This window comes from Lepidochelys kempii, chromosome 19 (assembly GCF_965140265.1).
Source record: "Lepidochelys kempii isolate rLepKem1 chromosome 19, rLepKem1.hap2, whole genome shotgun sequence".
Classification (NCBI taxonomy): Eukaryota; Metazoa; Chordata; order Testudines; family Cheloniidae; genus Lepidochelys; species Lepidochelys kempii.
In genome coordinates, this window is record NC_133274.1 from 17936738 (window position 1) to 18076052 (window position 139315).

A 139315-nucleotide genomic window follows, 5' to 3' on the forward strand; every position below is an offset into this window, starting at 1 on the left:
GGCTGTGTGGGGGAGATGCGGGGGGTGTCCCGGGGGGAGGGGGCTGTGTGGGGAGATGCGGGGGGGTGTCCCGGGGGGAGGGGGCTGTGTGTGGGAGATGCGGGGGGTGTCCCGGGGGAGGGGGCTGTGTGGGGGAGATGCGGGGGGTGTCCCAGGGGAGGGGGCTGTGTGGGGGAGATTGGGGTCTCCCGGGGGAGGGGGCTGTGTGGGGAGATGCGGGGGGTGTCCCGGGGGGAGGGGGCTGTGTGGGGGAGATGGGGGGGGAGATGGGGGTGTCCCCGGGAGCTGCTCGGGGAGGTGGGGGGCAGCGGGGGGACGATGGGGGTAACCGGGGTGTCCCGGCACGGAGGGGCCGAGGCGGGGGAGGGGGTCTCCCGGCCGCTGCTGTCCCCCGGGCGGCAGGGGGCGGCGTCGGCGGCTCGGCTCGGCTCCCTCCCGCCGGCTCCCGCCCTCCCCGCGCGGCGCGTCGGGAACATGGCGGCGGCGGCGGCGGCGAGGGACTGAGCAGCTCGGCGGCCGCGCAGGTGAGGGGGCGGCGGGGCGCGCGGCCCGGCCCGGCCCGGCTCCGGCTCCGGCTCCTCCCGCGGACCGTCCCTGCCCCGGGCCGGGCGCGCAGCCCCCGGCCCGGCCCCCGCCTGGGCCTCCCCGCTCGGGCCCGCCCCGCCCCCGGGCTCCGCGCCCCGACTCCCGCCCTGCCTGGGGCCGGACCCCCCGGGCCCTGCCTGGGGCCCCCCGCGAGCGGGCGCCGAGGGCGACCCCGGCCTCGGGTCAGCCGCCGCCCGGCGCGGGTCCGGGGGCCGAGCGAGCCGCGCTGGGAGCCCGGAGGGGCCCGCGGGCCGGCGTGTGCCCGGCAGCCGGCGGCCCCGGGGTCCGGCCCCGAGCGCGTCCTGGCGCGGCTGCGGCCCGAGCTCGCAGCTCGGGAAGAGAGGCGAGCCCGGCATGCGAGCCCCCGGGTTCGGGGCGGGGGAGCCCGCCCGTTTGCAGCCGCCCTGAGAGGCAAAGCCGCTCCGGGGCCGGCCGGCCGGGCTCCCCCGTCCCAGGGGCCGGCCGAGCGGAGGGGCGCGGGCTGCGGCTGCCGCCTGGGGCCCAGCCCGGCCGGACGCTGCTCTCGGCAGCCGCCGTGGACGCGGCGCAGGCGGCGGGGCCCTTGCCGGAGCGGGGCCTCTGTCTGCACCCAGGCTCAGCGCGCGTCGGCCGAACACCGGCTTCCCGGTCGTTGCGCCGACGTGCGCTCGGCGCTGCCGGCTGCGTTGGCGCCTTTCTGCGCCCTGCACGGCTCGAGCCGGTCACTTCGCGCTGGCTTTTGCTCCGGGTCGGGCGGCGGGGGAAGCCCGCAGTGCAGCTGCCACCTGTTGCCCGGCTGTCATGCTGTCTTCGCTTCGACGTGTGCGTCTGTGCTCCGGCCCTGACAGGGTTAAACGTCGGAAGGCATTTGCTTTTGCTAAACTCCCAAATATCTGACCAGTCAGAACGGAGTGTTGTTTTTTTTTTTTAAACCTAGGCGAGGCAGGATGGCCTTGTGGATAAAACGTCAGGCTTTCCTTTCCGGGACCAGGTTCGAGTCCCAAGCAAGACTCAGAAAGAAATAAGTTGAACTGTATTAACACAGCCAGGGAAGGGAATTTGCATGGAGCAAGCAGTGCAGTTGATGATTGGTTTGATACAGTTGTCATTTCTGTGTACAGATTTGCTGGCGTTTTGGTATTTATTTGATCAGCTGTGGGCAGTGAAAGCCGACTTAGAATCTAGAGTTTGCTGTGTTTTGCTTAGCAAGACCTGCCTGTAGCTGTCTAATAGAAGCTTGGGCTCTTCGTGAAACACATCGGAGGGGACCAGCTGCCTGTGACTTATTTATTGTTCTTTTTATTAATTTGGGAGGCACTCTGACACTGCGGGGATGAGGGCCGTATAAGTGCTTAGATAGATGGATGTTTCTTTTTGCGAATACAGACTAACACGGCTGTTACTCTGAAACCTGTCATTATGCAAGGCACTGCATTTAGCCGTATGGAGTGGAAATCTATCAACTGCATGAAAAAACTTGTTGTGTATATAAAGTCTGCTGCAGTTTCCACGGTATGCATCCGATGAAGTGAGCTGTAGCTCACGAAAGCTCATGCTCAAATAAATTGGTTAGTCTCTAAGGTGCCACAAGTACTCCTTTTCTTTTTGCAAATACAGACTAACACGGCTGTTACTCTGAAACCTATAAGTTAATTCAGTAATAATACTTAGTGTTTATATGGCAGCTTTTATCCAAGGTGCTCGGAGTGCTTTATGGAAACTAATTATACCTCACAATCCCATGGAAAGTGGGTGAGTAGTATTAACCCTGGTTCACAGGAGGAGAAAATAAGGCAGAGAGAAGTGAAAGGACCTGCCAAAGACATCACACTAACCAATAGACCACGCTTCTGTCTTTTTAAACTGGGAAGATGGCAGGAAATTCCCAGACAGTTTTCTGCTTCCTTCTCTCCATATGGATGTTTTGGGATGTTGCTGAGGTACTCCTCTCAGTGTAGCACAATATAAAAATGAACAAATAGAGGATGGTGCTGGAATATCTACCACTGAAAAATGTGGTCTCTTGCTCCTGAGGCATTTCTGCTGTAAAGTAAAGGGTAATCCCAGTGACTGGGCAGATAAATCCCATAATTACTATCCCTTGGGGCTTTTCTTTGTTTACCCTTTGAAAGGTATCTATAGGAAAACATCTGATCCTTCCACAGCCCTCAGAATGATGCACTCTGATAGAACTGGAAACAGAGCAAGAAAAGGTTTGACTGTTGTATAAATAGCAAGATGTTTAAAAATAAACAGTGTCAAATTTGCTGCTGCATGTCATTGAGGTTTAGTTTACATTTTTTTGAAGCTGCTGTGTAGAATTATGCCAATATTTTCAAGTCTGAATGGTTAAGTCTTATTTTCAGAATTGCTGAGTACCTCAGTTTCCTTTGACCTCACTGGAAGTTGTGGGTGTTCTGCACTTCTGAAAGTCAGGTCAATTATTTAGATGCCTAAAATATGGAGATCAAAGCCTAACTTTAGGTGTTGACACTTGACTATTTTGGTCTTAGCTCTATAGTATTGTTTACTGTTGTTGTTTATATGATAAATCCTGCCTCATATTAGCTAAAAAATCCATGTGATGACGGTTTCTATTTATCTCTTTGGAAATCAGTAACACTGTGGTCAGGAAGAGTGTTTATCAATCAAATTTCATATATAAATAAATACTTGCTAGCTGGTTGCAGAGAGTCACCTCTCAAAAAAGGACAATAGCTTTTTCTGGATCTCCAGCTTCATTTTCCCATTTCAATGTTTGTTTCACACTTTTCCCATGCTGGCCGTGATGAAGATTTCCAGACGTTCTAGCTCAAGACATTTGGAACATAGTATGATGAGCCCACCAAGGATTTCATGATCATCACTAAAGCCATATAGAATTTCACAAAGACAGTAAGGTTAGAACTCATCTCCTGCTCTGAAAGCACAGATTCCTACCACTTGAGCTAAAGGACAGTTACCATTAGCTGTAGCATTATAAGGTCTCTGACACACACCTGAGTAGTTCTGAAGCCATCCAGTAGAGTGTGGTGCACATACTAACAAGTTAGTCCATTACAAGAGGTAAGAGTGTATGTAACATAACAATACATATTTTTATTTGTTTTGGGGGTTTTTTTACATCAGAATTTGTTTTCCCTTGAGGCAGATATTGACCTCAAATTTTTTTTGGTCAGTATTTACATCACAGCTCCATGAATCATAACTTTTCACTTCAAGAGAAGTCCATATCTGTTAATAACTTTGTATATTATTTCAGAACAGCAAGCATGAGACTGAATTCACTTTATTAAAAAAAGAAAAAAAACCTCTCCCCAAAAGCCCCCGAGATATGTCCAGAGGTTAAAGCGAAAGAGTGAGTCAGCCATTGCTGGCTCTATATCTTTGGGCAAGTTGTTTCACTGTCTCCCTTGGATTCCTGAGGTATAAAATGGGTATAATACTTAACTTTGACCTACTGGTCTGGAAACATAATGAAATAATTTTTATAAAATGCCTTGGCATCCTTGGATGCAAGGCGCTGTAGAAGGGCAAAGTGTTGGTATTCGCCAACTAACCAACCTTTAAACTATAGGGAATATTTTTTGGGTTAGGAGGGGCGAGAAATGAGCTGCACCTTTTATCTTTTTACTTTATGTAAGAGTAACACAAGAAAAGATTGAGACAAAGGGGTGGACAGAGCACTGATCAAATTTGAGGGGGAAACAATGAAGGAACAAAACATTAAAAGTACATGTAAACAAACCAGTTGAGCATCTGTGGGGAAGGGGAGGACTGGAGCTCTGGATGGCCTTGTTTTATGTACCTTTTAGAATGTGTGTGACTGTTGTCCTACAAAGCAGACCAAATATATGTTTTGTCAGGCTGTGAAATTCACATACCTGTGTGCTGAGCTGTGTTTTTATGCAGAGGCCTGTGCTTGTTACATGAACCACTCTTGTTTTCGGAATCTGGAGCAATATGCTACCCGTTGCTAGGTCTGTGAACTTGCACTTCAGTGCCATTATAATTGAGAATTTGATATGTCTGAGTTTCTCATAACATTAATTAATATTTTCATCTTCATCCGCTTCCCCTCTTCTTTTTCTTTTCTTGTCTGTTTTTCCCATTGCACTGAGTATTCAGGGAAAACAGCTGAAATTCAGTTACGTTTTGTGATGAGAAGGGCAAATTTTGAATCTGTTAGTCTTTCACTCTCCAATTTTTCAGCTTGGTGGAGAAGTTGGCCTCATTATGGCCTGGGCTTCACCCATTTTGTGGACAGAGAATCTCCGTTCGTAGGGCTGTCGATCTGTGATACATTTGCCCAAAAGAACAGAATGATACTTTTTTCAGAGTAGCAGCTGTGTTAGTCTGTGTCTGCAAAAAGAAAAGGAGTACTTGTGGCACCTTAGAGACTAACAAATTTATTTGAACATAAGCTTTCGTGAGCTACAGCTCACTTCATCGGATGCATGTGAGCAGTAGCTCACAAAAGCTTATGCTCAAGTAAATTTATTAGTCTCTAAGGTGCCACAAGTCCTCCTGTTCTTTTTGTAGAATGATACTTAGCGCTTTTACTGAGTTTTTTCTCATAAAGAGTTTTAAGTAATCCTTGCAACTCCACCGTGCAGTAGGTAGCGGGTCAGTATTGTCTTTCCTTTGATGATAAGGAAACTGAGGCACAGAGATCAATTGATTTGCCGAGGCCAGAGAAGGAGTTTGCCAGAGTTGAGAGTAAAACTCTGGAGTTCCTGTCTTCCAGGTCTGGCTTGTGCCACTAGACTGAACACCTCTCTCTGAAAACTTTCTTCATGCTGCCCATCAAATATCATCAATATGATCTAAATTCACAGACACTTTTTGCAAGTGTCCAACAGCTGACCTGCTCAGTCCCTCCAGCCCTACTTTAATTAGCTCTTGTGTATGCCTGCATAACATAACATGAGGAGTCCAGAAATCTCCTGGGGGGTTGTTTTTTGAGCTTTGCTATGCTACAGGAATGGAGCTGTTAGTGTCACTGCAAGTTTGTAAAACTCAGCTATCCTCCCATTCAGAAATACACAATTCCTCTCTCCTCTCGGTTCTCCTGACAACGTGCCAGAGACTGTGTGGGGCTCCTTCATGTTGGTATATTATCAAGGGAGCTGTTCCAATTCATGCATTGCTGGAGCCACATTTACTGCTGTTTGGTGAGCATGCTGGGGGCAGATACAGTGCATCGCAATCTCAGTGGAATCATTCTGGCTTCCCCTAATGCGTTATTGATGTCTGTGGTGATGGGAAGGACACTAGGAAGAGTAGTTTCTTTGCAGCAAGAATTACTGCCGTGCATACTAGCTGCGTGTTTTGGTGTCTGTACGCTTTCAGTTTTGGTGTCTGTACGCTGCAGTCCACGTTGAGAACTAGGCGCTGCAAGTCCTGACCCAGAACCATGTTTGCTTAGAGCCCATAACATATTAGCCGTGTCTCTTTTGCTTTCATGTAGTTCAACTATGGGGTTAATTAAACCATGAAGAGTATATGGCCAGTGGCTGATTAACCCTTAGAATGAGTGTCCTCATCCATAGAGTGTTGGGAGATGGGAGCTGGGAACTCTGCTTCAGTCTTTGTTTTCATTTACCTCCCCCTGGACAGCAGCACTGCCATATTCCCTTTTTCAGCGCGATCTCTCCTTCCCAGCTCCAAATAAATCATCACATCCTCTGCCCCCAGCCCCTTCCATTCAAAATAGTAGGACACCCAGCGATTCACCTTCCCTGCTGGCAGAGAGCCTTATGCTCCCTATCCACCATCTCCTGACTGCTGTCAAGTGTGCTCGCACATCCTCTCTGGGCCCTGTGCCAGAAACTCTGCCGTGACCTGCCCTCCCAGTATCCCTGCTGTTTCCCAGCCTGAGGGAGAAGCCAAGAGCCAGCAAATAGAGGGAGGTGGAGCTCTGTTTGAGGGCTGGCTGAGAAGAGGTATGTTCTCTGCAGGGGAATGTGAACCGGTAGGACTCACTCTAGGCAAGTGTCCAGCTCTGGCACTCCCTTGCATTGGCCGGAAACATACCCTTCCCAGTCACAGCCCACCTCCTGCCATGCTGCTGTGCAGTAGTTGCCCTTAACTCTGTAGAACTGGCCAGTCCCCAGTGTTAAACACTTGGAGATTAGCTTGTATCTCAAGGTTTACAGCATGTGGATCAGACATTCTGAGTGTGCATTCCCTCTCCCATAATGCCTTTCTGGGAGACGTGGATTTTGTTCTTGGCAACTCACCTTCTGCAGCAGTGCCCACTACTGCAGAGAGTGAGATGTTTGTCTCTCTTTCTCTTCCTGGGGGGGCATCTTTTTGATCAGTCTTGGTTCCATCTTTTTACGTAACATGGATTTTCTTGCTTCAGTCATGACAGAGCTATATGACTCTGCATGAGAAATGTTGCACGTTTCCATATTACATGAGGGGTGTGTATCCAGTCAATGGGATAGCGACCAGAAAGGGAAGATGATGGAGTTGGAATGAGGTGGTTACACAGAATCGCCTTTCTAAAAAATTATGTTTTACAAAATGTAAATGGTCTTAGTGTTCGTGTTCCTGCTACCCATTGGCCGCTCTTATTTTTCGACTGACCCTGGGCACTTTGTCTGTCCTGTTCCAGCAAATTACAAGAACCACGTGAAAAACATCTCCACAGTTACTGTTCAGCTAATGGGAGACTGCAAAGCTTCAGCCTCAAACTTTCACTTAATTTAAATTATGAATAATCTGGTGAAGAAAGTCCTTTGGATCCTATGTATTTATATAGATTTTAAATTCCACCCACTATATTGCCAAGAAACTATAGAGGAGAAAAAACCCTTAAATATCAAAGCTATGTTGGCCTTGACCTACCCCTGCCACTTCTCTTACAAACAGTGTTTCTAGTGCCTACTTCTGGTTCTTGTACAGTATTATTGTATTATTTATTGTTTGCACTGCAGTAGCACTTAGGAGTCTTAGTCATGGACATCATTGTACTAATCACAGTAATTAACGGTCTTAGAATTCTGCTGACATCAGTGATGGTGGGTAAAGGTGAAAAATATTTTATTAAAGCTGTATAGTGTGAATTGCTGAGTTATGTGATATTTTCATAGTTAAAATGCATATGGTTTGTATGAAGTTTTCAGGAAGTAATATCCTTCATTAAATCAACAGGATGTCATTAAAAATTACACTTCAAAACATGATCTAGTGATACTACTGATAAAGCCATTGCTGGTGAGGAAACAACAGTAATAATGTTCTCCCTCTTGAGACAATAATAAACATTTTAAATGAAGATATACTTTCTATGGAACCTTATGATTTACAACTGATTGCCATCTATTGGCCACCTTATGATTTACAACTAATTGCCATCGGGGGTTGGCCTAGATGACCTCCTGAGGTCCCTTCCAACCCTGATGGATATTCTATGATTCTATGATAAAAGACATTTGTAACCTCTCTAAGGGACTACCATAACATCGTTATGTTTTTCAGGTCACTTGTTGATAATTTTTATGCCACACTGAAATGAGAGCTATAAAACTGAAATATCTTGAGATCCATTCTATAGTTGGAGGAAATGGGGGTATGCTCTCAAACTCTGACTACGATAGTGAATTCTTTACTTTCAAAGTCAAAATGAGAGAGACGGTGAAATCCTGGCCCTGTTGATATCAGTGAGAGTTTTGCCATTGACTTCAATGGAGCTAGGATTTCATCTCAGATGTATTATTGTAGTGGAAGTATTGAGGCTGTCAGTAGAACATGTAGGTCTTCATAATATGACCATACCAGTTTTTCATTGTGTGTTTTCTGTGCAGTAGCATCTACTGAATGCCTTCTACCAAAATGAACATATTTCTGATGTATTTTCCTAGATTAGATTTTCAGAGTGTTCGTCCGTCCAACTTCATTAGCATCACTGTGGACTGTCTTGTGAGAAGCTGGAGCCACAATTGTACATGTTCATGGTAGTGAATTCTCTCTTATAGTTAGCTGTGGCAGTGGAAATCATTGCTATAGCAGTTTTCAGTCTTTGTAGGCCCTGAACAATCATTCTTCTTCCATTTTGCATATGCTCAATTTCTTGCAAAAACTTTTCTTTGCTGTCCACATAGAGTATATCCATGTTACAAGGCCGTAACTCTTGGTATCTGTGGTAGCTTTGACAAGTGACTATTCTGCATACACTTCAGACAGATGTCCAAGCATTGGAGGCCCTTATACTCATTGACCTACTTTCTGTGGTGTTAGCTAGACTCTTGCATAACTGTCCAGCATGAATTCAAGCACATGTTCAGTGGTACAGTTTGATATTTGAAAGTGACATAGCCTGTCAGGACATGCTCCACATACAGTCCTGAGCTCTCAGCCACTGAGGCAAATGCTGGAATCTGTGCTGGCAGCAATATGTCAGCTTCCACCAGATGTGACTCTCTTTAATTTTAATCTATCTGAATACCAGTTCAGAAGCAGTGTCTCTCATGATTCCTAAGTTGTGCACCAAATCACTGGAGGTCAGAATGATTTTAAGACCACTGCACTCGGCACAGTGTTCTGCATCTCTGTTGTCCATGAAGTCCTCTCTGAAATGCTTGTGTAGTGGAGGATAGGCATTGATGGTGGCTTTTAGAGATCTCTCATTCGATGTCATCCAGTGGATATCAATGACAGCTTGTCAGTACTGATCAGCTGTGATCCGCTCTATCTCCACACTCACAGCTCTTGTTGAGTCCGTGGTTCTTAGGAGTTGTAAAGGACATCAAACTTGCTGAAGACTCTCTGGAGGTGACTGACCCCAGTGTCTTGTCATGTCATGTCTCTGGTCTGCGACTGCAGCAGTGCCAGATGACCAGGTTGCGACGAAGTAAAAGCTACTCCCCGCATTCCCCCCCGCGTGGCAGTTTCTTCAACAGATGCAAAAGCAATAGTTGCTCTGCTTCAGGAAGGTTTCAGTGACTTGACCTTGCCTCAGGCAGCCCCAGAGACTCTGGTATTGCCCTGGCATTCCGCACCAGCAAGAAAGTAGTTCTAAACCTGAGTAGCCTCATTATTGGTCTCCGTCTTACAGGAGGGCCAAGTGGTTGCTTGATGATCTTGATTTATCTGTCATCACGCTGAGCTTTGCAGTCTTCTGCATTGTTGAGACAGCTTTAATTTTCATTTATGGCGGTAAACTATTCAATGATACCAGCACATGCTGCCTCTGACGAAAACTCCTCTCGCATTGAACTTGGTCAGTTACTGCATGTTGATGTCAGCTGAAATATCAGTAAATGCCCTCTAATATTTTGTGGTTTTATAAACTGTACAGAATGTCTGGCAGGTAGTGTTAAGTCAAGCAGTGTGCTCTGTAACAGTGTATTTTTTCCTTGTTAGTCATACTCTGCATGTTCTTTCGCAGCTACAGGATGGGATTTTGATTGCTTGTAGTCATGATTTTTCTTCATTGACATCTACTACACCTACAGTATTCAAAGTAAGACTACATAGAGCCACACTTCTTAGAGAGTTGAGTGCTGTGTGTGGTTATTTTTTTATTTTGGTCAGTTTCCAAACTCTTGTCCTTTCACGCACATGGAACAACCCAATTCCTTGTTCCTTGCAATTAGCCCTGGGTAATCAGTTTGGGTTTTCTCACAGGGACTGGCTAAGAATTCCCATTCAGTGCTGTTCTGCTAGATGTGGTATGTGCTATTGGGGTAGAGTAATTAGGTGGCACACAGGGACACTTGTTTTCTTTGTTGGAATCTTCACAAGTATTGTTTGCATTTTGCTGGACTTCTCTTCACAGTCAAACTCAACAGATTCCAGAGAACATTTTGCCTGTTTCAATAGACTCAAGATGTTGAATTCTGGGATCACAGCTTTCTAAGTAACAAGACAAACCAAAGTTAATTCTATGCAGTATGAAATGCTAATAGCAATTGATAACACAAATCTTCTCTGAGCTCATTTGGACTCCCCTGGACTGGTGCTGCTGCAGCTCCCTGTTTCTTCTCCCAAGAGGCACAGATGTATTAATACAGCTCTGTGTGACTGAAAAAAATAAAATAAAGGTGTGTGTGTATATCTGTCTATCTATCTGTGTGCGTGTGTGTATATACATACACTCATTGGTTTTGCTCCCCCACTCTCTGGGGTCTGTCTGGGGTCCTCCAAGCCCCCCTCCTTCTCCCAGCTGGCTTGGCTGGGCTCCGCTCTTATTGGCAGGGGCTCTGTTCTGGTGTGATCAGACTGTTGTTCTTGCTGCTCCTGCGTCAAGGTGTAGTGTCTGAAAATTAAGGTGTGGCATGGCTTTTGCTCTAGGCTTGTTGGGTGGGCTGTTCCCCTGTCTCCTTCTCACTTTGTCAGGACTTGGACTTCTGCATCTCTTCTCCCTTTGAAACAGCAGCTGAGGCTCTCCTCTTTGGTTTCAGCAATAGCAGGTCTGTCATCTGTTTGGCTCTGCTACATGCAATCAGGGACAGCCTGGTGTTGGCTACCTTGAATGGCTTCCACTCTCCCCATATGATACCCTGGCAGCTACAATCATCTTCAGCATTTGCACTAACATCTCCCAGGTTCAAAAAAGAGAGCTGGTACCAGGGTATTCTTTGAGTAGTATCCCTGAGGGTGCTCCATTTCAGGTGTGCATGTGAAGATTTTTGGTAACTGCCCATTCAGGCTCCACGTGTGCTCCAGACATTCTCATGCCCTGTTGTCTTATGTGGTATCTTCATTACTGCAGGCTTGCAACCATGGCAGCCCATTCTGTATGATCCTCTCCTAGTCTTTGTGGATGAGTAGTCCTTTTCATCGTCCCAGGATACCACATCGTCCATTCAGCTTCTTTTTTTGCCTCATGTTCTTCTGCCATCTGTTTTCCTTTCCAGTTCCCATAAGCATTCATCACCTGCTGAACCTCTTAAAATGTGCCCTGCAAATTGAAGCTTTGTTTTCATAAGCTCTCTGACTAGTGTTCGCTGGTTCCAATAATTTCCAGTGCTGTGTTGTTGGCTACATGGTCTATCCATGATATTTTCAGAATGCACAGCTACATAAGGACACATCTCGGAGAACTCCAGTTACTCCACAAGGAGAGTAATCTCTCCTTTTCAGAGGTGAATCCTTGCCTCTGAAGCTTATACATCTGTTTGGTGTGGCAGAGCCTGGATTTCTTGACTCTTGGGGTATGCAGTAGGGCTCACTTTCCCTAGGCTTTCTCTGAGACAGTGATTTGAATAAGGAATAAGAAGACTGAGTTGGAGAATTTTATTTGTGGTGAGTTGGAAGAGTTTTTTGTGGATGTTGAGCCAACGAAAGCTTCTGCATATACCTCTAGGATGAATTTGTATATTCCTGGAGTTTTGTTTGGGCTCTTTTGATTAAGTAGAAATAATTAATTTAGTGGTATTCTGAATCATTCCTATAGCACCGTTAGTTTATATGCCACATTACATACTCCTGTATGTTCCCTGCCATGAACTTTACAGTCTAAGACAGGGCCCTGCAAAGTATAGGTGCAGGGTTAATTAAATGAAACAAAATTCCCTGAGCATGTGTGCTGAGTAGAGATTTGGGGCTCAGTCCTACTCTCCTATTTGTAGCATGCTTAACTGCCTCTCAAAGAAGCAGTCACTGCCTTTGAACAAGGGGGTGTTGGGTTACCTCCTGTGTAGGGAGGACAGTCACACCTTGGCATTCCACCTTGATGATATTATGGAGCCCAAATGCTTGTCTCCTGCTTCTGTTTTTTAAAACCTTCCTCTAATACGTAGTGCTGAAACTGCCGTCTAGATACTGTTGCATGGCTGTGCCTTCATAACACCCAAAGGCAGAATCCTATTTAAAGGACTCCGGTGAACCACATAGCAGTTCCCGGGCAAACTGCAGGTTGTTTTGATTTATGTTTAAGGTTTGGCATATGGCTCAGTGCAAATTAAAACAGCTACATGATTGTAAAGTTACTATCATGACTGGCACCACTTTGGCCTCTTTGTTCAGTCTCATCCGAGTGCTTGGGGTATGAGTGAATTCCCCTGCTTCTTATAGACACGATCCCTCCAGGTTAAGTATGGAACTTTTTGGCATGCTGGCATGGGGCACAGTTTCACTGCTACTGCTCAAGCTATTCCTGTTCTGTGGACATAGATCTTCGTTCTTCAAGGCTGTTAGTCCCACAAGCATCAAACTTTAATAAATAAAACTGAATTAAAACCCAGATGGTCCAGAGGTAGGGCCTGGGACTCAGGAGACATGGGTTCAGTTCTCTGCTTTACCCCCTCCTTCCTGGGTGACCTCACACAAGTCACTTTGTGTCTCCAGGCTTAATTCTTAATCTGTAAAATAATATTTCAGTGCCTCCTGGATGTGCTGTGGGAATAAATTGTTAAAGATTGTGAGGTGCTCGGATGCTGCTGTAATGGAGGCCATCTCGGTACTTTAGATATCTCGACTGTAGGAAAGACTGCCCCCTGGGATGGGAAGATGGGTGGACTGGCCTCTGCTGGAGTGCAGCCGTGCTAGCAGGGCCCCACTGCAGTTATAAAACCAGCTAATAATTATTTGGGCCTAAGGTTACTGACAGCAGTGCCTCTGCAAAGCACTGTGAAACAGGAACCTGCTGCTTCTTCAAGAGCAGCTGAATGGATTTGTGGAAAGGCGGAGTCTTTGCGACCTTCCTTTCATGTCTGGATCTGGCACTTGGGCACCTGTAACCCAAGGGAGGAGAAATGATAGGGCAGTGCAAAGTGCTGGAAATCATAAAAGCAGCAGAACCAAAGATGAAGAAATCTCCCCAGAGTAATTCAAAGACAGAGCTGAAGCCTCTGTAACTCTGTTTACAGTAACAGTGGAATTTGCTTTGTATGATTTGATTACTGAATCCCCTCCATGTCAGACAGTCTTCACAGTGGAGTGTTCTCCATCTCCAGGTCAAGTGGAGGCAGATCTTTGCTCTGGACCTGGGCTTAGAACCATCCCTCATGAGGGGCTCTCCAGAATTCTCTACCTCCAAGCAGCAGATCCAGGACTCCCTTTGGAGCGGAGCTTTTACAGGGTTTTTAAAAGATTGTAAAATCTGTATGTCTCAGTCAGTTCATTGGCTTGGAGGTTTTTCTCTTCAAAAGGGCTACAACTTAAAAAAAGTTCTGGCTTTCTGAGGAGGGTTTAAAAAAGAGCCCCTCCCCTTCCCCTCCTCCCTAGTCCTACAGGCTCTCCATCATGATGGAGCAGCTGCAGGGTCAAACCTGAGTGGACAGTGGGACAGGCAGCCAGCGCTGCTCCTTGCTGCTGCCAGTAGTACACATCATGTGTAATGTGCATACAAAGGTGCCCCAGACTTTCAAGTAAGTTTAGCAGTGCTGGCCTGAATGGGGGCCTAACTAAACAAGTGCTTATGTTCTTAGAAAATGAAACAAGCCAACAAAAAATTTGAGTTTTTTAAGAACAGGTTAGAGAAATTCTTGTCAGGGATGCAAAAAGAAAAGGAGTGCTTGTGGTACCTTAGAGACTAACAAATTTATTTGAGCATAAGCTTTCGTGAGCTACAGCTCACTTCATCAGATGCATCTCACGAAAGCTTATGCTCAAATAAATTGGTTAGTCTCTAAGGTGCCACAAGTACTCTGTTTATTTTTGTGGATACAGACTAACACGGCTGCTACTCTGAAACTTGTCAGGGATGGTCCAGGTTTACGTGGCCCTGCTTCAGTGCAGGGGGCTGGACTTGATAACTTCTCCAGGTCCCTCCAAGCCCTACGTTTCCATGAATGGAACCTACAGAGAAATAAAGGTAGCAGAGGCATTTAAAGCCTCAGGTACAATGCCTCCTATTATTATGCACTCTGTGAAAAGAGCAGTGATTTTTATGGGCAGAGTGATTCCATACCTCTTATTGCAGAAGTCTATAGGGCTACTACAGGGACTTCTGCCCACACTTCTCTAACACTGTGGTATTGACATCCTCACCCTTGCTGATGCAGCATTTGTAGAAAGGTGTTTTGTGACAGGGTGCCTAATAACTCTAAAATACCTTTCAATTCTACATTGGTAAATTGAATCCTTCTCCCACCCTAAGGGATGATTTACTGTTTTTTCTGCATCATACTGTGAAGACTATCTGACGTGGAAGGGACTGAGAAAGGGGAAATTCTGTCTTGCCTGTGAATCTTCACTGTAGGACTTTCCGTGTCAGACAGTCTGACCTTTGGAGGATTGAATTATGTCCGTTTTCTGACTATTGCTCATTTGTTAAATAGTTTGAAAGAGAAGAGGGTGTTCCTCCAGGAACTCCCAAACTTTCACATCAAGGCTCTGCTGCAAATGGCTTGCGTTGTATAGCACTTTTAAATTTTCTTGTAGTTAGTTTCCAAAGCTGAAAAATACTGTCCTTCTAGAACGTTCTTCCTGTGGGGTCATCCTAAACCCAGATTCAGAGCAAATATCTGGCCTGCCTCCAGTTGCTATAGTGATGGAGAACACCCCACTGTGAAGATTGACTGACATGGAGAGTCCTACAATGAAAACTCACTAGTAAGACAGAATTTTCCATTTCTGTTTAGAATTCTGGAGACCAGAACTGTCTTGTGGGAATTGACCAGTGACTGGTATAATCTGGTATCCTGCCTCGGACAATGGCCCATGCCAGAAGCTTCAACTGGAAGACATACTCCTGCCCTCCTTCCTTTGCCTCACAAAATGCAGCTACTTATGTAGTACTATACCATAGAGAAGCGTTTTCTTGCTCATCCCAGCTACCATTCAGCTTTTACCTTGGTGCGTGGTATTGATAGTCTATGTAATTTCTGTCTCAGCTGTGTAATTACAGATGATGATCTTTATCTGGATGTCTAATCCTTTTTTGAATGGTACTGCTGCATCGCATTGATAGTGTCCAGCAGCAGCAAAATTTATTTCCTTCTGTCTGTTTTAGATGTCATGTTTTTAATGTTATAGAAGTATCTATTGTACTCTGGGACGGGCAAATGGGAGTCCTTGAGTGACCTTCTCTACACTGTTCATTATTTTATATAGCTCAAATATCTCTCCTCTGATTTTTCTCTTTTTCATATTAAATCATTTTGGTCTTTATTCTTTCCTTGTGTGACATGATTTACATTTACAAAAGGTGTATTGGTTTGTTTCTGTCCTGTTCTCCACATCAAAGGTGTATGTCAGAATACCTGCAGTCTTTGGCGCTTCGGTGTAGCAGATTGAGAATTCTGTGACAGCTTCATTTAAATTAAAATACGGAAGTTTTAATGCATAAAATATGATAATGCATAAAGCAAGCAGTACATTAGCCTCTGTTATTCAGTTTGAGATTAAATTCAGTTTTTTATTTTGTCTCCATAGTTTCAGTTTTTGATATGCCACAGAGCTTTGTGTGTGTACTGACAATGCATACCTGCCTTGTAGAAGTTGTCCTGGGGAGCTGGAAGTTACAGCAGTTCTGTAGAGGCGTATTGGGGCTTTTGGCATCTAGGGGATTGTGGGATAAGTATATTAGATGTATGTTTCTGCTAAAATGATGTTCAGTGAAATAGTTAAACTTCTTAGGTTTCAGAGTTAATGTCGTATTGAGATACATTTGCACCTTTGACCTATTTTTTCAGGAAGACAGCACTACATCAGTATACATTTGGTTTATGCTCTTGAATTTAACTTGATGATAATATAGGCTGGAAACTTAGTCTTTTTTTTAAAAAAATGAAAGCTTTGATTCTGGAGTGCAGTGCTGGATTCTGCAGCCAAAGCATCACAGGATACTGGTTACAAGTGTTTTTTAATTCTTAACTATTTTGTGTGATACTGAAATAAGTTTCGCTGGCCACTGATTCCTAGGATCATTCTCAAGAGCACCTTTGAAAAAACACACATACAACACTGGTCACCCTCTAGTCCTCCTGCATAGTAGCTCTTTTTAATGCTATATTATTTATTTTATTATTAGCTTGGCTAATTTGGTTTTTAGTTCTTTCTAAATTCCAATATAAATCATCTGGCTATGGAGATCTACTGGAATTTAATTTGTCTAACTGTGCCATCACCTCTCTTTTGATACCTCTGTCACTGTCAGTGCCTCCTTATCTGTGCAAAGTAACCCCAAGGAAGCTAATTCCCTCTTTTCCTGTGATGAACACTGGTTGAAAGCTATAATTTAGCTTCTGTATTGTTTCCTTCTCCTCTTTGATTGCCTCCTTTATATGTTGGTGGTCCAGCTGACCCACACTCCCCAGGGCACTCTGCTTCTGAAGTTCTTGAAGAATCCCTCATCTATTTTAGAGCCAAATTCTTCCATCAGTTACTGGCACACCACTTTCGTTGTTTGTTCTTCAAATAGCCTCCTAGCCTTCAGTCCCTTATGCCATGTTGTGCATGTGCTCGCATGTATGTGTACACCACTTTTCTCTTTGCTGTTCTTCCTCGCCTCCTTTGCCCTTCTCCACTACAATTCCTTCGCCAAATCTGGAGGAGGAGGTGAGGAGGCATTTCTAGAACAAATAACAGAAAAAGCCAAAACTCGTGATCTGAGAGTAATGGGGGACTTTAACTACGCAGGCATCTGTTGAAAAAGTAATACAGCAAAAGAGAAAATGTACAGGAAGTTCTTGGAATGTGTTTGGGACACTTCTTGTTTCAGAAAGTAGAGGAAGTAACCAGAGGGCAGCCATTTTTGACTTGATTATGAGGGGAACGGGTTGTGAATCTGAATGTGGAAGGCAACTTGGTTGAAAGTGTTCATGAAATGACAGATTTCATGATTATAAGGAAAAGAAGGAGTCAGAGCAACATAATAAGGACAATGGACTTCAAAAAGGCAGACTTTAAAAAACTCGGAAATGTGCAGTGTAAGGTCCCATGGGGAAAATATCTAAGGGAAAAAATGAATTCAGAAAAGCTGCTAGTTTCTCAAAGAAACAATATTAGAGGCACAACAGAAAATTGTGTGGTCACAAAGGGAAGATAGGAAGCTAATTTGGGCTGCACCAGGAGCTCTTTAATGACCTGAAGATCAGAAAGGAATCCTACAGAAAGTGGAAACATGGATACATTGCTAAGGTTTGAGTTCAAAAGAATAGCACGAGAATGCAGGGACAAAATCAGAAAGGCTAAGGCATGAAATGAGTTACACCTAGCAAGGGACATAAAAGCCAACCAGAAGGTATTCTGTAAATACCTAAGGATCAACATAAAGATGAAGGGAAGTGTAGGTCCTCTGCTTAGTGTGGAAGGAGAGCCAGTAACGGATGGCACCAATAAGGCTGAGGTGTTTAATGTCTGTTTTGCTTCAGTCTTCACTAAAGAGGTTAATTGTGAATAGCTGCTTAAAAAATTTAATATTAACAATAAGGGGGAAGGAACACAAGCCAGAATAGTGAAAGAGCAGGTTAAGGAGTGTTTAGATGAGTTAGCTGTATTTTCAAGTCAGGAAGTTCTGATGAAATTCACCCTAGAGTACTTGAGCTCGCTGAAGCAATCTCAGAACTGTTAGTGATTATCTTCAAGAACTCGTGGAGAATGGGTGAAGCCCTAGCGAAGGGCAAACATAGTATCTATCTTTAGAAAGGGGAACAAAGAAGACCTGGGAAATTATAGACCAGTCAGCCTAACTTTGATATCTGTAAAGATACTGGAACAGATTATTAAACAATCCACTTGTAAGCATTTAGAGGATAACAGGGTGATAAGGAGTAGTCAAGAACAAATCATGCCAAACTAACTGAATTTCCTTCGAAAGGGTTACTGGAGAGGGGGACATTAGATGTGATGTATCGTGCGTATAGTGCGGCTTTTGACAGAGTTCCAAACGAGGGATACATGCTCTAGATCGGGGTGGCCAGCCTGGGGCTCTGGAGCCACATGTGGCTCTCCAGAAGTTAATATGCGGCTCCTTGTTTAGGCACCGACTCCGGGTCTGGAGCTACAGTAGACAACTTTCCAATGTGCCGGGGGTGCTCGCTGCTCAACCCCTGGCTCTGCCACAGGCCCTGCCCCTGCTCCACCTCTTCCCGCCCCCTCCCCTGAGCCTGTCATGATCTCGCTCCCCTCCCCCCCCCCAGACTCCTGCATGCCACTAAACAGCTGATTGGGAGGGAGGGGGAAGCGCTGATCGGTGGGGCTGCCGGTGGGTGGGAGGTGCTGGGAGCAGGGGCGATGGGAGCTGAAGTGGGGCTGCTGACGTATTACTGTGGCTCGTTGCCAATGTACATTGGTAAATTGTGGCTCCTTCTCAGACTCCGTTTGGCCACCCCTGCTCTAGATGAAATTACTATAAGGTAGATACAAAGCTGGTTGCAAGCTCATACTCAAAAAGTAGTTATCCATGGTTTGCTGTCAAAGTGGGAAGATGTATTTAGTGGGGTCCTACAGGGGTCTGTTCTGGGTCTGGTGGTATTCAGTATTTTCATTAGTGACTTGGGTAACAAAGTGGCAAGTGTGCTTTTAAAATGTGTGGATGACACCAAGGTGGGAGAGGTTGCTAGCACTTTGGAGGATAAGATTAGAATTCAAAATTATAGACCAGTTCTCCAATTTACCAAGGTAATCAACCAGATGAAATTCAATAAAGACAAGAGCCTGTCACTGTGGACTTGTGTAGGGCTTAGCCATAAACCAGTCGGAGAACACTTCAATCTCTCTGGTCACGCAATCACAGACATGAAGGTCGCTATCTTAAAACAAAAAAACTTCAAATCCAGACTCCAGCGAGAAACTGCTGAATTGGAATTCATTTGCAAATTGGATACTATTAATTTAGGCTTAAATAGAGACTGGGAGTGGCTAAGTCATTATGCAAGGTAGCCTGTTTCCTCTTGTTTTTTCCTACCCCCCCCCCCCCCCCAGATGTTCTGGTTTAACTTGGATTTAAACTTGAAGAGTGGTCAGTTTGGATGAGCTATTACCAGCAGGAGAGTGAGTTTGTGTGTGTATGGGGGTGGGGGGGATGTGAGAAAACCTGGATTTGTGCAGGAAATAGCCCAACTTGATTGTCATGCACATTGTGTAAAGAGTTGTCACTTTGGATGGGCTATCACCAGCAGGAGAGTGAATTTGTGTGGGGGGGTGGAGGGTGAGAAAACCTGGATTTGTGCTGGAAATGGCCCACCTGATGATCACTTTAGATAAGCTATTACCAGCAGGACAGTGGGGTGGGAGTAGGTATTGTTTCATATTCTCTGTGTATATATAAAGCCTGCTGCAGTTTCCACGATATGCATCTGAGGAAGTGAGCTGTAGCTCACGAAAGCTTATGCTCAAATAAATTGGTTAGTCTCTAAGGTGCCACAAGTACTCCTTTTCTTTTTGCGAATACAGACTAACACGGCTGTTACTCTGAAACCTGCCACTTATTTTAGGAATTTTCAATCGGGGTTTAGGCAGTATGGTACAAGTGAAACTGGCCTTCAGACCTCCTGTGACCTGGTTAAGAAGGGAAGCGTGACCTTTGACCTAAATATCTGGAGTAAATCTCCAGCTGGCTTTGATAATCAATAGTTTTTTTCTTATGACAAAAATACAAATCCTTTGTCTTGCTGGAAATGGACTTACTAGCAAGCCCACCTCAAACTGGGAAGCAAACACAGATCAGCAGCTAGGACTTGCATTGCAGCAGTACCAGGAAAAACATTTCCTGCCGCCATGTCCAGTTCCTCTTACTAATTGCACAGAATTGCCATGTGCAATTCAAACTGCCATTTCCATGCTGGAGATTGTGTTACTCTCATTGCCAGGTTAATATTACATTTCCATGTGTTTCTTTAATAAATGTCAGGTCTCGCTCTCTCTCTTTGTTAGAGAGCAAGAACAACCCCCCACCGTGGACCTGTACAGTGAGCACAGAGATTCGCATATGCTGCTGTTGCTAATTTGTGCTGCTGCGATAAATTTAAAGTTGCTCACTTGTTGGAGAAAGACCCTTCTGATTTCAGAAGGTTTGACGTGTATTGTCCACATTAGCAATAAGAGATTTTCTAAGCAGCCTGGGATGAAAGGATACTTATTTTTCTCCACTGCATATTTATTTAATATTGCAGACACTTGTATGATGCAGAGCTGGGAATTTTATCATGTTTATTTCTTTTGTCCTAGACATCTTCAGGTAGCTAAAGCCAAGCTAGTTCCAGCCTAAGGACGGCAGCAAGCGGTATAATGCGGAAGCCAGGCCCTCAGAAAGGTAAGTGGTAATGCTCGGTCTAGGCGAAAGCCCTTCGATTGTTGGGTATAAACTAATGAATCAATTGTAGATCATTAGAGAGTTGGTATGAAAGTGGAGAGGAAGCTCTGGGGCAGAGCCCGAAGGGAGCGGAGTAGGTCTCCCTTGGACTGTAGTCCAGACGGGTAGAAGTTAAAGAAAAATCTCTGTTGTCATTTAGTCCATCCCTGTGCCAGTGCAATCTGCTCACAAGAGATGCAAAGCTGACCTGCTGTGGAGACCTCTCAGTCCCAGTGATGCTGTGGGGTGCCGCCAGGTCAGGGCAGAGATCACTAGGGGAATAGCACGGGGGATCTCACCCTGCAGCTGTCTGCACTGTACCTGCTTCATAGGTAAGACTTCAGTTCCCATTGCTGCAGAGTCCCTTCACCATCTTATGCACAATAACAACTGTCACAGACCTTATAAGGAAGCACTTAAGCTGGCTTGGATGGCAAGACTATTTGAAGGGAGCTTTTGCTATTGTCATTGCACCCCTGCAGCATCTGGGGCATCATGTCAGGAAGCCCTTCTAATGAGGCATGAAACTGAAGACCAGCCTACCTTGTGGAGATCAGATATATCACAGGAACTTACCACTAGTTGCCTGAATCTTTCATCCCATTACAAGGCTATTGCAACTGCAGACACGGAGCACTGTGCAGTTACAAGCAAGCTGCCTATGTGCTGTTTGCCTAAACAGAAGGATAAACCCAAGCAGTCTGTTTGCATCTTAGCAGTTAAGGGCTTTTGTTCCTTAAAGAAATATTGATTTCCTTTAGTGTTGTTCCCTACATGTGCATTACACTGGAGTGATCTCATCACACTTTCTACAAAGGATGGGGGAGGGGAGAACAGTAAAGAGTGAAGCATCCACTGCAGTTTTGTTCACATATGCCACATGCACACGTTTATTGCGGTAGATTTCCATGCTTGATTTCTTCCCTCTTCCCTTTATTTTTTTTTATGTCTCCTTTGCTTCTCCAGAGGTTTATCCTGCAGGAGCATTATTCTCTTTCTAGCACCACTTGTCCTTTAATGAAGTGAAAGTAAATGAAGGAAAACAGGGAACACATGCTGGGAGGCAGTTGGAGGGCCTGGAAATAAGAGGCAGGTTGATTAGTCATCAGTGTGGCCTCTCACACCGCTTGTCATCTTTTTGCCGCGTGGAGCAGGAGGCTAGCCAGTGTTGCTGTTGTGACCTCTGTGTTGTGAATGCAGTGCCATATGTTCCAGAATCAATCCATGTGCTGGATACAAACAGGTTCCTGTCCTATTTACCTGGTTTTCCATAATTCACTGAACTTTTTTAGCTAAAGTAATTTGCACAGTGGAGCTCCTGTGTTCCTGGAATTTCCTTCCCCTTTTGTTGGTTTTGTGTGCTGCTAATGAAGGATTTTGCATTAAAAAAATTAACTACAGAAATGTGACTTATCCTGCAGCGAACTCAATAAAGTAATCCAGAAAGCCCGAAGTAGTGAGCATTTGAGCAGAAGTATGGTATGGGAGGGCACAATCCTGCACTGCTGGGGGTGGGGGTATTAAGTGCCCCCATAGGTATTCTCCATCTCTGTCTTCTGAGCTTTGTCTTATCCATCCTTGCTTTTCTCAGGAGGGGTTAGAACATCTCCCTCCATGTGAAGTATCATTTGTTAGTCTGCCTGGGAACACAGTCATTCACATGTGGGATGTCCTCACTATTATATTGACTGTATGTGACAGCAAAGGGAGGTGCTTTGGAAGGTGTGGGGAAAATAAGGAGCTGAAGGAGAATATGGCTGTTTTAACCTGGCCTCTCCCCTAGGTGGGCCAACAGCCCTTTCAGCAGTAGTTTGTGGCTCTTTCAGGTTCTTGTTGAGAGCTTTTACATCCATTTCCCTACATCTTTTTCTCGTATCCTTTCACTAAAAACTTCTTTTTATGTTGGAAGAGTATATTTCATAGAGCTCCACAAAATTGCTTCTTAAAACAGCATCAAAATAGCTTAAAATAGCTTTAAAAATGCAATGTAAAATAAATGAGCTAGACTGTAATAGCAGTAAGGCATGCTGGGGTGTGCATTAGTCAGCTACCAGTGCATGGTGCAGCCTCGTTTGATAAGCAGCTCACCCAAACTGGGACTAGTAGCCTATTAATTCATGGTCTGTCGGGCTTCCATGTGTGGAGTTGCCTGTTTCATTGCTTATCACACTTTGGGAAGGGTCTTTAGAATCCCTCCATTTTTATGCCACTTCACGGTCTGTGGCCACCATCTTTGTGGGCAAAGAGGACTTGAAGTGACACCCTGTGGAGCCATTTCTTGAGCAGCCAGTGGGATGCTATCGAGCTGAATATGGCTCTCTGTGCAGGAGTTGAACAATACTCAGTGTTTCAGGCCCTCATGTCCTGGGCAGTGAGCACCCCATATTGGAGCTCAGACTCCTGATATTTTGTGTGTGATCCTTCAGGACTTTGGAGGAAACCCATTGATGCCCAAGCCCCTGGACCACCAGGAGAAGGGCTAGGTAGGTGATGGGGAAGGGAATAGCTGCACTGACCTTTATTTGGAAATGGGGATCTGATCCAGGCTTCCCCCTCCCATAAAACAGCACAGGGGGAGGCAGCTCCCTTTCACTTTCATTTCCCCCGTCTCAGCGTCTGTCCCTGAAGCCCACCAGCCTTTAGCCTCATTTCAAATGTTAAAAACTAGAAGGTGAAAAGGTTTGTTCCTTGCCTGTTGGCTCATCATTAACTATGAATATTAGCAAGTGAGAGCTGGTAGAGATTGAGACCCAGTAGACACCTGAGGGCGAATTTTCCTTCTCTTGAACTCAGTAGGATGAGGCAGATGTAAACTGAAATGGGGGCTTGGTAGATTCTGCCATGGATGTTGATGGGGAGAGAGTGAGTCAAACAGTGGGAGCTTTTCTCTTGTCTGGGGTCATTTCTTCCCTGGGAGATACAAAGTGCCTGTGAGTCAGAGGAAACCAAGGCAGTGTCCAGTGAGTAGCTGCTTGACCACCTCATGCTGATGAGTAGAACTGAATCAGGTGGGCTTCCTCATTCACATGAATGCTTTGTTTCTTGTCTTAGCCATAGACTGGAAAGATGGTAGAAAGCACAAGTATGGCCACCCATCAGAGTCTCCTTTCCAGTACCAAGGTAAGAAGGTGCTTCTCAGCTCCCTTCTGGTTTCTCTCCTTGAGGTCTTTGAATTGCTGAGGACCAAAACTCACTGCACAGGCTGGAAAACTGATGCAAACTGCATTTAAGGGGCCTTGCCCGTAGCAGTAGTATGTAGAAATGACTGTTTGCACGAGGGTACATGTTCTCTGGCACTATAGGGTTTCCTTACTTCTAGGTGAACTGTTTCTTTCACATTCATGTGAAATGGTTAATCGGGGCCCAGTCCTGTGGGTGCGATTGTGACTGTATCCGAACACCGAATACTACACTTTCCCATTTTTCCAGCAGCAGGATGTTGGTGTCCACCCCAGTAGACTGGAGCCCTTTGTGAGTCAGCTCAGCTGGCAGTCTCTTAGGAGCTGAGGGCAAGGTCTGGAGTTCTCAGCATGAGAGTTAATCACTCCTTTCCTCCCTTAGAGACTATGGTCTATCCAGTTCATTGGCAGGGCAGGTTGTGGTAGTGTGCAGAGCATCTGCAGATTAAGTTTATAAAACTGACAGTTCTTGCTGTCTTTCAGAAGAGACTTCTGGGTGAGTTCTGACGGCTTGGAGCAATGTAATTTATGACAAGGCCCCACTTTTTACCTAGCTTTATAATCTGGGTTTGTTAGTAAGGTTTAATTTACAGATTCCCCACTAAACACATCTACTGAGCCATAAGAAATTAACAAAGCATTCCCAGAGTGAATAGTTCCTAACATAGAACACTGCAGGCCTTTGTGTAGGGCGTTCTTATGTTTCTTGGAGCCATTAAGACAGCTCCCTGCTGTGCATGGGGGCTCTGTGTTATAGGGAAGTGATGGGTCTCTGGGTGTCATTGGGCCCTGAGATATATCCTGGGGGGCAACTCTGGGGATTCTCATCTGTGTCTCAGGATTATGCCTGAAGTCATGAGCATTATCCACCATCAGAGGGGCCATCATGGCTTGGAGAATCCTGCCTAGGCCCCTCCTGGTAGTCTGTAGGGGCTCCTTCATGATCTCCGTTTTGCTGGGTGCTGCATTGTTCTAGGGTGTGGGGAGGGTGTATCTTTTTTCAGGGACAAGATTGATTTGAAATGGTGCCTCTCTCTGAAATTTGATAACGTGGTGGGTTTGTTATCCTTTATCATTCTCCATCCCATGCTGAAAGTCTCCAAGCTCCCAGCCAGGGTGAGGAATTGCTAAAGAGATGCACTGTGCTCAGGATCAGTTAATTGTCTATAAACTGAACAAGTACTTGCGTAACAATAGGAATCCCCTCACTGCAGCAAATGCTCACCTGCATATCGCAAAGCTCCACACAAGGCCTCCATATTTGGCTGTGACAGTACAGATACAGCTGCTTTCTGGGTGACAAGGTGTGACAAAATGGGAATTTTTCATAATATTTTGTATGACTACTGTGTGTGCCACAGTTTCTCCTGTGTGCTGCATGGTTAACTAGGTGGGTGGGAAAAGGCTGTTTGCTCATTGCAGAGACCTAAAGATCCAGGTGTGACTGTTGCCTAGCTGTCTGGGCACTGGGCCCAGACAATGGCCCAGTCAATTGGTACCTACCAATTAACGATTGGGGGAGCCCACCCTCTGCAGAAAGCCAGCCAGTTTTGACCAGCTGGAGAACAAAGAGCAGGGTGACCATTTTTGTCTGGGAAACCAGAACAAAGGACAGAGGAGGGCCGTGGGGGTGGGGCGGTCATTACATGTGGGCTGCTGGAAGCAGGTCTCACTCTTCTGGACTGAGACTAAAAGGGCACAAAGAGAGCTCTGGGCTCCAAACTGACCCAGATGAACCAGGCTGTAACTTTCTGTTCTTCATGATAACCAAGGACTTTCTATGCTGTGTTCCAGACATCTAGTAAACCACCTGCTTTTACAGTGCTGGCTCAGAGTCAAGAGTTGGGGTGTGCATTGCTCCTTTTGGGTGGATAAGTCTTCTCACGTGCCCAATTCAGGTGGACTCGCTGAGAGAAGCTTATGGTGTGCAGCAGGGGTGCTGAAGGCTCCAAGGCTTGGTCCCAGGAGATGGTAAAGCCAAGGGACGTATCCCGGTGAGAGTATGACCCCAAGGGGGTTAACCCACTGAAGGTGTTCCTCCCAGGGACTGTTCCACAGCTGTGTGAGAGCACCAGATTCATGGATCTGTGACACAGGGGTCCTAAACGCAATGTGAAAATGGTTCCTGGCGGAGTTAAAACTGGACCAAGGCACCTCCTAGGACAAGGGAGTGGCAGCACATACTGTTCTAAACCCATTAATCCTGAGTGAATTCTTAGTCTGTATGTGGCAAGGCAAGAAAGTGGAGTGCACTAGGAGTTCCACTGGTACTTGTGCTGAATGTGAAACCTAGATGAACAGCTCTGTGTTAGCGAGAGCCCATGGAGAGTGCAGTCAAGCAGGATCTGCAGGAATTCTGCTGTCATCAAAGAATGAGAGCCTGGCTGCTTGGGAGGGTGAATTCTTGCATTTTCGAAAGCCACTAATGTGATTGGAATTGCGAGCAGAGAAGACACTGGCATTGTCATTTTTCTGTACTGAATCTGGACAGACTGTCCTGCTTTCGTATGCTGTCCTGATACTATTTAGCAGGCTCACGTATGGACTGCAGGCTTTAATGGGATGCCTTGATCTGGGTAGGGCAAACTCTCCTTGCACAGATGTGACATGAAATGCACATGCATCATGTTCAATAGGATTGATGACTCCTTGAGGATTGAAATGCTAAAGGAGCTCAAACCAGATTTCATTTAAACACACAAACAAAAACTCCAGCTTCATTCAAATTCCAGGCAAAAGAATTGTATTAAGTACAACATATGGTTGTGAATTTAAACCGATGCAAATCAGAAAGTTAAGACTTACATTGGTCACAAGTCCCGTAGCTTGACCTCTTGTGCACGTGGAGTGTTTTTCTCTAGTAAGTGGTTTTTAAAGTGGGCTAGGGCCCAATTCTGCCACTTTTACTCACGCTGATTAATACCTTCATTGAGGATACTCATGGAGCAAAGCACTGCCTAGAGTGAGGAAGTGTGACAGCATTGGGCTTTTAATCAATATGTTCATGCTAGCCAAGTTACCCGGGGTGGTGTAGCTTTGAACTTCTTGGCTCTTGTTTGTTTAAGGCCCAACTGTAACTTTGTATTATGGCATGTTGCTCACTGAATTTCCTGGTTTTGTTATGTTATAAGCGTATTGGTTTATTTGACCCTGCTGAACAAATCAATATGTGATCATTTAGGTTCATGTAAGAGTAGTGCTCCCTGCATATTGGCCAAAATTTGTGATTTGCAGGAGGAATGAAAGGAGCAGCAGAAGCTGGGGGGGTAAGGTGGGGGGGGGAATGGAGGGGTGTCTGACAAGAAGTGAATTTAGTGCTAGTGAAAGATGCCAGACAGTGCTAGAGACCAAACTCTTTTCCCATAGAGCAGGCATCAGCAAGGCAAGCTTTCCTCCCTCTGGTCTGTCCACATTCTTCACCGCTGTCCGCTTTTAGGGGTGAGAGAGAGAGAGTTCAGTCTTCATGGTCCATTTAGTCCTCGGCGCCTCTGCTGAGTCAGCCAGCAAGGGGGTCAGTTAGCACCAGTTGAGATGCTAGTTTATGTGAAGAGAAGAGCTCACTAAGAACTGGACTCCAGGCACCAACTCATTTTGTATAAGCCGCTGAACAGCCATTCAGCATACAGGGTTCAGTTGCTACCGACTTGGGCCCTAGAGGCAGAATGATCCATATCCCATCCGAAAAGTAACAGAACCCTGAAAACAGAATATTTGGCCTGTGTTATATGGGAGATCGAACTAGATGATTACAGTGGTCCCTTCTGGTATTATAATCTATGAAAGTACCATTCCTAAGGTGGCATCAAAAGTGGTTTGGCATCTGGCTCCTGTGCTCTCTTTAGAGTGTGCACCAGGGGTGCTAAGCTCCAGTGCAGACAGAGTTGGAATTGAATGTGCAAGTTAATAATCATGTTTGGATCAATCTGGGGAGGGACCAGAGAAACCAAGGTTAAGATGACCAAGCCTAATGTATCTATATTAAAGTGTTTGTTCTGTTTCCCAGTGCAGAGCTCCGAATATGTTCTCTATTCCCTGGCCAAAAAAACTTCTGGATATATCCTGCCCTGTTCTGCATCACTGACTGCTTTCCCTTCCTTGACAAAACTCTTGTGTCAGTCCACTTGGAATCTGTAAAATGGGGTAATTTTCCTGCCTTTGTAAAGTGCTTTGAGATCTCTGGATGAAAAGCATTATACAAAGGGCTAAGAATTTTTATCACTTCTGCTACTAATACATTGCATTTGTGCAGAATGCACAAGGGTAAGTCACCCAAAGTTATCTGTGCCAATTGTTGTCTACAAGGGAGTGATTTTTAAAAGAAATGTCCTGTAATAAAATGTGTGCATATGTATATAAAGGAATTACCAATACAAGATTGTGGAGCCCTAAATTTGCCACATTTGTTCTGTTTTTTTTTAAAAAGTCAGTTTTCATTAAACAGAGAAATCCTCTATCCCCCTTTTTTTGCTTCAATTCTTTAAAAATAAATTGTTACCAAAAAAAACCCATGAGAACTGAGAGTTTCTGTTTCACTGCTGTGTGTCTGCTGACATTATAGTGCAAAGGCAGCAAACAGCACTAGAGTTTAAGCTTACATAAGTTTCCATCCTAACACTCTGTTTTCAGTGGCACGCAGCTTTCTTAAAAATTCACTGTTCAGTCTGGAATCTTCTAGGTTTGTTCTCTGCCAAAAGGTGGATTGATTTAGAAAGTTGGAGCAGAAGGGCTTTGCCTGGTGTTGCATAAGAGGAGAGAGGAGGAAAATAAACCCACTTCTCCCATAGTGTAAAAAACAAAAGGTTTTTTGAATAAAAATCTTAAAAGCACCTCAGCCTCTTTTCAAAAGTGATTTAGGCATGTAGTGTCTATGCAGGTTGGTTAAACCTGGCTTATACTTGTTTAGCTTGTAAGACATGTAAGAATGCCCATTCACAAAGTTGCACTGGTTTCACTAAACCAGTTTAAAATCACAGCTTTAGTTAAACTGAGACAACTTTTGTGTGTAAACCAGTCCTCAGTTTGCTTTGCAGTTAAGCCTTTCATCTTCTGGATTGCAACTATGGGACACTGTGCTGTTTGAAGAGACAATGAATGCTGGCTAACTGCTTAAAATACATATCTTAGAGAAAGGAGCACTTACATTAACAATCTGTCTACAGAAATATGCTGGGCCATTACAGCAATGAAACAAGTTTAAATACAGTGTAAAAGAGTGACAAAATGTGTGCTCTACTAGTGTGCATGTAAGATTGTAGACGAATGGTGTTTCTAATGTAGCATGTGAGAGATGGTGTCCTTACAGGTTCTGTCATTGTTCTTCCTGCATATCCACATGGGCAGAGTGAAGGTTGTAAGGTGTATAACCTTAACTTTTGTATTTCCAGATCTTCGAGTGCTTAACCGCACCACCGTATATTTTCTCCTTAATAAAGCTTTTCTGTCAAATAATAAGCAGATTAAAACCCTGATCTGTACACTGGGAACTGTAACCGACTCTGTAATTGTTTTGCAGCCACTGATGCTCTTGTGGTGGTTTGAGAATAGAGGTCTCTTGGGTGCTGTTTGTGGGAGTAGAAGCGAATGTCATGCAGGCTCTTGTAAAAGACCCTCTCTTATCTGCTTAGTCTAAGTGGCAGGAGTCTTGATCTGCTTCGGCCGCTTCAGTAAATTCCTCATTTAATAAGAAGTCTTCCTGGGTAGCTTAACGCTTTCCCTGGCCATGCACATAGATTTGAAAAGCAGCACAGACAGTGATAAAATGTGCTCAGCCCTTCCCCTAGTGGCGGTTTCCAGCTGAAGGAGCCTTTGCATTGAATAGGATCGCCTCTGTAAATCCCTGCCTGGAGGGTATGTCTGGGCTGCGATTAGACACTCACTTAGCCTGTGTCTACGCTGCAACTTTCAGCACTAAAACTGCAGTCGTTCAGGTATGTGAAAAAACCCCCCCCCCCCACCCCAGCGGCAAAAGTTTTAGTGCTGAAATGCACCCGTATAGACAGCGCTGTATCGCTGGGAGCCGCACTCCTGACGACAAAGCATGTTTACATTGCCCACGTTGCCGCGCTGTAACCTGAGCAATGTAAACACACCCTTAGACGCTCACGGCTGGCCCTTGCCAGCTGACTCGGTCTCGTGGGGCTCTGGCTGAGGGGCTGTTTAACTGCCATATAGACATTTGGGCTGCAGTCCTACCTTGCAGGGTCCGAGACCCTGGGCTCCAGCTCATGCCCGAACATCAGCAGTGCAGTTAAACAGCCCCTTAGCCCAAGCTCCGTGAGCCTGAGTCGGCTGGCATGGGCCAGCCGCAGGATTTTAATTGCAGTTTAGACAGACCCTAAGCTGTGAACTAACTGTCCAGGACTGGTGATTTATTGCTGACCAGTCCACTCATCAGCTACTACAAACTGTATGATTCCTGCCCAGATCCATTTGGTTTCTTAAGAGGAAAAAGAGCCCCAGCTAAGGCAGCAGCCATAAAGGCAATAGAGTATAAAGCTTTGCTGTTGACTTTGGGGTGATTGAGCTCTCATCCTTCAGTGACTTGTTCTTAACTCCAAATCTGAGCAGTGTGTTAAATGTATGGCCTGAAGGAGCAATTTGCTGGGAGAGACTGCTTTCTCCTCTGGCAGCTTACGTCATCATGCAGCCTATGGGTTTGTGAGATCGGTGAGAAAAGCAGCTTGTACCCAATGCTACCACCTCCCCCTCTCCAGCCTGGAAATCCAGGACTTTGGCAGTGCAGAGGACAGGCCAATACAAGCCAGTTCTTCTCGTCTCTTGGATAGAGATCTGGCAATAATGGTGTAAGGAGCCCTGGGTGGCTGCTTTCCTGAGCTTTTTGTTGTTTTCTAGGGTCCCATTTTAACCCCCTTGTCTCCCCTCTTTGCAGGTCACTTCACCTGGGATAAATACCTGAAAGAAACATGTGCCATCCCAGCTCCTGCCCATTGCTTCAAGCAGGTAATTTGTTGGGTGGCTTCTTGGGTGCAGGGGGCGAGGGTCTTTTTATGATCCTCAAGCTCCGATTCAGGACAAGCCTTAGAATAGGCTCTGGCCCTTTAATCCAAGACGGAGGAGCAGCAGGGAAAGCAGACCCTTGGCAGGACTGTGCATAGTTAAGCAAAGATAAAAGAGAGACATTTATTCAAGCCATGAATGTTATAGAATAACCCAGGGGACTTAACTCTCAGATGTGCATGGGTGGGAACATCAAAGCTCTGTGTCTCTGGTGAGCTCAGGTGCTGGAGGGAAGTGTATATAAGCTAGATCATTGCTTAGTGTAGTTACGATTTAGATTTCACTGAATGCAGGCCAGTAAAGGGAGTATTTTTGCAGTTTCCCTTCTGCAAAATGGCCTGGATCTCGGTGAGCTGTTTCACTTTCTCCTGGGCTGTAGTATCCAGTATTTGGCTATGTTGCCTGGCTGTGCAGGCTGCCAGAATCATCGGTCAGGTTGATGTGAGGGCCCAGGACTGAACTAGCGGGGGGTGGGGTGGGTCAGAATTGTGGGGCCTCAGCCACACTGTGTGTGGAGTTCCAAGATTAGCCTGTGTTACAGCTGGTGCTTGGAGCGCCTCACTCGCTCGCTCAGACTGTATTTGTGTTGTATTTTAAAAGCAAAAGGCGTCTGTGTGTGTTCGGGGGCTGTTAAATAGCCCCCTGTGTGTTATGCTGGTGGGTGTCTGAGGTGGGGCAAGGCCCCAGAAAAGGAGCTGGCTCAAGGTGAAACTTGTGGCAAAAGGCGATAGATAGTGGGTGGCTGGGTGCCAGGGCCTTCATTCACTGAGCTCTCCTTGCTGCGCTCTGCATTGGCCTGGAGGGCACTGTCCATCCGCAGTTACCAGGAGCCGTGGGGCTGGGGTTCTGAGAAGGAAATGGGACATATGTGAAGTCCTGGCTCTTGTTCTCTGCAGTCGTACACTCCGCCCAGCAATGAATTCAAGATCAGCATGAAACTAGAAGCCCAGGACCCCAGAAACACCACTTCCACCTGCATCGCCACTGTGGTGGGTCTGACAGGCGCACGGCTGCGCCTGCGTCTTGATGGCAGCGACAACAAGAATGACTTCTGGCGGCTGGTGGACTCTGCTGAAATCCAGCCCATAGGGAACTGCGAGAAGAATGGAGGGATGCTGCAGCCCCCTCTGGGTGAGCCTGAAATCCTGTCATCCGACCAATGGAAAACAGCCACAAGCTGGGAGGGGTGGGGGGAACCTAATACCCTTTTTGCTTTCCCTGCTCAGTACAGGAAGGCATGGACTGTACTCACGTACCGGGTCTTGTTTCACTGTGTGTGCTTACCAAGGGGCTGTCACTAATCTGACTTTCCTCCACGCAAAAACAGACAGGTTCTCCCACAATGCACTGGGAATCAGAGGGCTCAGTTTACTGAGGTGCTAAGAACCATGGGATATGACCAGAAGTCCTAGCACCTCCCACAGGTGAGTGGAGCACCAGTGTGGACTCACTGACTCTTGTGTGGCTTTGCAGTGTGGCTGCTCACACCTGGGCTATGCCAGCCCAGAGACTCAGCCCCATGTGCAGATCATGTGAGTGAATCTACTGTGCAGACATCCCCTCAGTCTCCCCAGCTCTAGGCTGGCCTGACTTTGGCCCACCACCTGTGGTCCCTGTGAGCTGCGCATTTGGACAGCCGTGCAGAAGAGATTCAAATGCTGCCCAGCTGGTTAGAGAGCACGCACAACCAGCAGCATGTGTTCAGGTGCCCTTCCCCTGACATTGTGCCATCCTGCAGCTACTCCTGGGACCCTCCTGCTGGCTGTGCAGAGCAGGGGTGGAGGGGAGGAGGGTGCTGATGTCAGGGTGTTCCCTGCCCCTGTACCCCATCTCCGCAGAGCAGGGCAGAGGGGACAGCCTGGTTCAGGAGGACTTGGAATGTCTGAGTTATGAATGGTGAGTGTCTGAGTGCCTTTTTTAAAGAGACAGTGCACTGTTTCTGAGATTTCCCCAGCAGCCAGCTCACACAGTCTCTCTCTGTCTCTCCCTCCCTCTGTATCCCATCTCTGAGGAGGGGAGACAACAGGACTCAGGACAGATCAGAAGAGCTTTCAGTGAATGTCTTAAAGAGACAATGCACACAAACACACACACTCTCACACTGTGTCTCACTCACTTCCCAACACATACTTGCATTAATTTGTTGTTACTTCTTGGTACTTTCTGCAATGCAGATATATGCTCTGTAATTTTATTCTTTCAAAGTGTGTTATTTTAGTGTTTTGACTAGTCAATGCATTTCATAATTTTTATTTCTCTCTTGCACTTAAGTTTAATTCTTTGAGTCGTAATTTCTAAAATGCCTAACTTGACCTGGCTGGAGTAATTAATTATCCCTACGGTAACTTTTAAAAAATATATATTATATCTAGGCTTTTTGTTTCTACTGGTGGCGCACATCCACACATACCTTGGTGCACATAACAAAACTTATTCCCACCTGGATGGAAAAAATGAGAGGGAAGACTGGTGCAAGTGGTGACCAATCTAATTTGCAAGTCGGGCTCAACGGGTAGTGGTCAACGGCTCCATGTCTAGTTGGTAGCCGGTATCAAGTGGAGTGCCCCAAGGGTCAGTCCTGGGGCCAGTTTTGTTGAATATCTTCATTAATGATCTGGAGGATGGCATGGACTGCACCCTCAGCAAGTTTGTAGATGACACTAAACTGGGAGGAGAGGTAGATACGCTGGAGGGTAGGGATAGGATACAGAGGGCCCTAGACAAATTAAGAGGATTGGGCCAAAAGAAATCTGATGAGGTTCAACAAGGATAAATGCAGAGTCCTGCACTTAGGACGAAAGAATACCATGCACTGCTACAGACTAGGGACCGAATGGCTAGGCAGCAGTTCTGCAGAAAAGGACCTAGGGGTTACAGTGGACGAGAAGCTGGATAGGAGTCAACAGTGTGCCCCTGTAGCCAAGAAGGCTAATGGCATTTTGGGCTGTGTAAGTAGGAGCATTTCCAGCAGATCGAGGGATGTGATCGTTCCCCTCTATTCGACATTGGTGAGACCTCATCTGGAGTACTGTGTCCAGTTTAGGGTCCCACACTACAAGGAGAATGTGGAAAAATTGGAAAGAGTCCAACGGAAGGCAACAAAATTATTAGTATCAGAGGGGTAGCCATGTTAGTCTGGATCTGTAAAAGTGACAGAGTCCTGTGGCACCTTATAGACTAACAGACGTGTTGGAGCATGAGCTTTCGTGGGTGAATACCCACTTCGTCGGATGCATGCAGTGGAAATTTCCAGAGGCAGGTATAAATATGCAAGCAAGAATCAGGCTAGGGATGACAAGGTTAGTTCAGTCGGGGAGGATGAGGCCCTCTTCTAGCAGTTGAGGTGTGAACACCAAGGAAGGAGAAACTGCTTTTGGAGTTGGTGAGCCAGTCACAGTCTGTTTAGTCCTGAGCGGATGGTGTCAAATTTGTAAATGAACTGAAGCTCAGCAGTTTCTCTTTGAAGTCTGGTCCTGAAGTTTTTTTGCTGCAGGATGGCGACCTTTACATCTGCTATTGTGTGTCTAGGGAGGTTGAAGTGTTCTCCTACAGGTTTTTGTATATTGCCATTCCTAATATCTGATTTGTGTCCATTTATCCTTTTACGTAGGGACTGTCCAGGTTGGCCGATGCACATAGCAGAGGGGCATTGCTGGCACATGATGGCGTATATTACATTGGTGGATGTGCAGGTGAATGAACCGGTGATGGTGTGGCTGATCTAGTTAGGTCCTGTAATCATGTCACTGGTGTAGGTATGTGGGCAGAGTTAGCATCGAGGTTTGTTGCATGGATTGGTTCCTGAGTTAGAGTTACTATGGTGTGGTGTGAAGTTGCTGGTGAGAATATGCTTCAGGTTGGCGGGTTGTCTGTGGGCGAGGACTGGCCTGCCTCCCAAGGCCTGTGAAAGTGAGGGATCGTTGTCCAGGATGGGTTGTAGATCACTGATGATGCGTTGGAGAGGTTTTAGCTGAGGACTGTATATGATGTCCAGTGGAGTTCTGTTGGTTTCTTTCTTGGGCTTGTCTTGCAGCAGGAGGCTTCTGGGTACACGTCTGGCTCTGCTGATCTGTTTCCTTATTTTCTTGTGCGGGTATTGTAGTTTTGAGAGTGCTTGGTGAAGATCTTGTAGGTGTTGGTCTCTGTCTGAGGGGTTGGAGCAAATGCGGTTATACCTCAGCGCTTGGCTGTAGACAATGGATTATGTGGTGTGTCCGGGATGGAAGCTGGAGGTATGAAGGTAGGCATAGCGGTCGGTGGGTTTTCGGTAGAGGGTGATGTTAACGTGACCGTCGCTTATTTGTACTGTGGTGTCTAGGAAGTGTACCTCCCGTGTAGATTGGTCCAGGCTGAGGTTGATGGTGGGGTGGAAGCTATTGAAATTGTGGTGGAATTCTTCCAGGGTTTTCCTTCCCATGGGTCCAGATGATTAAGATGTCATCGATGTAGCGTAGGTAGAGAAGGGGCATGAGTGAATGAGAGCTGAGTAAGCGTTGTTCCAGGTAGCTGTCCTGCAGCAAAAAAACTTCAGGACCAGACTTCAAAGAGAAACTGCTGAGCTTCAGTTCATTTGCAAATTTGACACCATTCGCTCAGGATTAAACAGTCTGTGACTGGCTCGCCAACTCCAAAAGCAGTTTCTCCTCCCTTGGTGTTCACACCTCAACTGCTAGAAGTGGGCCTCATCCTCCCTGATGGAACTAACCTCGTTATCCCTAACCTGATTCTTGCTTGCATATTTATACCTGCCTCTGGAGATTTCCACTGCATGCATCCGATAAAGTGGGTATTCACCCATGAAAGCTTATGCTCCAATATGTCTGTTAGTCTATAAGGTGCCACAGGACTTTTTGCCGCTTTTAAAAATGATTAGGGGGCTGGAGCACATGACTTATGAGGCGAGGCTGAGGGAACTGGGATTATTTAGTCTGCAGAAGAGAAGAATCTGGGGATTTGCTAGCTGCTTTCAACTACCTGAAAAGGGGTTCCAAAGAGGATGGATCTAGACTGTTCTCAGTGATAGCAAATGACAGAACAAGGAGTAATGAATGGTCTCAAGTTGCAGTGGGGGAAATTTAGGTTGGATATTAGGAAAAACTTTTTCACTTGGAGGGTGGTGAAGCACTGGAATGCGTTACCTAGGGAGGTGGTGGAATCTCCTTCATTAGAAGTGTTTAAGGTCAGGCTTGACAAAGCCCCGGCTGGGATGATTTAGTTGGGGATTGGTCCTGCTTTGAGCAGGGGGTTGGACTAGATGACCTCCTGAGGTCCCTTCCAACCCTGATATTCTATGCTTCTACTATTAAAAAATCTGTGAAACACAATATACTCTTCTCGCGCCATCAGCCCTTCTCTCTCACTTCCATCATGTTCAGAGCATGGTCATGAGCCATAGGATGGAGGGTGTCTTATTGGACCCTTTCACTTGTAATGTAGAGAATAACCAAGGAGAAGTATGAGAGTCCAGCTCAGTCATTGCTCCTTAACCCACAACGCTTTACATTTACTTTCCGGCCATCCAGGCATACTTGTGCCCATGCACTAAAGGCCACCACAGAGAATTGGGTATCAAGTATAGACGCTGGCTGGAACACCAGCTGGATGGGTTTAAATTACGCCGCCACTCTTAATTAGGGCTCCCTGCTGGGCAGTAGACTGACCCAGTTTGAGGCCATTAAAAGGGGAAAAAATACACCTGCTTCAAATAACTCTCTTTCCTTCCTTGAATGAAAGTGACAGACCCAGCATTTCATTGTTCTTGTTTAAAACTTTATTTGGATACAGTTATATAAATGGTCTGTATATTGGAATTTGCCCTTTCTTATCTCTCAATTAAACACCACTTCACTCCTTGGCAGTGGCCAAATGGGTCTCCAGTGAGCCAAACTGATGCTGACTCTGTCCCAATTAATCTGATGCTATCATTCAGCTGCCAGGTCCCCATGAGATATTTCTGTAAAGGACCCATCCAGTTAGCACATCCCTGTAGAAGTGTATTAGACTGAGCAATGGTGGAGGATGAAGGGCTTGCATATGGGACTCTGTGGTGGAGACCATTTCCCCTAAAGCCCCTCTGGAGGGGCAGGTGGACATACTATGTAGGCTGTCAGCTAGCCGTGACTTGGGAATGGGGCGCAAAAGAAGAGGCATCTTGGCCGGGAAGGGAGTGGTGTGGGATGGAAGCTGCACACCTTACCACGTGAGGGTATGCGAGTCCTAGATCACTGCCGGCGCAGGGCACTGTGGCTGTGGGTTCCCCAGACCGCACTGATGTGTGTCTGCTGAGGATATGGCCCTATGAGTCCCTAGCCCAGTTCAGTACAGAAGACACTGGCATGAGAAATCTCAGTCCTTTGATCACAGCCACCTTTTCTCACTTCACTCAGCTGAGCCAAAAAACCTGTATGGAGTTACTTCGTGCACATCTCTGGTGAAGCCAGAATGAGCCAGCTTTGGAGAACCTTTAGGTGTTGAAATGGCCCCAAACTTAAGGTTTGGAGCATACAGTGTATAGGCCCAGGTCTGGCTTACTGGCTGTACGCCATGAGTCTTGTTGCCTTGTCATTTCCAATGGGTCATAGCTGCTAAGACCTGCCTGCTGAGATGGGGACTGAGGGGGTGAGGTTGAGAGGCAGTCCACTTCCTCCAAATACTTCATAACAAATTGTATTCTGGCCTCTATGGATCTTCCTGCCATGAGCAAGCTGATCATTTCTGATGCGTTGCACCTCTCCCACTGACAGGCGAGTCAGGATCTGCTACGTCTGTCAACATTTGATTGAGCCATATTTTTAAAAAATGAAGTACCAGCATTGTGCCCATAAAATCTGCTGTTGCCCGCCCACAGTAGGGCGCCCAAGACAAGATGCTCACTCAATAGGGGCAGCTGTATCTTGTGCATGTGCAGTTACCTGGACATGCCCACATGCATATTTTGCATATAAAGCCCAAGGGTCTGTTTTGAAAAGTTGGTCCAGGTAACAGAGGTGTTTGTGCTATTCCTCGGTCTGCCACCAGAGGGCAAAAAGAGTAATCGCGTTACAGCCTTGCAGCTCATCTCATGTGGTAGGTGGTTTGAATTGGATGTGGAGCATCTATCGTGCTGGGTCATGATGGGACAGTCCCTGTCACTGAACTGGTTACCCTTGTGATCCGTCATAGAGGCAGGGTTGGGGACAAGAAGTGGCAGATAGTCGTGCCCCCCCCCTTATCTGCTGATCTCTCTTAGCCCAAGTACAGGTAACAAACCACACTCCTGAGCTGCTGGCCCTCCCCTCCCTCCCCACAGAGCACCAAAGCCTAGCATGTGACGCTAAATGCCAAGTCTCTCACTTGGTGTCTTTCACGCCTACCGCAGCGCAGTTGTTCAGCTGCTGTTCCTTGGTAGCATGAGTAGAAGCTGCTGCTTGCTGGTGAACTGGAGGCTTGGGAGGACATTCTCCCCTTTCCCAAGCTCAGCCGACCAGCTGGTTTTCATGTTCTGTTTCCAGGGTTCATGACAGAACTGTGGAGATCAGCGGTTTTCAAACTGTGGATCGGGACCACAAAGTGGATCACGATCCCATTTTAATGGGGTCACCAGGGCTAACATTAGACTTGCTGAAGCCCAAAGGCCGAGCCCCAATGCTGGGGGCCAGAGAGCAAGGACTTTGTCCTGGGGTGGGGTGGGGAGGCGAGGCTCGGGCTGTGACTTTGCCCCTCCCCCTTCCTCCCCCAGGGGTGGCAGGGCTTGGGTGGGCTCAGGCTTTGGTCTCTTGGAGTTATGTAATAATTTTTTTGTCAGACGGGGGGCCGCGGTGTAATGAAGTTTGAGAACCCTGGAATAGACTTAGCTTGTTGGGACACCTCTGACACTTGGGCCCTGTCTACAATGGCAAAACTTCCCCCTGTATTCCTCACCTCTGCAGCTCCCAGGGAATTGTCAGTGGAAATCCAGCCCCAGGGTTAACTTCAAAATGCTGTAAGGATTTAAAGGGCAGCCCTTTGCCAAGCATCAGAAATTGACCCTTTGGAGCTGAGGTGCCAGGCTGTCAAGCCAAGGCACTGGCACAGGACTCCTCTTGTGAGCATGCTTTCAGGGTCTGCACTTCCTGTAGCTGCCCGCTTCCCACTTTGTGTTGGTGGAATGCCCGTGGTAATGGGCTGGCAGAGGGGTGCTCCCTCACACCATATCCTAGCACAATTTCTGTCACCTCCATTTTCTCTCTTGTCCTTTGTTTTTTTTTTATTCCTTGTTTTCTTTTCTGTGCTCTCCCAAAGAGGACTGAGAGCCTGGCCTTTCTGGGATCGGTAATGTCAACCATTAAAAAGAACAAGCCTTGCAGTTCCCCTTCCTTTCCCCCTTGTGGTGCTGGCATGTGTGGGGTGGGAAGCATTGGCTGCTGGTGTTGCTGATCAGACATGATGCATTTTCATACTTGGTAATAGTTTAGCTTCTCAGGTACAGACCCATGTAATGAGGAACTCATCAGCACAGGTGCTCGACCCCCGGCTTTGCCCCAGGCCACACCTCACTCCGCCTCTGCCCACCCCCTTCTGCCCCCTCCCCTGAGTGTGCCCCATTCTGACTCCTCCACCGCCCCACGAGCCTCGAAACAGCTGATTGCGACAGGCAGGAGTCGCGGGGAGGGAGGGGGAGGCACTGATCGGCAGGGCCCGCTGGCTGGCAGAAGATGCTGGAGGGAGGGGCGAATGCTGATAGGGGGCCTGCCAGTGCGTGCTCAGCACCCATCATTTTTACCCCATGGGTGCTCCAGCCTATGCTCATAAGTAACACATGGAAACCCTCTTTCTCCTCAACATACCCCTCTGCTCCCCAGAAGCCCCTTTTGGTGCTTCCATGGGCATTCCTGATACTCAGGGGCCCAGCATGGTATTGATACCAATTGCTGTCACCATCTTGCCCAGCCTAGCTCCTGCCTGTGCCTGTATCTTAGCTGCTTGCGACTCACCTCTGTGGGTGAAAGGTCAGCAAGGAAACTGCTGGCCTCCATAGGATGTGTGTATGCACCAGGGATAACATCATGGGCCTGACCCGGTCCTTGCTCATTAATGTCTTCTCTGCATCCAGTTGACTGCCATGTGCAAACACAAATTCCATGCAGAGTGCTTTGCCAGCAGGGCCAGGGCAGGGGCTCCTGAGGGCCAGACAGGAGAGGGAGACTCTGTAGTAAGCCAGGGAGATGTCACAAAAGATGAACCAGTGGTCAGCATGGGTGCAAAGGCAGAGCTGCCAGAAGGTCAGGGCCTTTTATTACAATGAACAAAGTCATAGCCATGTTTGATTGTTTCCAAGTGTGGAGCAGTGGCTGACATAATCCAGTTTGTGTAAAGGGCCGTTCCTAGCTCTCCTGTGTTCCGAAGAATGTGGTGGTGGATCTTAAGGTGCATGAAGGCTGTGACTGGATGAATAGTGCAAGGTGTTCATCAGAGCAACCTGAGTTCTGCCTCACCCAATGGGCCCTGCCGATTTTTAATAATCTCCATCTCTGCATCTGTTCCGCAGGTTTTCGGCTGAATGCTTCCTCTTGGCCCATGTTCCTCCTGAAAACTCTGAATGGAGCAGAGATGGCTCCTCTCCGAATTTTTCACAAGGTATCGTGTTGCATGCAAAGGGCTCCCTTTGCCACAGGGCATCCAGGCCAGCTCTGTGCTGTGCTCTCTGGTGTGTAGTACAGTTAGACGCCTGCGGTTGGCCCGTGCCAGCTGACTTAGGCTCGCAGGGCTCGGGCTAAGGGGCTGTTTAATTGTGGTGTAGACATTCTGGCTCAGGCTGGAGCCTGAGTTCTGGGACCCTGTGAGGTGGCGCTCCAGTTTGGCCAATGAAGAAGAGTCCCAGTGAGACCTGGTGAATCAGAGCTGCCTGAGTGGGAGTCGGGCAGGTGAGAGCTACCAGGGGACTGTGGAAGGTCTTAGAAGGAAGCAGAAAGTTGTCCCTGGGAGAAGGCTGAAGACAAGGAGAGCAGCAAGAGAGTTTTGTTACCTGGTGTCCCCAAACCAGAGAGGTGAAGGCAGGGGGAGGTGCCTACAACTTGAAGCCGGAGAGGGCTAAAGGCGGGGGAGCTGTGGACGGCTTACCCGCTGACGTCTCCATGAGAGAGCTGGGCCGAGAGGAGCCTTGAGGGGGGCGGGCAGTGAGGGATGCTCCCAGCAGAGAGGCTGGGGGAGGTTCGCCCTGGGAAGAACAGGGTTACAGTCCAGAGGGAAGGTCTGGCATGGCTGTACTGGCAGAGGGAAAGAAGAGGGCTGAGCAGGAGCTTAGATGTGACTGAAGATACCAGAGTGCGGTGTGGAAACAGAGAGGCAGGCAGGGTGCCCACTGGGAAGAGCGGGCTTTTAAGGGCTATATACACTGGGTGTGGGAATTGTACTATGGTTAGGATTTTGTTGGGGATTCAGAGAACTGTGTTTGGGAATAAAGCAGCCCCAAGGAAGGGTGGTGATTAAGCAAGAGAGCCTGAAGTGGATTTACTGGGACCTCTGAAAGCGGGGCTGCCTGTGAGACTTTCTCGCGTCAGTGTGCTACTAAGACACTCTCACGGGGTAGCTGCATTCTGTCACCCGGTTTGTCTGGTCCTGAGTGCAGCAGGCACAGGGTGCCACAACGAGAGGCCTTGCCTATGCTCCTAAAGATGCACGTTTTAAACCAGGGGCCAAATCCAGCCCTGGTATAAGCTGGAGCCACCTCCTTTACCCTCTGACATGGGGCTAATGGGGGGAGGGATAGCTCAGTGGTTTGAGCATTGGCCTGCTAAACCCAGGGTTGTGAGTTCAATCCTTGAGGGGGCCACTTAGGGATCTGGGGCAAAAATTGGGGATTGGTCCTGCTTTGAGCAGGGGGTTGGACTAGGTGACCTCCTGAGGTCCCTTCCAACCCTGAGATTCTATGATTCTGTGAATTGGTTCTGGCTCCATCTAGCTCTGCTCTTGTGATGACATAGGCAGGGGATTAATCCAAGCTCAGGAGACACCAACACACACTACTCTTTTGTAACCATCCTTCTGAACCCTCCCCTGTAGGAGCCACCGTCTCCATCCCAAAATTTCTTCAAGACTGGCATGAAGCTGGAGGCAGTGGACAGGAAGAATCCACACTTCATCTGCCCAGCCACCATTGGGGAAGTGAGAGGCTCCGAGGTCCTTGTGACGTTCGATGGCTGGAGAGGTGCCTTTGATTACTGGTGCCGCTATGACTCCAGGGACATCTTTCCTGTTGGCTGGTGCTCACTGACAGGAGACAACCTGCAGCCCCCTGGGACAAAAGGTAAGGACCACATCCCATCTCAGCTTCCTTGTCCGCTTAGTACCTGCAAAGCACAACAAAGCAGACAGGGACTGGCAACTATGAGTCCTGCATTCTATTCCTTGCTCTGCTACAGACCTGCTATGTGTCCTTGGGTAAATCCCTGCCCGCCCCGTGCCTCAGTTTCCCCACAATATGTTTTTCCCTGAGAAAGAGATTGTTAGCAATCACTATTAACAGTAACAATATAGTGGAGTCTAGAGAGATTTGGAAAGCAGGTTTGTAAGTCTCAGTTATTCCTGAGGAGGGAAGGACCAGATGGCGATGCTGGGTGAGATTACTCAGATCTTCACCCCTCCCGAGATCCCTCAGAACCTGTCCTGCCTCTTCAGAAAACACAGGGTCCCTGGTGCCTTCCATCCAAACTGGCAGCCCTGGGACTGCTGGGAATATAGCAGGGGGATTAGGGTCACATGGGAGCCAGGCCCATCCTAACTGAAAGGACTCTGCTCCCTACGGGAAAGGTGAGGAGGCGAGGGAGAGGCCCATCCCAGGGCAGTAGCACAGTGCCTGCTGTTCATAGAATCATAGAATATCAGGGTTGGAAGGGACCCCAGAAGGTCATCTAGTCCAACCCCCTGCTCGAAGCAGGACCAATTCCCAGTTAAATCATCCCAGCCAGGGCTTTGTCAAGCCTGACCTTAAAAACCTCTAAGGAAGGAGATTCTACCACCTCCCTAGGTAACGCATTCCAGTGTTTCACCACCCTCTTAGTGAAAAAGTTTTTCCTAATATCCAATCTAAACCTCCCCCACTGCAACTTGAGACCATTACTCTTCGTTCTGTCATCTGCTACCATTGAGAACAGTCTAGAGCCATCCTCTTTGGAACCCCCTTTCAGGTAGTTGAAAGCAGCTATCAAATCCCCCCTCATTCTTCTCTTCTGCAGGCTAAACAATCCCAGCTCCCTCAGCCTCTCCTCATAACTCATGTGTTCCAGTCCCCTAATCATTTTTGTTGCCCTTCGCTGGACTCTCTCCAATTTATCCACATCCTTCTTGAAGTGTGGGGCCCAAAACTGGACACAGTACTCCAGATGAGGCCTCACCAATGTCGAATAGAGGGGAACGATCACGTCCCTCGATCTGCTCGCTATGCCCCTACTTATACATCCCAAAATGCCATTGGCCTTCTTGGCAACAAGGGCACACTGCTGACTCATATCCAGCTTCTCGTCCACTGTCACCCCTAGGTCCTTTTCCGCAGAACTGCTGCCTAGCCATTTGGTCCCTAGTCTGGAGCTGTGCATTGGGTTCTTCCGTCCTAAGTGCAGGACCCTGCACTTATCCTTATTGAACCTCATCAGATTCCTTTTGGCCCAATCTTCCAATTGGTCTAGGTCCTTCTGTATCCTATCCCTCCCCTCCAGCGTATCTACCACTCCTCCCAGTTTAGTATCATCCGCAAATTTGCTGAGAGTGCAATCCACACCATCCTCCAGATCATTTATGAAGATATTGAATAAAACCGGCCCCAGGACCGACCCTTGGGGCACTCCACTTGATACCGGCTGCCAACTAGACATGGAGCCATTGATCACTACCCGTTGAGCCCGACAATCTAGCCAGCTTTCTATCCACCTTATAGTGCATTCATCCAGCCCATACTTCCTTAACTTGCTGACAAGAATACTGTGGGAGACCGTGTGAAAAGCTTGGCTAAAGTCAAGAAACAATACATCCACTGCTTTCCCTTCATCCACAGAACCAGTAATCTCATCATAAAAGGCGATTAGATTAGTCAGGCATGACCTTCCCTTGGTGAATCCATGCTGGCTGTTCCTGATCACTTTCCTCTCATGCAAGTGCTTCAGGATTGATTCTTTGAGGACCTGCTCCATGATTTTTCCAGGGACTGAGGTGAGGCTGACTGGCCTGTAGTTCCCAGGATCTTCCTTCTTCCCTTTTTTAAAGATTGGCACTACATTAGCCTTTTTCCAGTCATCCGGGACTTCCCCGGTTCGCCACGAGTTTTCAAAGATAATGGCCAGTGGCTCTGCAATCACAGCCGCCAATTCCTTCAGCACTCTCGGATGCAACTCGTCCGGCCCCATGGACTTGTGCATGTCCAGCTTTTCTAAATAGTCCCTAACCGCCTCTATCTCCACAGAGGGCTGGCCATCTCTTCCGCATTTTATGATGCCCAGCGCAGCAGTCTGGGAGCTGACCTTGTTCGTGAAGACAGAGGCAAAAAAAGCATTGAGTGCATTAGCTTTTTCCACATCCTCTGTCTCTAGGTTGCCTCCCTCATTCAGTAAGGGGCCCACACTTTCCTTGGCTTTCTTCTTGTTGCCAACATACCTGAAGAAACCCTTCTTGTTACTCTTGACATCTCTCGCTAGCTGCAGCTCCAGGTGCGATTTGGCCCTCCTGATAACATTCCTACATGCCCGAGCAATATTTTTATACTCTTCCCTGGTCATATGTCCAACCTTCCACTTCCTGTAAGCTTCTTTTTTATGTTTAAGATCCGCTAGGATTTCACCATTAAGCCAAGCTCGTCGCCTGCCATATTTACTATTCTTTCGACTCATCGGGATGGTTTGTCCCTGTAACCTCAACAGGGATTCATGGTTTTGGGAGAGCTGGTTTGCCTTCCCTTAGGTTGTGCTGTCCACTGGGGACCTGGAAAAGGCAGGTCGTGCTGAGACGAGAAGCTGTCTGCTCCTCCCAACCCCCTGCAGCCTTGTCTGCCGTGGGTTCGGAGGCTGTGACCCTGCGGCCGTGAGGGTGCCCCAGTGTCTGGAAACTACATGGGGGCTGTTGAGGTGCTCTAACACCTGTGTGCCTCCCTGTAGCTGGAGTGGCCCTAAAGGGCTGCCACTCTCCCCAGCCAGGGCCGTTTGGCAGGTTCAGCGATAACCCTTCAGTGCAAGGCAGCAGCTAGATCAGTAGGTTGTTCCTTTAGCTTCACCCTCCCCATCGTCTGTGACCTTTGAAGCCAAGGATCTTGCTTTGATGGACACCTTCCCTGTTCTTAGTGTGGCACAGCTAGGCGGTCCTCCCAGAGACTGATGAGCTGAGATCGCCTCCACTTTGCCTAGGAATAAACCCAGATGTGAGCTCCCCTTGGGTTAGGAAGATGCATCCGTCTGATGGAAGCCGAAAGGCACTCTTTGTTTACCTTGGATCTCGGCCTCCAGTATAGTTAACTGTTGTGCTCCCAGCCTCCCCCTCTCTCCCTGTTGTTTGTGTTTCGCCGCTGCCTCTCCCTACACTGTCATCTTACACTCTTTACAGCCATTGCTCAAGCTGCCCACAGGAGGTGCTCTTGAGCCAGTGTGATTTACCCAGCCCCTCTGAGATCTGAGCTCCAGCCAGGTTCACAGCACTTCTCTGGTACATGCAAATGGCTGAAATCCTTGGCTGGAGGCTTCTCTTCCTTGAAGTTAACCAAGGGGGCTTTGAGGATGATTTCATTGCAGTGGGAATTGATTCTGTGGGAGCTTCTCATCTGCTCAGCCTGGGTAGCTGAGTGCTCCTTCAGACCTATCTGTGCTGAGGGCTGGGAGGGAAGTGGAGAGACATCCAGAAATGATACATGTCCAGGGGAACAGTACTGTATCATTGGGAAGCATTTGCCTACTTCAGTTGGCAGGTAGCTGTGACAAGCTTTCCCTCTTACATTGACCTCAGCCCAGGTGGTAGGCATGGGAGATCATAATGAAGAGCTCCCATAGAATCAGGAGAGGGGTGCTTCTGGATGTAATATGAGGACAGTGGTCAATCCTGTCCTACCCGTACGGCGGGAAGAGCCTTATTCCTGGCAATTGAAAGGAAATTTCCTTGGCTGGTAGCATTTTCCCAGGGAAGTTCAACTCAGATTCTTCTTGTCACAAGATTTTCCTTCCCCTCCTCCTCCCTCTCCTGGTGAGTACTGCCCCAACTCTGTGGTTTTTATCCTGAGGAGGAGAAGTGCTGAGGATCCTTTCCTTCCTTCTGTCATTAAATCCCTCACCCCATCTATTCATTCCTAACAGCTGCCTTCTCTTTAGACAAGGAGGGATGAACACCGCTCCCTCCAGAGCCTGTGAATTGCTGCTCCTAAGGAAGCTGTGGGGGGAAGGTTCACCTCAGACAAACTCCAGGCAAACAGTATGCCTTTTAATATGGCTACATGTTAAGGGTTACAGGTCTACATCTAGGAACAAAGAATGCAGGCCCAACTTACAGGAGGGTTGGCTCTATCCTGGGAGGCAGCCCCATTCTGTACTTGTGCATTCTGACTTTTCTTCCCCAAGTGTAGTACCTTTCGTTTGTCTTTGTTGAAATTTCATTCTGTTGACAATTGCCTCGTTCTCCAGTTTATCAAGATCCCTCTGAATTTTAGCTCTGTCCTCTGAAGTTTTTGCAACCCTCCCAGCTTTGTGTCCTCCGCAAATTTGGTCAGTGTGCTCTCTATTCCTACATCCAGGTCATTAACAAAGATGTTAAATAACACCAGATCCAGAACAGATCCCTGTGGAACCCCACTTGAGACCCCCTTCCAATCCGACATCATTCCATTAATAGTTACTCCTTGTTTGCAGTTGTTTAACCAGTTATGTAGCCACTTAATGGTAGTTTTGACGAGCTCACATATCATCAGCTTACTTATCAGATGGGGAATAAATGTTTAATAGCAGAGAAGGGTGTAACATGATCCAGTGGTTAGAAACTGAAGCTAGATAAATTCAGACTTGAAAGAAGGTGTAAATTTTTGACAGTGAGGGTAATTAACTGTTGGAACAACTTACCAGGGGTGGTGGTAGTTTCTCCATCACTGACGATTTTTGAATCAAGACTGGGATGTTTTTCTAAAAGCTCTGCTCTAGGGATTATAGTGGGGCACGTCTTTGGTCTGTGCTATCCAGGTTAGACTAGATGATCACAGTGGTCCCTTCTGGCCTTGGACTCTAAGAATGCATGGAAGTCACACAGAGCTCGTGTTTTTTTTTTTAATGCTAGTAACTGAATTCAAGTGTAATCTGTCTGTTCCAATGGCTGCCAGTGGAGGTGGAGGAGAGGCTTTTCCTCATCATATGGCTCATGTGATTGACCACAGCATGCCCCAACTGCCCCGTCTTCAGCAATGTTTGTTTAGGTGGAGTTTCTGTAGTTGCTGGGGACTGGCCAACCATACTGAACCAGAACTTTCAGTGGTGGTGACTTGTATATTAAGGTTGCTTAACCCTTTAAAAATGTTTCTGACTGTTTTAAGAGCAGTAGTACCTCAGTGTTCAGTGAATGGGACAGCGGTGCTGGGAGAACAATTGTGTAAACATAATACTGATCAGAAGAGGTTGCTAGGTATTCCCATTCCTGCAGGAAGGTCAGAACTCAAGACTGATCAGGTCTTTCCCTTTTTCCCTTTGTTGTTACGGAGCTTTATAGAATAGAGGGAAACACATTGTATGTACATCACTAAAGACCCAAATTTTCTGAAAGATCTTGTATTTTCCTTTCCTACACAGAGACTGAATCTCGAGGTGAACTGGTAGGCAGGGAAGAAGAGAGTTCCTCACCGCAGGGCCTGGATGTTTCACCAATTCTAGTCATAGTTAATGTCATAGCGCACAAGTGAGATGATACCATACTTCCTAAGCTGCATCTAGGCCATCAAGGTTGAGCGAAGCACTGAGACATACGAAGGAATGGGAAGGGTCATGGTGCCAGCCTGTGCTAAAATATAATCGGGGTCTTTGGGGAGGAATCTGGAATGAAGTGAGGAAGTTGTATAGGTCACGTGTCACTTTTGTAAAAAAAGATATCTTCAGCGTTTTAAAAATTTTGTTGTATTCCTCAGGGCATGTGCAGTTAGTGTTTCATTTGGTTACTCTAGGATTAATTACGAGGTTAAGTTGGCTATAAGGTAATTCGCCCTAATGGGCGTGGCAAAGTCTCCAAGAGAAGTCGTGCATGGACCAACAAAGGAGATGTCCAAAGAACAGTTTTGATTCCACAGCAGTTCTCAGATGCTTGGCGGAAACTCAGTGGCTTGCACAGTCTTTCCTGGTGGTCAGCAGAATGACATTGGTGGGAGAGGATCCCTGGAAGCTCTTTTTCTTTCCCCCCTCTAGTGGAGTATGGAATGGAGAACTGCTGAACTAACATGCTCCCAGGGGATAGCACAAGAAAGGAAGGGCCGAACTATGGGCAGGGCCTTGAATTTGATACTTGTGAGGTATCTGTTAGCTCCAACCTTCCACTATACATGAAACCGAGCAACTTGGCAATGATGTGCCTGGCTCTGGAGAAACCAGCATCCCCCATGCAATTGCCGACTGCCTCATCCAGGAGAGGAATGCCAATTACAGTTAAGGAAGGAACTGTTTCTGATCTGGGGGTGGGATGAAGGGCCACAGACCGGAAGTGAGGAACTGAGTAGAAAAGAGCCCTTGGCCTGATTTATGGAGCGCTCAGCTCTGGGCCTGTGGAGTGCCCTGTGTGGTGATGGCTGTTCCCAGCACAAGCCCCACTGGAGCTTTTTCTGAAGTAAATTCCTGTTTGCAGTTGTCTTTTCAAGGGCCCTCTCCTCTGGTGCTTATGCTCGAGTGCCGGGAGCCCTAAACATGCTTCACATGTTGTTTCGTCATGTCTTGGACCGTTTGGAGAAGACGGGGGCTGTACAGCTGCTCACCAGAACCCAGCAGGGATCCAGGATGGAGAGCTCATGGCACCCCTCCATAGAGCTCCTCAGGAGCTGCCATGACAGTGTGCTCCAGGAGCCCTGCATGCAGTGGGGAGCTGGCTGCCTCCTGTGGCTCTGAGTAAGAGGGTCTTTCTTCCGCTGTGGCCAGGTGCTGGGTGTCTCCTTCCCTTACCTTCTGGAAGGCATCTCACATTCTAGCACCTCCTCATGAAACCTTGTCACTGCAGCATCACTGCTCCTTGGGACAGCCCCCTCAGTCTTTTCCACTGTAAAAGCAGCATTTAGCTTTAAGCCTCGACCACCCCCATCCCCACCCTTCCGGAGGCAGATAAGTATCATTATCCCCACTTCACAAGGGAGGAAGCTGTGAGACACGGCTTGCTGCAGCTTGCCCAAGGTCACAGGCGTCAGTATCAGATCATGGATTAGAACTCAGGACACCCTGGCTCCCAGTCCTATGCTCAGACCATTGGGTCACATCTCTCGCTCTCTGATGTCCAGTGCTTTAGAGAGATGTGGACAAGACCTCTGAGAATGCTGCATTTTATAGTGCGGTGTTGCTTTGTACCTAAACCTTCTAGACTGGGTCAGCAGTAGTGGAGCAGGAATTGCAACCAGGGTGGCTGATGAGGTGGCAATGAAAGCGTTAATTTTGTTGGGGCAGGCTCTGAGCTGGAGGCAGTTCTGTGCCTTATCGAGTGAGCTGGAAATTTGAGGAGTGGAGTTTCTGCCTTGGCACAAGCCCAGCTGGCAGAGATGTTCTAAGCCCAGCCAGGCTGGAGAGAGCTAATAAAGAACACATCCTCTTGGTTACTGTGCCAAGGCCAAGGCAAGTTACAGTGGGTGCAGCAGAGATCCTGGTACTCCAATCAGATAAACAGCAGGCGCTTGCCCTGACTCCCTTTGTTCCTGTCTGCTGTTAGCTGTCAGTGCGCTGCTCCCTCTCTGTCAGACTGGCTGAATTTGAGACGGTCTCGCTCTGCTTACAAAACAAGCAAAAGTTAATAGTTTTAAATAGTTACCATGGGGATATTTTAAGTGGTGCTTGCATGCACTCCCAGACTTGCCATCTGTTGCATGCTTTATACAGTTTTCCTGTCATTCCAGTTGGTGTGTGCTGCACAGCCCTGGTTGGCATTGGTCTGGCCAGCTATTATGTGTTTAGTTGGGAGGCAAAAGCTTCAAGAGGGAAGAGAAAGCCAGGAAATGCTGAACCCCTCGTAGAAAGTTCACAAGGCTCCCTACCCCCTTCACTTTTCGCTGCTGCTGTCGTGCAGTTTATTTGTTAACTGCTTGGTGGCTTCACGCAGACAGAGATGATGATCAGATTCTCATGACTAGAATTTCCTCCCAGAGTCGAAGGTAACAGATACTTTGTGATTTTTCTTTGTTCTTCTCTAGTGTTGCTAAGTTTCTTTTCCTCCTTTTGAGGTTAGGGTGAGTAGGAGGTGGGGGGGGCTGGGTGTCTGAGCGGAGGCAGGTGAAGATTTGCTATTTAAATAAGGTCGTGTGCTTTAGTGCTTGGTAGAGAGAGAAACAAAAATAACTTGTGACTGTAGGGTTTGCAACTGAAAATGAATGTGATTCAGGGCTCAGGAAGCGAGGTAGCTGGCAGCACTCCAGGCCTGGGGAGCTGACTAGAGAAGGACGACAGGGCTGTCATGCCTTTCTGTACTGAAAGTTGCTGCTTGATTTATGGCTCTGAACTCGACAAGGTTAGGACCGCACAGATAGAACCTGTGTGCCAACAGCAAGAGCAGCAGGAATGTTCTGCTGAGAAGTCTCTCCATTGATCTACAATGTTTGTAATGTACGTATTCTAAATGCTGCTGACTTTGGGTTTATTGTTGGAAACTAACCAGCCAGACTCTGAAACCATCTGGCGCACGGGATCCCGGTACTTAGTACTAATCCCTTCTCTGCTCTGAAATGCCAAGGGAGTGACAGTTTCTCATCCTCAGCTCCCTTTGAGCTGCTCCTTGAGGAAAGGGGTTTGGTCGATGCAGAGTTCTGGATGAGGAGCTAAGAGGCACAAAGAAAGCAACGATCCAGAGGTGGAACAGGCACATTCATAGAGACCTAGACTCCAGGGGCAGTGAGAGACCAGGGAGATGGGATTGTGGTCTAATAGCCAACTACAGAAGAACTATGGGAAGTTCTGAGGTGAGGTGCTCACTTAGTGGCTTGGTGACCCACTGGATAGGCATGGAGATAAAGACCTGCCGAAGCACACTACAGACCAGAGCCCTTTGAGCCTAATGAGCTTGGCCTCTGCTGCAAGGTGAACTCATTTGCTAGGCGCGTACCTTGATCCTTCTCATAACTGTGTGCCCTGGGCTTGTGTGTTACTACTGTTGGCAGTTTGAATTGCCGTGGAGCCCAGACAAGCTCTCCCTGACAGGCTGCATCAAAGGGGCACAGTGGAGGAGGGCATGGCAGTAGGTCCTCTGTAGCGTCGTGGCAGCGAGTCTGGAATGTGGAACCTGGTCATGTGGTGTCATAGGAGGCTGCTGGGATACTCCAAGTGGGCGGACTAACAAAAGCCTCAAAAAAAAGAGAGAGGGAACTTGTCCTGGAGAAAGCAGAGATGCAGAAGTGGGTGACACTGGAAATAGGAGCCAACCTGTCCTTAGTACCAGGAGGCTGCAGCCAACTTCAATTTTCCTCATCCATTTAATTCTGAAATTTCCCCTCACGCAAGGAATTTGGACTTCATTCAGGTGGTTTCTCTCCCTTCATGCCCTAGGGGGATTTTCAAAGTCTCTGTGATGTAAAAGTCTAAACACGGTATTAGTTTGAGAACATTTTTTGTGAGCGGGGGATGTGGGAGAAGGGCTTTATCAATGGGAGCCTCCTACCCCTGAGTAAATACAGCCAAGGGTATCTTCCTGTCCCCAGAGTGATACTTGCTGGTGGAAACAGTCATCTGTGCTGGGCCTCTCATGCCACTGAGCCACACTGGGAGGCAGCTTGCTTGCTTGCGACATCAGCATGTGTCCCTGGTTAAGCTCTTAGAGTTCGGTGTTCATGTTGTCAGGCTGGGCACTTGTTAGTGGTGTGTGATGCACTGACGTGTCTATAAGGAAGTGGTGCTCCAACCTTAGTTACCCTCATCATCCATATTCCATCAGGACTGTCGTGGTGTATAAAGAACCTGTTTAATGGTTACACAGTATTAGACAAGGGTAATCACAGTACCTATATCCCTGCGGATCTCTCTCTGGAGGTATAGTCTTCCTTGGCTGTGTGAGAGCTCTTTGTGCAACCTCTTTATATGTTGAACTCACTGCAGGACCTTCAGCCAGGCTGAGAAGCCTTCGGAGCAAACATTTCAGGCATGGAGATTGTTGCGTGTCCTTTTTTTAGCCTGAAGAAGAGCTTGAAAGCTTGTCTCTGTCACCAGCAGAAGTTGGTCCAGTTACTCTCCCCCACCTTGTCTTTTTTTGAACCAGGCAGATAACAGAGCTGACAAAGTGGCTTAAGTATGCTGCCTCCAGACCACTGTTCCCTCTAAGCTATGCGCGTGTGCGCGTGCACACAGATCCTAAACCCTGCACGCACAAAAATTTGCACAGAAGCACAATAGTTTGCACAGAAGAAATTTTTTGCGCACTCAGCCTGTCAAAAATTAGAGGAAACATTGCTCCAGATCCTGTCCTTTTTCAGCAGAAGGATTGAGGCCTGTAAACAGGAATATGCAATTCATAGAATAGAATCATAGAAGATTAGGGTTGGAAGGGACCTCAGGAGGTCATCTAGTCCAACTCCCTGCTCAAAGCAGGACCAACACCAACTAAACCATCCCAGCCAGGGCTTTGTCAAACCGGGCCTTAAAAACCTCTAAGGATGGAGATTCCACCGCCTCCCTAGGTAACCCATTCCAGTGCTTCACCATCCTGCTAGTGAAATAGTGTTTCCTAATATCCAACCTAGACCTCCCCCACTGCAACTTGAGACCATTGCTCCTTGTACTGTCATCTGCCACCACTGAGAACAGCCGAGCACCATCCTCTTTGGAACCCCACTTCAGGTAGTTGAAGGCTGCTATGAAATCCCCCCTCACCCTTCTCTTCTGTAGACTAAACAATCCCAGTTCCCTCAGCCTCTCCTCATAAGTCATGTGCCCCAGCCCCCTAGTCATTTTCACTGCATGCGTTGTCTCATTCTGAAGCTTTTTGCCAAGGAGACTAAATAGCTCAGGGTGTTGGAAATGATATGCAGGGTCTTTCGCTTCCAGATTATCTGTTCAAATCCAGATCCATACCAAGTGTCTGAAGGTCAGTGCTGTCCAGTAGATTTTTGGTTTATGAGAAGTCAAATAGTGTACATAGTCCTTCCCAGTGGATATGAGAGAGACAGTAGGCTGGTGGATAGAGCACTGGACTGGGACTCTGGAGATCCCAGAATAAAACCCAGCTCTGCCACTGATAGGGAAAAAAACCCAGAAAACGACCCTATAATCATGTAAAGCTACGCTGCTGTCTTTTTTCTATGCTTATCTGTCCTTTCTACTTTGTTTATGGATAGAAAGAATGTGAACTGTGTGTAACCTGCACTCCCTACTTTTGGGGAGAGAATTCCTTATACAGATAAGCCTCCATGCTCGTACCTACCCCAGAACTTCAAACAGACTGGGTTAACCGGTTCGAACTGGAAGAGATCTCACAATGTATGTTGAACCAAGCTATAAAAGCTCATCCCTGTTCTTTGTTCGGGGCTTCACCATTTTCCTCTGAAAAGGAATTGGTGAGTCCTTCAGCTGTCGTATTTGCTAGCAATAAAGTGCCTCACTTTATCAAAGAGCCAAGACTCTGTGTTTTGTTTGGCTAATACAGAAGTCCAGGGAAGGCTACCCTCCTAACCCTAGACGGGAGGGGAACCCTTTTCCCCTAACACCACTGTTCTTCTGAGTGACAGGCACAGAGAAGGACTTGCCCCAGTTCTCCTATCTGTGAAGCGGGGATAATGATACTGACCTCATTTGTAAAGTGCTTTGAGATCTGCTGATGAGGAGCACTTGATTAGAGCTGTTGGTGCGTCTACCTTGCAGAAAACCCAGCTGGCACAGGTGGAGACCCCTCGCTGGCCTTGTGGAAAGGCTGCAGATTGAAGAATGAGGGAGCCAAGCTGCTTTCAGGGGAGCCCTGTGGTCAGAGTAGAGCACACACAGCTGTGGGGAACAGGCTCTGCTGAGTCCAGTGCTGTGGGAACAAGAGACAGCCCAGAGGTGTGCTATAAGCACAGGATAGGGAATTTGGAAGTGCTGGGTTCTGATCCCAGCTGTGACCTTTCTTGGTGACCTGAAGTGAATCACTAAACCCCTCTGGCTCCACATCCCGCTCTGTGGAAATGGAGATGATCCTCACTTGCTCCAAAGCGGTGTTGAGAGGGATAATGACAAATTACATCATATTAGTTATGGGATTTGAATGTGAAATGCCGAGTGAGTGATCAATCATATTGCCTATTGGAGTTCCAGACAGCCAGTCTGGTACCTGCCTTTCACCAGCACCACAGAGTGGGTGCCGTGAAAGGAGCCCAGTCACGTGTAGTGGAGTTTTAGGTGGACTTTTGTAACCAGGGAACTGTACTGATGTTACCTGATCTCCTTTCATGATGAACACTTAGTAGCCATTATAGACTAGGGACCGAATGGCTAGGTAGCAGTTCTGCGGAAAAGGACCTAGGGGTGACAGTGGACGAGAAGCTGGATATGAGTCAGCAGTGTGCCCTTGTTGCCAAGAAGGCCAATGGCATTTTGGGATGTATAAGTAGGGGCATAGCGAGCAGATCGAGGGACGTGATCGTTCCCCTCTATTTGACATTGGTGAGGCCTCATCTGGAGTACTGTGTCCAGTTTTGGGCCCCACACTTCAAGAAGGATGTGGATAAATTGGAGAGAGTCCAGCGAAGGGCAACAAAAATGATTAGGGGACTGGAACACATGAGTTATGAGGAGAGGCTGAGGGAGCTGGGATTGTTTAGCCTGCAGAAGAGAAGAATGAGGGGGGATTTGATAGCTGCTTTCAACTACCTGAAAGGGGGTTCCAAAGAGGATGGCTCTAGACTGTTCTCAATGGTAGCAGATGACAGAACGAGGAGTAATGGTCTCAAGTTGCAGTGGGGGAGGTTTAGATTGGATATTAGGAAAAACTTTTTCACTAAGAGGGTGGTGAAACACTGGAATGCGTTACCTAGGGAGGTGGTAGAATCTCCTTCCTTAGAGGTTTTTAAGGTCAGGCTTGACAAAGCCCTGGCTGGGATGATTTAACTGGGAATTGGTCCTGCTTTGAGCAGGGGGTTGGACTAGATGACCTTCTGGGGTCCCTTCCAACCCTGATATTCTATGATTCTATGATTCTATGATAGGGTTACAGTATGGGCAGTTTTCAGAGTAACAGCCATGTTAGTCTGTATTCGCAAAAAGAAAAGGAGTACTTGTGGCACCTTAGAGACTAACCAATTTATTTGAGCATAAGCTTTCGTGAGCTACAGCTCACTTCATCGGATGCACCAGTATGGGCAGTAACTACTGACTAGAGATGTATTCAGACTAGGTGGAATAAACTGGGAGGAGTGGTAGATACGCTGGAGGGGAGGGATAGGATACAGAAGGAGCTAGACAAATTGGAGGATTGGGCCAAAAGAAATCATATCATAGAATCATAGAATATCAGGGTTGGAAGGGACCCCAGAAGGTCATCCAGTCCAACCCCCTGCTCGAAGCAGGACCAATTCCCAGTTAAATCATCCCAGCCAGGGCTTTGTCAAGCCTGACCTTAAAAACCTCTAAGGAAGGAGATTCTACCACCTCCCTAGGTAACGCATTCCAGTGTTTCACCACCCTCTTAGTGAAAAAGTTTTTCCTAATATCCAATCTAAACCTCCCCCACTGCAACTTGAGACCATTACTCCTCGTTCTGTCATCTGCTACCATTGAGAACAGTCTAGAGCCATCCTCTTTGGAACCCCCTTTCAGGTAGTTGAAAGCAGTTATCAAATCCCCCCTCATTCTTCTCTTCTGCAGGCTAAACAATCCCAGCTCCCTCAGCCTCTCCTCATAACTCATGTGTTCCAGTCCCCTAATCATTTTTGTTGCCCTTCGCTGGACTCTCTCCAATTTATCCACATCCTTCTTGAAGTGTGGGGCCCAAAACTGGACACAGTACTCCAGATGAGGCCTCACCAATGTCGAATAGAGGGGAACGATCACGTCCCTCGATCTGCTCGCTATGCCCCTACTTATACATCCCAAAATGCCATTGGCCTTCTTGGCAACAAGGGCACACTGCTGACTCATATCCAGCTTCTCGTCCACTGTCACCCCTAGGTCCTTTTCTGCAGAACTGCTGCCTAGCCATTCGGTCCCTAGTCTGTAGCTGTGCATTGGGTTCTTCCGTCCTAAGTGCAGGACCCTGCACTTATCCTTATTGAACCTCATCAGATTTCTTTTGGCCCAATCCTTCAATTTGTCTAGGTCCTTCTGTATCCTATCCCTCCCCTCCAGCGTATCTACCACTCCTCCCAGTTTAGTATCATCCGCAAATCTGCTGAGAGTGCAATCCACACCATCCTCCAGATCATTTATGAAGATATTGAACAAAACCGGCCCCAGGACCGACCCTTGGGGCACTCCACTTGATACCGGCTGCCAACTAGACATGGAGCCATTGATCACTACCCGTTGAGCCCGACAATCTAGCCAGCTTTCTACCCACCTTATAGTGCATTCATCCAGCCCATACTTCCTTAACTTGGTGACAAGAATACTGTGGGAGACCGTGTGAAAAGCTTTGCTAAAGTCAAGAAACAATACATCCACTGCTTTCCCTTCATCCACAGAACCAGTAATCTCATCATAAAAGGCGATTAGATTAGTCAGGCATGACCTACCCTTGGTGAATCCATGCTGGCTGTTCCTGATCACTTTCCTCTCATGCAAGTGCTTCAGGATTGATTCTTTGAGGACCTGCTCCATGATTTTTCCAGGGACTGAGGTGAGGCTGACTGGCCTGTAGTTCCCAGGATCCTCCTTCTTCCCTTTTTTAAAGATTGGCACTACATTAGCCTTTTTCCAGTCATCCGGGACTTCCCCGGTTCGCCACTAGTTTTCAAAGATAACGGCCAATGGCTCTGCAATCACAGCCGCCAATTCCTTCAGCACTCTCGGATGCAACTCGTCCGGCCCCATGGACTTGTGCACGTCCAGCTTTTCTAAATAGTCCCTAACCACCTCTATCTCCACAGAGGGCTGGCCATCTCTTCCCCATTTTGTGATGCCCAGCGCAGCAGTCTGGGAGCTGACCTTGTTAGTGAAAACAGAGGCAAAAAAACATTGAGTACATTAGCTTTTTCCAAATCCTCTGTCACTAGGTTGCGTCCCTCATTCAGTAAGGGGCCCACACATTCCTTGGCTTTCTTCTTGTTGCCAACATACCTGAAGAAACCCTTCTTGTTACTCTTGACATCTCTGGCTAGCTGCAGCTCCAGGTGCGGTTTGGCCCTCCTGATATCATTCCTACATGCCCGAGCAATATTTTTATACTCTTCCCTGGTCATATGTCCTACCTTCCACTTCTTGTAAGCTTCTTTTTTATGTTTAAGATCCGCTAGGATTTCACCATTAAGCCAAGCTGGTCACCTGCCATATTTACTATTCTTTCGACTCATTGGGATGGTTTGTCCCTGTAACCTCAACAGGGATTCCTTGAAATACAGCCAGCTCTCCTGGACTCCTTTCCCCTTCAAGTTAGTCCCCCAGGGGATCCTGGCCATCCGTTCCCTGAGGGAGTCGAAGTCTGCTTTCCTGAAGTCCAGGGTCTGTATCCTGCTGCTTACCTTTCTTCCCTGCGTCAGGATCCTGAACTCAACCAACTCATGGTCACTGCCTCCCAGATTCCCATCCACTTTTGCTTCCCCCACTAATTCTACCCGGTTTGTGAGCAGCAGGTCAAGAAAAGCGCCCCCCCTAGTTGGCTCCTCTAGCACTTGCGCCAGGAAATTGTCCCCTACGCTTTCCAAAAACTTCCTGGATTGTCTATGCGCCGCTGTATTGCTCTCCCAGCAGATATCAGGAAAATTAAAGTCACCCATGAGAATCAGGGCATGCGATCTAGTAGCTTCCGTGAGCTGCCGGAAGAAAGCCTCATCTACCTCATCCCCCTGGTCCGGTGGTCTATAGCAGACGCCCACCACGACATCACTCTTGTTGCACACACTTCTAAACTTAATCCAGAGACACTCAGGTTTTTCTGCAGTTTCGTACCGGAGCTCTGAGCAGTCATACTGCTCCCTTACATACAGTGCTACTCCCCCACCTTTTCTGCCCTGCCTGTCCTTCCTGAACAGTTTATAACCATCCATGTCAGTACTCCAGTCATGTGAGTTATCCCACCAAGTCTCTGTTATTCCGATCACGTCATAGTTCCTTGACATCACCAGGACCTCCAGTTCTCCCTGCTTGTTTCCAAGGCTTTGTGCATTTTTATATAAGCACTTGAGATAACCTGTTGATCGCCCCTCATTCCCAGTATGAGGCAGGAGCCCTCCCCTCACAGACCTTCCTGCCTGTGCTTCCTCCCGGTATCCCGCTTTCCCACTTACCTCAGGGCTTTGGTCTCCTTCCCCCGGTGAACCTAGTTTAAAGCCCTCCTCACTAGGTTAGCCAGCCTGCTGGCAAAGATGCTCTTCCCTCTCTTCGTAAGATGGAGCTCGTCTCTGCCCAGCACTCCTCCTTCATGGAACACCATCCCATGGTCAAAGAAACCAAAGCCTTCTCTCCGACACCACCTGCGTAGCCATTCGTTGACTTCCACGATTCGACACTCCCTACCTAGGCCTTTTCCTTCCACGGGGAGGATGGACGAGAACACCACTTGCGCCTCCAACTCCTTTATCCTTCTTCCTAGAGCCACATAGTCCGCAGTGATCCGCTCAAGGTCATTCTTGGCAGTATCATTGGTGCCCACGTGGAGAAGCAGGAAGGGGTAGCGATCCAAGGGCTTGATGAGTCTCGGCAGTCTCTCCGTCACATCGCGAATCTTAGCCCCTAGTAAGCAGCAGACTTCTTGGTTTTCCTGGTCAGGGCGGCAGATAGATGACTCAGTCCCCCGGAGGAGAGAGTCCCCGACCACCACCACCTGCCTTCTCCTCTTGGGAGTGGTGGTCGTGGAACTCCCAACCTTAGGACATAGCATCTCATGCCTTCCAACCAGCGGAGTCTCCTTCTGCTTTCTCGCCCCAGACATATCATCTGGTCCACTCTCCGCAACGATACCTGTGGAGAGAACATGAAAGCGGTTAGTTACCTGTGTCTGTGTTACTGGAACCCGGACATTCCGCTTACCTCTTCTGGAGGTCACATGTTGCCAAGCTTCTTCACTGGCCTCTTGGCTCCTCTGTGCAACCTGCTCTATATCTGTAGAGCTTTGTGCCCCTAGAAGCCTATCCTGAGTTTTGTCCAGAAAATCCTCAGTTTCTCGTATGCCACGCAGGGTTGTTATCTGTTGCTCCAGACCTTCAATCTTCTCTTCCAATATGGAGACCAGCTTGCACTTTGTACAGACAAAGTTGCTTCTGTCCTGTGGAAGAAAGACAAACATGGCACATCCAGTGCAGGTCACAACAGCTGAACCCCCCACCCCTTCCATATCACCTTCCTACTACGAGCTTCCTCAGAGCAGTTTGCAAGACGTAAGCCTCACTGGGCTCACTCCAGGCGAACTCCCAGGCAAACTCCTGCTGTGAGCTGCTCTGCTGTCCCCGCTGCTCAGCTGGTTCTCCGCCGCTCAGCTGGTTCGCGAAGCTCTGGCTATTTTTAAACAGCCAGGCTTCCCTGTCGCAAACAAACAGACACCCTACTGCCCGCCCCCTGATCTGATGAGGTTCAATAAGGATAAGTGCAGGGTCCTGCACTTAGGACGGAAGAACCCAATGCACAGCTACAGACTAGGGACCGAATGGCTAGGCAGCAGTTCTGCAGAAAAGGACCTAGGGGTGACAGTGGACGAGAAGCTGGATATGAGTCAGCAGTGTGCCCTTGTTGCCAAAAAGGCCAATGGCATTTTGGGATGTATAAGTAGGGGCATAGCGAGCAGATCGAGGGACGTGATCGTTCCCCTCTATTCGACATTGGTGAGGCCTCATCTGGAGTACTGTGTCCAGTTTTGGGCCCCACACTTCAAGAAGGATGTGGATAAATTGGAGAGAGTCCAGCGAAGGGCAACAAAAATGATTAGGGGACTGGAACACATGAGTTATGAGGAGAGGCTGAGGGAGCTGGGATTGTTTAGCCTGCAGAAGAGAAGAATGAGGGGGGATTTGATAGCTGCTTTCAACTACCTGAAAGGGGGTTCCAAAGAGGATGGCTCTAGACTGTTCTCAATGGTAGCAGATGACAGAACGAGGAGTAATGGTCTCAAGTTGCAGTGTTGGAGGTTTAGATTGGATATTAGGAAAAACTTTTTCACTAAGAGGGTGGTGAAACACTGGAATGCGTTACCTAGGGAGGTGGTAGAATCTCCTTCCGTAGAGGTTTTTAAGGTCAGGCTTGACAAAGCCCTGGCTGGGATGATTTAACTGGGAATTGGTCCTGCTTCGAGCAGGGGGTTGGACTAGATGACCTTCTGGGGTCCCTTCCAACCCTGATATTCTATGATTCTATGGTGTGGAGAGGTGACATTTTCCTGGGCCTGAGCCAAAGCCCATGGACTCAATGGGAATGTTTCCATTTGGATCAAGCACCATATTCTCTTACCTGGTCCACTCACCACCCTACCGATATGACTGTTGCACAGTTTTATCAAGCACAAACTAATGTCTGATCTTCTGACTCCAGGGCTTTGATGAACAGTACTAGATAGAGTGAGCGTAACTTTCATTAATAGCCCTTTTTGCCCCATATCTAAGATATGATCCTGCTCCAAGTAAATCTAAGAGACATGGTGGTTAAAATGCCAGGGCCCCATCCACACTAGTGCCCCCCCCACACTGCAGCTCCATCAGTGGGGGAAAAACAGTGAGAGACTTTGGGAAAAGCAGTTGCAGGGCAGACCAGGACTAAGGCTGTTGTTGCCAAGCTAGGCTTGACCTACTGCTGTGTGGTGCGTTACTAAGTGTGTGAGCTTAATATTAAGCCTGCAGCCCAGCTAATTACAAGGGCAAGGACTGTTTTTCAGCTTTTCAAGTATTTTGTTATTTCTTTGACCCTCTGAGAATGTTTCTATAATCTCAGAGAACAGCCTGACAGAAAAATACTATTTCCTTGTACTCCCCTGTCGGTCTGTCTTTATCCACCTGTTGTTTCCTCTTCTTTGGTTAGATTGTAGGCTCTTTGGGGCAGGGACTGTCTTTGTGTTCTGTGTTTGTACAGCACCCAGCACAATGGGGTCCTGCTCCATTGCTGGGTCTCCTAGGTACTGCCATAATATGAACAATAATAAGAGTAAAATCTTAAATAAACTGCTCTACCTACCGGCCCCTTTGAGCCTTGTGCGCAGATAACCCCACGGGGTGTTCTGTTACCATTTAACCAGTGAGCCAGAGCTAAATGAAGATCAGAAAAAAGAGAAGATCAGAAAAAAGGTAAAAACTAGGGCTGTTGATTAATCGCAGTTAACTCACGCGATTAACTCAAAAAAATGATTTGTGATTAAAAAAATTAATCATGATTAATTGCACTGGTAAACAATAGATTACCTACTGAAATGTATTACATATTTTTGGATTTTTTCTAGGTTTTCAAATCTCTTTATTTCAATTACAACACAGAATACAAGGTGTACAATGCTCACTTTATATTATTATTTTTGATTACAAAGATTTGCACTGTAAAAATGATAAATGAAATAGTATATTTCAGTTCACTTCGTACAAGTACTGTAGTACAGTCTCTTTATTGTGAAAGTACAACTTACAAATGTAGGGGTTTTTTGTTACATAACTGCACTCAAAAACAATACAATGTAAAACTTTAGAGTCTACAAGTCCACTCAGTCCTACTTCTTATTCATCCAATGACTCAGACAAACAAGTTTGTTTACATTTATGGGAGATAATGCTGCCCCCTTCTTATTTACAATGTCACCTGAAAGTGAGAACAGGTGTTTGCATGGCACTTTTGTAGCCGGCATTGCAAAGTATTTAAATGCCAGATATGCTAAGCATTCATATGCCCCTTCATGCTTCGGCCACTATTCCAGAGGATATTCTTCCATACTGATGATGCTCATTTAAAGGGAAAAAAAAACAAAGCATTAATTAAATTTGTGACTGAACTCCTTGGGGGAGAAATGCATGTCTCCTGCTCTGTTTTACCCACATTCTTCCATATATTTCATTTTCTAGCAGTCTCAGATGATGACTCACCACATGTTGTTCATTTTAAGAACACTTTCACTGCAGATTTGACAAAACACAAAGAAGGTACTAATGTGAGATTTCTAAAGATAGCTACAGCACTGGATCCACGGTTTAAGAATCTGAAGTGCCTTCCAAAATCTGAGAGGGGGGAGGTGTGGAACATGCTTTCAGAAGAGTTTGAAGAGCAACACCCCAATGTGGAAACTACAGAACCCAAACAACCAAAAAAGAAAATCAACTTTCTGCTGCTGGCATCTGACTCAGATAATGAAAATGTCTGCGCTACTTCGGATCGTTATCGAGCAGAACCATGTCCTCTGGAATGGTGGTTGAAGGCTGAAGGGACATATGAATCTTTAGTGCATCTAGCACACAAATATCTTGCGATGCTAGCTACAGCAGGCCATGTGAATGCCTGTTCTTACTTTCAGGTGACATTGTAAACAAGAAGCAGACAGCATTATCTCCTGCAAATGTAAACAAACTTGTTTGTCTGAGTGATTGGATGAACAAGAAGTAGGACTTGTAGGCTCTAAAATTTTATATTGTTTTGTTTTTGAGTGCAGGTTTTTTTTACATAATTCTACTTTTGTAAGTTCAGCTTTAATGATAGAGATCGCACTAAAGTACTTGTATTAGGTGAACTGAAAAATACTATTGGTTTTTTTACAGTGCAAATATTTGTAATAAAAATAGTGTATAGTGAGCACTGTACACGTATTCTGTGTTGTAATTTAAATCAATACATTTGAAAATGTAGAAAATATCAGAAAATGTTTAAATTGTATTCTGTTATTGTTTAACAGTGCGATTAATCCCTATTAATTTTTAATCGCTTGACAGCCCTAGTAAAAACCCTTAGAAATGTGCTGATTGGCACAAATACAAGGCAGAGCGGGGAAGTGTTCTGATCCTGGACATTAGGCAGACAGCTGGTATCTGGAGCACTAATACAGAGAAAGAAGAGAGGCCCCTATATGGAGACAGTCATTGGGGATGGGAATATTCAGCAGATTAACTGTGAAAGCCTCTCTTTAGTAGTACTATTTCTCTGATGCCATGTGCTGTAACCGAGAGCAGTGCTCTATGATTCTCTTGGGGGTGCCAGCTGGAGCTGGCATGTGTCACTGATATCTGGTTAGACACTGCTGTTGGCCCCGAAGTTGTGGCTGTTTCCGGATGAGTGCTCAGAGAGCTGTCAGCTTCGTGCAGAATGGAGAGGCTTGGGGTTAGTGTCATCCTGCCTGTAGTGTGGAGATGTTTATTTGGCTGTTTGTGTCTCTAAAGCAGGACCAAAGCTGCTGGCTCTGCTGGTGTGTTGTCCATTAAGTAACATGGGGAATTTCACAGCTCATGTTCTGAGTAGCTGTTGGAGTCCTTGCAGGATGTTCTTGTGCAAACATTGGCTGGGCTGGGCAGGTATCTGTCTTTCTAGTCCCAAACCCTCGCCTAAGCACAGCCTACTGCTCCCTCCCTTTCACCTCTTGTTAGCAGGGGGCCAGCTGGAAAAAAAATTACACTTCCAAGCTCCACCCACAAAATAAGCTCCACCCATGAGAGTTGCCAGCATGATATACAGTTCACAGTAGATTGTGCAGGTGTTCCAGCCATGAGTCTGAGTACTCTCAGAACTCCGCCAGCTTGATGCTCCCTCAGAAGGGTCTGAATATATTTGTGAGCTCTGCTCCTCCTTTGTGGGAGGGGCTGCGGGCAGGGTTTGGCTCCTTGGTCAGGAGTGGGGAGAGTTGTGACCTCTTTCTTAAAGGCCATGGAGCCAAAATGAGCCACTCAAAATAGACTCTGCAGATCTGTACTCTCCCTTTCCATTCTTACATGCTTTCATGAGCAGTGAAACTGTTCACAGGTTGACATTTAAAGTATCGCTGGGATCTGTGGTGACACCTCCCTGAGCTGAACGGGCAGTGCATCCTTTACTGAGCCATTGCATTTGGCTCTCTGCAGCCTGAGGGAGACACTAGTTACACTTGGGTACTTAAGAATGTTGCCTCAAGTAGTGTGAACGTGAGACCCGTCCACAGAGCGAAGCGGAGCCATTCTTGTCAATGCTGGACCTCCCTCGAGGCTGGCTTTTGTTTTACGGTTTAATTTTCATACATAGAAAAACATAAAAAATGACAGCTGAGCAGCCACAACTTAAACTAGCAGCTTCGTCAGTAACTTCCAAGGTATGTGGAACTTGCCCAAACACCTGCAAACTTTAATTAAAATATGGAAGCAGTTATTCCTACCTTGTAAAATTCTAAGCCTTTAAGAAATGGGATGTTCTTCCCCCAAATATTCATAATACCCATGTAAATGGGTGGAACACTTTGCATATTTGATGAATCTGAGACACAGTTCAGCACATGCTTTGAATTTCTAGTCACACTTATGCCTTGGGTGCTCAGGCCTGGCTTGAACAGGACCGTGTCAGGCTTGATCTACCCAAAACAGGGGCAGAGTTACACACCAGTGGAGGGTAGAAAGCAGTGAGCAGGATGGGGTTTGCAAAGGGACCCTGACTTTCGTATCATTGACAGTGCTCATGCACAGTTGCCGGTTAGCGAGCTCTAAGAGGGGAGTGTGTGGCAAAGCACCTCGTGATTTCCAGCAAACAAAAGCATAACAAAATCCATATTGCATGCTCCTTAGCTCAACCAGAAATTGAGCTTGATGCAGGAATTACTGGGTGAAGTTCTTGGAGTACTTGCTCATGTCCATTCCCTGCTAGATGTGTGCACACCATGTGCACAGTTGCCAGAGTTTATTCCCTCAAGGGTATCCATTGGGCCGGCTCTAGACCCTTCTGGAGACCTGCGGTTATGTGCTGGTATAAGGGTGCCGCTGGCCACGCACCCTCTCCCGTTCCTTCTTACCGTCCTTGATGGTTGACCCCTCTTGCTCTGGCAAGGCTTTCTTCCCAATGGTTTTTGGACACTCTTGTTTCTTAGTTATCATAGTTAGTGTAAATAGATAGTTCCTGTCATCGAGGGACTCCTTCACCCCAGGGGCCAGGCATGCCCTGATCCCTGGGCTTCAAGCCTTGCACCTCCTGTGGAAAACATATACCTGTGAGTGACCCCCACTCCAGCTGCTTGAAGTGCTTGGGGGAGACTCACGTGAAGGACAAGTGCCAGATCTGTCAGGACATCAGATCCCGTAGTAAAAAAAAACAGAGACATTAGCTGAAGGCTATCCTCATGGAGGCCGCCCTCAGACGACCTAAGAGCTGAGCCCCTCCAATTTGGAACCAAGCACTTTGGCAAAGCACTTCCCTGGCATCAAGCTCTTCCCTGCACCATTCATTCACCACTCTTCTCTTTGCCCTGTTGGCAGCCCCCCCAGGGTTTTCATGGCAGTAGTAACAGCCTTCCTCAGACGTTGAGGTGTCCAGGTCTACCAGTAACTTGACAACTGGATGATCAAAGGTTGGTCGCAGGTTCAAGTACAGTACAGAACAGCATCAGCATGGTCCGAGACACCTTCTGAGTGCGGGTCTGCTGATAAACGAGCAGAAGTCAACTCTTGTCCCAGTTCAGAAAATAGAATTTATTGGGGCAGTATTTGACTCAACCCAAGGCAGGGCCTTCCTGCCAGAGGCCCGATTCCAGACCATGTTGGACCTGATATCCAATATCAGGGTCTGCCCAATCACAACAGCTCGGATTTGCCTCCAGCTACAGGGGCATATACATGTATTTACATGGCCCAGCGCTCAAGGCTGCTCCTCAAACCCTCCAGATGTATCTAGTGTAAGTTTACTCCTCGAGCAGAGACCACTTGGACTCAGTGCTCATGGTCCCTTCTCTGTTCCTCGCATCCCTGGACGGGTGGAAAGACCAGAGATCGGTAATGATGAGGACCCCTCAGCCCTTGATAGCCTTAGTCTTGGACGTGTAAGACCTAGGGTGGGGATCCCACCTCAACAACCTCGGGACTCAGGGCCTCTGGTCCCAAGAATAACTCTCCCTGCACATAAACATCAGGGAGCTCAGGGTGGTAAGCTTAGCATGCCAAGTGTTCCTCCCCCAGATCTCAGGCAAGATGGTGCAGGTCCTGAAAGACAATACTGCGGCCATGTTTTACATCAACAAGCAGAGAGAGGGGCTCAATCTTTGGCCTTGTGTAAGGAGGCAAGCCATCTGTGGGACTTCTGCATGAAACACTCCATTCATCTTGAGGCGTCAAATCTCCCAGGAGCCCGAACTATACTGGCGGTTCACCTCAGGAGATCCTTTTCCTCTCGCCATGACTGGTCCTTTTACCCGGAGGTCACAGGTTCATCTTCCAAAGGTGCAGTCCTCCTCAGGTGGTCCTTTTCGCTACCAGGCAGAACAGGAAGTGCCATCAGTTTTGTTCACTGTGCAGGCTCAGCCTGGCTCCCTCTCTGACACTTTCGTGCTCCCGTGGACAAATCTCCTATTTTACACCTTTCCCCGATCTCCTTGGTTCACAAGGTCCTCCTAAAAATCAAACAGGATAAGGCAAGAGTTATTCTGATAGCCCCTGCATGGCCACGTCAACACTAGTTTAGCCTGCTTCTGGATCTGTTGGTAGCAACTCCCCTTTCACTCACACTCCATCCGGACCTAATTTCACCAGACAGTGGCCAGTTTCTTCACCCCAACAACGCCTCCCTGCACCTAACTGCATGGCTGAACCCTGAAGAACAGGCTTGCTTGGAACAGATCCAGCAGATCTTGCTAGATAGTAGAAAGCCTTCCACCAGGGCTATCTACTCAGACAAGTAGAAGCACTTCTCTATTTTGGCTTCTCAGCGCACTCTCTATCCCCATCTTGATCTTCCCTGCAGTCTGTCATAGAATAATAGAATTATCAGGGTTGGAAGGGACCTCAGGAGGTCATCTAGTCCAACCCCCTGCTCAAAGCAGGACCGATCCCCGACTAAATCATCCCAGCCAGAGCTTTGTCAAGCCTGACCTTAAAAACTTCTAGGGAAGGAATTCCACCACCTCCCTAGGTAACGCATTCCAGTGTTTCATCACCCTCGTCTTGAAAAAGTTTTTCCTAATATCCAACCTAAATTTCCTCCACTGCAACTTGAGACCATTACTCCTTGTTCTGTCATCTGCTACCACTGAGAACAGTCTAGATCCATCCTCTTTGGAACCCCCTTTCAAGTAGTTGAAAGCAGCTATCAAATCCCCCCTCATTCTTCTCTTCCGCACACTAAACAATCCCAGTTCCCTCAGCCTCTCCTCATAAGTCATGTGTTCCAGTCCCCTAATCATTTTTGTTGCCCTCCGCTGGACTCTTTCCAGTTTTTCCACATCCTTCTTGTAGTGTGGGGCCCAAAACTGGACACAGTACTCCAGATGAGGCCTCACCAATGTCGAATACAGGAGAACGATCGCGTCCCTCGATCTGCTGGCAATGCCCCTACTTATAAGCCCAAAATGCCATTGGCCTTCTTGGCAACAAGGGCACACTGTTGACTTATATCTACTGTCACCCCTAGGTCCTTTTCTGCAGAACTGCTGCCAAGCGATTTGGTCCCTAGTCTGTAGCGGTGCATTGGATTCTTCCGTCCTAAGTGCAGGACTCTGCACTTGTCCTTGTTGAACCTCATCAGATTTCTTTTGTCCCAATCCTCTAATTTGTCTAGGGCCCTCTGGATCCTATCCCAACCCTCCAGTGTATCTACCTCTCCTCCCAGTTTAGTGTCATCTGCAAACTTGCTGAGGGTGCAATCCACACCATCCTCCAGATCATTTATGAAGATATTGAACAAAACCGTCCACAGGACCAACCCTTGGGGCACTCCACTTGATACCAGCTGCCAACTAGACATGGAGCCATTGATCACTACCCGTTGACCCGACAATCTAGCCAGCTTTCTATCCACCTTATAGTCCATTCATCCAGCCCATACTTCTTTAACTTGCTGGCAAGAATACTGTGGGAGACCGTGTCAAAAGCTTTGCTAAAGTCAAGGAACAACACGTCCACTGCTTTCCCTTCATCCACAGAGCCAGTTATCTCGTCATAGAAGGCAATTAGATTAGTCAGGCATGACTTGCCCTTGGTGAATCCATGCTGACTGTTCCTGATCACTTTCCTCTCTTCTAAGTGCTTCAGAATTGATTCCTTGAGGACCTGCTCCATGATATTTCCAGGGACTGAGGTGAGGCTGACTGGCCTGTAGTTCCCAGGATCCTCCTTCCCTTTTTTTAAAGATGGGCACTACATTAGCCTTTTCCCAGTCATCTGGGACCTCCCCCGATCGCCATGAGTTTTCAAAGAAAATGGCCAATGGCTCTGCAATCACATCCGCCAACTCCTTCAGCACTCTCGGATGCAACACATCCGTCCCCGTGGACTTGTGCTCATCCAGCTTTTCTAAATAGTCCCGAACCACTTCTTTCTCCACAGAGGGCTGGTCACCTGCTCCCCATGCTGTGCTGCCCAGTGCAGCAGTCTGGGAGCTGACCTTATTCGTGAAGACAGAGGCAAAAAAAGCACTGAGTAGATCAGCTTTTTCCACATCCTCTGTCACTAGGTTGCCTCCCTCATTCGGTAAGGGGCCCACACTTCCCTTGACTGACTTCTTGTTGCTAACATACCTGAAGAATCCCTTCTTGTTACTCTTAACATCTCTTGCTAGCTGCACCTCCAGGTGTGATTTGGCCTTCCTGATTTCACTCCTGCATGCCCGAGCAATATTTTTATACTCCTCCCTGGTCATTTGTCCAGTCTGCCACTTCTTGTAAGCTTCTTTTTTGTATTTAAGAGCAGCAAGGATTTCACCGTTAAGCCAAGCTGGTCGCCTGCCATATTTACTATTCTTTCTACACATCGGGATGGTTTGTCCCTGTAACCTCAATAAGGATTCTTTAAAATACAGGCAGCTCTCCTGGATTCCTTTCCCCCTCATATTATTCTCCCAGGGGATCTTGCCCATCAGTTCCCTGAGGGAGTCAGTCTGCTTTTCTGAAGTCCAGGGTCTGTATTCTGCTGCTCTCCTTTCTTCCTTGTGTTAGGATCCTGATCTCGACCATTTCATGGTCACTGCCTCCCAGGTTCCCATCCACTTTTGCTTCCCCTACTAATTATTCCCAGTTTTTGAGCAGCGGGTCAAGAAGAGCTCTGCCCCTAGTTGGTTCCTCCAGCACTTGCACCAGGAAATTGTCCCCTACATTTTCCAAAAACTTCCTGGATTGCCTGTGCACCGCTGTATTGCTCTCCCAGCAGATATCCGGGTGATTGAAGTCTCTCATGAGAACCAGGGCCTGCGATCTAGTAGCTTCTGCGAGTTGCCGGAAGAAAGCCTCGTCCACCTCATCCCCCTGGTCTGGTGGTCTGTAGTAGACTCCCACCATGACATCACCCTTGTTGCTCACACTTCTAAACTTAATCCAGAGACTCTCAGGTTTTTCTGCAGTTTCATACTTGAGCTCTGAGCAGTCATGCTGCTCCCTTACATACAGTGCAACTCCCCCACCTTTTCTGCCCTTCCTGTCCTTCCTGAACAGCTTATATCCATCCATGACAGTACTCCAGTCATGTGAGTTATCCCACCAAGTCTCTGTTATTCCAATCACATCATAATTCCTTGACTGTGCCAGGACTTCCAGTTCTCCCTGCTTGTTTCCCAGGCTTCGTGCATTTATATATAGGCACTTGAGGTAACCTGCTGATCGCCCCTCTTTCTCAGTATGAGGCAGGAGCCCTCCCCTCTCACACGCTCCTGCTCGTGCCTCCTCTCGATATCCCACTTCCCCACTTACCTCAGGGCTTTGGTCTCCTTCCCCTGGTGAACCTAGTTTAAAGCCCTCCTCACTAGGTTAACCAGCCTGCTTGCGAAGATGCTCTTCCCTCTCTTCATTAGGTGGAGCCTGTCTCTGCCTAGCACTCCTTCTTTGAACACCATCCCATGGTCAAAGAATCCAAAGCCTTCTCTCTGACACCACCTGTTGTAGCCATTCGTTGACTTCCACAATTTGACAGTCTCTACGTAGGCCTTTTTCTTCCACAGGGAGGATGGACGAGAACACCACTTGCGCCTCCAACTCCTTTATCCTTCTTCCCAGAGCCACGTAGTCTGCAGTGATCCACTCAAGGTCATTCTTGGCAGTATCATTGGTGCCCACGTGAAGAATCAGGAAGGGGTAGCAATCTGAGGGCTTGATGAGTCTTGGCAGCCTCTCCGTCACATCGTGAATCTTAGCTCCTGGCAAGCAGCAGACTTCTCGGTTTTCCCGGTCGGGGCGGCAGATAGACGACTCAGTCCCCCTGAGGAGAGAGTCCCCGACCACCACCACCCGCTTCCTTTTCTTGGGAGCGGTGGTCATGGAAACCCCAACCCTAGGACAGTGCATCTCATGCCTTCAAATCGGTAGAGTCTCTTTCTGCTCCCTTCCCTCAGACGTATCATCTGGTCCACTCTCCGCATTAGTACCTGTGGAGAGAACATGAAAACGGTTACTTACCTGTGTCTGCCCTGCTGGTACATGGACGTTCCCCATTTTTCTTCTGGAGGTCACATGATGCCAAATTTGTTCACCATCCTTCTGTCCCCGATGTGCAGCCTGCTCCTAATCTTCAGAACCTTGTGCCTGTAGAAGCCTATCTTGACATCCGTCCAGGGAATCTTCAGTTTCTCTTATGCAACACAGGGTTGATACCTGTTGCTCCAGACCTTGAACCTTCTCTTCCAGTATGGAGACCAGCTTGTACTTTGTACAGACAAAGTCGCATCTGTCCTGTGGAAGAAAGACAAACATAGCAAATCCAGTGCAGGTCACAACAGCTGAACACCCCCCATCCATATTACCTTCCTTCTACGAGCTTCCTCAGGAGTTGTAGTCATTACTCAGAGAATCCGGCAAGATGTAAGCCTCAGTGGGCTCTCCCCAGGCGAACTCCCAGGCAAACTCCTTTTGTCTGGACTACTTGCTCCAGTTAAAACAGCAGGGCCTGGCCCTTGCATCTATTAAGGTGCATTTAGCAGCCATCTCAGCCTTCCACCCACCAGTGAACAGCAGGTCAATGTTCTTTCATGAGATGACGGTGTGGTTTCTCAAGGGCTGGAGAGGCTCTGTCTTCAGGTCTGCAAGCTGACAGCCTTCCCCTCCTCCCATGGGACTTAAACCTGGTTCTTTCAAGACTCACGGGTCTCCCCTTTGAGCCATTAGCATTGTGCCCCCTGCAACTTCTCTCTGGTTACCTTCCATAACTGTTCTTCAAGATGTGCTGCTCATATCCGTTCCATGTTAGGTGTGTGCCACGTGCACTGTTGCTGGAGAATTTTCCCTCAGTGGTATCTGTCGGGCTCACTCTAGCACCCTCTGGAGTTGCACAGTTATGCGCCAGTATGAGACGCGCCACCGGCCCTGCACCCTCTCAGCTCCTTCTTGCCAGTAACTCCAACAGAGAGGCAGGAGGGTGGGTCCCAGAATGGACATGAGCAACACATCTCAAAGAACAACAACTACGAAAGGTTAAGTAGCTGTTTTTTCTTCTTTGAGTCCTTGCTCATGTCCATGCCGTACAGAAGGTAGCCTTCTTGGTGGCAATCACCTCGGCCAGAAGGGTCTTTGAAATCAAGGCCCTTATGTCAGAACCACCTTACACTGCGTCCTTTAAGGACAAGGTCCAACCGCGCCTCCATCTGGCCTTCGTACCAAAGGTGGTGTCACAATTCCATAACAACCAAGCCATTTCTCTACCAGTCTTCTTCCCGAAACCTCATGAGAACTCTTACGAATGGTGGCTTCACTCATTGGACATTCGGCATGCCCTCGCTTTTTATATTGAGAGGACTAAATGCTTCCCCAAGTCCACGTAACTCTTCGTAGCAATAGCGGAAAGGATGAGAGGTTTTCCTGTGTGAGCCCAGAGGATCTCGTCCTTGCCTGTATTCGGGCCTGCTATGAGCAGGCAAATGTCCTGCCTTTGGCCATTTTGACCACTCACTCCACAAGGCTTTGTCAGCAGCGTTTCTCACACAGGTCCCAGTCCAGGACATATGCAGAGCTGCAATCTCGTCATTGGTGTATACCTTCACATCCCACTATACCATCACTCAACAGCCCCAAGACAACACCAGTTTCAGAAGAGTAGTGTTTCAGTTAGCATGTCCATGAACTCCGAGCCCATCTCTGGGGGGACTGCGTGTGAATCATCTTGCATGGCATGGACGTGAGCAAGCACTCTAAGAATTAGGAACAGTTACTTAACCTTTCGTAGTTGTTGTTCTTTGAGATGTGTTGCTCATGTTCATTCCGTGACCCACCCTCCTGCTTCTGCTTCTCTGTTGGAGTAACTGGCAAGAAGGAGCTGAGAGGGTGCAGAGCCAGTGGCACTCGTCATACTGGCGCATAACCGTGTGACTCCAGAGGGCGCTGGAGCCGGCCTGACAGACACCAGTGAGGGAAAATTCTCCAGCCGCCTTAAAATCTAGGAATCTGAGTGTTCCACTGAATACCTTGTCTCTGTATTAGACACATACTGAATGCTAATCCTTCTGCAATTCCCATGCTTGAGTCTTTGCATCCAGCAAATTCCTAACAGGATTTTCTTTGGAAACAATCTGTCTTTAAGTGCATGGTAAACTTGCTCATCTCCATTGAATATCTCTCTAATCTTTCTTCTGGGCTGGATCACTCCCATACCAGTGGCATGGGACAGGGCCTGCCAGTCATGGGCACTTACAGCAAGAAGGAACCACTAACCCTATTCTTCCTCCAAGAAGAATAATTTTAAAGCCATTTTAGGTAGAGAGAATGTTAAATAAAGATGGTTGAACTGTGTGGACTTCTGGACAGAACCAGTGCCTTACCTGTTCGTTTGATCGGTGGACATACGCCACTGGTTGTCATTAGAAAATCAGTTACCAACGATTATCACATGACGGCATCAGTTTTTCCCTTGCTTAGAGCAGGGATCTCCGTTACGTTAAATGCTGAGTGTTTAACAGCTACTGCTGTGTCTCACGGGAGGAGAATGACAGACAGGGAACGTATTCTGCTCCACTGTACAGCCTGACCCCAAAGATTCTTGTTTTTATTTTATTTAGGCTTGGACAAGGCTGTGGGAAGCTGCTAATTGACAAATGCGGTTTTCTGGTGTTGGTTAAAGTGCCAAGGAGAATTATCTTTAATAGAATCTCTCACAAAGTTTAGCTGAATTTAACAGCAAGGTGAAGCTGCAAATATTGCCAGTGCTACACACCAACTGCATATTCATCATGGATCCCACAGCTGGGAAAAGATGTTTATTCCTTTAGAAGCCGATGGCTTAAGTTTTCTGGCAAGGGTCTTTGCTGCTTCAGCAGGCTGGAAATGCTTCAGCAGATCTATTTTTATGGAATTACTATCTAAATTACCAAGTCAATCAGTAATTCTGGTGTTCATTTGACACTAAATCTGATTTGTTCAGCTTGGGCCCTAAATTTCCCATTTTCAGTGTGCCACAGGTATTTGTTCTGGCAATCTGGCTGCACTGTAGAAATTGTCTATGGGGAAGCTGGAGGTTTTGACAGTTGGGTAGAGGACGGTATGAGCTTTCAGCACTTGGGAAGGCATAGGGAAGTGGTTTATGGCTGTGGGATAAGCACACTTGCTGGATGTTCCAACTAAAATATTCAGCAGTACAATAGTCAATGTTGGCATTTAAACTGTCACAGCTCAATTTTTGGAGTTAACGCTCCTTTAAAGTGAGTGGGATAGTTCATGCCTTTCAGAGCTGTTTCAAGCTGTATCCAAATACTGCTGCATCAGTTACTCTTGGGGCACTTTTGGAAGATTTTCTTTTCAACAGTAAGGGCTTGAAATTTTTTTTTTTAAATTTGATTCTGTGGTAAATTTCACAGCTGCAGAATAGAGGGAGGCTGGCTTAAAATAAAGATGGCAGCAGGTTCTTGATGTGTGAGATCAGACTCTGGGAATTCAATGTTGTCTGAATAGAGGGAAATGGTTAGTTATCTTGCAGGATTCATTACATGTGAAGAAAACTGATCGTTCTTTTGGGAGCCAATAAGCAAGGGAGGTTCAGCTCATGGAGCTTAAGAACACATGGAGTGATCTGAATAACGTAGTTAGATAACGGTCAGTCACTCTGATCATTCATGAATTGAAGAGCTATGTGGATGAGGGCTGTGGTTGCATAATCGGAGCTCCCATGCAAGTGGCAGATGCCTTCCATTCTGACATTTTGCAGCATGGCTAAGTCTGGTACCCTATAAAATATGTAGAGAACTCTCTCCTCCTCTCCTACACAAATCTGATGAACTACTTGTCACTCCAGTATGTAGTGATGTTCCTTAAGGTTCCAGTTAACATAAACTTCACGAAAACTTATGCTCAAATAAATGTGTTAGTCTCTAATGTGCCACAAGTACTCCTGTTCTTACTGCCATGAAAGCAGCTGAGGCCATGGCTATACCAGTCTGTTACAAAAGAGCCTCACCGAAACAGCTATTCCAGTTCCGTGTGCCAATAAATATTAACATTTAACTTGGACATTACTGTATGAGCCCAGAGCAGCCCAAGTCTGTCTGTGGTCTCAATAAGGCCTGGATTGATCACAGGGTTAACAGAACTGCAGTACTACCCCCTGTAGCAGACACCACAGTCATCTGGAAAATAACCAGCTATTTCAGACATTCAGCTTGCATTGCACTTGTGCTATTGTATTTCTTTTCTGTCCAGTCAAGTATTGATTCCATTGCTAATATACGCTTTCAGACATGTGGTAATAAATCTTGATCACCCCACGCCCATTTTCTGTATATCTTCCCACTACATAAATCCCTTATTTTAAAGCTAGATTAGGTTGCTGAGTGACAGTGTACTGACATTTTATCATAGAATATCAGGGTTGGAAGAGACCTCAGGAGGTCATCTAGTCCAACCCCCTGCTCAAAGCAGGACCAGTCCCCAACTAAATCATCCCAGCCAGGGCTTTGTCAAGCCGGGCTTTAAAAATCTCTAAGGATGGAGATTCTACCACCTCCCTAGGTGACCCATTCCAGTGCTTCACCACCCTCCTAGTGAAATAGTTTTTCCTAATATCCAATAGACCTCCCCCACTGCAACTTGAGACCATTGCTCCTTCTTCTGTCATCTGCCACCACTGAGAACAGCTGAGCTCCATCCTCTTTGGAACCCCCCTTCAGGTAGTTGAAGGCTGCTATCAAATCCCCCCTCACTCTTCTCTTCTGTGGACTGACTAATCCCAGTTCCCTCAGCCGCTCCTCCTAAGTCATGTGCCCCAGCCCCCTAATCATTTTCATTGCCCTCTGCTGGACTCTCTCCAATTTGTCCACATCCCTTCTGTAGTGGGTGTAGTAAGAGGCCCTGAAACATAAACCCTTGTATCAGAGGCCTGGTCTGAGGCCTAAAGCCTGAACCAAAGTACTTCCAGGGATTGCTAAGCAAAGCTGGGCTGTGAGCCAGAGGCAGGCCCTAATTGCAGAACTTGGTAAGGAAAGGGCTCCTAGAAAGAATGCCCTAATGATATAAGTAGTAATAAGAGGAACGTTTGCCAAGATGGCACCTGGACATCCCAATACGAGGACACTTCACAGAGATAACAAGGAACAGCCAGGTGCATCCCAAAGACAGGGTCAAAAGGACAGCATAATGGACAGACCTGTTTGTTTGAACCAACATGATCAAAGGGGGAGACAGCACCCTCATGAGTCAAGGGGCTGTACCTCAATATGTCAGTAGAGATGAGTAATCTGTCCTGCAACTGTATAAAAATAGGTCCCGGAGCGCATATCTTTGTCCAGCCGAGGGGACAGTGGAGTGTCCCGCCCCTGACTGAGCTGTGTCCATTGCCAGGGGGCACAAATTCATAGTATGTCCCGTAGAGTCTATAGGAAACTATTACTGTGATTTGTTTGACAATAAACCTGAGCAGGTGCCTTCATACCTTACTAGAGTCTGTGGTCATTGGGGGTTCTCTTGGGATCTGCTGCGTCAGCTATCTGCACAGAGCCAGGGCAGCACACAGAGGGAACACGCACACAGCCGTCTGTTATTGTCAGACAAGAGCAGAGCACCACACCGGTAGCTACCGACAACAGTGGGGGGCCCAAAACTGGATGCTATACTCCAAATGTGGCCTCACCAGCGCCCAGTAGAGGGGAATAATCACTTCCCTCAATCTGCTGGCAGTGCTCTTACTAATGCAGCCCAATATGCCTTTGGCCTCCTTGGCAACAAGGGCACACTGCTGACTCGTATCCAGCTTCTTGTCCACTGTAATCCCCAGGTCCTTTTCTGCAGAACTGTTGCTTAGCCCATCAGTCCCCAGTCTGTAGCAGTGCATGGGATTCTTCCGTCCTAAGTGCAGGACTCTGCACGTGTCCTTGTTGAACCTCATCAGATTTCTTCTGGCCCAATCCTTCAATTTCACATCATTTACAGAGCCAAGCACATAAAAGCAAGGAGATTAAAAGTGAAGTCATCCTAAATCTCATATTATCCACGTACTAAGCACAGTGGGCCCAGTTCAGGGCTAGGTTGTTGTCGTTTGCCCCACTGAAGAGCGATTACAGCGTGGGTCTAAAACGCTCTCAGTCAGCAGTGTAGTGTTTCACGCCCACTTTGTGCTGGTGTAAATGATTCCAGCTGGTGCTGGGTAAATGGAGAGATGGGCAAGCAGCTCAGACTCCCAACGGCCCAGGCCCCAGGTGCAGCAAGTCTCCTTTTCTCACGTAAGCTGCAGGAGGGAGAGCCTGAGTCAGTTGCCCAAGGGCCCAGTGATTCATGGCTGAGATGGGAATGGACCTCAGAGCCTTGCCTGCTATGTCCACTGAGCTAACCTCACCTCTGCCAGGGTCTGGGTGTGGCATCTTGTTTACATGTGGGGGCTGGAATCCCTTCACCCTGCCAGCCTGAGCCCCCACCAGAGAGACACTCGTACAGCAGCACTGCTCTCCTCGGACAGTTGGTGGGAAATAGCCGGGGCTCTGTGACCGACAGCTGCCTCTCCTGTAGTAGTGACCAGTGGGAGCGAGGAGTTGGTCTAGGAGCTGAGGGGGACACTGCTGACTTTTTCACTTCAGGGTCGTAGTTCGTATTCATCCCTCCTCCCAAGTAAACCCCTTGCTATTGTGGCTGGTAGCTGGAGCTTATGGACTCAGTGCAGTGCACACAAGCCTGCCCTGGCCTCCCACAGGCCACTTCTCCTAGGCTCCTCTGCTCCCCCGTGGAGCCTTACCCCTCTCGGCTCTGCCCTTTGTCTAGGTATTGGCCCCTGGTGCTGTAGAGCCTGAGCACCTTCATAAAGCCCAGCCATCTGGCCTGCATTCCCCCATTGAGGCTTGACCCAGGGTGCTCTTCTCTGGTTCATTTGTTGCCGTTGTGTTTGCACCAGCAAGGTCTGGTGTGTCTCTTCTTGGACGTAAATGAGGAGCTCGTCCCCACTCCGGCCTTAGCAGTTTCCCTCAGGCTGTGGTGGGAGGAAGGTTTGAGCCCATAGCCTTAAGGAGGCTTTCTTGTGGCTGGGACACCTTCCTTGAAGCTAAAAGTCTCCAGCCTACATCTAGAATAGCCTGTGTGCCTAGGAGATGCTGGCAACATCTCTGCTCTGGGTGCTGAGGGCTTCAGGCTGGTAAAGCCTGTGAGATAGCTGTTGAAGATGCAGGCTAGGCCACCCCATTCCTGTGTCAAATGCTTGTAACCCTCTAATGGGCAGAGACAGAATATGGGGTGATCAGCCACTTACTGCTCACCTGATCCAAAACTGCATTTCCCCTTGCTGACTAGCATGTTCATCTGGGTTATCACAGGGATCTTACCAAATGCACAGGTCGACAGTTGTAAACAACAGCTTCCAGAGGTGAACTGCCACTCTTCCCACCCACTCCTCTAGAGGTTGAAATCAATATCAGGCTCTCACTTAAGAGGTGAGAAGTCTGGAGCCTGCCCCTGTGAGCAAAGAGTAAAGAGATGGGACTCGGAAATTAGGGGTGTATTGTCATTTCAGTGCCCTCGCACATAGGGAGTCCTCTAGTCTGGGAGATGAAGAGTGGCAGTTCACCTCTGGAAGCTGTTGTTTACAACTGTTGACTTAGACAGACATCACTGCATCAGTTATACTCAGTTCACATGTTGAAGGTTTTCTCCATGACCATGAGGGTAGACATCTGGATGGACATTTACAAAAGCAATTACTAATGTATGTGCCTCCATTTGAAACATCCATTGGTGTCTCAGGTTGGGCTCCCAAAACCTGATGCACCCCAAAATTAGTGGAAATTCCTGAAAATTTGGGCCTTATTTATTTTTTTCACAGATATTTAAATTCTAGAGCAAAATATTAATCTGCTGAGCTGGGTCACTTCACCTCCTGTCCCTATGAGAAGATGAGCAGATGAATGACTAAGGGAGGATAAAGGGGATGCAAAAAAACAAGGAAACTTGAGAAAAGGGCTGAGAGGAAAAAGGGGCTGTCCCCTTTAATAGTAGGCAAGTACCCAAAGGGCTGTTTTTTGATACTGGGGCAGACTGACCTTGCAGCCTGGAGAGCCCTAAGAAGGAAGTGCAAATGGACTGCAGGTGCCAGCTGCAGGCAATTGCGTGTCACTTCATTTAGGTTGGGCAGTACCTTGAGTGGAGCATGCCATCTTATTTGGTCCGGACAGGAGCTAGCACTTCGGGTTGTGAGTAGCAGCCCCAGTCTGTAGGGATCAAGGGTGAAGGCCGCCTCTCGCAGCTGCAATGCATTGGAAAGTTGTGGGCACTGCAAATTTGACTTTTTGCCTGCAAGTACTAGAAGGGGCTTTCGAATACAGCACTGCCTCTGTGACTGTCAGGCGGGTGCTGACCGGCCCTCCTGTTTGGAATGTTCTCTGTGTGTTCTCCATGATAGGCCACCACATACAGTAAAGAAAGGCCAGGACATGATAACAAGGTAACTTATATGAAGAGGTAGGACTAGAGCCTTGCTCCTCAGGGAGTTCAGTGCCAATGAAGTAAATGATTCAATGAAGTAAATGAGTCCTGGGGCCGGTTTTGTTCAATATCTTCATAAATGATCTGGAGGATGGTGTGGATTGCACTCTCAGCAAATTTGCGGATGATACTAAACTGGGAGGAGTGGTAGATACGCTGGAGGGGAGGGATAGGATACAGAAGGACCTAGACAAATTGGAGGATTGGGCCAAAAGAAATCTGATGAGGTTCAATAAGGATAAGTGCAGGGTCCTGCACTTAGGACAGAAGAACCCAATGCACAGCTACAGACTAGGGACCGAATGGCTTGGCAGCAGTTCTGCGGAAAAGGACCTAGGGGTGACAGTGGACGAGAAGCTGGATATGAGTCAGCAGTGTGCCCTTGTTGCCAAGAAGGCCAGTGGCATTTTGGGATGTATAAGTAGGGGCATAGCGAGCAGATCGAGGGACGTGATCGTTCCCCTCTATTCGACATTGGTGAGGCCTCATCTGGAGTACTGTGTCCAGTTTTGGGCCCCACACTTCAAGAAGGATGTGGATAAATTGGAGAGAGTCCAGCGAAGGGCAACAAAAATGATTAGGGGACTGGAACACATGAGTTATGAGGAGAGGCTGAGGGAGCTGGGATTGTTTAGCCTGCAGAAGAGAAGAATGGGGGGATTTGATAACTGCTTTCAACTACCTGAAAGGGGGTTCCAAAGAGGATGGCTCTAGACTGTTCTCAATGGTAGCAGATGACAGAACGAGGAGTAATGGTCTCAAGTTGCAGTGGGGGAGGTTTAGATTGGATATTAGGAAAAACTTTTTCACTAAGAGGGTGGTGAAACACTGGAATGCGTTACCTAGGGAGGTGGTAGAATCTCCTTCCTTAGAGGTTTTTAAGGTCAGGCTTGATAAAGCCCTGGCTGGGATGATTTAACTGGGAATTGGTCCTGCTTTGAGCAGGGGGTTGGACTAGATGACCTTCTGGGGTCCCTTCCAACCCTGATATTCTATGATTCTATGATTTAAAAATATTATGTGAACCAAACTGTACCATAGAATCGCTATGGCTGGTAATTCCATGTTTGAAAATTAAGAATATAGCAGCAGTGTTATACTACTGTCCACCTGACCGGGATGGTGATTGTGACTGTGAAATTCTCAGGGAGATCAGAGAGGCTATAAAAATAAAAATCTCAGTAATAATAATAATTAATAATGGGAGATTTCAACTATCCCCATATTGACTGGTGTGACAAAGTTCCTCCTCTGCCTTGGTGGGTCCTGCGCTTATTGGCGGATTTGTTCACCTCAGAGATTCACGGCAGCCCTCAGTTTGGCCACTTTTGCTAGAGGCTCAAACCTGCTGTTCACTCAGCTAACTTCATCACTGGCCAGCATGGGGAAAGGGAGGAGAACAATCCCCACAGTCTCTGCTGACCCACCTAGTGGGTCAGGGGACAGGCCAGGGACCTTCCCCTCTGGTGGGACCCACAGTCCAGGTCAACTCCTCTTGTCTCAAATCGGGAGTTGAGGGGGATGGGGGGAACCCGGGCCCGCCCTCTACTCCGGGTTCCAGCCCAGGGCCCTGTGGATTGCACCTGTGGAGTGGCTCCTGTAACAGCTGCGTGACAGCTAGAACTCCCTGGACTACTTCCCCATGGTCTCATCCCAACACCTTCTTTATTCTCACCGCAGGACCTTCCTCCTGATGTCTGGTAATGCTTGTACTCCTCAGTCCTCCAGCAGTACGCCTACTCACTCTCGCTTCTTGCACCTCTTGCTCCCAGCTCCTCACACACGTCTCACTAACTGAAGTGAGGTCCTTTTTAAAACCAGGTTCCCTGATTAGCCTGCCTGTCCTAATTGATTCTGGTAGCTTCTTAATTGTTCTTGAACAGCCCATTATCTTACTCAGGGGAAAGGGACCTGCTTAATCTGGGGCTAATATATCTACCTTCTATCACTCTCCTGTATCACCTATCACCGCACTTTCTATCACCGCACTCCTGTCTCTGTTATTTTATTAGTTGTGCCCCGGAATCATTTGGCTTCCGGGTCCTGTGGATCCTCCCCTTAGGCTGGGGATGTGGCGGAGGGGTCCTTTAGCAGTTCCTGGATCCCAATAGGATCACTCTCCTGTAGCCATCTGGCCTGACCCCGTCACACTGGGTACATGTCACCTCAGGACGGGATATAGAAAGAAAGTTTCTTGATACCTTAAATGACTGCTTCTTGGAGCAGCTAGTCCTGAACCCACAAAGAGAGAGGCAATTCTTGATTTAATCCTACATGGAATACAGAATCTGGTCCAAGAGGCGAACATACCTTAACTGCTTGGTATTAATTTAACATCCCTGGGGGGGATACCAAAGTAGCTACCATGGTAGCTTTTAATTTCAGAAAGGGGGACTACACAAAAATGAGTAAGTTAGTTAAACAGAAATTAAAAGGTACAGTGCCAAAAGTAATAGAGGCTCAATTTAGATGTATACCCAAACTAAAAAAAACACAAGTAAGAGGACCAAAAAAGTGCCACCATTGCTAAACAACAAAGTAAAAGAAGTAGTTAGAGGCAAAAAGGCATCCTTTAAAAAGTGGAAGTTAAATCCTATTGAGGAAAATAGGAGCATAAACTCTGGCAAGTGAAGTGTAAAAATGTAATTAGGAAAGCCAAAATAGAATTTGAAGAACAGCTAGCCAAAGACTCAAAAAGTAACAGCAAAAAAAGTTTAAGTATATCAGAAGGAAGAAGCCTGCTAAACAACCAGTGGGGCCACTGGCTGATCAAGATGCTAAAGGAGCACTCAAGGAAGCTAAGGCTATTGCAGAGAAGCTAAATGAATTCTTTGCATCGGTCTTCGCAGTGAGAGAGATTCCCAAACCCGAGCCACTCTTTTTAGGTGACAAATCTGAGGAACTGTCACAGATTGAGGTGTCATTAGAGGAGGTTTTGGAACAAATTGATAAACTAAACATTAATAAGTCACCAGTACCAGATGATATTCACCCAAGAGTTCTGAAGGAACTGAAATGTGATATTGCAGAACTACTAACTGTGGTATGTGAACCTATCATTTAAATCAGTTTCTGAACCAGATGACTGGAGGATAGCTAATGTGATGCCATTTTTTTTTAAAGGCTTCAGAGGCAATCCTGGTAATTACAGACTGGTAAGCCTAACTTCAGCACTGGGCAAATTGGTTGAAACTATAGTAAAGAACAAAATTGTCAGACACATAGATGAACACGATTTGTTGGGGAAGAGTCAGCATGGTTTTTGTAAAGGGAAATCATGCCTCACCATCTACTAGAATTCTTTGAGGGGGGTCAACAAGCATGTGGACAAGGGTGATCCAGTGGATATAGCGTAGTTAGATTTTCAGAAAGCCTGTGACAAGGTCCCTCACCAAAGGCTCTTAAGCAAAATAAGCTGTCGTGGGATAAGAGGGAAGGTCCTCTCCTGGATCATAACTGGTTAAAAGATAGGATACAAGGAGTAGGAATAAATGCTCAATTTTCAGAATGGTGAGAGGTAAATAGCCATATCCCCCAGGGGTCTGTACTGGGACCAGTAGTGTTAAACATATTCATACAAGAACTGGAAAAAGGGGTAAAAAGTGGTTGGGCAAAGTTTGCAGAGGGTACAAAACTACTCAAGATCATTAAATCCAAAGCTGACTGCGAAGAGGTACAAAGGGATCTCCCAAAACTGGGTGACTAGGCAACAAAATGGCAGATGAAATTCAGTGTTGATAAATGCAAAGTAATGCACATTGGAAAACATAATCCCAACTATACATATAAATGGGGTCTACATTAGCTAAATTAAATTAGAGATCTTGGAGTCATTGTGGATAGTTCTCTGAAAACATCCATTCAGTGAGTAGCAGCAGTCAAAAAAGCCAACAGAATGTTCGGAACCATTAGGAGGGGGATGGATAACAAGACAGAATATCATAATGCCTCTGTATAAATCCATGGTACTCCCACATCTTGAACAGTGCATGCAGATGTGGTCGTCCCATCTCAAACAAGATACATTGGAATTGGAAAAGGTTCAGAAAAGGGCAACAGAAAGGATTAGGGGAAAAGAACAACTTTTGTATGAAGAGAGAATAAGAAGACTGAGACTTCATCTTGGAAAAGAGACGACTGGGGGATCTGATAAAGGTCTATAAAATCATGACTGGTGTGAAGAAAGTAAATGAAGTGTTATTTACTCTCTCAACACAAGAACTAGGGGTTACCAAATGAAATGAATAGGCAGCAGGTTTAAAACAAACAGAAAGAAGTATTTCTTCACACAACGCACAGTCAACCTCTGGAACTCTTTGCCAGAGGAAGTTCTGAAGGCTAAGACTATAACAAGGTTAAAAAAGGTTTCAGAGTAACAGCCGTGTTAGTCTGTATTCGCAAAAAGAAAAGGAGTACTTGTGGCACTCTAAGGTGCCACAAGTACTCCTTTTCTTTAAGGTTAAAAAAGGAACTAGATAAATTCATGGAGGATAGGTCCATCAATGGCTATTAGCCAGGATGTGCAGGGATGATGTCCCTAGCCTCTGTTTGCCAGAGGCTGGGAATGGGCAATGGGATAGATCACTTGTTGATTACCTGTTCTGTTAATTTCCTCTGTGATGCCTGGCATTGGCCACCGCTGGAAGACAGGAGACTGGGCTGGATGGACCATTGGTTTGACCCAGTGTGGCTGTTCTCATGTTCTTATGATAATTGAGCAGTCCACCTAACTTAAGGCAGAGTGTCCCATGTTTTAGGAGGAAGGGCTGCCGTATGGCTAAAGCACTGGACTGGAAGTCAGGGGATTTGGGCTCCTACATGAGATGTAGAAAAACCATCTGCACGCTCAGCTCTGAGCTCTCTAATTAGGGCTCAGCGAAGGTTGCTGCTGCCTGGGGATGGCGGCGTTTACGGACAGAAGCCACTCGTATTCGGACCCACAGCTGTGTGCGCGAGTAATTATGTCACTGTGTGTAAACGATGGTCGTCGTCCTCCTTTTGACTGCAGTTGTGATTCCAAAGAGCCCGTTCCCTGTCTCCGAAGGAAGTGCCGAGAAGCCCAGCATGCACGGCAGCCTGAAGACTGCTTTGGGGCTCCAACCTGAGCAAAAGCGTCGCAAGTCGGGCAAGAAGCGCGGCCGGACGCCCAAGGCCTTGATCCATCACCCCATCCCCACCCCTTCCAAGTCGGTGGAGCCTCTGAAATTCCCCAAAAAGAGGGGACCAAAGCCTGGCAGTAAGGTAGGTGACAGGGTATGTGTCTGTGATCACATGTGAATGGGGCGTGTGTGCCTCTGGGGTGGAGAGCCGCTGTGTTTTGTGCAGGGAGCTGGAACAATTTGTACAGTGCGGGTGCTGAGAGCCAGTGAACCAAACTGTAACGCCTGTGTGTGATGGAAACCGCACCCCCAGCACCCTCCGTCCCCTATGCTTTTGTGTGTGTAGGAGGCAAAGTCCAGCCCTAGGACTGACGGGTAATGGGAGCACACCCATGGAGTGTGGGGGCTGGGAGCATCTCCAGACTCCAGCTCCTCAGCCCCGCAGGGCCTGGCAGCACATGTGCTGGGCAGGGGTGTGGAATGGAGGGAGTAACTAGACTCCAGCCTCACGGCCACAGGGATAAGCATATTTACAAGTGTCAGGAAGCATGGCCAAGCAGGGGGTGGGGTCTGAAGAAGGCAGTGGTGGGGGGGTGGGTAGAGCAGGATGGGGGGGGGCGAGGTCTCTTGAGGGCGGTGGCAGAGGTAGGGGGGGACGGGGTCTGATGAGGGCAGTGGAGGGGTAAAGCAGGGCGGGGTCTGAGGAGGTTGGTGGGCAGGGTTTGAGCAGGATGGGGGTGGGGTCTGATGAGGGCGGTGGCCAGGTGGGTAGAGCAGGGTTGGGGGTGGGGTCTGATGTGGGTGGGAGGGTAAAGCAGGATGGGGGCGGGGTCTAATGAGGGCAGAGGGCGGGGCAGGATGGTGAGCTTGTGTAAAAGGAGAACTCTTCCCAATCCCTTTCTGCAGAGGAAACCTCGGACTTTGCTGAATCCAGCCCCCACCTCTCCAACAACGAGCACCCCAGAGCCAGACACAAGCACTGTGCCCCAGGATGCTGCTACTATCCCCAGCTCTGCCATGCAGGCCCCCACAGGTAAGCTGGGGTCACCCCCTCAGTGAAGATGATGCAGTTAAGGAATCTGGGGGAACCCAGAAAATATCAAGTGAAGATGCCACGATTTCCAAATGTGGCAGCAAGTGTGGCCGGTGCAGAAATGAGAGTGGCCTAATGCAGAGAAGAATCAGGCTGGAAAGAGACCCAGAGGCTCCCCAGGGCTTCCCTCATCTCCTCTGCTTCTCAGGACCATGGCTAGAGCTAGGCGATTGCACTGTGTTTTCCTGCCATAAATTATTGCTTAGCGGTACCTAGAGGCATCCCCTGTGGGTTGAACGCTCCTTTTGCTCATAGAGGGATGTCTGCATAGACACTCGAGACCTTTCACTCTGGGCTGAGGTGCACCTTGCAGCCAGGTGCAGAGTGCTCTCTTGGAGCCGTATGGTTGCACACTCATGCGAGCAACGCAGCCGCTCTAGGAGGGGCATTTCTCCGGGCCCAGGCTGCTCTGAGGCAGGAAGGGCCACAGCACTCTTGTTCTCTCTGAAACCAGAGAGGGGGGCAGCCTCTGCCGTCGAGTCACCCCAGAACCCTGCAGTAAAAGTCAGCGTGTCTGCTGCTGTGTCTTGCTGGGTCCACTGAGCTCCTAGTAATGTGGAGAGGCAGCCAGAGTTGCTTTGGGCAAAAAGGAGCAAGGGTCGAGAGCCTAGAAAGACCAACTAAGGTTTCTGTGGGGTTCCGTTCTTGAGTCAGAACTAAAGCTGACCCCGGAAAGGGGAGTCTGTTACTAGCTCTGCCCAGCACAAGGTATGGGCTGGGCCCACTCCCCCTCAGCACAGCTGGACCGATATCCAAGGAAGCCTAAGGGACCTAGGCTGGAAATTCAATGGGAGATGGGTGCTGAACTCCCTTAGGCTCCTTTTAGAGTCTCAACTGTTATCCGGACGCTCCACACGCCATTGTGCAAACCCGCCCACAGCTTGGCATACTTGGAGCACTAGGACAGGGGCCGTGGAGGAGATGCTAGGAGGATGGAGGATGAGCCCAAGGGAAGTGAGTAATCAGCATTGTGGGCTTGTACCTCTTCTAAATATGCCTTGTGCTGGTGGGCAGCAGACTAGTGGCTATGCTGGACTGGCTTGGTTCACCCTGTTTGTGAGTGTATGACAGCAGGCAGGTCCTGTGCTGGCAGGAGGGCAGGGCTGTGGGCGGGCGGCTCTTGCGGGGTAATGGTGGACGTATGACAGAAGGCAGGCCCTGTGCTGGCAGGAGGGCAGGGCTGTGGGCAGGCGGCTCTTGCGGGGTAATGGTGGACGTATGACAGAAGGCAGGCCCTGTGCTGGCAGGAGGGCAGGACTGTGGGAGGGCAGCTCTCGCGGGGTAATGGTGGACGTATGACAGAAGGCAAGCCCTGTGCTGGCAGGAGGGCAGGACTGTGGGAGGGCAGCTCTCGTGGAGTAATGGTGGCCGTATGACAGCAGGCAGGCCCTGTCCTGGCAGGAGGGCAGGGCTGTGGGTGGGCGGCTCTTGCGGGGTAATGGTGAGCCTATGACAGGGCAGGTTCTGTGCTGACAGGAGGGCAGGGCTGTGGGCGGGTGGTTCTCGCAGGGTAATGGTGAGCGTATGACAGCAGGCAGACTCCATGCTGGCAGGAGGGAAAGGCTGTTGCAAAGCAGCGATGCATACGCTGGGCAAGCAGCTCTCGCAGGGTAACCTTGAGCCTTCTCTCTCTCTGCAGTCTGCATTTACTTGAACAAGACCAGCAGCACCGGGCCTCACCTGGATAAGAAGAAAGTTCAGCAGCTGCCTGACCATTTTGGACCAGCCCGTGCCTCTGTGGTGCTGCAGCAGGCAGTACAGGCCTGTATTGACTGTGCTTACCATCAGAAAACTGTCTTTTCCTTCCTGAAGCAAGGCCATGGGGGAGAGGTCATTTCAGGTAAGAACCAAGCTTTCTCCCCACTGCCCTGCTTTCTAAGAGGTCTTTGGTGGAACCCTCTCCCTGGAGCGTAGCACCATCCTGTTGTCAGCTGTGGCCATCCCCAGCTGGGGAAGTCTCCATGGGAGTCTGGAAGGCTCTGAGCTCTGTACAGGGATGATGTATAAAGCCTAAACAGGCGAGGATGACTTCTCCAGCCATAGGTGGGGTGTATAACTTGTTTGTGCATGTAGGAATAAAACTCCCATGTGCCTTCCAGCCAAGAATCACAGTGCCATTCTCAACCACTAATCAATGCAGTCCCACAGCACCCCATGAGCTAGGGAAGTGTTGCTTTCTTTCCCCGTTTTACAGATGAGAAAACTGAGGCACAGAGAGGTGACATGACCTATCCAAGGCAACACAGCTTGTTGGTGGCAGATCTGAGAACAGAATTCAGCCTCCTTGGTTCCCAGTCCTGTGCATTAGCCTCAAGCCCATCCTCCCCTGTTTCATCAGTGTTCTTTGTGCTACATTATGTTTGTTTTTTTCAATGATACCAGCTGCTCCCTAAACCTGTAAGGGAAAGGGGAACGTTCAGCAGCTTCAAGTTGATCCATGGTGGCTCATGTTAGTTGTTTCCTGCCTCATTAGCCATCAGTGTTGGGTGCCTGAAAATGTACCCATGAGCACCAGGGAATTGTGCTCTGAGTCCTCCCGGAGGTGCCACAGAGAGTCCCACAGGTCTGGTACAATGGGCTGGAAAGTGTGAACCCTTCTCTTCTGGACTTTGCCTCCATCAGGTCTATCAGAATGCTGCTGCTAGACTCATCTTCTTGGCTCATCGCTCTGTCTATGGATTTGGGTACACAGGGCTTTATTGCAGACTGACTGCTGGTTTTTCTAATTAAAATGGGCTGTGTCCACACAACATAGTTCTTCCAAATCAACTGTGCGAATTGGATAATCCACTTTGAAGTGGTTTAGGCTCATTTCAGAATGAGTTAATGTGGAGAAATGTTCATATGGACACGTCTGTATTTTGGATCAACTTTTGAGTCCTACCACTGATATCCCACACTGCATCGCTTCACGCCAGGACTGACTTGTCTGTGTGTGTACACTGTCTGCTGTGCTGGGCTCGTGGCAACTGGATGTCCCCATGTTTAAATGGTGGGGCACAGATTCCACACTCCTGGAGTGTTACAGCAAACACCTGGAGATGAGCAGCACAGGGGTTTCCTTGCAATCTGGGGAGAGGAGCCAGTGCAGTCATGCCTAAACAGCAGCCACCCTGAGGAGAAAATATACATGTGTACAGCTAAGCAAATGGCCGAGAGGATCCATCCTGGGACATGGCTCAGTCCTGCAACACAGGGAAGGTGTGTCACTGGCAGGATGACCAAGAGGGGCTGTCCTGAGATGTGGCTCACTCTTGCAACAGAGGGAAGCAGTGCTGCCGGCAGAATTATAAGAACAACCAAGGACAGACATGGCCTGACAGTGCTGCAATTACCTACCTCTGCTTTAAGGAGCTGGATTGGATTTTCCCAGGTACATTGAGGATAGTGCCAAAGGCACCAAGGAAAACCCCAGTCCCGACCAGGACACGGAGGAGGAGGAGGTGGTGGTGTCCCCAGAAAGCCAGGATCTCTTCTCCAGGCTAGAGCCTGACCAGACCCCCAAGGAACAGATAGTCCTGGGCAGAGGGCCTCGGCCAGTAAGTATGATGTGCTGTATTACAATTAAACTGTGTTGATGGGGTTAAAACTTTGTTCTGGGAGCCCATTAGTTGCCACCATTTTGGGTAGATGTGAACTCTGCTTCTGTCCCCCTCCTCTCATGCTCAAAATGGTGTCCATGTCTCAGAATTAGAGTTCTGCAGGGTTTACTTCCCTGATATTTTCATTTCCCACACCAGGAAATTTTTCATCTGTCACACCAGGCCCCCACTCTGCAGCCCTGGTTCTGTCTTCCTTGTGGGCCCTTCTCCCAGTCGTCCACTGTGGACTGCCCCCAGTCCTCCTGCCACAGTCAAGCTAATGGTACCATGGTGGTTGTAATGTAGACATGCTTAGTGAAACATCACTTACAGGAAAGTAATACGATATAAAAGACTTTGCTTCACTGTTTAATGCCCTGAGATTCCAGCTCTGTTAGCATTTCATGAGGTATATTGCCTGAGTTAAATGCAGAGAATTAAACTCCCATCGTCTTTCTGAACCAGTCCCTTCTTTGCTCTTGGTGATCTGTATTAAGGTTACATCCTCCGACGTTAGGTGCACATGCAGTTACTAACATGGCCTCTGCAACTCCCCAGCCCAGGCAAACCTTCAAATCCTTCCACCTACCCCCACCACCCCACCCATGCAAAGCACTGGCTGAGCCCCCCTGCCTACTGCAGCCCCCCACCGCACCAACTGCCTAGGATTAGAACAGGAGTCATGTGCAAAGAGGGAGTAAGGTGAAGCTCTCCCCCCAGGTTGAGAAGGGACCATTGAAATGGCATTCTGAAACTGAGGAAAAAGCAACATTTTATCATTCCAATTCTGGTCCCTATGGCAATTATAATAACTACTTCTGTTTCTTGCTTCCCAGCTTCAGCCCCCGTGAACAGGACTGTTAGCAACTTCCAAATGGCTGACTAATCTCTGGGCCAGGGAAAAGAAGGCTAAAGACCATGTTTGAGGACCTCAGGACAGCATTGTCGAAGAGGGATAAGAAGCCAAAGGAGTGGAGGAAGTTCTTGCAGGGGGAGGACAGAGAACATGGAGAGAATGAGAGACAGAGGCAGCTCCTGGAATTCACGCAAGAACAGACTGTCTTGACAGAGAACATGATGGCGCCATATTCTGCCACAGCCCCACCACCTCAACTCCAACCCATTCCAGCCCTGCAATCCATGAGCAGCTGGGAGCAGCAGTACCCTTCCAAAACTCCGGCCACAGGCATTTCCCGACCCCACCCACCAGACTGAAAACAGCGAGCATTGGGAACCCTCCTTCGACCCCATAATGACAAACAATGCTTTCTTCCTGTGTCACTCCACGCGCCAAGGAAAGACACTAGGCAGAAATCCTGCCCTTACATATGCCTGTGACTTGTGCAGCACTAACATGTGCATTCAGTACTTTTATCATATGCTGCACTTCTGCAGTGTCCCGTTGAGTAAAGCTTGCACTGTGTGCACTGTTCTATGTTGTGGTTCCTGTTACGATGAATACACAGTTCTGATCAATAAATGTTGTTGTTTACACTAGTTGATGTTCAGTAAGTGATTTTTGACAAAAGTTCAATAAACTTTCATAACATACCACCTCTCCCATGCACATAATAAAATGCCCTTTCTCAAAACCATAGCACAAAGTATTTAAAAAGCAAAATAAACTTTTTTCACTAGCCCATACAGAGCAATGAAACCCTGCCACAATGCACAATCAAATTACATTGCAACATTTCAGCTCCTAGCCTCAAAGTAGGAGCTCAAGGCATCCCCTGACCTTGTGGCCTTGACAATTTGCTGCAGTATGCATTGGCCATTCATAACATTGTGAAAGTCTCTACCTCTCCCTCCCAACCATCAGCAAGGCTCTCTCCCTGCTCTCTCAGATGTGCAAAGCACAGCAAGGCGGTGATCATGAGCAACCTCCCACCTCATCATGAGACAGCGTTGTCTCCCTTTTAGCCTTCCATGCGCATACTCCAGTGTAATTCTGCAGCTACTCAGGCCAGAGCCGAACAACTCCCTTTTCCTGTCCAAGTCTCCAGCAGAAGGCTTCATAAGCCAGGGAAGTCCAGGGTGAGCTGGGTCTCCCACACTGATGAGGAATCGCAACACCATTAATGTCCATAGCCATCCTGGAAGCAAAATTTTCACTTTTCATTAAATAAAGCTGTGTGTTTCAAAAGTCCTGGTAACATGGACTCTCCAGACCATCCCACTTATTATTGGTGAACCTGCCGTAGAGGTCAGCCAGGCGTAGGAGCAGCAGGGAGAAATACTCCTTGCTTTTGATGAACTGTGAGGCCTAGGGAGAGGGGCAAAGTATAGGCATATGGCAATGGCCCTGAACAATTCAGAAACCCTAGCCATGCCGATCCATCAACAATCTCCTGTGCAGTGCCAGGCTTTGTGACCCCGGACATCAGCACACACCTCCATGACAGCAGCCCAGATGGCTGATCTACCAACACTAAACTGGTTAGCTACTGATCAGTAGCATTGAGGGTGGTGAGCTTCCTAATAGTGATGGTCATGCCCTTCTCCACACTGAGGGCAGCTCTCATGTTGGTATGATGCCACTAAAGCTCTGGGGTTCCTCACAGATGTCTCGGGAAGGGCCTGTTCTCATCCTGAAGTTCTGCCTCCACTGTTGGTCACCTCAGCAGGATCATTATCCTTCCCTTCCCAGGATCATTATCCTCCCCCTCCCCCCCCGGCTCCCCCAAGCCAGAGTTGGCATCCCAAACCCAGAAACAGCATCCTGTGGGGTGAAGCTGCTCCAGAAAAGCATTATCCACAAGTAGCTGCTCAGTTTCATCCTTCTCCTCCTGCTCTACCAAAAATAGCTCAGCAGCATGACAGCTGCCCAGATGTGTGATCAAAAATACATGCGTGGCAGCCTGGACCGCAGTACACAGCTGTGTTCCTTCTGTGCTGGCTGACAGCAGTTTGAAAATGGCACTGACTTTCAAAAACCACATGACTCCTGGGATGTGATGAGAGGAATCATGGGAATTTGCTGCTCTGACCCCAAGACTCAGAATTCCGGTGCCTTATGGTAGATAACCCACAATGTACCATGAGAAAAATCCCAGAATGCATAGAGCCCAGCAGCGGGACAGCACCATGAAATATCCACTTAGAACACTGAGCACCTCTTCGGAAAAGAGTAAATGCCATGTGTAAGCTCTGAGTCAAAGAAAGAAGGTAAAAGCTGGCCATGTGCACACAATTACTTCAGAATAGTTATTCCACAACTGTTAGTGCACACAGAGCTAATCCACCAAACCCCACCATGCAGACAAGCCCAAGGTCATTTCCTTCTGACATCCTACCCCTGGCTTCTCTGCTACCCCTCACACACAGAAAAGCTTCCTGTAAAAATTCACAAAGCTGCTACGTTGCCCTCCTTGAGATCCTTGGATGGACCCCGAGCCAAGGGTCAGAGGGTGCACAGAGAGCACCAGTTAGACCTAAGGCCTCCCTTTTCTCTGTCTTGCTCCGTGCTTGGGTGGATAATGTGACACCACCCAACAGGTGTCTTACAAGAGAGCGTTCCCCATGGCAGCTCCCCCGGCTGCAGCTGTGGGGAGTAGTGTTAGTGAGCCAAAGCCCAGGTTTCACCCTCTAGCTGTGAGGTTGCACTCCAGACTCTCCAGAGATTGCCAGAGTCCTCCAGGAGTGGGTGAGGGGTGGAGCTTTTGTTGTTTCTCATGCAAAAAAAAAAAACCCCAGAAATAGCCCCAACGGCCTTCTCCGACCCACTTTTTTTTTTTTTTTTTTTGAGATACTTTGAGGTCGTATTTGTCCACCACCCAGGAGCAGAGCACGGACCCTGTCCTTGCATGCCCTGCAGTTCACCTTTAAAGATAAGCTTTTCAGGCACAACAGATTCGCACCTGCTGCTTGGTGCAGCAGGCTGGTTCTGGCCTGTCCCAGAGGGCAGAGTTCCCCGGCATTAAGCCAGGGGAAAGCAGTGGCTTTTGTTTGCTTTAGCTAGCCAGGGGAGGAGGAGGTACAGGAGCTGGCTGTGCAGGCTGGGAGTTTATGTGTTCAGCTCTGCTTGTTTCTGTCTCCAGCGGTGTTTGATCGGGAACAGCACACTCTGAACCTGCCGGCAGTAAACAGCATCACCTACGTCCTCCGCTTCTTGGAGAAACTCTGCCACAACCTGCGCAGCGACAACCTCTTTGGGAACCAGCCTTTTACTCTGAACCATATGCAGCACTCCCACGAGTACAGCCACGACAGGTACCTACCAGGTAGGAGCTGGGGCTGGGGGTGGCTTTCTGGTGTCCCTCGAAGCACCACATCCTAACCAGACTTTACCCTTCAGCTAAGAGATGGCAGTGGTACGGATGGCAGTGGTACCCACTGTTCGTGGGTTCACTGCACGACATCTAATGTCACTCTCACCCTCAGGATCCCCGCTGCTGCACTTTCTGCCTGTACTACCTGATTTCCATTTGTGCCAACAGATCTCCACTCATCTGTCTCACCCTCTCTGCATCGTCGTTCACTGCCTTTCCTTCGTGGCTAGTCTGAGAAATGTAACCTGATCTAGGTTACCGATCCATTTAGGAATTAGGCTAATGAGAGACTTTGTGTAGAGAACAGAAAGGTGATCCCAGGCATTAGGTAAATGGAAAGTTTAAATAAGTCGTACCTAAGTCATATCTGTCATGGCTGTGACTCTTGTCCCACCAGAAAGAACACCTGGTGCTTGGTGCCAGCAGGAAAGCTCTGTTTATACCTACGGACTGGGAGCCACACTGCTGGCGTATTGTGCATGGCTGGACTTTGCTTGTCTCGGCATAGCTGGTGCTCTCACTGTCTGAAGCGACACATCCTGGGCATGTTGGCTCATGCCACTGTGCAACAGAGACTAGGTTGCAGTATAGCTTTGCAATTAAAGTGCTACGAGGTAGACTCACAAGAGGACAAATAATGTCCCAGCAAGGACTAAATGGTGACACCCCACAATGCAGGAGGGACGGACTGCCATGTGGGAGCCCATGGCAGGCTGCTGGAGTCCTCTAGAGGGGATGGGAGAGGAAATCCCTCTCAAGCTCTTTATCTCAAACTCGATAAAGGTTCCAGGGCTAATGGGTCATCCTGTCCCTTTGCTCCACCGCTCCAAAATTGGTGAGTAACAAGCTCAGCAAAAGTGAAGGCAGCCCAGGATTCACACTGGAAACCACCTACTGTTGGCTATTGGCTGGGAACTAGGAATCTCCAGTGTGCAGAGGAAGCTCCTAGGGGGAGTGGCTTTGGGAGGGAGGAAGAGCTGCTATTCCCTGGGAGATGGGGTCAGCATGACTCCTAGAGGAACAAGCTCTGATCTGGTGAAAATTTCCATGCAGTAACCCGTCCTGCACTTTTGCTGTGCCCTGCTTCCCCTCCCACCACCGCTTCCCAGGAAGGTGGGGCATGTTGAGAGCAGAGGCCCTATCAGCCTGCCCCTCAGAGTGACTCCATGCGGGGAAGGGTGGCTAGCAGCAGTGTGAAAAGGGTTTCTGGCTGCTAGGAGGCTGATGGCATCATCTGGTGGTGCTCTCAGGGGCTGGATCATTAGGCTGGTGGGAAGGTTTTCCTTAGTGGAGGTGTGGGGAGGGCTGTGGAGGGGGAAGGGATCAGCAACAGGGAGTGAGGGCAGGTCCTAGAGAGGTTTTTTGGGGAAAAACAAATAGGTGCAGCAGCCTCTTTGTGCTGAGCCCCTTGGGGAGGGTTCAGATGGTTACACCAGGCTGCCGCACAAGGCAGCGGAGGAGATCGCTTCTCTAGCTCCAAAATCCTGGGAGGGGCATCCTCACGGGGACTGGTGTTGGGTCCGGTCATGTTAACATAGGCATTGCATTTCTGAGTGAGGATGGCAGATACCATGTTACTGAAATTCTCAGATTACTCCACATTGGGAAGAGTTTTGGAGACCAGTGAAAACAGAGAAGACAAAGAATTGAGTGAGGTTAGGCCCAGCAGATAATGATGAGATTCAGCCTAGAAAAAGGTTTCAGAGTAGCAGCCGTGTTAGTCTGTATTCGCAAAAAGAACAGGATGACTTGTGGCACCTTAGAGACTAACCCATTTATTTGAGCATAAGCTTTCGTGAGCTACAGCTCACTTCATCGGATGCATTCAGTGGAAAATACCTAGAAAATTGCCTAGAAAAAAGCAAACTAAATACATCCTGGGGGAAATACAACCCAAATCACAAGTGACAGCAGGCTGGAAACATTTGGGAAGCAGCAGCTTTTCAGGAAACCAAGAGGTCATTGTGGGCAGTAAAGTGGATCTGAGCTCGCCATGTGAAATGTTGCAAAGAATCAGATAGATACAAATCTGAAGGCATCTCATCACAGATCATCCTGCTAGATGGCCCTGCGGAGACTGTTCCTGGCAGGTTGTGTACAGTACAAGGTCCTTAGTATTCGAAAATTGGAGCCATGCTGGAGGGAAGGGCATTTGGAGAAGGGCAACAGTGCTGACGAGGGAGCTGGAGGGATGGGTTTGAAGAACTCTGGGTATAACTGGGCCAAATAATGACTAAGGGATAGAGAATTTACTAATTGTCTAAAGCCTGCATATATGTAAAGGCTGCACAGACTGTGGAGGGAAGGAATGGTTTGGGGTGAATTGAGATATATAACTAGGAGAAACGGGATGAAATTAATTAAAGGAGGTGGAATGGCAACAGCACCCAATAGCTGTGTGCCATCACCTATAGCTGATTTTCAGAACGTTGCAAAATGAAAATTAAATTTGAAGCCAACAAGATCCAGATGGTTCCCAGAGGTTTGCCAAGCCGATGTGAGGTTCTACATGGGTCATAGATGATCCAGGCAGGACTGAATTTCCCAGGAAGTCTCCATTCCTAAGTAGGGCTTGTTCTCTTTTATAGACAGAAGCAGTTCATTAGACGGCACTCTGCAGGGACCAGGCCGAGGTACAAAGCGATACTCCCAAGATTCCCCTCCATACAGCGCTCCTCTCTCCCCCAAGTTACCAAAGAATGACCGTCACCCTTTGGAAGGTGAGCACAGCATCGCTTCCCAAACCTGGCTGTTATAGTTACTCTTAACCAGTGTAGAATGATTGGATTTACAATGCCAAATCAGCCATGGGTCCAGCAAGTCTGTTTTTCAGACTCCAGCAGGGGCCAGTGCCTAAGGCTTCATAGGAAGGTGAAGAAAATATAGCACCCCAAGCCAGAACAATGAAGCAACCCTTTATGACCCCTGCTTTGATCATCTTGTGCCATAAAGCATGAGATTTGACGATCCTTATTTTAGTCTCTTATTATTATTATATGTTGTTAGTGGTCATAAAATTATCCAGGCATTTTTAATCAATCCAGCCACAGTATTGTACTCCATGACCACCTGCTGTAGTGAGTGCTAGAGGGAACCTGCTACCCTTTTCCAGCCATTTTACCCCCAACATCCCATCTGGTCCCTCAGTCAGCACCAATTAGTGCATGAGAGCTCTACCAGGATTTACCTCAATGAGCAGCATCCACAAAACCAGCTAAGTAAACCCACCTGCCCAAACCTCTTGGCTCTCGGAGAGTTTCCTTTCAACTTCTAAACTGTCAGTCACATGAATGCTTGGGAGGATGCGCTGGGCCACATACCAAACATAGCTGGGTGAATGCCCTCTTTGGCACTTGGTCCATACATTCATACAATATCAGGGCTGGAAGGAACCTCAGGAAGTCACCTAGTCCAACCCCCTGCTCAGAGCAGAACCACTCCCCAATTTTTGCCCCAGATGCCCTAAATAGCCCCCTCAAGGATTGAACTCACAACCCTGGGTTTAGCAGGCCAATGCTCAAACCACTGAGCTATCCCTCCCTCCATCAGCCTGTGTGTGCATGTGAGATATTTCCAGAGGGCTGATGTAGCTGGAAGCTTTCTCTGCTTAAGGATTTGAGCTGAAAGATCCAGGACCGTAGAGCTTTCTCAGTCAGTCTTCGTGTAATGGAGCAAATATGTGTTAAGCATCCTGTAGCCTTTAGACTAACAGATGTGCAGTGCTAACGGCCTTGATGTAAGGATGCAGACTATATTAGCCAGGAATGAGTGTGAGCATCAGATGCTCTGTTTAAATCCCTGTGTTCTGTAAACATTTGGAATAAAATCCATGTCTTGGATCAGAGTGAGAGTCTGTGCAGGCCGTTTTCAGAGGCAAATGGGACTTTTCTTGCACAGTTCACTGGTCTGTAAAATTCCTTCCGGCCAACAGGTTTCCCAGGGAATAGAAATGAAAGTCACTTTCCTTTCACTCACTTAACCTTAGACCAGCTCCAGGCTATTACTGCAGCCAAAGCCTCAGCACTCAGGCTGACGTGCAGTGTGGTGTCCGGAAACGCCCCGGTGACGGGAACGATTAGTATGGAAGGCATCAGGGTGTTCAGTCAGTCGAGTAACAGCCTAGAAATAACTAGCAGCTAATCTGTCCTTCCAGAAGTGGGTTCTCCAGCTACAAGAGAGGAAAGCCCTTGTCTGCGCTGCAAAGAGAACGCTTGCGAGGGTTTCCAGTACTGAATGCAGTTTGGCCGTAACCTCAGTTGCTTAAGTGGTGCTGAATGCAGTTTGATTTAGGGCTACGCATGCAGCTGAACTGTCATCAGCCCTAGCTCGGCTTGTAGTGTCCACAAGGCTTCAGACAAGCCTGCAGTGTCACTGTTCAAATGGCTCCTCTTTGTTCATTGTACAGGAAATTTGTTTTTCCAGCTTTCTTCTTTAAAAAATGGTTCATTTAATTCACCCAGAGGGAAAACGTCGTTCATAATAGGTTTACAATTAAAAGACATTTGCATTTGTCATGTATGGTGCAAAATGCAGCACAGTCCAGGTGTTCCACTTTACCTTCATGGTGATCAGGTTTGTCATGCGTTGGCAGGTTTGAAAGCTGGGAATGGTGACTGAATGCTGTGCCCACAGTGTCACTTCAGCACCTCCTGCCTGTCAGGGTGGAGGCTTTGGTATGCTTGGAGAATTTGCGATCCAAATATTTTCTTCTTCAAAGAGCAGCTTGAATTCTGTGCTGGGACAAATGCATTTGATTCCCCTCTGCCAGCCTCCATTTCTAGACGAGACATAACAAGGCCCAGTAGCTGGCACTGCTGAGGCAGAGACCTGGCTGGTGGCTACAGGCTGGTCTCTTGTACAGTCTCCTCAGGCTGTGTGGTTGACATGCCCCATGTTTCATGGCTAGCCAGGGTTGTCCCATCATCTCATCTGCTCTGAGGTTCCGAGGCCTGGGTGCGTTGCGGGGGTCGCTGCTGCTGCTTTCACCCCACACTCCTATGCCTCACCGCACTGCACAGCATTTCCTCTAGCATCAGTACTGATCTCTGGTGCATTCCAGGTCTTGAGCCCCCCAGCAACCGCAGCTCTTGGGACTGCATGGGTTTCATCTCGAGCCAGGAAAGGCCCAAATGAGGATACAGCTTGCTTGCCATCTTCCCTCGGTTTCTCTCCTAGTTAGGGCTGGTTTCTTTCAAGTAGTTAAATTAGTGCAGCAAAATTCTCTCTCCAAAATCCCAGTAAGGAAATACATTTTCCCTGAGAGGTTCTGTTCCTCCCTACCTGTATGGCTGGAGGATTCAGCAAAACAGCCAGGTTTAAGAGATGCATGTCTTGAGCACTACACTTTCCAGTCTCATGCCTTAGAAGCTTGGGGGAAGGGAATTTGCCTGATTCCTGCTCCCTCTGTCTTCAGTTGTCCCCTGGACCCATAGGGACTGGGAATCTCAGCTCCAGTCGGTATATGGAAGAGACTGTGAGATTTTCCAGGGGTGGACTCAAAGAAAGAACAAGTTCTTCTTCGAGTGGTAGCACATATAGATTCCAATTAGGTGTGTGTACGCTGCGTGCACAGTCATCGGAAAGTTTTTCCCCGAGCAGCACCCGTCGGGTTGGCTGTGGAGCCCCCTGGAGTGGCACCTCCATGGCGCTCAATATATGACCCTGCCCACCCAGCGCCTCCTCAGTTCCTTCTTACCGCCAGTGACAGTCGTTGGAACTTTGCAAGCTCTCCACGTTTCCTTAGCTTCTCTTTAGGACTGTTTGTATTTGGTGGTAGGTTAGTTCTTAGTTATTGTAGTTCTAGTTAGTAGTTAGTTAGCTGTAGGGCTTGGGAGTTTACCCTCCACCCCGACTGCGTGCTCCTTGGGGGACTTACATGCTGAAGTCCCAGGGGTTCAAGTCCTGGAACAAGCCCATGCCAGCAGGCGACCCTCATGACACTTGTTTAAAGTGCCTGGGGGAAGCGCATCGGTCAGAGAAGTTCAGGATTTGTAAGGGCTTTTGCCCCCAAACCAAGAAGGAGCGGGACTTGAGACTGAAGCAGCTCCTTATGGGGGCGGCAGTGAGACCGCAATCCACATCGGTGCAGCAGGACCCAGCGTCAAGTTCCTCAGTGCACAGGGCCCTGGCAGCAGTGGTGGAGGCGGCAGCGTGGAAGGAGTCTGGTAGCTCCCCGGCACCGAAGATGACAGGACTGGCCCAGCACCAATCCCATTCACCGGTGCAGAAGCAACACCAGAAGCAAGGGAGGAGTGGTTCCCTACTTCAAGACCCACTCCCTCAGAGCCATTCAATGGGGCGTGTCCCAGGGAGGAGCCCCCGGCACCAAAACTTTTGGAGCCTGCACCATTGACTTTGGCCCCACAAGGGGGACCGTTGAGTACGGTGCAGTTGGACTCCCCAGGTCCAGTGATGGAGGATGTATAATTGTCTTTCAACCCAGACACCTTTGAGGCCACCAGGGACCTCATTGCCATGACAGCACTGAGGTCCCTGGCCCTTTGCATCAAGCCTCTGATACTGCCACAGGAGGGCAGTCCCGGGGAAAGCCGGCGATGATCCTCCTTTGGATGCAGACTGCAGGGGGGAGACACTGCTCAGAGTCCCGGCGCCAGTTGCACTCCTGGCTCCAATCCAGGTCCTGCCAGCGCTCCCGCTCTCAGCGCAGATCGCCTTCGCGCAGTAGGTCCCGATCTCGGCACCGTTCATATCGGCACCAATCCGGCTCTCTGCGTAGACCACGCTCGCGGGACTGCTCCAGATCGCGGTACGGTTCCAGTTCACAACTCCGCTCCACAGCTTCATGGCACCGCTCCGCTACCCTGCAGCACTGCTTCCTAGCCTTGCGGTACCGCTCCCTGGCTCAGCTGCACTCAGCACCGCCATGGTCACTGTGGTCCCAGTCTCCGTCTTCGGACTTGGAGACAGGTTCCAAATATTCGCAGCATCCCCGGCACAAGTCGGCGCGGGACAGACCTGACGTCGGTGCAGGGCCATGGCCTTCATAGTGGCACAGCCAGCTGAGTGGCCATTTTGGACCCCATGGGCGTACCACCAGGCCCAGGGTTCCCAAGTCCAAGGCCTCACGCTCAGTGGCGTCCGAGCCTAGAGTGCTGGAGGCAGTGGCCGGTCGCCCCTCCCCTAAGGGTGCAGAGGAGTCAGCAGTTGCACCATCTCCTCTGGAACCCACCCCAGTTCCTGAGCCAAACCCTGGAGTGGCTGGCACCCATCTAGAGGTGGGACAGGAGGTGCCCAAGGACCAAGAGGGTCCAGAGGATCCAGTTCCTCCACTAGCATCCTCATCATCCTCCCCAGATGAGGTGGTAGCAGGTACCCTATAGATAGCCGTACCCACCAGGAACTCTTGCACAGGGTGGCACGAAATATGAACCTGCAGGCTGAGAAGATGATAAAGCTGAAGGATCCTGGCACCAGAAGGGCCATTCAGGCTCTCTCTACCCCTCATCAGAACTGTCCAGGCCAATGCAAATGCCATTTGGCAGAACCTGGCCTCCATCCCTCACACCGCTAAGGGTGTGGAGAGGAAGTACTTTGTGCCCTCCAAGGGGTTTGACTACCTGTTCACACACCCACAGCCTTGCTCGTTGGTAATGTCAGCAGTAAATGAGAGGGAGAGGCAGGTTCAGCAAGCCCCAGCACCTAAATCTAAGGACACCAAGCGCCTGGATTTATTTGGACGCAAAGTTTACTCCACAGAGGCTTGCAACTCAGGATTGCCAACCAACTTCCAATCCTGAGCAAGTACAGTTTTAACTCCTGGAACTCAATGCTGAAGTTTAGGGAGCTGGTACCAGCAGAGTCCAGGGAGGAGTTGGGGCAATTGTCAAGGAAGGCAAGGTGGTGGCACGGACCTCTTTACATACCTCACTGGACACTCTGGACTCGACAACGTGCACCTTGTCCTCAGGAATGGCTCTGCGGCATAGTTCATGGCTGCAGGCCTCAGGGCTCCCGCCCAAGGTTCAGCAAACTATGCAAGACCTACCCTTCGACGGGTGGGCCTGTTTGCCGAACAGACTGACTCGAGACTGCATAGCCTCAAAGACTCCAGGCGACAATGAAGTCTTTGGGTATGGATACACCGGCAACCCAACAAAAGCCCTTTAGGCCCCAATTGCTGCAACAGCGCCCGTATCCTCCTCGGCTGAGGCAGGATTTTTACAGGTGCAGGGGTAGGAATGGCAGGCGTAAGCCTTCCCATCCTCCGTCTGGGCAGGGCCAGGGCCCGAGTAAGCCTTTGTCGGGCTCAAAACAGACATTCTTCTAGATGTGCTGCTCATACCCATTCCAGTTAGGTGTGTGTGTGTGCCACGTGCACAGTCATCAGAAAATTTTTCCCCGAGCTGCACCGTTCGGATCGGCTGTGTAGTCCCCTGGAGTGGTGCCTCCAGGGCACTCCGTGTATGACCCTGCCGACCCAGCACCTCCTCAGTTCCATCTTGCCGGTTACTCCGACAGAGGGGAAGGTGGGCAGGTTTGGAATGGGTATGAGCAACACATCTCGAAGAACAACAGTTACGAGAAGGTGAGTAACCATTTCTTCTTCTTCGAGTGATCGCTCATATTGATTCCAATTAGGTGACTCCCAAGCCTTGCCTAGGCAGTGGGGTTGGAGTGATGGAATCGCTGACTGGAGCACTGCTCTGCCGAAAGTTGCATCATCTCTGGCATGCTGGACAATGGCGTAATGAGAGGTGAACGTGTGCACCGAGGACCAAGTTTCTGTCCTGCAGATTTCTTGGATCAGGACCTAGGCGAGGAACGCTGCCGATGAGGCCTGTGCCCAAGGGGAATGTGTTGTAATTGCCGGGGCTGGTGTCTTGGCCAGCTCATAACACATGCAGATGCAGGACTTGATCCAGGAAAATATTCTTTGAGATGAGACCGGTAGGCCTTTCTTGCGGTCAGCCACCGCTATGAACAACTGGTTCGATTTCCTGAACGGCTTGGCGCGTTCGATATAAAAAGAAGGCTAAGACTCACTGAACATCCAAGAAGTGCAGCCTCTGCTCACGGCTACTGGCATGAGGCTTTGGATAAAAGACAGGACAGAATATGTCTTGGCTGGTATGGAAATGGGAGAAAACCTTAGGCAGGAAGGCAAGGTGAGTCTGAGCTGCACCTTGTCTTTGTGGAAAACTGTATAAGGTGGATCAGAGATAAAGGCCTTTAACTCAGACACCCTTCTTGCCGATGTAGGAAGGCTAGGAAGGCAATTAGGAAGGCTACCTTGAGCAAGTCACCAGCTGTTTGAATGGGGGTCCCGTTAACTTGGAGAGGACCAAATTAAGGTTCCCACGCAGGAACAGGCTGTCTAATCTGGGGATGTAGCCATTCCAGACGCTTGAGGAACTGTCCCGCCATGGGGTTGGTGAAGACAGAGCACCCAGCGATTCCGGGGTGGAAAGCTGAGTTAGCTATTAGGTGTACTTTTATGGACGACGCTTCCAGGCTTTGCTGTTTCAGCTGCAGAAGGTACTCCAGAATAAGAGGTAACGACTCCTGAAGTGGGTGCATATGATGCTGGTCACACCAGCAACTGAACCTCTTCCACTTCGACAGATACGTGGCTCTTGTGGAGGGCTTTCTGCTGCTGAGTAGGACCTCCCTCACCTGCTCTGAGCACAGAAGCTCAATGGGGTTCAGCCAGGAAGCTTCCAGGCCATAAGGTGGAGGGACCGTAGGTCTGGGTGATGAAGCCAACCATGATCCTGAGTGATCAGGGTGGGAAGGAGCGACAATGTGACCGGGGCGTCGACCAGTAGATCCAGAAGCGTGGTGTACCAGTGTTGTCAAGGCCACGCTGGTGCCACCAGATTTATTTCCACCCCATCTCTGCAGACCTTGAGCAGGACCTTGTGCATGAGAGGGATCGGGCGAAAGGCGTAGAGGATATGGCCTCCCCAGGGTAGCAGGAATGTGTCCACGATTGAGCCTTGGCTGCTTTTCTGGAAGGAGCAAAACGCTGGGCGCTTCCTGTTGCTCCGAGCGGCGAACAGGTCGACCTGGGGAAACCCCCACCTCTGGAAAATGGTGTGAATGACGTCCGGCCAGATGGACCACTCGTGGCTGTGAAAGGACCTGCTGAGGTGGTCCGCCAGTACGTTCTGGACTCCTGGCAGAAATGATGCTTCCAGGTGAATGGAGTGGGCTATACAGAATTCTCAGGGTCTGAGGGCCTCCTGACAGAGGGGCGAGGACTGGGTTCCACCCTGCTTGTTGATATAAAACGTTGCCACAATGTTGTCAGTCATGAGTGCCAGAGATTGGCATGAGAGTCACGCAGCTCTGAGCTCCTTGATATTGATATGGAGAGAGAGCTTGTCCTGTGACCAGCGCTCCTGCATTTGGAGATCTCCCAGATGTACGCCCCAACCTAGAGCTGACGCACCCATAACCAGAGACAAGGAGAATTGAGGGCTGGTGAAGGGGACTCCCTCACAGACTGTCCGAGCATTGAGCCACCACTGGAGTGACTCTAGTGCCTTTTGTGGTACCGTGGCCACTAAATTCAGGGTGCCACACCCCCGGAGGGTATGTCGAGGCGAGCCAAGTCTGTAGAGGCCTGAGCCTCAGCCGGGCAGCCATCCTACGTACGTGCAGTCAGCCATGTGATCGAGGAGGCTGAGGCAATTCCTCGCTGTAGTAGTTGGGTACTCTCTCATGCATCGAATTATGCACGCCATGGCTTGGAATCAGGACTCCGGCAGACATGCTCTTGCCTGGATCGAGTCCAACACTGCCCTGATAAATTATATTCTGTGGGTCGGTGACAAGGTTGACTTGTTCACGTTGAGGAGGAGACCGAGTCTCTAGAACGTGGATGTGACCAGACTGACCTGCGACTCCACCTGCTCTCTGGTGTGCCCCAAATAGCCAGCTGTCAAGGTAAAGGTATACCTGCACCTGCCTCCTTCGGAGGAAGGCTGCTACCACCGACATGCACTTGGTGAACAGACATAGGGCTGTCGACAGGCCAGAGGGAAGGACCGTGAACTGATAATGTTTCTGGTCAATCATGAACCTTAAGAAGCGTCTGTGAGCGGGGCGAATCACTATGTGAAAGTATCAGAATAGCAGCCGTGTTAGTCTGTATTCTCAAAAAGAAAAGGAGGACTTGTGGCACCTTAGAGACTAACCAATTTATTTGAGCATAAGCTTCCGTGAGCTACAGCTCACTTCATTGGATGCATCAGATGAAGTGAGCTGTAGCTCATGAAAGCTTATGCTCAAATAAGTTGGTTAGTCTGTAAGGTGCCACTAGTCCTCCTTTTTATGTGAAAGTACACGTCTCTTATTTTGAGGGCGGCGAACCAGTCTCCCAGCTCCAGGGAAGGGATAATTATATTGAGGGAGACAATGCAGAACTTCAACTTGACCATGAGTACTTGCAGGTCTAGAATGGGTCTGAGACCCCCCCTTTGCCGTGGGGATTAGGAAATAGTGGGAACAAAATTCGTTGCCCATAGCTCTTCAAGAACCTCCTCCACCATTCCTACGGCGAGGAGCGCCTGCACCTCCTGGATGAGGATTTGCTCATGAAAAGGGTCCTGGAAGGGGGGTGGGGAAGGGAGAGTAGGAACAGAATTGGCAAGAATATCCCACTTCCACTGTGCGAAGAACCCAGCGGTCTAATGTTATTTGGGACCACGCATGGTAGAAGTGGGATAGACAGTTAAAAAAACACGGGGAAGGATCCAGCGTTGAGACAGGTGCTCCGTCCTCGGGTGCACCTTCAAAACAACAGTTACGAGAAGGTGAGTAATTGTTTTTTCCAGACCCTTCTTTGCAGTTCCAGTCTCAGAATATCTCAGTTTGGTGCCAAGAGGATCTGGGCAGGCTGATAAAACCAAAGGAGTTTCTGACTCTGTCTAGCACCATTCTTCTTTGGTGGCACAAGATAAGTCCTTTACTAGCCTCACATGCCCCCACCCCAAGAAGTATGAGAAGGAGATGAAAGATAGTGACAAGTATAAGTGGCAAAACATCCTCCAAAACGTGTCTCTGGTGTCCCATCTGTAGTCACAGCTGTCAGCCTGAGGCGAGCGGATTGGTTAAAGTGCTCTGGACTGCTCACAGAAGGAGGAAGATCTCCCTTTTGAAGGTCCAGTTGAGAGACCAGAGAAGGTGAAAATTCTCAGTCCACTTTGAAGTCTGGTCATTTATCAGTTGCCCTTCAAATAGAAAAGCCGTTCAGATGCCCAGGTTGCCTCAGTCTGTTCTAGCACTGAATGGGCAGAAATGGATGTGACTGAAATCTTTCTTACCGTGCCAGGCAGAAATCTGGACTCCACCATCGCAAGTATGATATTCCTGCTGCCTCCTCTGGTGCCAAACTGGGCACTGGCTCATCTGCTGTGGACTTAGTCCCCTTTACCCCTCCTCCCAGGCATTGCAGGGAGTGGCATTGCCCATGACTCGAGTGAGCTAGAGTTAACTTAGAAGAGTTAGAACATCCGGTGCCCTGAACCCATCTGCCTTCCCCACTTGCTTTGAAAGTTACAGTCCTTCTATAACTTGGAACAATAAAGTTGTTTCCTCAGCAGCTTCAGGAAAAGGGATTTCACTCCTGTTGTTTCCTCATCACAAAAGGAAGGCAAAAGCTCCACCCCATTATGGACCAGAGAGCACTCCGATTCATTCCCAGCTCAGCACAGTGGTCTTGGCTTCAGCCCCCAGCATTCCTAAAGTCATTGGATTGGTTTGTAGCTCTCAATCTTGTTTACTTGCAAATCTTTAGCCAGCTCCCAGGAAGTGTCTTTCTGCCTGCCTGGGAGAAGATTGCTCTCGATATTACTCTTTCTTCTTCGAGTGCTGTCACTGTGAGTGATCCATGTCAGGTGTCGGTGCATCCCACCGCTGTCGAGCCGTGCTGGAACTGCAGAGCCAAGGGACAACTGAGACTACAGCTGTGGAAGTGGGCAGTAAAAACCTATCTATTCCCCTCTTCCACAGCTGTAGTCTAAGCTGTCCCATGGCTCTGTAGTTCCAGCACGGCTGCAATGTGGGCTCACGTGCTGGGGATGGTAGCACAGTTTCCCACATCAGATCTGGTGGTTGTTGTGTGGGTTTTATTACTCGGTTATTTACCCTTTTCCTCTGCTCCCATCCCTGTGTCACGCTCCTGCATTGGGCTTGGTTTGGCTGTAGGCTCATGAAGCCGTTTTCTGCAGGCCAAGGGAAGAAACCCAGGTGCCCGGAGGAGCAGCTGCCCAGGTTTCGTGTCTCCCTCCTCTCAGGCCACAGCAGCGGAGTGGCAGCTCAAATGACTCAGAACTGTTGTAAGCGTCTCTTTGCTGGCCCTGGAAAAGTTGCTCTTGTGGCCGGTCTGGGAAGAGTGTCCTGCGATGGCTGCATAGCACATCTGGTACAAAAGCAACACGCCTTGGTCTATTAACCGCTTTCTTCTCTTGCAGTTAGACTTAGCAGGTCCTTCACACAGAACTGGCCTGGACTGGTTCCGCAGGGCTCTGGGCTGGCGGAGCTGACTTTGTCATGTAGCAGCTATGCCTTCGTTAACAGAATCGATCCTGACCATTCACGACTCTTGCACAAAACATGCACAGAACCATTCACAGCAAAGGAGAGTACCCCAGGGCATTAGATGCGCTTGCTTAAGCTGTAAATCATCCCTACGAACATCATATAACCATCCAGAACATACAGCCCACCTTCTCCCCCCATCTCGTTCCCCAGCCTTCCCCCATCGCCTGGGGAAAAGGGGAACCTAGTAGGTGCCCCGGAGGTCAGTAAATCCTGGTTCGAGTCGAGCTAGAGAGAAAGTGAATTCCAATAGTGTGGGCCTGCAGCGAGAGCACCCTGCTGCCCACTCCCTCCCACTGGCACCAGGGACGGGGTAGTGTGAGCGTGTCCATTGTTCACCAAGCTCAGCCGTCATGTTACTAGCTGCAGTAACGTTACATCCCTGCTAAGGCCCCAGCCGCATGGCAGGGCCTCCCACGCCTCTATCTGCAAGACCCTCTGGGAAGCCTCATTTTAAATTAGGAGAACAACAGCCTGTTGGGCACGTTATTGAGCCCAGTTCTGTGTTCTGTGTTATAGAGCCCTCCTGGCAGGTTGAAAGGGGTAGTGGCGGATGGTTAATGGCACCTCAGCGCTGGAGTCAGCCTGACAGCAGCGGGTGACATTAGAACTAACCCTGGTGGTTGATGAAGGGAACCTGGTGCTGTCTGGGGAAAGCCTGTGCCAGTGTCCGTAAAAGGCCTGTGTCAACAGCTGGAAAACCCGAGCAAAGCCAGTCAGCTGGGCCCGTCCCTTGAGGGTGCCTACATCAAGGGAATGACCCAGAAGGGCTCAACCCAGTCCTGTGGCTCTGGGTCCCAAGGCAACACTTCCTTCCACTCAGAGAGCTGTTCTTAGAGCAAGGGCTTAACCCTTGGCTGCTGGGGCCAGCAGTAAGAATAAGTAAAGCAGGCAAGGCTTTGGAGCCTCGGGTCCCATATGGGCTCTGCAAGCCACCGCCGGCTCTGTCTTCCTTTCAAGCAATAGAACCAGTGTGTGTGTGAAGACCAGGGGGGTCAATTCACTTCCTGGCCCAATTCCCCAACCCAACAGGGGGCTGAGATGGGTGCTCAGTTGGGGAGGGAGGGTTCACATTAGTGGATGATAGCAAGGGGAGGGGGAGAGCAGGAAAGAACAAAATGCCTGTAACTCAGATTGTCCCAGAGCTCCTGTTCCCACTGGTGGAATTGTGAGCCGGAGAAGGAATTCCCCTTCTGCATGGATTTGGGGAACACTTCCAAATCTTATTCAGAGCAGGCGACTTCCCACCCTTGTCTGCCAGAGGCAGACAAAGGAAGGTGCTTGTGGAAGCAGCAGGAGGATGTGAGAGTGCAGGATGGAACTGGTTCTGATGCTACAAAAGGAACGGGTAGGGCACACATCTTGTGCAGCAGGACTGAAACTTGCTAGACAAACAGCACGTTGCATCACTTAGTAAATGACCCCTTTCTGTCTGATTTCTCTGGCACACCATACAGGGAACGCTGCTGTTGCTCATGCTTGTGTGTGCTGTATAGAATTGTAACTGTACTGCATACCCCTTATTGGTTCTGACTGCAGCTTGGTGCCTTACAGGTGAAACCTTTGTTCTGGGAGATGGCCTCCCAGGTCCCCTGGAACCTCGCCTGGACCCAATGGACTCTGCCTTGAACTCTGTCAATTCATCCAGCCCCAGCAGGAACTGCAGAGACTACCGCTTGCAGGGATACAGGCATCTGCACCAGCCCTCTAGCCTCACTCAGGGCAATGCTTCTGCCTTGCGTAGGCTTAGCTCAGGGGGTAAGTCATCCCACCAAGGCTCTTTGGCAATATGGAGCTTTGCTAACTCCCGTTACATCTTTCTAATGCCAGCAAGTACCCGAGACTGGCCTCTACACTGTCAGTTAAACAGGCAGTTTGTCAAGACATATGTTCTCGAGATGGATGGTACGTTGGGTGGAGTTGTGTGTGGACAGTCAGTGAACGGTGTGGTGGCTAACTAGGGATGTGGAGGTCAGTGGCTGAATGGGTAGAAGTGATGAGCTGGGTGGCTGGCTAAGTGTGCAGCTGTTGATGAACACGTTGGGGTGTGTACGCTGAAGCAGTTCAGGCGATGAATCGATTGCTGAATGGGTGGGGATTGGAGGGGTGATAGCTGAATGGACTGGAAGCAGCTAGAGTGAGGAGAACTGACTAGCGGAGTTATGAATGAGGACATGCAGGGTGGATGTGTGGGCAGATGGGATGCATATCAGGCAGCTGATGAATGGATGAGGTGAGCCTAGTTGAGTGGGTGCTTGCCGATCACTAGTGACACATCAGTTACACTGTGATAGCTGTAAAATAACCAGTGTGTAGCACAGGTGCAGTGAAGCTGCTAAATGCAGTAAATCGGCATGTGTGCCAGACCCGTCTGTTTGTAAGGAGATGACGTGTGCCTGTGTGCACGACCTCACCGAGGTGGTGAGAGTTAAAACCAGCAGCAACACAGCACGCTTACGAGTTGGGTCCCCTTCTCCGTGGCATTGTGCACAACTGAACCCGAGAGCTGAGATACTGCGGGTCTGTGTGGATGACAGCTCCTCGTGAGATAGGCGAAGCACCTGAAGGGAGCAGAGCCACAGAGAGGCTGCAGCACCATGGAGAACTGGGTGCGGCGTGTGCAAACACAAAGAGACTCTGTTAATGGCATGTTAAGGTTGCACAATTCAGCGTTCAGGAGACAGGAAATGAGAGCTGAACATTCAGCCTGCAGTCTGCCTGGGTGTGTATGTTACAATGCAGCTTTACTTATAGGGACACGTGTTTTAATATTAAAAACAGTATTCTACAAGTTTAGCTGCATATGTGTCATTAAGATAAGCCGTGATTATATTTAACAGCGGTATCGTAATGCACATGCTCAAGAGGACAGAGCTACAGTATTGTGTTCACCCTTTAACTTGGCATTTCCTGACCCTTGAGTGCTTACCCATGGGAGCTTTAGTTGTTTTAACATTTTTTGTATTTCTTTGATTATTTTTAACAAATGAAAAGATCCCAGTTCTCTAATGGGTGCCAGTTGGCAAAGGCCAGCTTGACAAACCGTGGGCTTTGTAGGCATTGGAAGGTTCACTAGTGTCTGTAGGTGTGGCATTGCCAGACCTGGGCATGTAATTTCCCTTAGAAATGTGCGGTTCAAGGGATCCTTTACAATGCACAAACTCCTCCCCCTGCCAGCCGTGCCGCTCCCTTCTTGTCCCTCAAAACTGGAACTTTTCTCTCCGTTTAATTGAAAACACTGTCGGTTTAAATGGCAAAAATAATGTCTGCACGTTCCAAATAAACCCCTCAATGTAGTGGGAGAAACAAGGAGACTGAAGAAAATTGGAAAATCTGCTTTACTTGCCCAGGGAACCACTTTCAAACGTTTGTTATTCTGTAAAACCAAACCAAAGTTTTCCGACCTAGCAAGTGCAGTCAGTGAGCAACAGGGCCAGACCAAGGATCAAGCCTCTTCTCTTTTTGCCACAGCTCTGTTCAGCTCTTTGGAGAAGAGCTATTCCCTTCACTCACCATAGCTCGGGAACAGCACAAGGGATCTCTTTACCTTCAGGAAGAGACCAAGGAGGAGCTGAGAGCTCCCTGAGAAGGCTGGTGGTGGTTAGCTTGCAGCAGCACCACTATGTGGTAGGACAGAGGTCCCCAAACTATGCTGTGCGCTCCTCCCTCCCAGGGGGGGTGCAGAGAAACTTTCAGGGGGGCATGGCTGGGGTCGGGGGAGGAATGCCACCCAGCTCTGCTCTTGGCCCCGGCTGCCAGTGTCCCGGCTACTGGTGTCTCAGCTGCCAGCCCCGACCAAGACTCTAGCCCTGGCCCCACCCCCAGCTGTGGCCCCAGTCTTGACCCCCTTACCCTTGTCTGTGTCCCCCCCTCCCAGAGCTGCAGCCCCAGGTCGGGGGCTGGAGGTGGTGTGGACAGGGCAAGGGAGGGCACAAGGTATAAAGTTTGGGGACCACTATGGTAGGAGCTTCACAAACACCCAGAAAGATAGTCCCTGCCCCAGGACAAAGGAAGATGCTAGGTGTGGGAAGTGGGTGTAATGTAGGATTAGAGCGATCAAGCTAATGCTCTGCTTTTGTTTAACAAGCGTGATACATTTTCCATCTTCCCTCCGTCATTCAGCCACCTTGCCACCTCCTCCCACCACTTCCCAGCGGCCTCGACTTGATAAGAAATGAGTGGATAAGTAAGCAGGGGTAGAGTTTTGTGAGCCCCTGAAAGTAGTTGCACGAAGCCTGAAGCTGATCCAGTGGAAAGGGAGGCAGTCTAGGCGTTCAGGATGGAGGTCAGAATGGGCAAGGAGGGTGCCCTCACCAGCTGGGCTGGATGAAGCGGGGAGAAGTCACGATGTCAGCAAAGAAGTGCTCAGCAGTGTAACGCGCACAGAGCAGCCAAGTAGGATGGAGGTGGAGCCAGGCCAAGGGGAGGGTGTTCGAGTCCTTGGCGAGAACAGGTTTCAGAGTAACAGCCGTGTTAGTCTGTATTCGCCAAAAGAAAAGGAGGACTTGTGGCACCTTAGAGACTAACCAATTTATTTGGGCATGAGCTTTCGTGAGCTACAGCTCACTTCATCGAAGTGAGCTGTAGCTCACGAAAGCTCATGCTCAAATAGTAGTGAGCTGTAGCTCACGAAAGCTCATGCTCAAATAAATTGGTTAGTCTCTAAGGTGCCACAAGTACTCCTTTTCTTTTGGCGAGAACAGTTTCAGTAGAGGACAGAAGCCAGATTCCAGAATGGAGCTGTAGAAAGTGGCTGTGAACGCACTTAATGAGTTGGGAAGAGAAACAAAAGGAGGGAAATGGGGTAGTAGCTGGAAACGTAGCTGGGTACAAGGGACCCCTGCTGAGTGGGGACTGTTCTGGCCCCGAGGGCACAGGGGAAGAATCAGGCAAGAGAGGCAGACGGTGATATGGTCACAGGCACCTGGAAGGGGTTGGAGGAGGGGAGCCTGCAGCTCTAGGGAGAACTGGAGGGTGCTGTGTTGAGTTTGCAAAAGAAAAGGGAGAGCTCAGGCCCTGGCAGGGTGCGTTCTTAACGTGGTGTCTGGCAACGTTTCAGAAAGGGTAAGAGAAACCAGGAGAGAGGGGTAAATCTAAACCTAAACTCCCACCCACGTGCACACCAGCGCCATGCTGCCCTCAGCCTTAATCCTACCCTGTCCGCACCAACACCATGCTGCCCTCAGCGTTAATCCCACCCCGTCTGTCCCAGCGCTGTGCTGTCCTCAGCCTTAATCCCAGCGCCGTGCTTCCCTCAGCCCTAATCCCACCCTGTCCGCACCAGCGCTGGGCTTCCCTCAGCTCTAATCCCACCCCGTCTGTCCCAGCGCCATGCTGCCCTCAGCCTTAATCCCACCCTGTCCGCCCCAGCGCCGTGCTTCCCTTAACCCTAATCCCACCCTGTCCGCCCCAGCGCCGTGCTTCCCTCAGCCCTAATCCCACCCTGTCCGCCCCAGCGCCGTGCTTCCCTCAGCCCTAATCCCACCCTGTCCGCCCCAGCGCCGTGCTTCCCTCAGCCTTAATCCCACCCTGTCCGCCCCAGCGCCGTGCTTCCCTCAGCCTTAATCCCACCCTGTCCGCACCAACACCATGCTGCCCTCAGTGTTAATCCCACCCCGTCCGCCCCAGTGCCATGCTTCCCTCAGCCTTAATCCCAGCACCGTGCTGCCCTCAGCCATAATCCCACCCTGTCCGCCCCAGCGCCGTGCTTCCCTCAGCCTTAATCCCAGCACCGTGCTGTCCTCAGCCTTAATCCCACCCTGTCCGCCCCAGCGCCGTGCTGTCCTCAGCCTTAATCCCACCCCCATCCGCCCCAGCGCTGGGCTTCCTTCACCCTTAACTCCCCTCTGTCTGTACCAGCGCCCTGCTGGCCTCAGCCTTTGCTCCCTGTTCACGCCATTGCCGTGCTGGCCTCAGCCTTAACTCCCAGCCCGTGGCCATTTCAGCTCTGTGCTGATATCGACCCTTGCACCCCAGCACTATCCACACCAGCGCTGTGTTGGCATCGTCCGGAACGCTGATGCTGTAACTGTTTCTCTCTCATTGTCTCACCCTTCAGGCTCTGATAGATACCTAGGACCTAGAGACACCTCCCGGCTGAACAGCCGAGACCCCTCTTCCTGGACAGTGGAGGACGTGATGTATTTCGTACGAGAAGCTGATCCACAGCTGGGACCCCATGCCGATCTCTTTCGAAAACACGTAAATATATCTGTGTGTATATCCAGCTGGAGGGCCGAATCCTCCTCTGGTGTAAATCGGGGTGCTCCAGTGACGTTAACTCTCTCAGTCATAGAGATGGAGGCAGAAAAACCCAGTTAGATGCTCAAGTCCAGCTCTCTGGCCAATGCAGGGTCACCCCCAATGTACATTTACTAGTGCTGTGTTTGGAGAGATCTAACCTAGCCTTGCCCCAGTGAGATCTGGCGTCACTTTCTCTGTGGCTGAAGGTAACTCAAGTGATGTGAACATCTATGTGTATCCCCAGAGAGATAGGGCAGAGCATCACCAAATACTCTTGTGCCGCACTCCAAGGCTGTGAACATGGGCAGGCATTCCAGCTCTCAGCTGGGATCGGACTCAGGGTCTTCAACACCAAACGAACTGTGACACTTACTATTTACTCTCTTTACTGAAAAAATGGTCACTCCTGGAACCTTGAAATGCACCTCCCCTGCAGGGAAATGTCTCCCTCATGATGAATCCTATTGAATGGCAGTGAATTGCTGGTCAAAAGACCCTTCCACCACCCTTCCACAGGACAGGTTGGATTGAAAGGTTCCAGGTCTGTATGTCCTCGTGTATCTCTGTTCAATGTAAAACCCTGCAGTAATTCACTGAGAAGGGTGTACGGTTAAAATTACAAGGGTGGAAACCCCAACTACAAGGTTCCAGCAGGCACTTCGCTACTTTTTGCTGTCATTTCACATCCTAAATGGTAATGCAGGTGCAGCCAGAAAAACAAGACAGGACTGTGCTGCGTGCACCTGAACCTGGAAGATGCGGAGCACCTGGCCATGTTCCAGCAGAGCATTTAAGCACATGCTTAATTCCAAGCCTGTCTCTCATCCCACAGGAAGTCAGGGGCATGACTCACATGCTTACGTGCTCTCCTGGCACGGGACTGGAATGCCCAGCAGGCCTTACGTTCCCTGAGCACAGGTTGCAGCTGCAGGTTGAAAGTTGCACGTCCTGACTTCTGGTGACTTTTTTAAATTTTGTGATCTCGTCCATTTGAGGAGGCACATTGGCAGCTGCTGGTGCTCGGGGGGAGACACTTTTTATCAGTAGACAGTACAGATGGCTCTGAAATGGGAAGATGCTTCTTAAATTATATGAGAAGAGTGCCTGGTGCTTTACCAAGGGTTAATGCCACAGGCGCTGGGTCTACAGTTCTGAGAAATGTTGTTTTCATGACAAAAAAGTGACTATTTGCAGGATAGTGCAGATTGGACCGAAAGTTTCAGAGCCCTCAAATCACGGTAGCTGTTGGTTTGGTTCAGGTTGAGTGGTTTGTTCTTAGAGGCTTTTTCTGTGTGTGTTTCAGTGAGGCATCTAAACTTTCCCCCCTGCAAACTGTCCCACTGACAGCCTCTGGTCCCTTCAGAGCTCGTGGCCTAGCCAGGCACAGAGAACGGTGTGTGATGATGTCACAAGGTGGGAGCCAGTAATAAAAGGTTTTGTCCAGCTCAGCCTTCAAGCTTTAAGCACGTTTGACTTACATGGTGTGGGACTGGCTGACTATGTGGACCTAGCCACACTGCCTCCAGCTGGGGGAATCACAGGACATGAAGTTTGCTTGGCTTTTCCAGAAACCTGCCCTCGCCAGCAGAGACCGGCTGTTGGGGGCGCTGAATGTTTGTTCCCTTAGGCTACAGCCTGGAATTGATGGAGGGTACATTGATGTTTGTGTCTGGCCACCCTGGGGTGAGTTTACAGATGTATTAGCTCACCCGTGCAGGCAGCCCCTCAGCAGTGCTTTGGGCCTTAGGTCTCGTGGAAGCAAGTCGTGCCTTTGTACACCAGGTGACTCCTGTCAGCGCCTCTTCCCACTGGGAAAGCTTTGCCTGCTACCCAGGAAGGGCTAGATGGGGGGTGAGGTGGGGCTTGTGCAGTCTGCGCCATTTGTTAGGGCATAGCAGATTCCTCTACTGGGGGCAGCCCATTACCACACCCCTACTCAGCATCCTGCTTCCTTTCCAGCGTGTGCCAAACAACACGAAACAAAGGAGAAATTGAGAACAACAATTGTGGGGTTAAGGCACTGGTCTGGGAGTCAGGAGGCCATGGTTCAATTCCTGGCTGTGCCACAGATCCGCTGTGTGACCTTAGGCAAGTCACCTGGTCAGCCCATCACTCTGCTCGCTGCTGAGTGGGGAGGAGAGCCTTTGGCTCCCGTGCATGGGGTGCAGTGAGGCTAAAGGGAGTGATGCTTGTGAAGTGTGTTGAAATGCTTGGGTGAAAGGTGCTACAAAAGTGCAGGTTAGTGCAGTTAATAACCATGGGAAGTAAAAAGAAAAGGAGGACTTGTGGCACCTTAGAGACTAACCAATTTATTTGAGCATAAGCTTTCGTGAGCTATAGCTCATTTCATCGGATGCATACTGTGGAAAGTGTAGAAGATCTTTTTATACACACAAAGCATGAAAAAATGGGTGTTTACCACTACAAAAGGTTTTCTCTCCCCCCACCCCACTCTCCTGCTGGTAATAGCTTATCTAAAGTGATCACTCTCCTTACAATGTGTATAATAATCAAGGTGGGCCATTTCCAGCACAAATCCAGGGTTTAACAAGAATGTCTGAGGGCAGGAGGGGGGGTGTAGGAAAAAAGAGGGGGAAATAGGTTACCTTGCATAATGACTTAGCCACTCTCAGTCTCTATTCAAGCCTAAGTTAATTGTATCAAATTTGCAAATGAATTCCAATTCAACAGTCTCTCGCTGGAATCTGGTTTTGAAGTTTTTCTGTTGTAATATCGCAACTTTCATGTCTGTAATCACATGACCAGAGAGGTTGAAGTGTTCTCCGACTGGTTTATGAATGTTACAATTCTTGACGTCTGATTTGTGACCATTTATTCTTTTACGTAGAGACTGTCCAGTTTGACCAATGTACATGGCAGAGGGGCATTGCTGGCACATGATGGCATATATCACATTGGTGGATGTGCAGGTGAACGAGCCTCTGATAGTGTGGCTGATGTGATTAGGCCCTGTGATGGTGTCCCCTGAATAGATATGTGGGCACAGTTGGCAATGGGCTTTGTTGCAAGGATAGGTTCCTGGGTTAGTGGTTCTGTTGTGTGGTATGTGGTTGCTGGTGAGTATTTGCTTCAGGTTGGGGGGCTGTCTGTAGGCAAGGACTGGCCTGTCTCCCAAGATTTGTGAGAGTGTTGGGTCATCCTTCAGGATAGGCTGTAGATCCTTAATAATGCGTTGGAGGGGTTTTAGTTGGGGTATGAAGGTGACGGCTAGTGGCGTTCTGTTATTTTCTTTGTTAGGCCTGTCCTGTAGTAGGTGACTTCTGGGAACTCTTCTGGCTCTGTCAATCTGTTTCTTCACTTCTGCAGGTGGGTATTGTAGTTGTAAGAATGCTTGATAGAGATCTTGTAGGTGTTTGTCTCTGTCTGAGGGGTTGGAGCAAATGCGGCTGTATCGCAGAGCTTGGCTGTAGACGATGGATTGTGTGGTGTGGTCAGGGTGAAAGCTGGAGGCATGTAGGTAGGAATAGCGGTCAGTAGGTTTACGGTATAGGGTGGTGGTTATATGACCATCGTTTATTAGCACCGTAGTGTCCAGGAAGTGGATCTCTTGTGTGGACTGGACCAGGCTGAGGTTGATGGTGGGATGGAAATTGTTGAAATCATGGTGGAATTCCTCAAGGGCTTCTTTTCCATGGGTCCAGATGATGAAGATGTCATCAATATAGCGCAAGTAGAGTAGGGGCTTTAGGGGACGAGAGCTGAGGAAGCGTTGTTCTAAGTCAGCCATAAAAATGTTGGCATACTGTGGGGCCATGCGGGTACCCATAGCAGTGCCGCTGATCTGAAGGTATACATTGTCCCCAAATGTAAAATAGTTATGAGTAAGGACAAAGTCACAAAGTTCAGCCACCAGGTTAGCCGTGACATTATCGGGGATAGTGTTCTTGACGGCTTGTAGTCCATCTTTGTGTGGAATGTTGGTGAAGAGGGCTTCTACATCCATAGTGGCCAGGATGGTGTTATCAGGAAGATCACCGATGGACTGTAGTTTCCTCAGGAAGTCAGTGGTGGTCTCGAAGGTAGCTGGGAGTGCTGGTAGCGTAGGGCCTGAGGAGGGAGTCTACATAGCCAGACCGTCCTGCTGTCAGGGTGCCAATGCCTGAGATGTTGGGGCGCCCAGGATTTCCAGGTTTATGGATCTTGGATAGTAGATAGAATATCCCAGGTCGGGGTTCCAGGGGTGCGTCTGTGCGGATTTGATCTTGTGCTTCTTCAGGGAGTTTCTTGAGCAAATGCTGTAGTTTCTTTTGGTAACTCTCAGTGGGATCAGAGGGTAATGGCTTGTAGAAAGTGGTTTTGGAGAGCTGCCGAGCAGCCTCTTGTTCATATTCCGACCTATTCATGATGACAACAGCACCTCCTTTGTCAGCCTTTTTGATTATGATGTCAGAGTTGTTTCTGAGGTTGTGGATGGCATTGTGTTCTGCACAGCTGAGGTTGTGGGGCAAGTGATGCTGCTTTTCCACAATTTCAGCCCATGCATGTCGGCGGAAGCACTCTATGTAGAAGTCCAGTCTGCTGACTCCAACTTCAGGAGGAGTCCACCTAGAATCCTTCTTTTTGTAGTGTTGGTAGGGAGGTCTCTGTGGATTAGTATGTTGTTCAGAGGTATGTTGGAAATATTTCTTGAGTCGGAGACGTCGAAAATAGGATTCTAGGTCACCACAGAACTGTATCATGTTCGTGGGGGTGGAGTGGGTTTGTGGGGGGGGGAACCTGGATTTGTGCTGGAAATGGCCCACCTTGATTATCATACACATTGTAAGGAGAGTGATCACTTTAGATAAGCTATTACCAGCAGGAGAGTGGGGTGGGGGGAGAGAAAACCTTTTGTAGTGGTAAACACCCATTTTTTCATGCTTTGTGTGTATAAAAAGATCTTCTATACTTTCCACAGTATGCATCCGATGAAGTGAGCTGTAGCTCACGAAAGCTTATGCTCAAATAAATTGGTTAGTCTCTAAGGTGCCACAAGTCCTCCTTTTCTTTTTGCGAATACAGACTAACACGGCTGTTACTCTGAAACCTGTCATGGGAAGTAAAGAACTCCAGCAACATTGCACCCTGGCTGACTCTGGCCTGTCTCTTGGCCAGAACCACCTCAGAAAAACCAGGATTTTAAATCCCGTCTCTGGACAGACTTCTCTCTGAGTGAGGGACAGAGGGGGAATCTGAAGATGAAAACATTATCAGACAAAGCCCGTAAAGTAATTCATTCTACTCCTCAAAATATCACAAGCCCAAAGTGCTTGTGGGATGGAATTTGGTGTTGACACAGGCCAAGTCTCTGTTCGGCTGTCTTGTGGGAGTCCTCAGAGTAGCTGTTTAATCAGTTTCACAATCACATTCACCTTTGTACTTTCAGAGTTCATTTGGGGGCATCTCCGGCTTCCCCAGCTAAGCCCACTGCACATTGCCAGCAGGCCAGTTCAGAGTCCTGGGGTTTAGCAGGTGCTGCCCAGACCTGAGGAGGCCCCAAGCATCCAACATGTTACTTCCCTTTCCCCTGGCAGTCACCCACCTGCACGTGGCCCCGCAGCAATGGCTGACATGAAAGGGGGGCTCCATCTGGCTGTGGCAGGAGGCACATTCTCTTTCCTGACTTCCTCCTACGCAGTTGTGGCTGCAGAAGCCTTGGTTCTCTCTGGTTTCACAGAGATGTGGGGCTGCTCTTTGCAGGAAGGAGCCTGGGTATTATTAGAACAGCTGGAATCAAAGGGCCAGGGGGAGTCAGTATCATGTGAGCAGCCAGCTCTTTAACCGACCCCCATGGGCCACAGACCACGGCTTAGAGCCGCTTAGTGCATGTCCCAACAGCCCTCAATCACCCGCAGTCACCCCTTATGAATGGGCTGTGGCTCGGCAAACCATCCCTGTTGTCTAAACAGCCCCATCCATGGCATGCTTTGAGTGTCATTGATCAACCCCCTCCAAATGCTCCAGTTAAACAGAGGCACAGCTTGGGTGGGAGAGAGCTGAGAGGGGGTGGAGGTGGACAGTGGAAGGTTTAGCAGCTGCCATTTCCTTATGGAGCCGAGGATGAGGTGGGGGAGGCAGAGGGAGTCACTGCAAGGAATGTCCTGCTCTTTTGGACTCTGTCTTTCTCTTTTCTGAACTGCAGCCCCTCCCTGCCAGGCAGTGCCACTTGAGCCAGCCTCACAGTAGGAATTATCTGCCCGGCCAGGATGTTGGGTCGTTCTCGTTTGGCCCAGGGCGGGCGGATGGGAAGGATTCGTGATCGTTGGAGTGGCTGGCCTGGGTTGGTGGGAGCTGCGGGGCAGTGGGTAGGGAGGGAATGCCTTGGAAATGGCTGACACAGAGGCTTGTTAGGCTGGCGTCAGTCAAGTGTTCCCATGGAGTTTACAAGAACCTAGTGAAGTGTAGGGAAGGAAAACCTGCCTACCCCGGTGCCAGCATATTTCCCACAGTACTCCTGGGAGAGAGGTTCCAGGGGTGCCCTGGCTAAGCCAAGCAGTGATTTCAGGCTAGTGATGGCGCCAGCCGGTGCCAGGATTTGTAGGGCAGAGCGAGCCTTGCTAACACTGACCTTCTCTTGCTCCCTGGTGCCAGGAGATTGACGGCAAAGCCTTGCTCCTCCTGCGGAGCGACATGATGATGAAGTACATGGGGCTGAAGCTGGGTCCGGCGCTGAAGCTCACCTACCACATCGACAAACTAAAGCAAGGCAAGTTCTGAGAGGACTCTTTGCGGGACAGCCCGTGGGAATGCCGGGCTCCTGGCCACACCCAGTCACGCCCCCCTGCAGACTGGTACGCATGCATACACCGCAGGCAGACACGGCCCTGAATTGCCTGCAGATCACTACATGGATCCACTGACCCCCTCCTTCCACTGTCAGGAGCACAGTGGGCACGTGAAAGGAGACAGACAATTTGTTGGCTCCCCTGGGGACCAAACAGAGCTCGACTCATGGATGTCCTGACGCAAACAGAAGAACCCTTCCCTTACTCCTCAGTTGATGCTCGTCTGCAGAGCCCAGGCCCTCTGCACCCGAGGGGACGAAGACACACTGTGTTTCGCAGAGCTCTTCAGAGCCCTGGGCTTCTGTGGTGCTGGATCCTTTCCCCTTTGGTCCCCTGCAGAAATGCGACTCTCTCATGTCTTTCCTCTGCCCCGGTTCCCTGGTCTCTCCTGGCTGTCTGGTTCGGCCTAGCTTTGTTTCCTTGCTCTGTGTCAGATGGACAGCTCTGCTGCAGATCCTACCATGCTGGCATGCCAGGCTGGGCAGGACAGGCTGTGAGAACCCAACTCCTGGAGTTGCAAATCCACTCTGACTAACACTATGGCAAGCTTAAAAGACTGTGCACCCTGCTCCCAGCCTTCCGTGAAGGGCTGCGTGCGGGGGACTGCAGCCCAGAGCATGGTCACACAAGCCTGCTAGTCCTACTGTCTTGACAGAGCAGCCTTTCCTCCTTGGCTGGGTCCTCCTGCCCTTGGGGGCCCGTAGCTGGTGGACTTCCTCATGCTGGCGATGCCGAGGTGGCAATTTCTTTGTATTTATTTCTGACAAGGAGGGAAGCTCAGCTGAGGCAGACACCGCTGAGAGCCCAGAAAGGACTGACGCCTTCCCAGTTAGCGTGGGCTGTGGGCTAGGAGGGCTGGGCGCCCTGTTGAATTCTCCCTTTTTTAAGGTGTCATCTGTTTAGGAAACAACTATGAAATGTTTTGTATCTGTTATGAAATGGCAACCCTCAGAGCTCTTTACCCAGCAATGTAAAGGTTCGTCTGTCCAGATGGTACTGTAGAATGGCCTTACCTCTCCATTTCATTCTGCTACCCATCAGCAGGATCCAGGGGTGTGTGACCGGGGGCTGGCTGTGTGACAGCAGGATCACAACTTCTGGGAAGGCCCGTCCCTCTTTCTGCCCTTCCTGGGCCTGTCCCAGCTCCCGGCCAGCACAGCTTCTTTCAAGCTGTTTAATGTATTTATTTGTGATGGCACTTGAGCAGTGACCCACTGTCCCACATCTGAGTTGCTGCAGCTGTAGAGAAATGGGGTGGAGAAGAGCCTCGCCAGTGCCCCACACCTGCCGTGGGGAAGGAGCCTGCTCCCTAGGGAGCCAGTGGGACTTTTCCATGAACTCCGATGGGAGCAGGCTCTTCGTCGCAGCTGTTAGAGCCCTGCAATGGAAAACAAGGGCTGGGTAATGCCCCGCACAGTCTCACTGCCTGGCATGTGACAAGCAGAGGGAAGAGCTGCCCTGCCCCTTGGTGTGCCCATGAGTCAGCTCGGAGGGCATGGTGGGGTTGAACCCTGGCCTGCTACCCGCATGCTGAGAACATTGCCCAAAGGGACAGGATGTAGGGAAATCTCCATCACAAGCACTTCTTTCCTCTCCTGCCTTTCCCTCTTGCCGTCTGTCCTCCCCAAGCCAGGGGCTCCCTGGCTTAGAGTGCCACGGGAGCTCTTACGTGGCTCTGCTTTACCCCTAAGGGGAAATTGGAAAGAAAACCCACATGTAATAAAAGGCTATTTGTAAAACAAGGTCTCTGCTAAATCCTAGCGGCTGTCCCCAGTGCCCAGCGCAGCACAACGAACCAGGCGAGGGGCTCGGCCTCCTCACCGTCCCATGGCCAGCAGCAGCCCAGGAACCTCTGCCTTGGTTTTCACCTTTCCTTTGCTGCTGTCCAGCTGCAGACGGGCCTCTCGCAGGCAGGTCCCAGGGCAGCGGGCCAGCGCTTTCCTCTGCACTCACTTTATGTTGAGTTGTTTATAAATAAAAGAATAGCAGAGTTCCTCAGCTGGCTTTGTCCGGTGGTTAGAGAGGCCTTGAAGTGCCTGCTGTTGCAGCAAGGCCCATTCTACCGGGCTGTCAGCCCCCCACGCAGCCTGGGGGCTTCTCAGCCACGGCGAGCAGAGGTCTGCCCCTGCACTGTTGCTTCTCCATGAGGGAGGGCGCTCTCTGCCACTGGAAACTTGTTCTGCTGGAGGCTGCAGCCACGTACAGATTGGAATGAGCCATTGGCAGTCTCTGGCCCAGTCCTGCTCCTCCATGATTTATACCTCCGGCTCCTGAGCATTTACACCTTTGAAACTACCGCAGCAAATGCAATCCAGGGAAGTTGCCTGGCCAGTCCGGTGGCTCTGCGAGAGCTGTCTCCTGCGACAGCAACTCCAACCGCCAGAGACGTGGCAGCAGCTCGCCTGACTCGGGATCACAGAACTGAAGTTCCCAGCAGTCGATTGTGTTTAATCCTTGGAACCTTTAAAACTCTGTCTCTTTACTACCCCTCTCCTCACCTGCACTCACCTCCGTCTGCATCTGGGGGAGCCCCAGTGGACTGGGCTTCTCAAGGAATTGACAGGGAGCCTAGTGAGGAGCTGTAACGATGCTGCCTTTGGTGGGACACTTCTGAGAGTATCAATTCAGAACAAATTGCTTAGAGCAGGGCAGTTACAGTCCAAAGCTGGGGTTTCTTCACTTCTAAGGCACACCAAACCAGCCAGCCAGAGAGGACTTTGGTTTTACCCCACTGGCTAACCACAAGTTATACAAGTAATTCCCTTAAACACTCCAGTTTCCCAGTATCACCACCAGCGCCACTCGTTATGGGGACGAATGGTTATGAAAACCAATACCCCAGTAAAAGGAAAAAGGTTCTCCCAACCCCAAAGGATCAAGTCCCAGACCCAGGTCAATATATAAGTCGGATCTTACCCACAAATCACGCTGTTGCCAATCCTTTAGAATCCAAAATCGAAAGGTTTATTCATAAAAGAAAGAAATATAGATGAGAACTAAAATTGGTTAAATGGAATCAATTACATAAAGTAACGGCAAAGTTCTTGGGTCAGGCTTATGGAATCATAGAATATCAGGGTTGGAAGGGACCTCAGGAGGTCATCTAGTCCCAGACCTGCTCTGGTAAGTACAGTCGATTTACAGAGGGCTCTTTCTACCAGAACCAGCCAGCCTGTCTCTGGCCACACGCCCTGCCTACATCCTCACGCTCTGCACGTCCCAGCACACCATACACACCACCTCATGCACCTTCCCTGCCCAGAGCTCCTTGTCCGGGCTGCTCGGCTGCAGACCCTCCCGTGGTGCTGCCCAGTCCCCCGTAAAGGCTCTGAGTGTAACTAGGTTCGGCTGCCCCAGCTGCCTTGTCCAGGGCAGCTCCCTGCTGGGATTTCATCACCCAAGCCTCGGCGCGGCTGGCCATCTCGTGAGGGGCGCAGCTCAGGCAGGGCCAAGTGCTCATTGCTCTGCATTGCTGACGTCCTGCTAAATGAAGTGCTATGACCCAGGCTCTGAGCAGGGCGAGCTTCCCGCCCCACCTTGTGTCAGCCAGCTGAGGCATTCTGCACGTTGCGGTGCAACGCAAGGCCACGAAGGGGTTGCTCAGTCTCAGGAGCTGGGCGGAGAAGTGATTTTCCCACACGCTAGCAGAAGGTGAAAGCCTGTAATGGGGCCAGCCTTTCCTCTGGCCTTGCCCTCACCGCCCCGATCCCAGGGCCTGTTACAGGAGGTCAGGATGTTATCCCCATGGCGTGGTGACAGGATGGGCCTCAGGGCTCGAGTCAGCGCCAGTCCCAGGACTAGACTCAGGAGCGCTGGCAGCTGGTGCTGTGATTGCAGAGGGCGGGTGGAGTGCTCTGAGGTGCTCACCTGGGAGAGCTTCGCTGGTCACCTCAGGGTTAGAGGCAGCAATCCCCCTTCCTCTGCCCTGAAACCATCTTCTTCACGCACTGTTCTGCTCAATCCTCCCCCAGCTCCACCTGAGCCTCTGTCCACTGCTTCCACGACTCCAGAGACGGGCTGCATTGCTCTGCCCCTGCTCGCCCTGGCACCCCCACCTCACCTCCTGCATCTGCCCTTGCCCCAGCACCCCCACCTCATCTCCTGCATCTGCCTCCTCACCACATCCCATCACCCCCATCTCACCCCGGCACCCTACCTCACCTCCCTCGAAGAATCATAGAAGATCAGGGTTGGAAGGGACCTCAGGAGGTCATCTAGTCCAACCCCCTGCTCAAAGCAGGACCAACCCCAACTAAATCATCCCAGCCAGGGCTTTGTCAAGCCTGACCTTAAAAACTTCTAAGAAAGGAGATTCTACCACATCTCTAGGTAACCCATTCCAGTGCTTCACCACCCTGCTAGTGAAAAAGTTTTTCCTAATATCCAACCTAAACCTCCCCCACTGCAACTTGAGACCATTACTTGTTGTTCTGTCATCTGCTACCGCTGAGAACAGTCTAGATCTATCTTCTTTGGAACCCCCTTTCAGGTAGTTGAAAGCAGCTATCAAATCCCCCCTCATTCTTCTCTTTTGCAGACTAAACAATCCCAGTTCCCTCAGCCTCTCCTCATAAGTCATGTGTTCCAGTCCCCTAATCAATTTTGTGGCCCTCTGCTGGACACTTTCGAATTTTTCCACATCCTTCTTGTAGTGTGGGGCCCAAAATGGACATAGTACTCCAGATGTGGCCTCACCAATGCCACATAGAGGGGAATGATCACGTCCCTCGATCTGCTGGCAATGCCCCTACTTATACAGCCCAAAATGCCGTTAGCCTTCTTGGCAACAAGGGCACACTGCTGACTCCTATCCAGCTTCTCGTCCACTGTCACCCCTAGGTCCTTTTCTGCAGAACTGCTGCCGAGCCATTCGGTCCCTAGTCTGTAGCTGTGCATTGGGTTCTTCCGTCCTAAGTGCAGAACCCTGCACTTTTCCTTGTTGAACCTCATCAGATTTCTTTTGGCCCAATCCTCTAATTTGTCTAGGTCCCTCTGTATCCTATCCCTACCCTCCAGCATATCTACCACTCCTCCCAGTTTAGTGTCATCTGCAAACTTGCTGAGGGTGCAATCCACACCATCCTCCACATCATTTATGAAGATATTGAACAAAACCGGCCCCAGGACCGACCCTTGGGGCACTCCACTTGATACCGGCTGCCAACTAGACATGGAGCCATTGATCACTACCCGTTGAGCCCGACGATCGAGCCCGACGATCTAGCCAGCTTTCTATCCACCTTATAGTCCATTCATCCAGCCCATACTTCTTTAACTTCCTGGCAAGAATACTGTGGGAGACCGTGTCAAAAGCTTTGCTAAAGTCAAGGAATAACATGTCCACTGTTTTCCCGTCATCCACAGAGCCGGTTATCTCGTCATAGAAGGCAATTAGATTAGTCAGGCATGACTTGCCCTTGGTGAATCCATGCTGACTGTTCCTGATCACTTTCCTCTCCTCTAAGTGCTTCAAAATTGATTCCTTGAGGACCTGCTCCATGATATTTCCAGGGACTGAGGTGAGGCTGACTGGCCTGTAGTTCCCAGGATCCTCCTCCTTCCCTTTTTTAAAGATGGGCACTACATTCGCCTTTTTCCACATCCGCCTCCTCACGGCGCCCCAGTACCTCCACCTCACCCCTGTGTCTGCCCTTGTCCCAACACCCCCACCTCCTCACTGCGCCCCCGTACCCCCATGTAATCTGCCGTGTCCGCTTCTTCGCCCTGCACCGACACCCCCACCTCAGGCCCCGCGACTGCCCTTGCCCAGGCACCCCCACATCCGCCTCCTCACCGCGCCCCAGCACCCCCAACTCACCCCCCATATCTGCCTCCTCACCACACTCCAGTACCCCCACCTCAGTCCCTGCATCTGCCCTCGCCTCATCGAGCCCCGGCACCGCCACCTAACCCCCCGCGTCCACCTCGTCACCCCGCCCCAGCACCCCCACCTCATCCCCCTGTAATGTTGTGGCCTCTGGCGGGTCACTACTGAGAGTATCAATTCAGGACAAATTGCTTAGAGCAGGGCAGTCACAGCCCAAGGCTGGGTTTTCTTTACTACTAAGGCGCACCAAACCAGCCAGAGAGGACTTCAGTCTCACCCCCTGGCTAACCATAAGTTATACAAACAATTCCCTCCGATACTCCAGTTCCCTTGTATCACCATCAGTGCCACTCCTTATGGGGACGAATGGTTATGAAAACCAATACCCCAATAAAAGAATAAAGGTTCTCCTGACCCCAAAGGACCAAGCCCAAGGCCCAGGTCAATATACCAGTCAGATCTTACCCACAAATCACGCTGTTGCCAATCCTTTAGAATCTAAAATCTAAAGGTTTATTCATAAAGGAAAAAGATAGAGATGAGAGCTAGAATGGGTTAAATGGAATCAATTACATACAATGGCAAAGTTCTTGGTTCAGGCTTGTAGCAACGGTGGAATAAACTGCAGGCTCAAAATCAAGTCTCTGGAGAACATCCACAGCTGGGATGGGTCCTTCAATCCTTTGGTCAGAGCTTCTGTTTGTAGCAAAGTCCCTCCAGAGGTAAGAAGCATGATTGAAGACCAAATGGAGATGATGCAGCTGCCTTTTATAGTCTCTTGCCATGTGGTCTCGGCTTCCTTTGTTTCAAAGACAAGCTGTCCAGCACGTGGCCTGGAAAAACCTCAGAGTTCTGTCCCTAGGCAGGTCCCTACATGCCTTGCTGAGTCACAAGGTGTGTCTGCCTTCTCTCAATGGGTCGGTTGTGTAGCTGATGGTCCTTAACGGGCCACGCAGCAGGCTAGGCAGAGCTGACACCAAACTGTCTGGGGTGTCCCCCAGAAGCAGAGCACAAGTTTCAAATACAGACGGTATAGAGCCAATACTTACAACTTTACATACAAAAATGCTACCTGCAAACAGACAGCATCATCCTAACCCGCAAACCGTCGCCTTGTCCTAGACACGGTTGACCTCCTTTGTACAAGATCTGGTACCGCTATAGGACCTTGGTTGCAACAATGATCTATACGGTCCCAGTTCACGTAAATAACGTCACAGCCCCGCATGTGGATCCTCGCCCCAACCCAGCACCCCCACGTCATCCCCGCATCTGCCTCCTCACCGCACCCCCACCTCGTCCCCCACGTCCACCTACGCACCTCGCCCCCTCACCCCATCTCTTCCCCCGCGTCTGCCCTCACCCCGACAGCCCCATCTCACCCCCCGCATCCGCCTCCTCCCCACGCCCCAGCACCCCCCCCACTCCCTCCTGTACACACCCCTCTCCAGTATGGAGGGGGGGGTAACTGGGACGGTGCGTTCTTTGGGCAGTGACCCACGTCTTTGTGTGGCTCTGTCATTGCTGCACCCCACGGCCTTCGGGAGATGGGAGCCTTGCCCATCGTGCACAGCCATCGGTGCTGGAACGAGGGGGCTGCAGCCCCCTCGACTTGAGTGGTCTCCATCCTTTCGGGGTTCACAGTTTGGATCAGTGTCTCTCAACATCCCCACTATACAAATTGTTCCAGCACCCTGCTCACAGCTGAGATCCACTGACTGTCTCTCCACATACAGAGCACAGGCTAATGGACCTGCTGCTGTGGTGGAGGGTGTTCCTGTCTGCCTGCAACTTCGCGAGCAGGCTGGCTAACCTAGTGAGGAGGGCTTTAAACTAGGTTCACCGGGGGAAGGAGACAAAAGCCCTGAGGTAAGTGGGGAAGTGGGATACCAGGAATCATAGAATCATAGAATTTCAGGGTTGGAAGGGACCTCAGGAGGTCATCTAGTCCAACCTCCTGCTCAAAAGCAGGACCAATCCCCATCCCAGGCAGGGCTTTGTCAAGCCTGACCTTAAAAACTTCTAAGGAAGGAGATTCCACCACCTCCCTAGGTGACGCATTCCAGTGTTTCACCACCCTCCTAGTGAAGAAGTTTTTCCTAATATCCAACCTAAACCTCCCGCACTGCAACTTGAGACCATTACTCCTTGTCCTGTCCTCTTCTACCACTGAGAATAGTCAGAACCATCCTCTCTGGAACCACCGCTCAGGTAGTTGAAAGCAGCTATCAAATCCCCCCTCATTCTTCTCTTCTGCAGACTAAACAATCCCAGCTCCCTCAGCCTCTCCTCATAAGTCATGTGTTCCAGACCCCTAATCATTTTTGTTGCCCTTCGCTGGACTCTCTCCAATTTATCCACATCCTTCTTGTAGCGCGGGGCCCAAAACTGGACACAGTACTCCAGATGAGGCCTCACCAATGTCCAATAGAGGGGAACGATCACGTCCCTCGATCTGCTGGCTATGCCCCTACTTATACATCCCAAAATGCCATTGGCCTTCTTGGCAACAAGGGCACACTGCTGACTCCTATCCAGCTTCTCGTCCACTGTCACCCCTAGGTCCTTTTCTGCAGAACTGCTGCCTAGCCATTCGGTCCCTAGTCTGTAGCTGTGCATTGGGTTCTTCCGTCCTAAGTGCAGAACCCTGCACTTATCCTTATTGAACCTCATCAGATTTCTTTTGGCCCAATCCTCCAATTTGTCTAGGTCCCTCTGTATCCTATCCCTGCCCTCCAGCGTATCAACCACTCCTCCCAGTTTAGTATCATCCGCAAATTTGCTGAGAGTGCAATCCACACCATCCTCCAGATCATTTATAAAGATATTGAACAAAACCGGCCCCAGGACCGACCCCTGGGGCACTCCACTTGACACCGGCTGCCAACTAGACATAGAGCCATTGATCACTACCCGTTGAGCCCGACAATCTAGCCAACTTTCTACCCACCTTATAGTGCATTCATCCAGCCCGTACTTCTTTAACTTGCTGACAAGAATACTGTGGGAGACCGTGTCAAAAGCTTTGCTAAAGTCAAGAAACAATACATCCACTGCTTTCCCTTCATCCACAGAACCAGTAATCTCATCATAGAAGGCGATTAGCTTAGTCAGGCATGACCTTCCCTTGGTGAATCCATGCTGACTGTTCCTGATCACTTTCCTCTCATGTAAGTGCTTCAGGATTGATTCTTTGAGGACCTGCTCCATGATTTTTCCGGGGACTGAGGTGAGGCTGACTGGCCTGTAGTTCCCAGGATCCTCCTTCTTCCCTTTTTTAAAGATTGGAACTACATTAGCCTTTTTCCAGTCATCCGGGACTTCCCCTGTTCACCACGAGTTTTCAAATATAATGGCCAATGGCTCTGCAATCACAGCCGCCAATTCCTTTAGCACCCTCGGATGCAGCGCATCTGGCCCCATGGACTTGTGCTCGTCCAGCTTTTCTAAATAGTCCCGAACCACTTCTTTCTCCACAGAGGGCTGGTCACCTCCTCCCCATGCTGTGCTGCCCAGTGCAGCAGTCTGGGAGCTGACCTTGTTAGTGAAGACAGAGGCAAAAAAAGCATTGAGTACATTAGCTTTTTCCAAATCCTCTGTCACTAGGTTGCCTCCCTCATTCATTAAGGGGCCCACACTTTCCTTGGCTTTCTTCTTGTTGCCAACATACCTGAAGAAACCCTTCTTGTTACTCTTAACATCTCTCGCTAGCTGCAGCTCCAGGTGCGATTTGGCCCTCCTGATTTCATTCCTACACGCCCGAGCAATATTTTTATACTCTTCCCTGGTCATATGTCCAACCTTCCACTTCTTGTAAGCTTCTTTTTTATGTTTAAGATCCGCTAGGATTTCACCGTTAAGCCAAGCTGGTCACCTGCCATATTTACTATTCTTTCTACACATCGGGATGGTTTGTCCCTGTAACCTCAACAGGGATTCCTTGAAATACAGCCAGCTCTCCTTTCCCCTTCATGTTAGTTCCCCAGGGGATCCTACCCATCTGTTTCCTGAGGGAGTCGAAGTCTGCTTTCCTGAAGTCCAGGGTCTGTATCCTGCTGCTTACCTTTCTTCCCTGCGTCAGGATCCTGAACTCAACCAACTCATGGTCACTGCCTCCCAGATTCCCATCCACTTTTGCTTCCCCCACTAATTCTTCCCGGTTTGTGAGCAGCAGGTCAAGAAAAGCTCCCCCCCAGTTGGTTCCTCTAGCACTTGCGCCAGGAAATTGTCCCCTACGCTTTCCAAAAACTTCCTGGATTGTCTATGCACCGCTGTATTGCTCTCCCAGCAGATATCAGGAAAATTAAAGTCACCCACGAGAACCAGGGCATGCGATCTAGTAGCTTCTGTGAGCTGCAGGAAGAAAGCCTCATCTACCTCATCCCCTGGTCCGGTGGTCTATAGCAGACTCCCATCACTACATCACTCTTGTTGCACACACTTCTAAACTTAATCAAGAGACACTCAGGTTTTTCTGCAGTTTCATACTGGAGCTCTGACAGTCATACTGCTCCCTTACATACAGTGCTACTCCCCCACCTTTTCTGCCCTGCCTGTCCTTCCTGAACAGTTTATAACCATCCATGACAGTACTCCAGTCATGTGAGTTATCCCACCAAGTCTCTGTTATTCCAATCACATCATAATTCCTTGACATCACCAGGACCTCCAGTTCTCCCTGCTTGTTTCCAAGGCTTTGTGCATTTGTATATAAGCACTTGAGATAACCTGCTGATCGCCCCTCATTCTCAGTATGAGGCAGGAGCCCTCCCCTCACAGACGTTCCTGCCTGTGCTTCCTCCGGGTATCCCGCTTTCCCACTTACCTCGGGGCTTTGGTCTCCTTCCCCCGGTGAACCTAGTTTAAAGCCCTCCTCACTAGGTTAGCCAGCCTGCTCGCAAAGATGCTCTTCCCTCTCTTTGTAAGGAGGAAGCACGAGCAGGAGAACGCGAAAGGGGAGGGCTCCTGCCTCATATTAAGAAAGCAGGACAAACAGCGAGTTATCTCAAGTGCTTATATACAAATGCAAGAAGCCTGGGAAACAAGCAGGGAGAACTGGAAGTCCTGGCAGAGTCAAGGAATTATGATGTGATTGGAATAACAGAGACTTGGTGGGATAACTCACATGACTGGAGTACTGTCATGGACGGATATAAGCTGTTCAGGAAGGACAGGCAGGGCAGAAAAGGTGGGGGAGTTGCACTGTATGTAAGGGAGCAGTATGACTGCTCAGAGCTCCAGTATGAAACTGCAGAAAAACCTGAGAGTCTCTGGATTAAGTTTAGAAGCCTGAGCAACAAGCGTGATGTCGTGGTGGGAGTCTGCTACAGACCACCAGACCAGGGGGATGAGGTGGATGAGGCTTTCTTCTGGCAACTCATGGAAGTTACTAGATCGCAGGCCCTGGTTCTCATGGGAGACTTCAATCACCCGGATATCTGCTAGGAGAGCAATACAGCGGCGCACAGACAATCCAGGAAGTTTTTGGAAAGTGTAGGGGACAATCTCCTGGTGCAAGTGCTGGAGGAACCAACTAGGGGCAGAGCTCTTCTTGACCTGCTGCTCACAAAGCGGGAAGAATTAGTAGGGGAAGCAAAAGTGGATGGGAACCTGGGCAGCAGTGACCATGAGATGGTCGAGTTCAGGATCCTGACACAGGGAAGAAAGGAGAGCAGCAGAATACGGACCCTGGACTTCAGAATAGTAGACTTTGACTCCCTCGGAGAACTGATGGGCAGGATCCCCTGGGAGAATAACATGAGGGGGAAAGGAGTCCAGGAGAGCTGCCTGTATTTTAAAGAAGCCTTATTGAGGTTACAGGGACAAACCACCCCGATGTGTAGAAAGAATACTAAATATGGCAGGCGACCAGCTTGGCTTCACAGTGAAATCCTTGCTGATCTTAAACACAAAAAAGAAGCTTACAAGAAGTGGAAGATTGGACAAATGACCAGGGAGTAGTATAAAAATATTGCTCGGACATGGAGGCGTGAAATCAGGAAGGCCAAATCACACCTGGAGGTGCAGCTAGCAAGAGATGTTCAGAGTAACAAGAAGGGTTTCTTCAGGTATTTTAGCAACAAGAAGAAAGTCAAGGAAAGTGTGGGCCCCTTACTGAATGAGGGAGGCAACCTAGTGACAGAGGATTTGGAAAAAGCTAATGTACTCAATGCTTTTTTTGCCTCTGTCTTCACGAACAAGGTCAGCTCCCAGACTGCTGCACTGGGCAGCAGAGCATGGGGAGGAGGTGACCAGCCCTCTGTGGAGAAAGAAGTGGTTCGGGACTATTTAGAAAAGCTGGACGAGCACAAGTCCATGGGGCCAGATGCGCTGCATCAGAGGGTGCTAAAGGAGTTGGCGGATGTGATTGCAGAGCCATTGGCCATTATCTTTGAAAACTCATGGCAATCGCGGGAGGTCCCGGACGACTGGAAAAAGGCGAATGTACTCCCCATCTTTAAAAAAGGGAAGAAGGAGGATCCTGGGAACTACAGGCCAGTCAGCCTCACCTCAGTCCCTGGAAAAATCATGGAACAGGTCCTCAAGGAATCAATTCTGAACCACTTAGAGGAGAGGAAAGTGATCAGGAACAGTCAGCAAGGATTCACCAAGGGCAAGTCATGCCTGATTAATCTAATTGCCTTCTATGACAAGATAACTGGCTCTGTGGATGAGGGGAAAGCAGTGGACGTGTTGTTTCTTGACTTTAGCAAAGCTTTTGACACAGTTTCCCACAGTATTCTTACTAGCAAGTTAAAGAAGTATGGGCTGGATGAATGCACTATAAGGTGGGTAGAAAGTTGGCTAGATTGTCGGGCTCAACGGGTAGTGATCAATGGCTCCATGTCTAGTTGGCAGCCGGTATCAAGTGGAGTGCCCCAAGGGTCGGTCCTGGGGCCGGTTTTGTTCAATATCTTCATTAATGATCTGGAGGATGGTTTGGATTGCACCCTCAGCAAGTTTGCAGATGACACTAAACTGGGAGGAGAGGTAGATACGCTGGAGGGTAGGGATAGGATACAGAGGGACCTAGACAAATTGGAGGATGGGGCCAAAAGAAATCTGATAAGGTTCAACAAGGACAAGTGCAGAGTCCTGCACTTAGGACGGGAGACTCCCATGCACCGCTACAGACTAGGGACCGAATGGCTCGGCAGCAGTTCTGCAGAAAAGGACCTAAGGGTCAGTAGACGAGAAGCTGGATATGAGTCAACGGTGTGCCCTTGTTGCCAAGAAGGCCAATGGCATTTTGGGATGTATAAGTAGGGGCAGATCGAGGGACATGATCGTTCCCCTCTATTCGACATTGGTGAGGCCTCATCTGGAGTACTGTGTCCAGTTTTGGGCCCCACACTACAAGAAGGATGTGGAAAAATTGGAAAGCGTCCAGCGGAGGGCAAGACAAATGATTAGGGGATCTGGAACACATGACTTACGAGGAGAGGCTGAGGGAACTGGGATTGTTTAGTCTGCAGAAGAGAAGAATGAGGGGGGATTTGATAGCTGCTTTTAACTACCTGAAAGGGGGTTCCAAAGAGGATGGATCTAGACTCTTCTCAGTGGTAGCTGATGACAGAACGAGGAGTAATGGTCTCAAGTTGCAGTGGGGGAGGTATAGGTTGGATATTAGGAAAAAAATTTCACTAGGAGGGTGGTGAAACACTGGAATGCGTTACCTAGGGAGGTGGTGGAATCTCCTTCCTTAGAAGTTTTTAAGGTCAGGCTTGACAAAGCCCTGGCTGGGATGATTTAATTGGGGACTGGTCCTGCTTTGAGCAGGGGGTTGGACTAGATGACCTCCTGAGGTCCCTTCCAACCCTGATATTCTATGATTCTGTGATTCTTTGATCTCCAGGCAGTCACAGACCTCGCAGACACTGGTGGACATGATAGCCACACTTCATTCCGGCTTCCTGGAGGAGCAGTTCAGTGGTCCCTTGTTTAAAAAGAATTGAACCTGTAGAAGCTGCAGTGCTACGCCACATGGGAAGGCATGAGCAAGAACTAATTCAGGTAGAATGAGAGGGCTCCCTGGGACCATATGCAAATGTAGATATTGGGGCACTGGTAGGTAGCGCTGTGCGTGTCTGGGTGTGTGAGAAACAGACAGGACCAGAAAGCCAGAGGAGAAAGCAAGGGAAGCAGTAGTAGTGTGGCCCTAGGAGGAAGCCATGAGAGAGAGTTTCTTTTGGGCACAGGACTAGCTGGAAAGGAGGCTTGAATTTCTGAACAGGAAACTGGCTGCTGCTCTTTCTTCCTCCTATGTTCAGGGAAACAGAACTATATACCTTCTTTGTAAATAAATAGGATTGCACCAAAGAACAGACCTAACTCCATTATCCATTTCTCCTCCTAACAGAAACAACCCAGGAACACCCTGAACATTTGCTAATCACTCAGGCCACAGGGCGGCAACAGTCCTTTTGGGCCATTTCTGACAGGTGCATGGAGCATTAGTCCACCCCATTCCCGCTGGCATGCAGTGCCCTGCACAATGACATCTCCCTTTACGTCAGGCACCTCACTGATGATGCTCAATGACCTCACAATCCAGACACCTGGTTTAAAGCCATCTTCTTGCTCACAGCAGAAACGGGCAGGGCAACGAAAGTCCTGGGTTGGTGTGTTTCTGGGTTGAGGCACCAGAAGCTTTGGAGGGGTGACCGACGCTGGAGTCTTTCTATCCTGACTGATGTGACCACCAGCCCCTTCATGGTAACCCAGCTCCTGTCTCCTTGCTTTTCTGAGATCCCTGGGAACTAGGAAGGGACAAGAGCTTCTCCCAAACCCCCAATCCACGGAGACTGCTCTGAGACGAAGATTCAAGCCCCAGGATAGTGCTGTCGTGTGCTCTGCCTGGGCCCCCAGGTATTGTTCTGGTTATAACTTGGGAGCAGCCCCCTGGACTGAGTGCTGGGCTGGTGGGAGTGGGACTCAATCTTCGGGGGCAACCAGAAGTGGTCTTTGAAAGTGATTCTCTTTCCAAGGGCGGTGGCTGGCCCTGTCTATGCACCAGTTGTGCTTTGCTGGGGCTGTGATTTTTGACCAATGAACCCCCAGCCACCCCCAGCCTGCCCATAGTGAAATCAGTATAAATGCACTTCTGCTCTAGCTAGTCCTGTCCGGGAAGGGGAGGAAGCTGTATAGACAGAAGGCACCTCTAGAGCAGTATAAGGGGGGCTCTCCCTTCTCCTCCTGCTCTCCCCTCTCACCATCATAGTGCTACCAGCCCAAACCCCGTGAGTAGCACAGGCCTCACTGTGGTTAGTGGCTTTACGCGTGCAGGATTTGCTATGAGAGGGTGTTTCCCAGTGACCAACGTCGCCTTCTGTCTGCTCTCCCAGTAGCTCAAAGCACAACAGCATCCACACGTTAATTTGTGGCTGGTTTGTTTCCAACACATTTTTATCCAGCCTGTGCACTGAGCACTAGCCATGCAACATTTGAGCAGCAGGCCTTAGTTCTTCTTCAAGTGCTTGCTCATGTCCATTGCACCGTAGGTGTGTGTGCTCCCCACGTGCACCGGTGCTGTATCCCTTAGCAGTATCCATAGGGGACCGGCTCTGGTGCCCTCTGGAATGATGCCTGTATGGCGCGGTATACGGGACGCCAGCTCCTCCCACCCTCAGTTCCTTCTCACTGCCAGTGACGGTGCTGGAACATCTTCTTGCTTCGGCAAGCCTCTTCTGTCTCAATCCGTAGATAGGAACTTTTCCCTGTAAATAGTTAAAAGTGTTATTAGTTTCCCTTAGTTAGTCCATTAGTCCTGGACGGGACTCAGCTGAGGGAGGGGCTAGTGTGTGCCAGAGGCACCGCTCCAGGGACACAAGACAACGGTCCTAGGAGCCTCACTGCCAGTACGGGTCGCCATCGGGGCCACACTCCCCATCTCACCGGTCGACTCACTCCCACGCTCTGGACCAGCACCGCTCGAGAAGCGTGAGTTGTCGATCACTGGGCCACCATCGCAGCTCTGCCGAATGCCATCCATCTCCAGGAGCTTAGCACTGGGACTTGTCACCCTCAGACAGATCCCCGTTGCAGCTCCAGGATCGGCACCGCCATGACCGGGACAAGCAGTCGGCACCGTCCTGGTTTCCCAGATGCGGTCCCTCTTCTTCAGACTCCAGCACCAAGCAGGAGTCCATACCAGCGGGCCAGGGCCTGGGCCAGGGGTGCCTACACGACTGTGGCCCTGCCCATTGCATCATAGCCCCAGGACCAGGGCCTGTCCCATGGTACGCCGGGAATTCCTGGGGGTTCCTGCAGTCCTCGCAAGAGCTCAGGTCGGCCTCAGGGGCCTCGGACAAGCCATCATCTACTGTCTCCCTCCTGCTCCCTGACGCGGAGGGTTCCGGGGAGAAGACCCCTCAGCTCCACCTGGCTCCCACCGAGAAACCAGCCGAGCAGCCTTTGGAGGCAGCAGTGCCTCCGATGCCCGTTTCCTCCTCGTTCTCATCTGATGAGGCAATTACAGGGGCCCCGCAACTCATCCAGTCCCGCAGGATGATGCTAAGGCCCATCAGGAGCCGCGAAAGAGGGTCGCCTCAAACTTGGGGCTTCATGCTGAGGAGCTGAAGGAACCCTCAGACTCCCTATTCGATGTCCTCAGCTCGGCAGTAGCCTCAGACGAGGCAGAGTCCGCGGCCAGAACAATGGCCTCAGCCATCTCAATGAGGAGGGCATCTTGGCCGCACTCGTCGGGTCTGTCGACGGAGGTCCAATAGTCAATGCAGGATCTCCCGTTCGATGGCCAAGCTCTGTTTGCAGAACAAACAGACACAAAGCTACATGGGCTAAAGGACTTCCGGGCGATTCTGAGGCCCCTGGGCCTCTGCACCCCAGGCCCAGCCAGAAAGTGGTTTAAACCCCAGCAACCCATTCTCTGGGAACCACCCAGGTCAGAGCCTGCCCGTAGAAAGGGCAGAGGCTATAGACACTGGCAAGATCACCAGCCAGTGCCCTCTGCCCAGTCAAGCTCCACCCCCAACCAACAGGGTGGTAAGCGGGCATTTTGAGGGTGCGCCCGAGAGTGACCTACCAGCTGTTCCCTGGATCCTGCTTCCCCATGCTTCTCCAACTGCCTGTCTCCTTTCCTCCCTGCACGGGCCTCTGTAACTTCAGTTCCTGGGTCCTCAACACCATGGTGCAGGGTTATACCCTCCAGTTTCTTTCTGTCCTCCCCTTCCACCTCTCTTCCCTGTCCCTCTTCAGGGACCGTTCTCACGAGCAACTGCTCACCCAGGAGGTTCAGAGCCTTCTGCAAGTGGGGGCCGTGGAGGAAGTCCCTCAGGAGTACAGGGACAAGGGATTGTACTCCCGGTACTTTCTGATCCCCAAAGCCAAAGGGGGTCTGAGACCCATTCTGGACCTGTGAGACCTCAACAAGTATCTCAAGAAGTTGAAGTTCCACATGGTCTCCTTGGCCTTCATCATTCCCGCCCTGGATCCAGGAGACTGGTAAGCCGCCCTCGATTTAAAAGATGCTTACTTCCCCATATCGATATTCCCAGGCACGGGTGATTCCTGCGTTTCACAGTGGGCTCGCCCACTACCAGTTCACAGTGCTCCCGTTTGGCCTAGCTACAGCCCTGAAGGTGTTTACCAAATACATGGCAGTAGTGGCAGCCTGCCTCAGATGGCGAGGCATCCAGGTTTACCCGTACTTCAATGACTGGCTTATCAAGGGCCGCTCCAGGTCTCAAGTCCAGCGAGACATCTCAGTGCTGCAGCTCACGTGCCGTGCCCTAAGCCTGTTGATAAACAAGGAAAAATCAACATTAGTCCCAGTACAAAGGATAGAATTCATTGGAGCGGTTCTCGACTCCACCCTTGCCAGAGCATTTCTGCCACAGGACAGGTTCAAGACGATGGCGAGTCTCATTGCCAGCATCTTGGCATATCCGCTAACCACAGCGTGGATCTGCCCCAGGTTGTTGGGCCACATGTGGCGGCCCCCACGTCCAGCATGCGAGGCTCAGGCTGCAGCCCCTCCAGCGGTGGCTGTCCACAGTCTACACCCTGTCCAGAGATCGACCCTCAGTATCTCTGATATCGGATGCCTCTGACCTTGGCTCATCTCAGCACATTGTGGATGCAAGGGACGTAGTCCCCAGAGGAGCTGATATTGCACATAAACATCAGGGAGCTCAGTGAAGTGCGCCTAGCTTGCAGAGTCTTTCTGCCGCACCTTTCCAGCCAAAGTGTGCAGGTACTCAAGGACAACAAAGCCTCAATGTTTTACATCAACAGGCATGGGGGGGCTTGCTCGTCGGCCCTCTGTCAGAAAGCGCTCCGATTGTGGGACTTTTGTGTCCGGCATGACATCCACCTGGAGGTGTTGCAGCTCCCCGGCGTCGAGAATGCGCTGGCGGATTGCCTCGGTAGGCCCTTCGTCTCTCCCCACGAGTAGTGACTCCACCCAGAGGTTGTGCAGGTGCTCTTCCGGAGGTGGGGGGCCTATTCGCCACCAGACAGAACAGGAAGTGCCAGCAATTCTGCTCTCTCCAGGGCCTAGGCAGGAACTCCCTCTCCGACACCTTCCTTCTGTCATGGGAGGGGGATCTGAGCAACAGTCGGAAGAGACAAGTCAAGAGTCATCATGACTGGTGTGGCCACACCAGCACGGCTTCAGTCCGCTCATGGACCTGGCCGTGGCTCACCCATGGCCACTGCCCAGCTGTCCAGATCTCCTCTTGCAAGACCACAGGCAGCTCCTGCACCCAAACCGTCCCTCCCTCCGACCTCACAGCTTGGCTGAACCCAGAGGAAAGGGCCTGCTCCAGCCAGGTACAGCAGGTCCTCTTGGAAAGCAGAAAGCCATCCACCAGAGCGACTTGCCTGGCAAAATGGAAGCGGTTTCCCTGCTGGGTGGAGGAGTGTGGCATCTCCCCAACATGGTTGCCTGTGCCGTCCATCCTCGATTACCTGCTCCACCTTAAGCAGCAAGGTCTTTCCTCCATCAAGGTGCACTTAGCAGCCATGTCGGCTTTCCACCGCAGGTCCAGGGCAAATCGGTGTTCTCATACGACATGTCCATCTGGTTCCTCAAAGGACTAGAGCAGGTCTTCCCACCAGTTCGGCACCCGATTCTGCAATGGGACCTCAACCTCGTCCTCTCGAAGCTCATGGGGCCTCCCTTTGAGCCACTGATCTCCTGCCCCTTGTCGCATCCGTAGGAAGGTAGCTTTTTTTGTAGCCATTACCTCAGTGAGGCAAGTCTCCGAGATTAAAGCCCTCACCTCGGAGCCCCTGTACGCAGTTTTCTACAAGGACACATGTAACGATGCTGCTTTTGGTGGACACTTCTGAGAGTATCAATTCAGGACAAATTGCTTAGAGCAGGGCAGTTACAGTCCAAAGCTGGGGTTTCTCCACTTCTAAGGCACACCAAACCAGCCAGCCAGAGAGGACTTTGGTTTTACCCCACTGGCTAACCATAAGTCATACAAGCAATTCCCTTAGACACTCCAGTTTCCCAGTATCTCTACCAGTGCCACTCGTTATGGGGACGAATGGTTATGAAAACCAATACCCCAGTAAAAGAAAAAAGGTTCTCCCAACCCCAAAGGTCCAAGCCCCAGACCCCAGCCAATATACCAGTCAGATCTTACCCACAAATCATGCTGTTGCCAATCCTTTAAAATCTAAAATCTAAAGGTTTATTCATAAAGGAAAAAGACA

General features: G+C 49.2%; 1 protein-coding gene across 6 annotated transcripts; it reads left to right on the forward strand.

Annotated features, from left to right (window-relative positions):
- The first annotated feature begins 431 nt into the window (after window positions 1-431).
- Window positions 432-121547, forward strand: SCMH1 (Scm polycomb group protein homolog 1). 6 transcript variants are annotated; one of them, XM_073317931.1, is made up of 15 exons: window positions 432-524; window positions 20632-20716; window positions 23807-23875; window positions 30824-30894; window positions 31848-32082; window positions 40457-40545; window positions 41971-42214; window positions 84179-84411; window positions 85176-85302; window positions 87002-87202; window positions 92984-93166; window positions 95803-95934; window positions 108317-108535; window positions 112836-112978; window positions 119612-121547. In XM_073317931.1, the coding sequence occupies exons 2-15, from the start codon at window positions 20692-20694 to the stop codon at window positions 119735-119737; spliced, it is 2097 nt and encodes a 698-aa protein (XP_073174032.1). In that variant the 5' UTR covers window positions 432-524; window positions 20632-20691; the 3' UTR covers window positions 119738-121547. The 6 variants fall into 6 exon arrangements, with proteins under 6 accessions (XP_073174032.1, XP_073174033.1, XP_073174035.1 ...); XM_073317932.1 differs by having other exon boundaries at window positions 108332-108535; XM_073317934.1 differs by lacking the exon at window positions 95803-95934 and having other exon boundaries at window positions 108332-108535.
- Window positions 121548-139315: the final 17768 nt, after the last annotated feature.

Bases quoted from the DNA above. Each gene is read 5' to 3' on its own strand.
- SCMH1 (XM_073317931.1), top strand. From the start codon at position 20,692: ATGCGGAAGCCAGGCCCTCAGAAAG. The intron at 32,083-40,456 runs GTGAGCCTGAAA...TCTGTTCCGCAG, and splicing joins GATGCTGCAGCCCCCTCTGG to GTTTTCGGCTGAATGCTTCC. The intron at 40,546-41,970 runs GTATCGTGTTGC...CCTCCCCTGTAG, and splicing joins CTCTCCGAATTTTTCACAAG to GAGCCACCGTCTCCATCCCA.